General features: G+C 43.2%; 4 protein-coding genes and 1 long non-coding RNA gene across 7 annotated transcripts; 3 read left to right on the top strand and 2 right to left on the bottom strand.

Annotated features, from left to right (window-relative positions):
* The first annotated feature begins 1,936 nt into the window (after positions 1–1,936).
* prrg1 (proline rich Gla (G-carboxyglutamic acid) 1) lies at positions 1,937–9,744 on the top strand. Of its 3 annotated transcripts, none has more exons than XM_083767649.1 (4): positions 1,937–2,006; positions 2,926–3,002; positions 5,458–5,618; positions 7,190–9,744. In XM_083767649.1, exons 2-4 carry the CDS (start codon positions 2,993–2,995, stop codon positions 7,646–7,648), a joined length of 630 nt encoding a protein of 209 aa, XP_083623775.1. In that variant the 5' UTR covers positions 1,937–2,006; positions 2,926–2,992; the 3' UTR covers positions 7,649–9,744. The 3 variants fall into 3 exon arrangements, with proteins under 3 accessions (XP_083623775.1, XP_083623777.1, XP_083623776.1); XM_083767651.1 differs by having other exon boundaries at positions 1,954–2,015; positions 2,937–3,002; XM_083767650.1 differs by lacking the exon at positions 1,937–2,006 and adding an exon at positions 2,806–2,877 and having other exon boundaries at positions 2,929–3,002.
* Positions 9,745–12,585: 2,841 nt separating this feature from the next.
* On the bottom strand, positions 12,586–21,551 carry cpox (coproporphyrinogen oxidase). The gene is made up of 7 exons (XM_083766591.1): positions 20,925–21,551; positions 20,058–20,201; positions 18,430–18,540; positions 18,175–18,316; positions 14,530–14,748; positions 13,634–13,738; positions 12,586–13,368 (listed from the first exon to the last, which is right to left on the bottom strand). Exons 1-7 carry the CDS (start codon positions 21,427–21,429, stop codon positions 13,284–13,286), a joined length of 1,311 nt encoding a protein of 436 aa, XP_083622717.1. The 5' UTR covers positions 21,430–21,551; the 3' UTR covers positions 12,586–13,283.
* Positions 21,552–22,007: 456 nt separating this feature from the next.
* ccdc181 (coiled-coil domain containing 181) lies at positions 22,008–28,007 on the top strand. Its single transcript, XM_083766564.1, has 7 exons — positions 22,008–22,068; positions 22,854–22,967; positions 25,204–25,413; positions 25,807–26,628; positions 26,812–26,961; positions 27,193–27,350; positions 27,727–28,007. The coding sequence occupies exons 2-7, from the start codon at positions 22,860–22,862 to the stop codon at positions 27,896–27,898; spliced, it is 1,620 nt and encodes a 539-aa protein (XP_083622690.1). The 5' UTR covers positions 22,008–22,068; positions 22,854–22,859; the 3' UTR covers positions 27,899–28,007.
* A 1,590-nt stretch (positions 28,008–29,597) lies between these two features.
* LOC310860932 lies at positions 29,598–31,417 on the top strand. The gene is made up of 2 exons (XR_014569442.1): positions 29,598–30,844; positions 31,181–31,417. It is a non-coding gene; the product is annotated as an uncharacterized lncRNA (long non-coding RNA).
* Positions 31,418–31,562: 145 nt separating this feature from the next.
* On the bottom strand, positions 31,563–119,804 carry p3h2 (prolyl 3-hydroxylase 2). The gene is made up of 16 exons (XM_083768144.1): positions 119,107–119,804; positions 61,947–62,081; positions 60,063–60,252; positions 48,080–48,211; positions 44,623–44,750; positions 42,313–42,402; positions 39,491–39,531; positions 39,184–39,272; positions 38,032–38,159; positions 35,071–35,166; positions 34,407–34,557; positions 33,677–33,794; positions 33,121–33,196; positions 32,646–32,786; positions 32,041–32,156; positions 31,563–31,676 (listed from the first exon to the last, which is right to left on the bottom strand). Exons 1-16 carry the CDS (start codon positions 119,533–119,535, stop codon positions 31,673–31,675), a joined length of 2,064 nt encoding a protein of 687 aa, XP_083624270.1. The 5' UTR covers positions 119,536–119,804; the 3' UTR covers positions 31,563–31,672.
* Positions 119,805–120,680: the final 876 nt, after the last annotated feature.

Raw genomic sequence — 120,680 nt, 5'->3', positions numbered from 1 at the left:
TACAGTAGCCTACATTTCAAGCACAACTGTGAGTGGACTACACCATAAAGCATTGCACTTGTTTACAAGAGGGTCCACCGTTTTCAATTCATCATAACATTTAGAGACCTATGAAATATACACTTCTATATAGCCAAAAACAGGAAAGCATCATAAAGGAGGTAAAAATATATACAGTGAGGGGGAAAGGGTGGGTGGGGGATTCAGATTTTACGGAAGCCAGTTTCGAATTACAGCCGTGCACATTTTTGTGGCATAGGAGCTAAATGAATTTAGTCCCTTGTTTGTGCCGAATCTTAATACAAGCAGATCGCAAATTTCAATTTGATCAATGGGCTGTCAATGGAGGGTATTGTTGCAAATTGCGGCTAACACACACACATGCACACGCGCACACACACACACACACACACACACACACACACACACACACACATACACACACACACACACACACACACACCTTACAATTTACAATTTAGGCATTTAGCAGACGCTCTTAATCCAGAGCGATTTACAATAATCAAGAACAACAGCATGGGAATACATCACAAAAGCATTTATCATAAAACATGCGTAAGCTAAGAAAGTAACAGTGGAATATCTATATTATGAGACTATACATATAAACTATATATATATATACTACTATGCTATACATATGTACTATGGCGTGCTATGACTATATACAATGCAATTATAGTGCAGTCTACATAACATGCTATATCTGTATCAGATGCTATCTAAGTCTACAGAAATGCTATCTAAGGGGGTAGGGTAAGCGCTATGGGCCATGATGGAGTCTAAAAAGGTGGGTTTTCAGACTACGGCGGAAGATTGGGAGTGATGCTGCAGTTCTGACTGCAATGGGAAGTGCATTCCACAGTTTTGGAGCCAGAAGGGAGAAGAGTTAGGGACGTTTGGAGCGTTGTCCCGGCGTTTTTAGTGAGGGTACTTCCAGCTTCCCTGCATTGGCTGATCTGAGTGTGCGGGAGGGTTTGTAGGGTTCAATCATACTTGCAAGATATGGGGGAGCCATACCTTTGGTTGCCTTGAATGCCAGCATCAGAGTTTTGTATTCTGTGCGGGCAGTGACCGGGAGCCAGTGGAGGGAGCGGAGCAGGGGGGAGACATGTGAGAATTTTGGCTGGTTGAAGACCAAGCGAGCTGCGGCATTTTGGATCAGCTGGAGAGGCTTAAGTGCACATGCTGGTAGGCCAGTAAGGAGGGAGTTACAATGTGGCCCCATACTCATACCCCCCCCAGCTCAGGCGCAGGTGGTGGTCCGAACATGAGGGTCCACTGACGTCAGCTCACTGCAGCTCTCTACTAGTTAAGATGTTGTTGGGGTGCACTGTGCATGTTATGACCACAAGGCCTGGGGCCTATAGAGGTCCCAGTCCTCAAGGATGACTAAAGGCTCATACATAGTCTGGATTTTCGGTGGTGAGGTGACCACCGGACTACAACATGACGTCACGAGCCGTGGTGAAGAGCAAACCACCTCCACCGTTCCAGCCCTTCTCTCTGTTTTTACTCACCACCGCTCAACGTTATTTCAGCTCCGGTGGTCAGCTCACCACCGGAGCGATGGTCACCTCACCACCGAAAATCCAGACTATGTATGAGCCTTTATTTGAATCTAAAAAAATAAATACAAGGCTACACTACACACATATATTTACTATTGCACATTTAGCTGTCTTTTGCTCTGTTGTAGACAGCACGTGTTGCAAATAGTAAATGCACAAATGAAGAAGTTTGAATATATATTTAAATACATAAAAAATTGAATTTGCACAGATTCTATTTGTTTGGCATTACCACACGTAACCACCATGATGGATATAGGATACAGTGGGTGGGTGGGTCGGTCTAATCTCCGGACTGTCCCTTTAAAATAGGAAAATGGGCTGCTATGCAGGCTGTTGTGCGCGTGCGTAGCCATATTTTCGACAACAGAGACTGTAAAGGGAGCGTTTTGGCACAGCTGGGTTACAAATCAGGTAAATAAAGTTTCTATCTGTTGCCGTAAATTGGTAAACACATCAGAGTGTTATACACATTATTGTCGGCGCTCGTATGTATATTGAACTGCTCACATGGGCGCTTTGCTTTGTGTTAGTGAATAGGCAAAGCGGCCACTGATCCCGATACAAATAAATCTCGCTTGTCAGCAACTGTATCTAATCGACCCCTATGCTATGCCGCTCCTCTCTCCTCTCGGTCGCCCATCATGACATTCGGACAACAAATGCCGCTGTGCTATGACTATGATGATCACGGTCAAATCATTATTTACGCGCGCTTCGTTCGTGTCGTGTCAGTGTGTTTCTCCATCTCTCTCTGTGTGTCCAGCCTGTCTAACGGGCGGCGAAAGATGGGGCTTTGTATTAGTGACATGTCTTGCAGTTGCTGCCTGGTCCGTTTATTTCTGTCACAGCAGCAGCACCATTCCTGGAACCAGCGTCATGAGCGCCACTCACTGACTCGCGGATGTTACAGACTACAGTTAAATTCCTTTCGAACCATTGTAGCCTCAGATTTGAGTGTATAGCCCCGGATGCACATCAACACACAACAGGACTTTATTTACTGTCACGACGTCGTTCATATAGCTATTTATTATGCCACACGCTTAAATGCCTCTATAGAATTATAGGTGTGGTGTGGTGTGGTGTGTGTGTGTGTGTGTGTGTGCGCGTGTGCGTGTGCGTGTCTGTTTTTGAAGTTGAGTTTCCCCCAGTTTGTGCATCTACTTCTACTATTTGTGTTCAAGAATTTATTGTTAATGTTAGAGCTATGGACCAGAGCAAATCTAAACACAAATAAATATGTTAAATGTGTGTGTGTGTGTGTGTGTGTGTGTGTGTGTGTGTGTGTGTGTGTGTGTGTGTGTGTGTGTTGTACATGTGTTGGGAACAGGAGTATAGAAGACTAGCAGAGTGTGTCTTTCTACAGACAAATCTCTCCCAACAGACCCGCAGGAATCATGGGGGGTGGTAAGTTTGTTCACGCTACAGTACGTTTACATGCAGTACATGTTTAAGCTGCGGGCTAGTATCGACACACGTTTTAATGAGTCCTGGTGAAATGAAATATTGTTGGAAGTTTCTTCCACAAACCAGGATGTAGATCTTTTTCTTTTTTAAAACACTTTTTTTGGACACAGCTGGCATTCTTTTTGACGGGAAGTCCTAGTTTTCCTGCTTTGTGTACATTGTTTCCTGATGTGTGTGTGTGTTGTCCAAACATGGCCCTATAATTATGAGTCACGGGATATTCTCTGTACACTGTAAAAACGTACCAATTTGTAACTGAGTGTACAAATTTGTACCGTCTTAGAGTTAAATTGCTGTGGACTTTTCTGAAGCATGTTGAATGCTTCCTCCCTCCCTCTATTGGATTTGTGTTCTTGCCCCCCTGCCTGCATTTGCTCTTATGGTTGATATTTGGAACAGAGGGCTGCTCTGTCTGTCGCTGCCTCTTCATTCCTCTAGCTTCTCTTATCCTTCCCAGGGATGGACGTTCCTTAATCAAAGGAGCTTTTGTTTTATCCAAAAATGTAGTTTAGTGGGCAGCGCTCAGCTCTCCTCAGATGGCTTTGTTTCAGTCCCCTCCTCTCTCTCTCTCACCCTTTCCTTTCTTTATTTGCCTCAATTGTAATATTTTTCTCGCCCTTTCCCCCATTTACCTTGCCTCTTTCTTCCAGTATTCTTTCTTAGGATTACTTAATTTCTTAGCCTCTTTCTCCATACACTGTAGTACTGTACCCTCCCCCTTATTACAATGCCTCTCTCTAACTCACAACAACATTCCTATATTCTTCACCCTCTGTCTCCCCCTCTTCAATTCATTCCTTCGCCCCCTGTACCCCATCTTCAATACTCTCATTCCCTCACCCCATCCTCCCCTCTTCAATACTCTCATTCCCTCACCCCATCCTCCCCTCTTCAATACTCTCATTAACCCATTCTGAACGGGCACCCATTTTGGTGTCAGCATCATGTTATGCTTTAGCTATTTAAAATAGCAGATCTACAAGCTCATGGCGCGATACGAGCTTGTAGGTCTGCTATTTTAAAAAAAAATATTTTTGAAAATCGAAGAACGACTGACATTTTTAGAATCTGATCTCGGGTCAGAATGGGTTAATCAGACCAGTGTGTGTCCAGTGGAAACCTCGTATGAATCTGATCTCAGGTCAGAATGGGTTAACTAACCCTCTGATTTCCCCCCCTCTTCAGAACTCTCATTCCCTCATCTCGGTCTCTCTGCCTCTTACTCACTTCCCCAAATTCACTTTGCCTGGTTCTCTCCCTCTTCTTTGTCATCTTCTTCCTCATTTATTCACTCTTCATTTTTGCTTCTTTTTTTAAATCTTATTTCCACACTCACTTGCAAGGGTTATACATTCGCAAAGGACCATGACCATGGTGATCTAGCATTTAACCCATTGATTAGGGCTGTGTCCGAAATCACTCCCTAGGGCCTAGTCTATAATGCACTATACTGTGCACTAGAGTGATTACGCCATTTTGTACTAGTGGTGTGTACACTACAGTAATAATGATTATACCCTATATAGTGGACAAAATGTACCCTCATATCGGCACTAGGTGTTTTGTGCTGAAAGAAATGTCTGAAATGCGTTTTAATTTAAAATTTGCAGACTATGTTTAATCACCCTAGTCTCTCTCTCCCTTACTTATATTCATCCACCAATTTTCTCTCTTCTGTCTCTCATAGGGACCCTTATGGTCACTCGTGGACATGTTCCCATACCATGTTTTCCTTTCTAATACCTGAACTTGGGTATCAGTCAATACTGTCTGTAAACAGAATTTTCGCCTGCAGTATGCCCAAAATATGCCTGGTTTAAAGTGTTATACAGTTGCTACTAAGTACTAACTAACAAACCCTGCATTGATGTGATATGATTGTGTATGGCCTGGTTTTGAATCCTACAGATGCAGAGAATATACACAGAGAATTAATGACATTTTGACAATTACGTTCTGCTAGCTCTAACATTACACTCGTGACTCTCCTCTAGCAAAGCGTGCATTGTTGTTTGCCGGTGTAGCGTAAAGGAGCAATCGTCAGATGATAAATTATGCTGTATTGGATTGGTGCATAGACAATTGTACTTTACTTGCAGATACCTGATCCAGCATTTTAAGCTGTATCTGCAATTCCAATATATCCAGGGTTCGGTTACCATAATAACCCTGGCATTGCTATTTGACAAATTTGTCAAGATTTTTCTATTTCTTTTTCAATTAAAAAACAGCAAAAGTATTTTTGCTATGTTTGACGAAGCATACAGGGCCAAGGTTGTTAAGGAAATGCACCTCATCTGTTTTCTCTCCCTTTTCTTTTACACAAATCAAACCCTAGGTATCATCACAACCAATCACTCACTCATCTCTTCTCCTCCTCTACCCTACTTTCCAGTGTTCCTGTCGGCGGATGAAGCCCATGCGGTTCTGAAAAGGCTGCCCAGGGCCTACTCCCTGCTGGAGGAGATAAAGCAGGGCAACATCGAGAGGGAGTGTCGCGAGGAGGTCTGCAACTACGAGGAGGCGCACGAGGCCTTCGAGGACCACGAGAAGACAGTGAGAGGATCCTTACACTAGTGCTTCTCAAACTATTTCATGCCAAGAACACCCACGTGTATATGACTGCGGACCCACTTCTGGAGATTTTGTTTTTACCAGTGACATAAGAGAAAATTTGTGTTAAAAAAATAAGAAAAAAGTACAAAATAGGGTTTAAGTGATTGAGTAACTGATTTGATGCCAATTCTGTTGGGGACCCCCTTGAATCCCCTCATGGACACCTGGGTGTCCCCGAACCCCACTTTGAGGACCACTCACAAACATTTCATCAATACACAATAATCTATTGGGCTTTTTAGAGTTAGCACTTGTACAGAGCTGGTTTGTGTGCCAGGGGAAAGTCATTACTGTTTATAAGGGAGTATTTACTGTTATGGGAGAGGCATTTGAGAACACCTGCCACACCTATTTGTTCACCCGTCTAGTCTGATAAACCGCTTAACAAAAGTGTGTGTCTGTATACTCAATAGTGAAATCCTACTCCCAAGTGTATTTGCTTCTGGAATGTGGCTGTTATTCAGGAAGCGATTATCATCAGCAGGAAGAAAAGCTGAGTGCATGCTTTGGAGGGAGGCATAACGCTAAAACGATTGTGAGAGCACAATCATGTGGATGGACATGCATAATCATGTGGGAGGGTCATTGTTTAGCCATTGTTTTTCTCAACATTCTGCACTATGAAATTTGGCTTTTGGACATTATATTAAACAAGTTCAAAGTAGTCAACACATGCAAAAACCGTTTGAAGAAGGCAGGTGCTGCACCCAAAATGGAAGGCACAAAATAAAGTATATATACACTTACATGCATGTCCCTTATTTCACTGGTTCTCAACGTGGGGCCCTTGAGGAGATATGGGTTTTTATCTCAGAGTGTACAATGGAACCAAATGGTCCCGTAATGGTCCATTTGGTTCCATTTGTACAGTCGCAGAGATTGGACCCCAAACTACATTGTAAAAGCCTATTGATAAAAAATCACATCTGTGGTGTAATGCATGTCAAACTGGGGGTCCTTGAAAATGTAATGTTTGAAAATCAGTGTTCTACTGTTGGATATACCTTAATGTAATTTAAGAGGAAACTAGAGAACAGCTGTATAAAAGCACATTCCATAGTCAGTTTGGCTAATTAACAGGTCTATTTAATTATGTTTCATAATGCCATGTATTGAACATGCCTGCTGTACTGTTAAGGACACTTCAACCTTTTTGCAAAAAAATATGTTAATGACATTTAGAAGATTTAGATCACTTTCCTGGGGGTCTGTGTGTGTAAAGTCCAGGAAGTAAGTGAGCCCAGTGTCCATGACATCAGAGACACTGGGCTCTCTGCTAAAATCTAAAACCACATATTACACAAAAAGACCCCCAAGAAAGTGTTCTAAATCTTCTAATCATTAACATATATATCTTTTGACAAAAGGGTGAAGTTTCCCTTTAAAGCTTAGGTGTTTAAAATGGTATAGTGAAAACAGCCAGTAGAGGGCAACAGAGGGAGGTTACATTCAGACTGGTCAAAAAAAATGAGAACATTTGACATCTTTCTTTTTCTTCTGATTGGCTACAGAGACGTTTCTGGGAGGAGTATGTGCGGGAGAGCAGTCCAAGTGGAGGGCTAGAGTCGGTGGTGGGCGGAGTTCACTCGCTCTACTTGATCCTGCCGCTGCTATTGGTCGTGTTGCTCATTGCGGCGGTAGCCATCACTGTGTGGCGCTGCCACACCCGCAAGCGCTCAGAGCGCAGCCGTGGTATGGGGCACTCACACCATGACCCAAACCTAGCTGTGGTCTCTATGGACCAGTGGGGAAGGGAGTACCACCTTGGTGACCAATCAAGTAGTCACAGTAGTCCAGCCTATCCGGGCTCAGAGGTTACATCGGGAAGAGGAAGTGCTGGAAACCCACCGCCATCTTACGACGAGGCTGTGGGCCATGCAGATGTCCACATAGAGACAGAGCCTCCTCCAAAGTACGAGGACATTGTCAACACCAACACTACCAGTGTCAACCTTGGCTTGGGGAAGTAAGTTTCCAAGCCGGTCTCAATGGCCCAATCCCAAAGTTAAGATTCTGGACTCGGAACTTAGACTTCCCACGTAACTTACTGAGTTAGATGTGCACAAATAATAACGAAAAAGGGACATACTTCTGACATCACCAGGGACATTAAGTGCATTACTCAGTTATGGAGCACCATGTTTTGGGGGACAACACAAAAAACGTTGGTTTAACACAATGAGGCAATGTAAATAATTTAACAAATGCAAGGATGGCATATTGAGAGAGAAAAAAAGCAAGGTCTGTACCTGTGAATGAGCTACACAAGTTCATCAGTTAAAGTTATTTTTAAATGCTCAACAAGTAAAATGTACAGTCAGAACAGAAGATGTTGTAGATTGGGATGTATCCTGGTCTAGATAGTCTAACGACTTATTTGCGTTCTCAAGTGTTGTCAGAGAGGAAGAGGTGGGTCATTACTGAAAACCATCAGAATGAGCCAAATTATGGGTGTTACCATAATTGGCATAAAAGTTGGCAAAGAAGGAGAAGATAAAGGACTCAGTCAGCTCAATAGCCTTCAAGTGGCTGTTTTTGAGATGGGACACTGCTTGGTCCTATGGACTAGAGGAAAGCATGTCTGCAAGTCCAGGAACCTAGGGTGGACTTTGGGATTGGGCCATCCTGACAAATTCCCTAACCTCCACTAAAACCTCATCACTAATAATGCCATCATCCTGGTATCACTATTCACCAGCCCCCTCACTAATTCCATAAACCATTAACTATTTTAATGGACTAGAGTCAATTTCTGCTGGAGCCAGCGCTGTTGAAACTTGCACTAACCACTCATCATGGAAGTAGAATGATGTTTGGGATGGAGCCAAACCAACACACCGTGACCTAATCCATCAAGTTGTTTTCCATTCTATCACAGTGTAGCAAATAATTTAAGGCACAAGGCATTGTAATGCCTGCATGTGACATAAAGGAGGAAAACATAACTTATTTTCCTGTTTGCCATAGTTATAAGAAAGGAAAACATTTCTAAATGTGTAGACTATTTTGTTGATTGTTAAAGGCAAGAAACTTCTATTGTGATGAAAATGTATATTTTGTGTATGTGTCCTGTTAGCCTGTATTATGTTCAGCCATGTAACTGGCTTTGTTTGTACACATGGATTTGGTTCTTTCTAGCCCAATGTTGTTTGACGGTCAATACTTGGCTTTGTGCTCATTTACCGGCTCATGTCGGGTGACATTTACTGTGGGCCTCATCATTTGAACAATGTGGAAAATGTAGCCTACCCTTCCCTTGTGATCGCTGTGATCTTAACTACATTTGATAAGCCTTAGGAAATGTATGCTGGGCTATTTTTCACCTATCACATGATTTGAACTCTCCAAGGGAAAGATGCTCAGAAGAGCACTCAAACAGGGCAGTGTTTAGACTTTAGACTGTTTACTATTTTGTTAGGCAGGGCCGTGGAGTGAATTGTGAGCGGAATATGGGACAGAACGCAATGTGGGTGTGAAGCCAATAATGGACAATGCAGTATTAGATATCAACATGGCCAGAAACTGTTTAGCATGTGTAATATATAAAAATGTAAGTGCTGTATGTGTGAGTGCTAATATTTTCTATTGCAGTGAATGCATTGATCACTAATGCAACTATTTTAGGTGGTGAATGAAGGCACTATTTTTTTCTTCAAGTTAAGTAATGAATACTAAGGCAGTCTGGTTTGGTCTCCCAGAGCCCTCCTAGACAATAACAATGTTACTACTCTTAATTCTCAATCAATATGAAACACCTCTGAAGACATTAGAGAAACCAAATATATCTGCCTAATATTCATTTGATATTTTTTGAAAATGGTCTCTGTGTACACTACCCACTGAGCACTGATATTTATTTTGATCTCAGCACCAGCTCCTCCGCAATGACCTTGGACTGGACTACTGGTTGGGATGTAATGTGTTGTATTGTTTTTTTATTATGCCTTATCAAGCAAACAAACAAAAGTCGAACATCTTTTAACAAAATGTAAGGGAATGTGTTTAAATAAAAATTGGATTTGTGCAAAAGCTTATGTTAATTTGTAATAAAAGGGTTGTAAAAACATTTGTTTCATTTTCTGTACTTGAAATAAAATTATCAACATAGTCAAGGCTGAGGAAAAGCAGTGCTTTTGTAAGTAAATTAGATTTACAAAATAATATAATAGCCCTTAACCATATTCTGCACCATAGTCCCGGGCGGTAAGTACCATAGTCAGCGCCATTGTAAATACCTTTGTTAGAACCATGGTCAGTTTAGTGAGGTGAAGCTGAATATGCTGGAATGATTCCTCACAGTGAGGATGGAGTGATTCCAGTGAGGAGAGTCAGTTGGCAAGCCACTCCATCTAAACAACTGCCTGTCCTCACTGGAATCGCTCCAGCAGAGGTCAGACAAGAAGCAGCCACGCTGGCTCTTGCTCGGAAGGCAAAGAGGAGTGAATCTCACCTTCACAAGATAGTCACGGAGACACCACCGCAGCGCAAGCTCCACAAGTCCCGGCACCCCTTTGCCACACAAACACATACCCAAGAAATGCTCTGTACAACACCAGCTGACACCTTCAAGGCTTCCTGGGTGAATAGAAGGCAAGACAGGGTTAAATGACTAACTTTAAGACAGAACTAATTAGGGATGCACTGAAAGGGAAATACCGTAGGCCTATATAGGAAACAGTTGGCCGATAACCGAATATCTGAATATAGCCTATATATATATATATATATATAATATATATATTTTTTCCTACCAAAGCTACCTGATTTATGGCAAAAGTAATTGTTATGGCAAAACTTAACTTAAATAACAATCACTTATGGGTCCATAAAACTTTTATTCAGCTCTTTTGAATGCATTAATTGCATACACTATTTGGTGATATTTTCTGCTTATTCGGGCCGAAACCAAATAGGCCGAAAATACATTAATTTATTAGCCATTTTCTGCCGAATATTTTCTGCGGGTAAATATTCGGTGCATCACTAGAACTAATGACTAACTTTAAGTAAGAAGTGCAATACATGTAGGTAAACATATAGACTGTTTTAAATTAGTGTGCTTGCTTTAGTTCTGTTTAATTAGGTTTTAGCTGAGCTGTACTGAGTTAAATGTCTGTGTTTGTAATGTTTGTCTGTTTCACCACAAAGACCACTTTGGAAATAGGCTATATCTTGCGCTATCTTACCCCTTATCCATAAACTTCTTAGCCTTTTTTTTACTACGGTAATTTGAAAAATCATTTTAAATACCGGTAGTTCAAATAGCTGATCTACGAATCGATGTAGATCGGCTAGTTGAACTATTTGAAAATGTTTAATAGTAAAAAATGGCAAATAAGTTTAGGGATTCGGGCCAATACATTTTTGAATAGTTAAAATAGCCAATACAACGTGTCGATGTAGAGTGGCTATTTTAACTATTCAAAAATGCTTTTCAAAATAGTAAAAACAAAAAAAGGCAAAGTAGTTTAGGGATAAGGGGTTTAGCATGGACAAAAATAGAGCCCTCTGTGTTATCCTCAGGTATGGTACCCCACCTGTCTGTATGCACCTGGACCCACGGTATGCAGTGACAAGTCCTGAGAACCTCTACAGCAGCAGTCCTGAAGCATATCCAAAACACCACATCACTATTAAACAGCCTATCTTTTAACTATAAATGTCCTTGTCATTAGTGTTCAGATAGCATCCACGGTCCCATACATGAAACTTGTTGAAATGTCTCATACTCTCTTCTCCTCCAGGCTAGCTTGTTAGTCAACTATAGCCACAGCTCATAATGTAGTTATTAATGTCAGCTGGTTATGGTAGAAATACTGAGAGACAAAACAGCTCCAAACAAAGTAACCTTCTTGTTTTTAACAGCTGGCTTTTAATTTGGTGACATTTACCATATTATTTAACTTTATTATTATTACTTTAGTTATAACCAACACTTAAATGTCCCTGTTATCACCCGTTTCTCTCACTCTGACTGTCGCTCTTCCTCCTGGTAGGTGACAATGACATTGTGTTCATTGTGTCCTTACTCTCCAACTCTGTCTCTCAGCACTCATTTGTGATGATTTGTCTCCTCCAGACAGAGACTATATTTTTACCACGATTCAACTCTACGTCAGTCCATGGGTACACATTATCTGGGGTCATCTGATCAAGATGTACGAGTCAGATTTTTCAGTTCCCGTTCCAACTGGCAATGACTTCATCCCAAAGTTTGCGGGCTCTGGCAGAGACCCGTGTCCGAGGAGCACACTTTTCTGTAATTTCTATTATTTTATACATTGGGGCATTCTTCCAGAAACTGACATTATCTGTCCAGGAACTGTTACAGGGAATAAAACCTTGTATAGGCCTAATCCAAAAACTTGCTTAGATGGTTGATTTCAGTTAGTTTTCAGATATTTTAAGTTATTCATTCCATCAATTGATTGAAAACATGAAATCATGCATAGATTTTACAAATAATAACCCTAACCGCACACAAAGCCACATTGTCGGACTAATTTGGTCAGTCTTGTCAAATGCACATAAAACACTACATGGAAAGTGCGCAATATGCCTTTAAGTATGCGAGTTTGAGGCACGCGAAATTCAACAAGATTTACAAAGTATTTAGTTCTCACTTGTATCTTCCATGCTTCTGTGATACGAGAGCTTTGTCAGTGGTTTCTAAAGCACAAGGTTTTCCTGTATGCAAATAGATATAACACCACCACCACCACACTTCCATTTAATTATAAACCATATCCTGCCAATTAAAGAAATAAAACAAAAGCCTCTTGCAACTTTTAAATAGTACATAGTCTTGATAATATATTTTGGGATTCATTTTATAGTCCATTTGTAGTCCTTTGTTTCCATTAACAAGATACCACATTGTAACATTTCCAATGATTAGACCTGAAAATATCAAAAACAGATTTATTAAAATGTGGTCTCTACACACTATTGGAGCGGCTTGGTTCCTAAACGTTCTCTTTTAAGTGATCTGTTTAATGGGTAGCCCTGGAGAGTACACAGCTGTGACAGCTTACAGTGAGAGCAAGCTATATTACAAACACAGCAGAGCACAGAAAACAAACACTGCTTGTTTCTGACACACACAAGAGAAATAATGCTTCACTCATACTGCGCTGGTGTTGTGTGCCGAGAATAGACACCTTGTGGGCTTTTAGATGAGCCATTTGTGCTGTGCGATACCAGCGTGCAATTAAGTATAAATCATGCTTCAGTGATATGTGATGACCCAAAAGTATACATAATTATTACCTGAAAAACAACATTGCTGTCTTCAATTTGACTGACAATGTCAAATAATGCCACAGACACTCAGACAGCAACACAAGTAATGATTCACTGCAAGTGTAAATAGATACAAACGTTAGTAAAAACATAAGCAGTACCGGTTCGTAGTAAGTCATAATTTGTCCATTTATAAAAGTGCACGGCACGTTTGTCCCGCCTAGATTAGCAAAACCAAAAAAAAAATATCTGTGAATTGGCGCCTATTTTCTTTTGTGGCAAGTCTGTCATAATTTAGATTTCACTGATCAATGACACAAGCACACTTGAAGGTGGTCTTCATGGTGACATACAAACATGATGTCACACCCACTCCCTGGGGTTCCGTAGCACTTCCAACATCTCAGCCTCCGGCGTACCTTTGGCAGGCTCATGCATGTACTCCCACCTGGGGAGAAATAATGCTTGTCATTGCATATCACTGAAGCGCACACGAGCACACACACACACACACACACACACACACACACACACACACACACACACACACACACACACACACACACACACACACACACACACACACACACACACACACACACACACACACACACACACACACACACACACACACACACACACACACACACACACACACACACACACACACACACACACACACACACACACACACACACACACACTTTGCTTACCTAGCAGTAAGGGGGAGGGACATGAGGATGCTCTCAATTCTGGAGCCAGGGGTGGCCAGGCCAAACTTCACACCTCTGTCATACACCAAGTTGAACTCCACGTACCTAAAGCATACATACACACCGATACTCAGAGGAATCTTTAGCCAGGATGTGTAATGATAGGAATCGGGGACACTCATTTTAGGTACAGCGTAGGTCTTCAGTTCACCCCCCCCTCTGTCTCTCTCACTCTCTCTCATACAAACAAACATTCACAATCACTCCCAATTTTTATCCTGATTAGTTGTCAAGTGGAATTAAAGAAAATACAAAGATAATTTGAAAAGTGACACTCATGCTTGACTTTCAGTGACTGTAAAAGCAACATTGTCAAGTGCTGTAGCTGGGTTGTGTCAAGTGGAACCAGTATGTTTCATAAGAATAATATGATAATATACACATATACAGGAAAACAGTGAAATAATAAAGTGTGGGATGAAACATAATATTTTATTGCAGTGTAACCGTTTTTAAATTACTAGTATAGTACTATAATTTGTGAAAGAGTATTTAGAAACTAGATGATTCTACTTAATTTAAAATTAAGTAAAACATTTTATGAGAACACTTTCATTCACTTACAAGTGGATAAAATACAAAATATTTACAATTCTTATGTGGTTACACCATTTAGCATTTTCAGGCACAATCTGTATTTACATTGTAAAAATTGGGCAAATCCCTGCCTTTAAAACAAGATTTTTAAATATTTCTTAATTTGTCCTCTTGATGGTCCGGCCAGCCTGGAATCAAACCTCCCCATGAAAAGTTTGACATTTTTAAACGTTTTGTAATTGTTTGCCTATAATAGCATTCCCAAAATAGGGAGAGCAAGTTAAAAGTGTCTCACTCACCTGCCTCGTCGAACCTGCTGCCAGTCTTTCTCCTCTACAGTGAATGGTTCAGTGAGGTGTTTATACACGATGGGTAAGTAGCATGGCACCACGGTGCGGGCACAACTCCTGACAAAACTAAAGGCCTCCTCCTGATCAGGCGAGTCCAGGTCATCGAAGAAGATACCTCCTATACCCCGCGTCTCTCCCCGATGGCGAATAAAGAAGTATCCGTCACACCTGGAGAAGAAACACACTGTCATCCATAACAGAGTGTACTCAAGAGTGTACAAATCATGGAACCAAATCCACTTATTGGACTTGTAGAGTCCATCAATGTGACTCCAATTTGACCACCAGAGGGTGGTAGAAGGCATCAGGTAAATGTCAACATTGAAGCAAACTAATCTGAGTTCCCAGAATTTTTCGCCACTAGGCGGGCGAGAAAGACTTCTGGGAAAAAAGGACCGTATCCCTGTGAGGGAAGTACGTTGCACTCAGAATCTGAGCGGACACTCCCCTTTCCGGTCTGAAGCACTGTGCATACCATGAAAATAGTCCGAAGGGAATCCAATTCCAAATTGAATTGTAGTAGGCCACCACCGCTCAAGGAGCAATTGTTTCCATTCCGTCTTATTTAGGCCTTGTCCACACGTATCCGGGTAAACGGATAAACGTAGGTTTTTATATGCGTTTTGGGGGGGGTCGCCCACACGCAAACGCGTTTTTGGTCCATATAAACGCATCTTTTGGAAAACTCCTGCCACAGTGTATTTTTTTTAACTCCGCCTGTGTGTTCCCTGTGTGGACAATGTAAACAGAGTTTTGCATGGGTCTTGCCATTGGTCATATGGACAGAGAGATTTAAAAAAACGTGTCGTATGGACAGAGAGATTTAAAAAAAACGAAAACGAAAAAGCTACGTTTATGTAGGTGTGGATGAAGCCTTAGATGTAGCGCCCACTCCATGTGGAACCCGCCCCTGTCTTTTGATTCGCATTTCATTTGAAACGCAACGCACTGGGCCATGCCCCTGCTGCACAGGATCTGAGGCCAATTTTCCTAGACTAGAAGCAAACTAACAGGGATTCTCATTTAGCTGAAGACAAAAGTAGTCCTGCAACTTTACTTACTTCACTCCATTACATAGACTGCCCCCTCCCAAAAAGAACAGACTTGCATGTTATCATTGCATCACAATGCAAGGTTGTGTTTGTTTTGTCAAGAAAGCTAAAATGTTGCACATGGAGTATAAAATATTACGCTCATCATTGAAATGTAATTATTTGTTTGGAATGTGAAAGGAAACATCTCTGGAATAAACATTTAAAGATCATCTTAATAATGATCTTACAAAAAGAAGCCTCAGTCTTGCCCATACACAGTGCATTTCCTGGTCACCGTGACTCTTCGACAGCTGTCAAATCTAAAACACCTGACTTCTTATTTTTTATTATTATTATTCAGGGACGTGATGCAACTTCATCCTAGGGTAAACATGATGTTCCAACTTCCTGATTCACCAGGGATGTCCCTCTGAGTCTGAACCACCTACTGTATATGTCTCTTCTACTCTTTCTACAGAGTAATCTCCAACGCTACACATGATATTAAAATACGACATCGACATGAGCCTGAAGCATTTTAGTATGGAATATAAAACCTTGTATAAGTATTAATATGCCTGTATTCCTGGGAATTATAGTATAATGTGAGACGCTGCAGCACTGCTGTGTGCACAATGTGTCCACAACCTACACTACAGTACGACATCAGATTTGTCCCACCGACAGTATTATGTTCAGGATATTAAGCATTGCAGTGTTCAACTGCAAGTTAACATTAACAAGTACAAAATACATTTTATGGTGCATCAGTGGGTTTCAATCATAGACTGTAAAAAATATGGACAAAGCGTTCCCCGGGTCTAACATGAACGTAAAATGAAGCCTGTCAGTCCTTGAATTGTAAATCGCCATCTTTCTAGATCCGTTTTGGCCCAGCTGGCCATTGGCTGGCCCAGACAACGAGGCGGGACTTCCCCCCTTCTTCTTAGTTGGTTTTTATTTTGACGTGGGGAATCCCGATCATAGACTGTAACGGTAGCCACGCCCCTCAGAACATACGCGACTTTATGGTAATTTTTTTAATAAATGGGACCATCATTTTCCAAAAAGAATATTATGACATTAGAAATGAGACTTTAAACTAGTGACTGGAAGCAGAAAGTATTCATGACCATGTTTATTAAGGTAATACAGTCTAGGTGAAGTTGGGCCCAAATACATGGACTTCTATGGGGCTATGGGCTTTTTTGGGCCCAATGACAGCGCCACAACAGGCCATTATATGAACTTTCAGGAAAAGTTGTCAAACTGGGCCAAAATAAAGAAATTGGTACAAGTCGAGGGCCGGACTGTGTTTCAACACAGGGGAGAGGGGTAGCTGAAAGTTGACCACAAGTGATATACTTTCACTGCTGATCAATAGTGAAGAGAAGACGCATGCTTGCGCTTGCGGGCCCTCGATACGTGACAATACACTCGCAGTGCATTGTGGGACTTATGGTGGTCCGTGCAGTATACCAGAGGGCCAGTTCTAATACTAATTAAATATCATCCCGCGGGCCAAAGATAATTCATTCACGGGCCTGATTTGGCCCCCGGGCCTTGAGTTTGACATATAGTGGCTTCACAAAATATCTGTCTGACTACCCCCTGGTTTCAATGAACGGGAATGGTTGATTAAAGTCAACAAAATGCCATTACAAGGCCATGCAAGACAACATCCCAACCTCCCTTTCATTGGCGTACTACAAGGTCTTTCACCTCATGACCTCAGACTAAACAGTTATTCTGCAGTTGCAGATTATAGGGAGCGACTTGCCCTTATCATATTCAAACAGTAAGGATACGCCCAATGTCATGTACACACTTAAACCACAAAGTCACTGAATAAAGAATTATGCAAAACATGCACACAAACAGACTTCATTCATATTATCCAATTATCCATATTATCCGAGCATTACATTCACCCATTTACCCAAAGCTCTTTAGAGTACCATAATAATACATGCTTAATAGAACATCGCAGTCCCGCCCCCTTTCATGACAACGACAGACCAGGCAAAGCATTTCCCATGCATTTCTCCTATAGACGTTTCAAAAAGTGTTTATTTAAAGACCGTTTTAAGCCTCGGACAAAGCCAACTCATGACAACAAACACATTTTTTTGGGCCGAACAAATAATTGGAAAAAAGAAAAACAGCAAAAAATGTGTTGTACTCTGCCCTTTTTTTCTTATTTCTAAATATTTGTTTGGCCCAAAGAATTGTGTTTGTTGTCATGAGTTGTCACGATCCGAGTTGGCTTCGTCCGAGGCTTAAAAGGTCTTTAAAGAAATACTTTTTGAAATGTCTATGGTTGAAATGCATGGGAAATGCTTTTCCGGGTCTGTCGTCGTTGTCATGACTGTGATGCTCTATAACAAGGGTCCCCCGATGGCAATTAAATCTCTTTGGTAATGTGAGTGTCATGTTCTACTCATTGTGCTACAAGGGACCTATACGTCATGCGTGGTGTGCACACTCATGCGTGCACACGCACAAAAACACAGACATGCATAGCACACATACACACATATCTGGAGAAGTCAGTCCGTACCATTTCTTGAAGTCAGGGTAGTACCGTGGATGGTGCTTGTCGCAGGCTTCCTTCAGCGTGTTGTGGAAGTGAAAGGCATCTTCATCCTTAATGAAGACTGGAGTGAGATCTGTGCCTCCACCAAACCACCACAGTTTAGAGCCTGACACACACACGCGCACACACACGACAAGGATTATCATTCATTCAGGTAATCAATAGTGTAGACACCAAGACACAACCGCTACTGACACCACGTGACAATGACACACTCACCATCTTCCTCGTCAATCTCAAAGTATCTGTAGTTGAAGTGCACTGTGGGAATGTGTGGGTTCTTGGGGTGGATTACAGAACTCACCCCCATGGCAATGAATGGCAGCTTACCTGGGGGAGAGTGCAGGAAAACACATTAAAATGGGAAATCATCTTCATTTTTAGAGTGACTTCATCTAAAGTTTTACACACTGACAGCAGAGGCTACTATGAAGGCACCAACCTGCTCATTGGGAGTAGTTAGAGTTCAGTAGCCTTGTTTTTTTTTTAAGATATTTATGTGGCTGTTCTGCCTTCATTGGTAGTACACAGAGATAGACAGGAAACTGGGAGAGAGACGGAGAGTGACACAGAGCAATGGTTGTCGGCCTCGGGCCTAGAATCCGCAACTCGCTGTCAGGCCGCATTAGAGCCTATAGTGGTTAGTGGTATGCTGCCTTAACCTCTACGTGAGCGCCGCCCCAGTAGCCTTGTTTACCAGCCTTACTGGAATGCCCTGCCCCATTCCCTCAAAACCATCAAATCACTGTTTTCCTTTAAAAAAAAGGTCTGAAAATTCACTTGTCACTATCATCAGATCAAAGGGAGAGAAGGTGATTGCCCCACCTCCCCCACCAAAAGCACCACCTGAGTCGCAGCTACTGCACCGGGAACATGAGTTTTAGCTTATGCAAGAAGACTTATTTCTTATGATTTAACAATGGTCTAAGTAGGGCTGGACATTTTATTTACTGAAACGATACGATGATATGAGACTAGATACCATCTGTGATTTCAGTTATAGTAATATCATAATATAGCTGATATAGTTGCCCTATAATGAACAGGGGTTGACACTAGGGGTTGACGCCTAACTACCAGTGGCAAGTAAAATAAAATGTTTGGGTCCGGGCAGGCGGAGTTTGCATTCAGGTTGCCTAAGGTGTGAATATGGAAGCAATTCCTCTATAAACAAAACAGAAGATGTCTGTGTAATTTAAAATATTAAATGTAATTTAATAAATTAAAAGTCAAAATGTATAGCTATGGCCCAGGCCGTGGCGTAACGGTCTGGGCACCGGACTGGTAATCCAGTCGCAGTGTGCCGCGGGTTCGACTCCCGAACCCGACACGGCCTTTACTGCATGTCATCCCCCCATCTCTCTCCCGTTTCCTGTCAGCCTACTGTCTGTCCCTTCAAAAATCAATAAAAGGCGTAAGCCGCAAAAAAATATCTTAAAAAAATAAATAATGTATAGCTATTTGCAAGTAAAGTAAAAATCATACCCGTGTGAAGTGAGGGGCACTCTTATCATCATACATCATCTCATTCCGGCCAATCACAATTTGAGTCCTCACTTTTGTCTTCAATGTCTGTGTTTACACACTTTTGTCTTCAATGTCTGTGTTTACACACTTTTGTCTTCAATGTTCGTGTTTACACAAACATTTTGTGGGCATAGGAGGGGCTAGTGCCACTCAAAAGAAGTGTTAAAATGAAGGGTAATAATTTTTTTACATGACCTTTGAGCAAGTAGAACATGACCTGTACTTGCCTGACGGGCAAGTGCCTCTGAGACCTTAGTGTCAGCCCCTGAATGAATTGTGTGTGTGTGTGTGTGTGTGTGTGTGTGTGTGTGTAGACGTACCATCTTTCCCTTTGAGAACCTTCCCTCTGCTCCTCATCTGCTTGGCAGCCTCCTCAGTCAAGTGTCCAGACACCACAGACACACTGACTCCCGCCTTCTCAAACACCTTACCATCCTGCATCACACAGCTGATTCCTCCACCGCCTGATACACAACATAAGACAGGGACACAACAATAAGAACAGTAACATCAGTCTGTAGAAATTAGCAGCACAGTGGCAAGTGTGATCTTCAGGAGGTGTGGATAGACTCTGTATATGTGACTGGAGTACTCTTTCTTTGGATATGTAGGCCTATCATCATCATCATCATACACATTCATAAATGTGTAATTGTGCGTATGATGTAAATGCGCAAAATCTGTCTATGTGTCCGTCTGGACTAGTTAACGTAGAGAGAGAAACCGAGAGAGAGAGAGAACCGGCTGACAGACAGACTTCAAACTCTTCGTGTCGCTGAGGAACCAAGGGACTGTCACTGGTCTGGCATCAAGTCAGATAGGCAGTTGTCCAGAGATCTGGTTGTCTAGACTCCAGAGACACCAATCTGACCACTATGCCAACAGACTTGTGGTGGGAAAACAGAATAGAATAGAATAGAATAGCGGATCTCATATCAATAAAACCACAAATAAATCCCCATGAATGCAGTATGCTGTTTTCAACATTGGGTTCTATTAAAGAAACAACTGATTTAGCATCAAATAACCAGCATCAACCAGTTTGTGTTGAACCCATAGAGGTTGAACCGCTCTGAAACATCGTTTACTCCAGTTTGGCACTTTGGCGAATGGCGATGCCCAGATTGCCCACCCGTGCCCCGCGCAAAAAGCCAAGGGGGTGCGTGCACACACCCTTCTGTACTCGCCTTCCTCCCTCTCCCATCGGTCCACCTTGAACGTTCCACCGTCCACCTTCTCCAGAGCTCTACAGAAGTTGGCCTGCGTCTCCATGATGAGCATCTCCATCCTCGTGCTCATCTCCGCTCTGCTCTCCTGAAGCACGCTGACGTTGGTCACGGGGGGAGACATGAACCCCTTGCACCTCTCCGAAATATCCCCCTCTTCCTCCACGGTCACCTGAGGGACCACCGACGCCATCTCCGCCCGCTGTTTGATGTGGCTCGCACTGGCCACGAAGCCCACCGCTGCGGCTGCAGCTCCGGCGAGCAGCAGGGCTCCCCGACTGGCTCGGCCCGGGGCAGACGTGCCTGCGGTCCCATGGGACATGAACCTTACTCCGGTAGCCCTGGAAAACCATCGCGTCCCCGGAAGAGAACAGGAGAGTGTAGTGTTAGCAACCCATTTTAGCGGCGAAACGAAACATTTCCTCGCAAGCGTCCTGTTTACGGAATAAAGTCCGACAGTAGCCATGAGTAGAGACCTGCGCCCTGTGTGTGCGTGACGGGACTACGCAGTTATGATCCATTTACTGAAGTCATCTCAACGCTGACATGCTGCAAGTTGATGTTATCGTACAGAAACGGCCTTCCATAACAGACGTGCAAGCAGACTCGTGCTAGGTTCCTTTCTAATGAGACATGGGAAATGGAGTTCTTGAGCGCTCATAGCGCACCGAACTCATCCAAATAGTGGCCCATAAGAAAACATCAACACCCAGAAGGCAATGCTTGACTCTGACGTCACGTCTGCAGAGGGTGACGTACGTGCATGCGTGCACGCGTGAATGTGCGTTTGTGCGTGTGTGTGTGTGCGTGTGTGTGTGCGTGTGTGTGTGTGTGTGTGTGTGTGTGTGTGTGTGTGTGTGTGCTATTTGCGCATGTGCCCGACGATAAGGCGTGTTGTTGGTCGCCATGACAACGTCTATTAAAGCCTTTGAGGGCAGCAGACATACAGAGAAGTGGATTATGTGCACATGGGCTACAGACGGATAGCTGAGAATGTAGTGTCATAATAATAAGGTGCAACTCGTCTCGTCTCCAGACAACCTTCTTGAAGACATTTTCATTTGTTTGAAGCAAGAAGAAGACAGAATAATTTGGTACCAGTTTGGTAGGTTGTGGTCACATTAATCAACCACTTTGCTACAGCTCGGCTGTACTATGAATCCACGATATCTGTTAGTTAGTTTCATTAGCATAGACCCTTTGCAGACGAAAAAGCCAGTATGGTGCAGCTGTTTTATTTATTTACTTTTGTAGTCTGTGGTTCGTTGATGTATTTCCTTCAGTCGATTAAGTCAAGTTGTACAGACGTACACTATAACCCACTAGTAACGTACTTGTCTACCCTATATAGCTCATCACAGCTGATCTTTACCCGTATATGGCGTACATAATTTGAGAAAAATACTATTTGAAACAAAACAAAACGCTGCACGCGTCTGTGGGATATTACAGCCTAATACTTTACCCTGAACTATTATCTTTTGACCGGGAGAGGGCGACCGATAGCTAAGGCTAACACACGCAACCCCACTCAAAAACAAACCTGTATTTCACTCCTTGTAAATTGTAAATGCACACATTATTTTGTGCCTCCTATTATAAGAGGAAATATGAAAATACTAAAAGCTATTTTTTTAATCGTTATAATTAAATGCTAACTGACATGTCTTTGTAGCAATTTGGTTGAAGTCAATTAAGTCTACATCAGTGGTTCTCAATTGTCCAGTGACCTTCAGGGTTCATTGAGGGGGTGGTTCCATAAATTAACTTATGGCTAACCTCTGTGTTTTTATACAGTTAATCGACCATATAAAAACACAATACAATTCAATACAAATACCAAATATATTTGAGTTCATCATTATTAAATGACATTCTTTTACCATGCAGTGCTCCATGATGAGTCAGGGTGTGAGTACAGAGAACCGGGAGGAGTACGAGGATGACTTCGAGAAGGACCTGGATTGGCTGATTAGTGAAGAGGAGGGTCAGACAGAGGACCAGGTGAGCACTTCCTTTCTGCTTATTTGACTTATTTTAACTTCCATATTTCAATAGGCCAATGTGAAAAGGGTGCCATTTGTTCTTATGCCTTTGATGGCAATTGGATGATTTGAGGTATTTTGTTTCAAAAATGTGTTTTGCAAAAATCCAGGCCAATATGAAAAGGGTGGGATATATTCCTGAGCCTAGTTGGAAAGTGTGTGAAAGATTTCACGTAAATTGCAAGCTGTGTTCATGATTTGAGGCTTTTTGTTCAAAACGGGCCAGTCCTGCAAACTTTGCAAGCCAATGTTAGCCAATTAGGATGGAATATGAAATATCGGACAGATCCATCTTGAGCATATGACTATAGAGATACTGTGTAACGATTCACGAGAGTTTTGGAGAAAATCGGATTTACAAAAGTCGGCCTCCTGATGGTGCTATAACAGGCCGTTCTGGAAAATGTGGGGCAGAGGTTCATCATTAGCATCTAAGGAGTGTGTGTGCAAAGTTTGTCACGAATCGGGCCAAAGGTGCCGGAGATTAGCTGGTAACGGACAGACGGACACACGGACGGACGGACGGACACATGGAAGGACACACAGACGGACGGGAGTGGAAAACATACTCTCTCCCCATGCCTTCGGCCTGGTGGAGACAATAATGGAAAGGAAAGAGAAGCAACACAGAGATGGAGATAAATAATTTAGCTTTCCCTTGCTGAAAGATACATTGAATTACAGTAACACAATCTTATTTATTGGTATGTCACTCAGTAGAACTTTGCCAAATAGCTATTCAGTGTAACCAGTTCGCAGGTAAATTGTGCCTACCTGCAGTGAAGACGAGAAGCCAATGGGTCCATGACCCTGACCCTGTGAAAGTGTGATAGAGAGTGATGAGTAACCCAACGCTGGCATGTTCCACAATCCCACCGTCTGCATGGGAAACCTGCTCAAGTGACTTTCTCTGTGGCGGGGAAAGATATCATTATAGGATGCATTATTGATAGACTTGAATATGCACACTTAATGCTTAATTCATGCTGCGCTATGCTGAGCATTAGTGAGGACCAATTATTCTAATATAGGTTGACAATGGGTGAAGTGGTCCTTTAAGTATTCAAAAGTATATTATATACAAAGTACATTTTCTATTAAATGTATAGTGCAGTCAAAAGTACAATTAGCTGTACTTTTAGCTACAATTTAGTGAAAGTCAGTAAGTATCCAAAAATACAAATACTTAAGTAAACAAAAACAAAATTACTTAAAGCACCAATGCTCGTGATAAAATAGTTTAAAAAAAATCACACTTGTGTGAAGTGAGGGGCGCTCTCATCATTGTACATCATCATAAATACATCATCTCATTCCGGCCAATTAGAATTTGCATCCTCTGCCTTCGTCTTCAACGTTTGTGTTATGCAATGTTTGTGTTTGTCAATGGCATTTAATGTTTGTGTTAGGACAAAGTATTGCCCCTCAAAAACAGTCTGTGTCTCATAGGAAACCTGCCTACCAATAACTTCATCATTAGGCAGGTTTTGTTATTTTTTTTAAATTGTTTTCCAAGATTTAAAAAAAAATATTTAGATTTGTATTAACACAAGAACAATGGTTTCCATTATAGCATGCCAACTTTCAAGGAATAGAAAGCCTGCAGTTTCTATAAGCTTATGGATTCCAGGTTTCTGCATGTCCAGAGCCCTCCTCTGAGACACAGTAGGTTTCTGCATGTCCAGAGCCCTCCTCTGAGACACAGTAGGTTTCTGCATGTACAGAGCCCTCCTCTGAGACACAGTAGGTTTCTGCATGTCCAGAGCCCTCCTCTGAGACACAGTAGGTTTCTGCATGTCCAGAGCCCTCCTCTGAGACACAGTAGGTTTCTGCATGTCCAGAGCCCTCCTCTGAGACACAGTAGGTTTCTGCATGTCCAGAGCCCTCCTCTGAGACACAGTAGGTTTCTGCATGTCCAGAGCCCTCCTCTGAGACACAGTAGGTTTCTGCATGTACAGAGCCCTCCTCTGAGACACAGTAGGTTTCTGCATGTCCAGAGCCCTCCTCTGAGACACTGTAGGCAGAAATGGTGCCATCTTATAATGAGCATTATTGAGGACTGAGCCTCGGAGGACCAATCAGAAGGAAGATAGGTTGAAAATAAATGGCTGAAGTCGTCCTTCAAGTACAGCACTCAAGTAAATGTTCCTCGTTACTGTCCATCGATATAGCTGTTCTCTACTTTGTCACCACAGGGCCCTGGCAATGAGGAAATTAAGAGCAAAATAGACAAGGAGCTGCTGGAAGAGGACAAGGATGAGCGAGGGAGGAAGGAGAAGAAGAAGAAAAGCCAGAAGGCAGTGAAAGGAAAGAAGGCAACAAAGGAGATGGAAGTAATGGAGGAAGAAGAGAGGTGGCCCTCACCTATGGAGCCTCTAGAGTGCGACATGGAAGGAGACGGCCCGGTAGGCCTATTGCTTGATCGTAATTATTTGAGATAATCACAGTTATTTTTTCCCTAATCGTCCAAATTGTTTCCATTAATCTGTCACACACACTTTGCAATGTGCTGTGAGCTTGTGGATCGGCTATTGCCGCGCTATTTTGAAATAATTATGAAAATATAAAATAGATAAATATGGCCTATTTTGGCTACAGTACATTATTTATTTTGATTATTGGTAGGCCTATTGGTCACTGTCAGTCATTTCTGTGTATATTTAAGTTGTCACATCTGCTCTGTGCAATTTTTGCTTACATGTTCCAATATTTAAAAAAACTAAAAAAACTAAAATCGTTAATCGCAATTATTTGTATGACAATGAATCGCTAACTAAAATGTCATGATCGTGACACAGCCCACGGCCCCGCCCCCTCCTCTGGTGTCGGACGACCAAGAAGAAGTGGATGAGGAGAAGAAGTACATCCTGGAGAAGATCCAACAGGCCAACCGGGAGCTGCAGGACCAGGAGGCTCCGGACGCGTCGCGCCTCAGGAGGCTGCACTTCAAAGACAACCTGGTGGACCTGGTGGTTCCTCCTCTGGAGTACGAGCGAGGTGGAACACCTGCCGGTGCAAAGGCAGAAGGACAGGAGCACAGCAGCACGGACAGGGCCAACGGCATAGAGGCAGAGAACGAGGTGTCGGGGAGGTTGTCTGAGCTGAAGATCTCCCCGTGGCAGGGAAGCGTGGCAGGAGGAGGTCCGGTCAGGGCGACGGCGGAGGCTGAGGGAAGCAGCCAGGCGGGGCATGGAGGAAAGGAGGGAAGAGTCTTGGTAGAAAAGGACGGCAAGTTTGAACTGGTCAGTCTGAAGGAGATGGAGAGCCAAGGCCTGCTGCCTCCGTTAGCAAACCATCCCAGTGAGACCACCTTCTCTTCGCCTCGCCCTCAAGAGCCTGTGTCGAGCCCCAATAAGACCCCCGCCTTCTCCTCCGCTCCCCCTCAGCTGGCCAGCGCTTCTTTCTCTCAGCAGGGCATTGCAGCACCCAGACCTCCGGTCAAGCCACGGAACCGACCCAACTCAGCCAGTCACAGCCAGAGGGACAGCCAGAGGAGAAGCACTAATCGCAGAGTGCAGTCAGCCACGGGAGCCCCCTGCGAGGCCACCTACACCCTGTCCCCACAACAGAAGGAACTGCTGCAAAGATCCCAGGAGAGAAAAGAGAAGCTGGCCAAAGAGGTAGGAACCTCTTTGACCTCTGTGTGTGTGGAGTGGCTTAATGTTAACTATAGCACCTTTAATGTAATTACCTTCAGCTGTGTTTACCTGTCAAAATGAGTTGAAAATGGTCTATTGTTGTACTTTTCATGCCATGGTGATGTGTTACCATGTGCTTCTCCAATCTCCATTTCTCCCCTTTAGGCAGAGCAAAAGAAACGCGAGGAAGAGGAGCAGAAGCGTCAAGAAAATGAGGCGGCATTCCGGGCCTGGTTGATAAGGAAAAGGGAGCAGTTTCAGGGGGAGAGGCGGATCCATCGAGCACAGGAGATGGAGAGGATGAACAGTAGCAAGGTACACTGTATGTATCATACATAATGTATGGCCGCTGAGCAGCGAGACCAACAACTTAAAACCATTGCTGAAAATAATAGTGGTTCAGTTCAGCCTCAGTGACCTCGAATACTGCATAAGTTGACTGAAAAGAGTCATGTTTTTGTGCACCACAATATATAGCTTAGTAATATGCTGTTTATGCTGTTCTCTGGCAATATATATTTTAATGTGTTACTTTCCCCATAACAGAGAGATGTCATTGACCCAGATGTGGCCTTCAGGTCCTGGCTGCACAGGAAACAGGAGCAGCAGCAGAGGGACAGACAGCTGGAGGAGATGAGGAGGCTGGAGCAGGAGGGTGGCATCTACATACACAACCCGGTGGAGTCCGACAGGGCTTTCAGAACGTGAGTCAGTAGCCCATCAACATACACTACCTGGTGGAGACCGACAGGGCGTTCAGAACGTGAGTCAGTAGCCCATCTACATACACTACCCGGTGGAGTCCGACAGGGCGTTCAGAACGTGAGTCAGTAGCCCATGCAGGAGCTAAGAGAGGCTTGTTGATGTCCTAAGATAGCGACGGCTTTACGATAGCGAAAATAGCAGATCTACAAGCTCACACAACACATCACATTGATGCGTTGTCTGAGCTTACAGATCAGCTATTTGCAAATGGGTGAAAAAAATAAAGCAAAAAATAAATTGAAGGTCACCGACCAAACCCTTTACAAGCCATTCATTTATTTTGTCTACACCACATACTGTACCTCTCCCTCCCAGGTGGCTGAAGAGGAAACGGGCAGAGAAGCGCGCCGAGCAGCAGGCAGCTCGGGAGCGCTCCCGCAGGCAGGTGGTGGAGGATCGGCGAGCACGACGCACGCAAGACCTGCTGTGTGCCGTCAACGACATGAAGACTTTCAGATTCTCAGAACACCTGGCGTACCGCTTCTGAACTCACCACCCCAAAGCACGCCTTCAGGCCTCCGTTGTAGGACAACAAGACCAGGATAGATCACATCTCCGCACTAAACTTTAGGGTTGGGATCCTATAGGATTTTAACGGTTCCATTCCTTAATGGTTCCCTTTAACGATTCCTATAGGGTGTTACAAATGGACCCCAACAGGTCTTACAAATGGAACCAAATGGACCCGCACCTATTGTGGTCCTTGACATTTGAGTTTGAGAACCACCGGTATTGATTTGTAATTGTATAGCAGACATGAAGTCCATATACTGTACAAGCTCCGATAGTGTGATAAAAAACGGTTCCAGAAACGCTTCCAAATGTGATGGAACCGATTCCGGTTCCTCAATGCTGGATCAGTTTTTCCCGATTCCAGATCCCAACCCTATACTGAAGTTGTGAGCTATCATCACCTCACACAGAGGTCATATGCATCTTAGTTTACTGTTACCGACAATCCTTTTTGCTGCTACGGATGTCATAACAATACAACGGGTATATCTATAAGCTACATGAAAACCCCTTTTTTACCTGGAATGTTGTTTGATCAGTGTAAATGTAGCTGGGTAAATGAAATATCCAAAATCAATAAGGTTACTGTGGCATATAGGCTACATTGTTTTGAGTATTATTTTTTTTTTTTACCAGCTTTAATAATTTCTGTAGGGTCAGATGCACTTTGAATGGAGCTCATCACTTTACAGTCTGAACATGAGAATCATACCTTTCCTATGACCATATGCCTTTTCAGTCTGTATCAATAAGTGTTTTGTTTGACAAATACAGTAGTTTGTGCAAATCCAGAGCATTGTAATTATGTTTCTGCTTGGTGTATCATGTAAGTGCATGCATTGCCAAAATGGTAACAGAATTACAAGTATAGTCAGGGGATATTAATAAAATCTGGGAATACATTTCTTACCAATAATTTTCTTCACCAATATGTTTGTAAAGATGCCTACGAACATATCCCACATTGGTTTATATTCAACCACCCTAGGGGAATTTCTGACAGCTGCTGAAAGTTAAGGCAAAATGTTCAAATTTCATTATGCTTTAAGTATAGCATGTCAAACTAGGGGGGGGGGGGGTTTCATCATTCTGAATCCATTCCAAACATTAGTTTTGCACGAAAAACACTCCTTGGGCTTAAAAAGGCCATAGCAGTCATCACAAATGTGATGAGGTCAGCACATTTGGGCACATTACGGCACATTTAGTGTCTATGGCCGGTTTTAGCCCAATGAGTGTTTTTCGTTCAAAACTAATGCTTAGAATGAATTCAGAATGATGAAAACACCCTAGTTTGACACATCACATGCTATTTAAAGCATAATGACATTTAGAACATTTTGCCATATATTGGCTGTTGATGGTACCCCAACTTTCAGACACCCTTACAAACACATTGGTGAAGAAAGGTCTTGGTAAGAAATGTATTCCCAGATTTGACATTATACTGATAATATTCCCTGACTGTAATGGGAAGTAAAACAAAAAGACTTCCCACCATGTTGAGAAACTGTTTCTCAACGGACCACACGTTCTTATCAGAAACAAATTAAATGTATATTTAAAGGAAGATTATATTGTTTGTGTAAAAGGAAGATGAGAATCATGTCAATGATCAATCAACAATTGTGTTGAAGAACACATACACACACAACTAATATTGAAACAAACAAACATTGAATTCTTCAATTTTGGATAAGCAATGTTCTCTTTTTTAATTTATAGGCACATACAGTACACACATCAATTTATGTTCTACAGCATTTCATAGTTAAATATCAGTGAAACAAAGCAAAGTGGCCACCCTCTCCATCAGACACGAATCCTTAAAAACAGCTCTTCAACATCGATGGGTTAAATTCATAGCGGTTGGAATCGGTGGAAAACAAAAAACAAAAGTACAGCACACATGCCACTTCAACTCCCACTGGACTTACAGTGCATGCATTTACCTGTCTGCATTGTTGGCAAAATAGGACTTATGAAAAGAAAGTAGAACTACAACCCACTTTAAAAATAACCATTAAAGATAACCATTATTCCTTGAAACAGGAATGATTGAGTTCTTTTATTAAAAAAGTTACTAGTATTAAAAGCCGACAATTGCCATAGCAGCTATCTTAAAACAAAAAACAACACATAAAACATGCATGCTCGCCCACACACACACACACACACACACACACACACACACACACACACACACACACACACACACACACACAACACACAACACAATTTACTTGTAAACTATTATACTGTTCTGTTTGTTCAAAGGGAGGGGTCTCTGCTTATCTCCTAACATGAGGAAAGTGCAGGTAGTGCACACAGGTAGTGACGGATAAGATCAGTCACTGGTTTCAAGAAAGAAGTCAAATACAAAATGTCAATCACAGACAAATATATCCTTAGTTCCAATATTGTCCCCGTTCTGTGCTCTTAGCCGTTCATGTTTTTTTAAGCTTGATTCACACTTTGTTGCATGAAGGTGTCACGCGTCAAAAATGGCCGACCTACAAGCTCATAAAGCGTGACACCCAACGCTGTGCGGCAGAGCATAAATTAGGTCAGTGGTTCCCAAGGTGGGGTCCGGGGACCCCTAGGGGTCCTTGAGGGAGTTCAAGGAGGTCCCCAGCTAAATGATAGTTTTGAACGAAATGGACCCTTATGGGTCTGTAACTCTGAGAGTGTACAAATGGAACCAAATGGACCCGTTAGGCTCCATTTGATTCCATTTGTACACTCTTAAGAGTTAAATTAACATTGATTTTACAATATAAATTGTGGGGGTCCCAGAGATCCATTAGCCTGTTGCATATCAAACTGTCCTTGAACTGTCCTTGAAATGAAAATGGTTGAAAATCACTGCTAGAGCTGTAAAAACCCCTTGTACCATATATTATCAAATGGGGGCGAATGAGTGTCATTTTGGTGTAGCCTGGTTAATAAACCAGACCGAATCAGTCGTTGGCAAAAATAAATTGCCTGCCGGCGGATTACGGTCTGGAGAGGCTCAATTGTACGCCCATTTCCTACACCAGAGAAATGGGGCGGCCAATCGGGACACGGTATGCAATATGGGCGGGCTTTGGTACAGTGACTTTCAATGCTTGAGACCTTTGACTGACAGTAGCTCTGACCAATTGCGTCAAAGAGAAAATGTTTCAACCCGCCCCCCTGGAAATGAAATCCAAGCTGAGCCTCCCCAGACTAATATCCCGCGGTCCGTGCGATATTAGTCTGGTTTATTAACCAGGCTAATTTTGGTGGTCCTTGACATGAAAAAGTTTGGGAACCACTGAATTAAGCTTTACAGTGACATCTACTCTGATAAAACATTATTGCTGGGGTTAAAGTAAAATGTGTATATTTTTGGAAAGGTTTAAAGGATTATTATCCATTATGTATAGGAGATAATTTGAACAAAGAATTTCTCAGACTGCATATTGCTCTTTGATTTGGCTTGTTCACAGTGCAGAAAACATATATGGCCCCAATATCAACGAAATACCCAAATAAATCAAATAAAATAAAAATGCAGAGCTTGTGATCGGGCAAGCTCCAGTGATTTCCCCTGCTGCTGCTTCCATGCCCCATCAAACCCTCAATGTGGGCCGGCTCCCAGTATGTGGGCGGGCTCCCAGTATGTGGGCAGGCTCCCAGTATATGGACGGGCTCCCAGTATATGGACGGGCTCCCTCAATGTGGGCGAGGCTCCCAGTAAGGCAGATTTGCCTGTTACCTCCAGTTACCTCCACATTCAAAAGGAACACACATATCTGTGATTATACACATCTTATACATATCTTTCTGACACCCCATAATAGTACAATACCAGTATTTCAGTATTTCTCTTGTTTCTATTTGCTTAGATCTTTGTTTATCCTGTAATATGGTGTCTACTACTTGCACTGATAGAATTAACGGAAAAACATGAAAATAAAACATAAAATAAAAATCAGGACAATACAACAACGCAACAATGATCAATACCCTTCCACTTTAAATGGTACAAAAATAGAATTGTTTTTTTTTATCTAAAAGGTCGTTCAATAAATAGATAGAAATAGATAGAAAGATCTGACTGTAAGGAGGGAAGGGGGTTGGTGTTGTTACAATTCATCCTTAGGGTTGATAGTAAAGCCCTGGTCCCAGTTGTGCTGGTGCTGCTGGTGCTGCTGGAGAGACTTGCGGTCCATCTCCTCCATCACCTCGTCTGCTTGTAATCTCTCCTGGTGTTGTGGAAGAAGAGATGGATGAGGATGAAGGTTGGGAAAGGTTCAATCAAATTCAAACATCACCAAGTAAAAGTGGTTACCGGTAGTTATTATCCACTTGAACCCTAGCACCCCCTATTCATCAGAAATTGTTGAACTACAAGCTCACAGCGTGTGGCAACGCAAGCTTGTATATCAGCTATTTCTGGCAAAGAGATTTGGTGTAAAAGGAAAAAGAACAAAGCCAACTCAGGTACAGAGGGTTTAAGTGGTTAACCATTATTCCTATTAGCAAACAAAACAAAAACAGTACAATTAAAAACAAAAAATAAACTAATATAAGGAACTATTAACACAGTTATGAATTATCGTTTATAATTTGATCCTTAAATGTTAATGAAGTACTTACTAAGATTTAGTACTTCTAAGGATTTAGAAGACATTTTCAGATTCCGGTATTAATGGGTTAAGTAACAAATCAGAGTACTGGTATGTTCCGTTTACCAGTTCCCTGTAGAGCGGATCCAGGGTGAACCAGAGAGCCACAGCACACCTCTGTCCCGTGGTGACGGCCCTCACACCATGGGGGTTCTCCCCTCCTGAGGAGAAGCCCACCATTCGACCACACTTTGGCTTCACGGACGCCTGGAGACCACACAAAGGAAGGAGAGAAGAGGGAGGTGGAAGTGAAGGAGGGTGGAGGAATGGGAAGCAGCGAGAGAGATAAGACAATAACAATGTATGTTTTTCCACCCCGCTTTAATCAAGGTGTTTTTTGTACGATTTTTGAATACTCATGAAGCACAAGTGGTTAACATCAAAGACAGGTCATATATAAATACATATTATAAATACAAGTCACAGTGATGAATCACTGTAGACAAATATAAGCTTAAACAAATATAGTGTACACTGGTGAAAAGACTAAAGCAATTTTTACTGTAGGGCTAAATAAAACATTACAAAAAAGACAAATTACCGTGACTGTTTTGGCATCCATTTCCGTGAATATGAACTCTCCACCCTCAAAATCTCCATTTAGGTACAGCAGTGCACTGAAGACACAAATAAGTAAGCATATTCAGTAACGTTCACACACTAAACACAATGAAAGGCGGATATGATAGGATTTACAGTAAAAAAAACAATTTTCAAGATGTTTCAAACATTGCATTTATTTTCATTTTTGCAATAAAAAAAAAGAAAATGCACTTATTCACCTATAATGATACGCCCAAAATGGGATGCTGGGTTGAATGTGGTTAAAGGTGCAATGTGTAATTAAATTAATATGCTACCCGTGATACCGTTAAAATCCAGAGCTATTTCCCTCTGTGTGTCATGCAATACCTCTTGTCACCCAGTAGTGGTCCTACCCACCTGACAACATACTCTACCATACAGATTGGTTGAAATCATGTTTTATTCACCCCCCCCCCCCCCCCCAAAAGTAATGGATTGCAGCTTTAACACAGTTTTCCTAAATTCCCTGCATGTTGTGTGAAGTATTCAAGGTTGCGGCAGGCAGCCTCTACCTGTAGTCTCTGTAGGTGTATGCTGGAGGTTCCTTCCAGCACTCATTGGCCTCGGGGTCCAACAGACAGTTGTCAGCATGTATGGGGTGGCTCAAGTCATTCCTGTGGTCCTGTTGGCCTGCAAACAAACACAGTCACAAACAAACTTAGATAAGGTCTCTAGTTTGAGGGCGGTGAACTGTACCGTTCAACGGCATGGGGTTGTCAATGGTTGTCAACTGTTTTACATAGCAGTAGAATCAGCACAGCTCATGCTGCAGAACTAAAAAGGTGGACCTAACGAAAAAGGACGTCGTGCCACAACAACACTGACTTTTATTTTATATGATCTCGTCAACACTGTCTGTGTGTCACATCCAGTCTACATGGTTCTCCAACTACAGGGGAATTAGATATGGCTCTATGTGCATTAGTCATAGCCTTGCATGGCCAAACTAATATCACTGCGTAGATATTAGTCTGGAATCTCTGTGTGGAACCTGCATTTCCAAGGGGCAGAATTAAAAAAAAGCCTCTGGTGATAAACCTGCCCCATATTTGCATACTGGTTCCTGATCGGTCCCTCACTACTTCGGAGGGAGTGAAAGCCAATCACAACTGAGCGGTGCCAGACCAAATCTGCTGAGGGCAATTGTGTGTGTGTGTGTGTGTGTGTGTGTGTGTGTGTGTGTGTGTGTGTGTGTGTGTGTGTGTGTGTGTGTGTGTGTGTGTGTGTGTGTGTGTAATTTACCTGTGATGGCTGTCCGACACACTAGATGTGTGTAGGAGAAGTGCAGGGTGGAGTTCAGCAGGAAGTAGGACTCGACAATACGTCTGGCTCTTTCACTGACTTCATAGAAGAGACGGGCACTCCCCAGTGGTACTCTGCCCTCATACCCAAACTGAAGTGCAAAACAAAACAACACAATACAATACAAATATAACGTGATACACTCTGCCCACATCATACCTATACAACTAAATAAAATTCCACAATACAATACAATTATAACATGACACTCCCACTTCCTTGGGATTCATTCTTCCAGGTATCTACAGTCAGTAATTGGACACCAGCTATGGTGTCCAATTACGCCCACAAGACACAAGTGCTTGCATGTTCATTGTGTTCACCATGATGACGTAGAATGCCCGAGACAACCTCTGTAGTCTCATTTAGGTACTAAATCTGTTATTATCCACAGACCTTACAGTATATCAGACATCCAACCAAAGACTTGCAATGCAAACATGCTAACTTGTTTACATGTGCATTTTGTCACCTTCTAAAAACTAATGGCCAAAGTATTTATTTTATTATTTTCCCAGAAAAAAAATATACTGATCCAAAACAAAACTATATGATATGATATGATTATATATGATATGATTTTCACAAAAAAAATGTATTGTACCTGCAATGCTTTGAGTACAGTTGCTCCTTCAAACTTCTCGTTGGGAGTGTGTGGAGACATTTTGCCTCGGTATCCATCTCCTGCCAAAGTGATACTCTGGAGGGCAAACATACAATAATGCATCAAATAAAATACCTAATTTAAGGGATGTTTGGTCATTTCAATTATCAAGAGTAAAGAAAAATGAATAAAAATAAGGAACAATAATCCATAATTACACGCAATTAAATGCCACTATTCCCAATTATGGATTTGTGATTGTGAGATTGGAGAATCAGTTATAATCAGTTATAATATACTAGAATTTCGCGGCCGCTTTGCGGCCGCTCATCCCAGAGTTACTTTTTCGGATTTTCTGACTTGATCTGGCCTGTTAACATTTTCATAGACCTGGTTGCTTGTTTCCCTCTCAGTCAATGTGGCAACCCTGGTCAATGCCGTGTTGACTGTTCAATTTTCATTTCTATGCTGATGATACCCAACTATATCTCTCTGTGGCTCCTGATGATCCCTGTGCTTTAGACCCGCTGTTGACCTGTCTGTCTAGCATCAAATGTTGGATGAGTGAGAACTTTCTCAAGCTAAATGAGGATAAGACAGAAGTTCTCATAATCGGTTCTAGTGAGCAGAAAGAATCAATAACTAGACAAAGTGCCAATCGGCACAGGTCTCCACCAGGGCAGGTCAGGTTGTGGCCTCATGGTGGCGCTATAACAGGCTGTTGAGGAAGATTTGGGCCGGAGGTTCGTGTTGGAGGGATGCAGGTACAATGTTTTTCCATGTGTGCATACATAAGTTGTATACAGATCGATGCAGTTATAGCTAAAAACAGGAATTGGCCTGTTATAGCGCCACCGTGAGGCTGATTTTGAGGAAAAAATTGTGGCATGTCGTCCTCGGCCTAGTGAAAATGTGCGTGTATAATTTAACGGAAATTGCACACTGTGTTTGTGATTTGTGGCCTTTTTTCGAAATGGACGAATCGTGTGAGCTTTGGAAGCCAATCTTAGCCAATCAGGATGGAAGATGGGAAATGGTGGCGCTCCGTGTTGATCACATGACTATGGAGATAGTGTATACCGATTTGCGTGAAATTTGGATAAAATCTGAAGGAGTAATAATAGAAAATGTGTTTTACATATGTCGGCCTCCTGGTGGCGCTATAAAGAGCAGATGTGAAAAATTCCAGGCAAAGGTTTTTCCTTGGCCTCTAGGGAGTTGGCATACAAAGTTATCCACAGATCCGTGCAGTTAGAGGTAAAATCCCTTTTCGGCCAGTTATAGCGCCACCTTGAGTCTGAGTTGAAATTGTTCATGTGGCATTTCGTCCTCGGCCTAGTGGGAATGTGGGTGCACAATTTCACGGAAATCACGCGATGTGTTCATGATTTGCAGCATTTTGTTTGAAACTGAGCACTCCTGTGAACTTTGGAAGCCAATCTTAACCAATCAGGATGTAGTCTGAGAAATCTGAAAGACCGGTTTCGTTGAATGGCTCTAGAGAGACTGTGTACCAATTTGCGTGATGTTTGGACAAAATCTGTAGGTGTACTGTGCAAAAACTTGTTTTGCACAAAGCGGCCTCCTGGTGGCGCTATAACAGGCCGTTCTGGAAAGTTTGGGGCAGAGGTTCATCGTTGGCATCCAGGGAGTGTGTGTGCAAAATGTGGCATCGAGCGGGTTAACGGTGGCCGAGATTAGCTGCTCACGGACACACGGACACACGGACGGACGGACACACGGACACACGGACGGACACACGGACGGACGGAGTGCAAAACATACTCTCCCCACATGCCTTCGGCCTGGTGGAGACAATAAGCAGACTTGGCAACCTGACTGTAGAAAGTAGCAGTACAGTAAAGAACCTGGGGGTTATTATTGATTCTGAATTGAATTTTAATTCACACATTAATCATGTTACCAATATTGCCTTTTTTCACCTTAGAAATATTGCACGAATCAGAGCCTATTTGTCCTTGGACGATGCAAAAAACGCTAATCCACGCCTTTGTTTTTTCTCGGCTTGATTACTGCAATGCACTTTTTTCAGGACTGCCTAAGAAAACAACTGACAGATTACAAGTCCAAAATGCAGCAGCCAGAGTTTTAACTAGAACTAAGATGAGAGAACATAAATATTACTCCAGTTTTGGCATCACTGCACTGGCTTCCGGTTGTTTTTAGGATTGATTTTAAAATTATTTTACTTGTCTATAAAGCTCTCAATGGTCTCGCACCTTCCTACCTACATGACTGCCTGCCAAAATATGTCCCAAACCGCCCGCTAAGGTCTTCCACTGCTGGCCTGCTCGCTTTGCCTAAAAAAATGGCAACTAAAAAATACGGGGAAGCAGCTTTTTGCTTCTACGGGCCGTCGGCATGGAACAAGCTCCCACTGTACCTTCGTCAGGCAGCCTCTGTAGACATTTTTAAAGCTCAGCTCAAGACCCACTTCTACAACATTGCTTTTAATTGATAATTTATTTTTTATTTTTTGTTATTCATGTCCTCACTGTACTGCATTACTGCTTGTTTTTTTAATGTCGTTGCCTTGCTTTTCTTTTATTCTCCATTGTTCTGTAAAGCACTTTGAGCTGCATTTCATGTCATGAAAGGTGCTATACAAATAAAGTTTTATTATTATTATTATTGGCTAGTTCGCTTGCGCCACGTGACAACTTCTCACTTGTTAATATAGATATAGGCTAATTCAGCTACAAATCCACACAAATCTAATGCATACTGTACACGCTAAAAGCAGAGAAACAACATTTTCATCAACTGGTCACAGAAATCACTAAATCAGTGGATTCACAATTTCAGAGGACTTAACATACGAATTTGACAATCTGATTTCATTGTACAAAAGTGCACCCATGATCCCATGTCAGTGTACAGTAAACATATCTCTCTCTGTGCTGTGTGTGTGTGTGTGTGTGTGTGTGTGTGTGTGCTTACATGGGCCAGGACTTTGAGGTCTGAACACTCCTCGTCAGAGATGACATGATCCAGCAGTACCCTCTGGGTTCCGTTCAGGGCAGCAGAGTTCTGCACCAGCTGTATACTGTCATACAGCAGCGGACCACCTAGGCAGATCACAGCACAAGGACGAGGGCGTGTTATCTTAACTGCGCTAGTGGGAGAGCTTAAGCTGAACACTGACATATTGGTTCTGCTTTGAATGTCTATTAACTCCTGTGGTTGAGGAATGTAACTGAATTTGTGGTGTGGTACATACTACAATACTGAGTCATTTCAGCTCAGTTAAGTAGTTATTACCGTTATTGAAAAATAGCAGATCTACAAGCTCATAGCGCGCCACTCGGTAGCTTGTAGGTCTGCTATTTTTTTTAAATTGAAGAACGACTGACATAGAAACATAGCTTTTTCAGAAAACTGTCAGGATGTAGAGTAAACACAAACAGCTATTTGTCAAGGCATCCTGGTTCAGGACATGCTTTGCAGAGTTCATGTGGTCTACCACTACAGTGAACTGTGACTGTAGTTCAGCTTGATATATGCTTTGTTTGATGCTGGTGTCAGAGCACGACACCAGCTTTCAACAAAGTATAAATTAAGCATTACTGTTTGTAAATACCATTTGTCACTGCTGGAGGGATACCTTGTATGTCCAAAACCATTATTTTCCAGGAATTGGAGAAAAAAGCCTTCCAATGGATTCAAAGTACTTAGTTACAAGCTCTTGTTAATATTTTTCATTGATTAAATATTTAGATAACCCACGTGAAGACTTAACCACTTTCAACTAGGGTTGGGATCACGTTTATTTTGAGTGTCTGTCGATACCGATTTTCCCGATTAGAGATTTATATTTTTATAGAAGACTTATGCCATATCACAATAGTCTAATATCATGATATGCCATATGGATATAATATTGATACTAGGGATGTCCCGATCATGTTTTTTTGCTCCCGATCCGATTCCGATCATTTGAAAATCACGCGATCGGGCCTGTTTTCCGATCGCGTGATCGGTACGGGACAACCCTACTTTCAACCTGTCATCAAGAAATGCCAAATTATGAATAACAAAAGTTAATGATTGCTCATAGGAGACTAGGATTGATGTTTGCACTGTACACAGTACCTTCTCTGCTTTGTCCGGAAGCTGTGGTGTTCTTCTTCTTCTCTGAAATTGGAACATACTCCATCCAGCCATCAGTACCAGAGGGGATCCTGGGAAAGTAGAGAATTTATGACGCAAAACATTTGGAACACACAATACACTTTCACTCTAGTTGATTGATTAACCATGTAGGTTTAGTCACCCATTCAAAAAAATGTATGACATAATAACTTTCAGTATTTATGTGGTATAGTCCACACACACCTAGCTAAGATGTACAGTAACAGTAAATGTGAAGAGAAAATATATTATTGCAAATCCAGTTTACCTGTTTGAGTTCTCTCTTCCACCTGTGCTGCTCCAGTATTGCTACAACAGAACACAGGCAACCAATTAATTCATCATTAACTCATTTCTCAAAGTTGTCTAGTGTCAGTGTATAATTGCAAACTCTATGCAACCAATTAATTCATTTTTCAAAGTTGTCTAGTGTCAGTGTATAGTTGCATACGCTATGTATTGCAAGCAACACAGGCCAGGGCTCTGTATGACCAGTAGGTGGTGCTGTTAACTGTCAAAGCAGTGACTTCCGCAGGCTGTTCCAAACACCTGTTCCACTGCTCTGGGTCTGATCTCAGCTTTCTGGCTCATTAAGGCTACTAGTGGCCCAGCATGAGCTCTGCTCTGGGTTGAAGAAATGGGGACAATATTCCAAATAACTGTAATGATGTAACTTCCTTTTGCTTGTGAGAAGAGCTGGGGAAATGACTCACAGTTGCAGTTACAACTCCCAGTTGACAAACGTTTACCTTCCATATAAATGCCTATTGTAGAACATATAACTTCCTCTTGTTTGTAAGCAAAACTGTTAAAGTAAGGAAATGGTTTAACAATAACTGATAGTTTTGAGCATAGTGGCTTCCCAATAACCATCTTAATAATAAGATGACATAATGTCTTTGGGTTTTAGGCTAAAACGAGAGCATGCTGTTACCCTATATTAAACTGCTAGTTTAGTATTAGTAACAGATAGTTCTGTTAGTTGATTATTACTTGTTGTTGTTAAATACTTTATAAAACACGTAACTGTGATTGCAGTATTAATGCAACAAACACATTAGTTCTCAATGTCAGATTTAGTTGTGAGTTTTGATTTACTGGGTGGACCAATCATGGATGTGGGGTGAAAGGAAATGGACCAGGTTAGACGAGGAAGGTAAAAAAAAAGAAAGAAAACATGTTTGTTCTGTTTTCAGACCTGGTGTGTTGAGAAAAATCTATTGATCTATTGATTTTAAAATAATGAATGAAGTGGAGATAAATCAGGCCCTCCATCAGTTTTATGCCAGTGAGAAAAAGGGGAAAGGTGAGAGCGCTACACTGTAGGCTATGGCCCTCATTTATCAACCGTGCGTACGCCAAAATATGGGCGCACGCCGAAATTACCGACATTTTCGGCATTTAACATTTCCGGCAAAGCTTGAAATTGAACGTGACAACGTTCAAAACCCACGTCTGCTCGGCAGCTGGCGTACGCTTTGTCCTCACCTGTTTTTCTGTAGTAGAACAGCGGAGCAGCATTGTTTGACCAGCTGAGAGGCTGTCACAGGCATTTAAACATATGTTTTCACTCCTAAAATGTTAATATAAAACGGTATGTGTATGTAAAAAACAAAAGAGAGATTTCCAACTTTACAAGTAATTAAAATCGCGCAATTAAAAACAATATAACATGTTTACAATGTATTAGTTTGTGCTCATAAAAACAGTGCTTTACTGGCCTTGCTATGCGAGCGCACTTGTGAGATGATTTTGGAGCGCATACGGTGATGCGGCATATGTGATTATGATATTATTTAAAAAAAAGGCATAAATGGAATGCACGCCTTTATTTCCAAGTGACAATGACAAGCATACAGCTTGCCTATTTGTAGTAAGTACTAGCAGGCTATAGGCGTAAGGGGCTTAATCATTCACCATTTAAATAAGTGCTTAGACAGGTTTTGACAGTTTTGACAGTTCAGATAAAAGCGTGATCATTTTCGGGGGTCGCGGCGTGCGTCGCCAACACATACCAGCACACATGCAAGCAAGCCTTCATCCATATGTTTATGATTCGTTCATCAATGATCAAATCACTACATAAACGTTGATTATGACTGCCTTGACGACATGATAGCCTATCTCTCATGCAGGCATCACTGACACTCACCCACAGGACTGTAATATCACAGCAGTGCGCAGTATCACGCCTTCGCCGTGCACTGCGCACGAATGGGTAAAATTAATATAGGCCAGCCCAAACGTATTCCATTCATGGCGATGCGATGTCGATGTGTCATGTAGGTGCGTGCGTGTGTGGACATGACAGCAAGGCAAGCGAGGTGAGAGGGAAACAGACAGGGTAGGCCTACAACTTTATTTAATTCATGCAGGTGTTCGTTGTTTATTTATTTAACAACACACCAGTTAGTTGGTCTTGCAAGTTGCGTGTGCGTGCAGCGTGCAGCGTGTGTGCGTCTGTGTGTGTGTGTGTGTGTGTGTGTGTGTGTGTATGAGAGAGGGGGGTGAGGCGGGCAGAAAGGCACGGTAACCATGGTTTCCAGATCGTATAGCAGTGGTTCAGGTCGCAAAAACGAGGGCGAGGCTTGATTTCTTAGGGCGTGCCAGATCAAATTCAGCTGTGACATTTATTAACGTGAGAACAAAATGAAGGAAGGATCAGCTGTTTGCGATCACTTTATAAATGCCGTGGCGACAAAACCTGGACTCGAATCTGTGGCAGATTTTACACTCGATTGATAAATGAGGGCCTAAGTCTGTATTGCTGTCACTAAAGTATAGAACTACATTTCTTGGTGGAAGAATGAGTAGTTGTTATGCATTTCTTTGTTGAAATCTTGTTCGATGTAGTAAATCGTTGTAGTAACAACAAGTACAGTAGTCACATGAGGCCATTGAGCAGTGGTTCTCAAGCTTTTCTGGATCAGAGCCCACTTGGAAACCCAATCGGGGACCCATGATCTGAACACATGTTAAGTGGTCAGATGGGTGGGCCGGGTGAATGTTCAGAGCATTATTTAAAACGATCAAACAAATCGATTGTGTTCCGGCTAGGGTGTATTTGCAGTTATATGTAGTTGTACTCACCCCTTCAAAAAACTCCACCCCCATGGTGTCACTGCCAATCAGGAGCAGCTTCAGCTCCTGCTTATGACGCCTCAGGTACCTCGCTGCCTTCTGCGGGCATGCACACAAAATCACAACATTAGGACGCATACTGCAACACTTACAGTAGTCCACTGGTTCTCAGTGTGGGGTCAGAGGTCATTTGGGGTCCCCCAGCCAAATAAATGATGGACGGATCACGGATCCATATCCGGAAGTGTGCAAATGGGTCAATTTTTGTACATTTCAAGTTAAATAAACACTGAGGTTTTGCTGTGTAGATTGGAGTCCCACAGATGAAACTCCAGTCAAAATAGATGGCCCAAAAAAATCTAATTGGGGGTCACAAAAGGTAGATAATCACTTGATTTATACTTGATCTATATTAGTTTACATATTATGCCAAGATCATGAGGTGGAATTAACACCAGTGTCTAGTGTAAGTATTTTGAATAGGCTGAGAAGATTGTTGCACCCACAACAGCAGCAACTCCCAAAATAAACCTTCTTCCCTTACTGCACAAGGGAACTTTATCCTCAATGATTCCTTGACCTAGTAAAGGCAACCAAACTGACATTACTCAATCCATCCTCTTATCCTCGCCTCAGTGCCAGTGTAAATGGAGTGTGGTGCCCTTTCTGCCTGCTGCCTGGCTTTTTACACACTGAGCTCCTTGCTAGCGTTTCCTGCCAGGCCTGAGAACAGGAGGCTGCTGGCAGTGAGGTGAAGCCTGCTGTTTCCCAAGGATTTAAATCGCTTTACCGGGCTTGCATTAAGGTGGATTCTGCGTGCGGGCGTGCGTGTGTGTGTGTATGTATGTGGGGGGGGTGGAGGAGGGTATACTGTACACACAATCGCTCCTTGTGTGTGCACGTGTGTGTGTTTGTGTAAGAGGTGGCGGCGGGTGGAGGTCGTTCCAGTGAGCGCGGGGCGATGATCATGAATGTTATGAAACCCGAGCAGCCGGTAGCATTTTTGTGGCAACGGGGTGAAGAAAAAAAGTGCTCCTTTTTCCAGCCTCCTTTTAATACAAACAGCCCTCAAATTGTTCTGACCGATTTCTGTGGCCATTCTAACATGCACCCCGCACACTCTCACACTCGCACTCACACACATTTTGGTTGTCAGGGAGGTCGGTCTGGGACATGTTTAAATGAGGTAGAGGATAGGACACACGCACGGAGTCCACGGACACACACAGAACTCATATTCACACCGGCCCATTGGGAGGACTCTTTCTAGGAGTGGGTTTTCTAGGAAAATGAAAGCCAAACAAGAGACTGCTTGACATCAGAGGTAGGCTGGGACTGGGTCCAGGACGGACAACATGTCTTGTGCCTAAAATAAATGAGCTGGTAATGTTACTCCAATGCACATATTTCCACTCGCCTTTTCCAACCACATTTCTATAAACTGGCACTCTACAAGCCTCTAATAAGTCACTTTGTTAGGATTACTGCTGGGAGGTAATTTGTTCAATTAAATAATGATGATGTGGCAATATGAATCACAGTGGCAGAGCAATATTGGCTTAATAAACCCAGTTGGAGGGAGATCATATCAGAATGAGAGACAAGTCCTCTGAGGCAGCTTTCTGGCAAGTAACAATAGTGCAGTTGTCCAAAGTATACAGTAAACAGCATGCTGCCTCTTAGCTCTTCAACCATCCACTCTCCTCTCTTCTCTCCTTCACAGCATGTCAACTTCTTTCATACATCCCCATTCCTTCTGATTTTCCCCTTATTCATCCACCCCATAATCAGAATGGACATATCCATCCATCCATCCATCCATCCATCCATCCATCTTTGTATTATGTGTATGTCAAGTATGTGAGTGCACTTGCTTTTGTACTTGATGCTTTGTTTTGAGTGTATGCACAGCTTTGTGTGTACTGTATGTGTGTATGTATGAACACGGAATACGTGCTCAGCTGATTGGCTGAGCACAGAATGTGATGTATGATGATGTATGATGACTTCACAGTCACACAAGTGTGGTTTTCCTGTGCAGCACTTTGGTCAACAGTTGTTTTTGTTTTTAAGACCCGAGGCTGATTCTACACATGACAGTAATTCAAATTTATAACACTTCAAACATAGCAGTTCACAATTCACAGTTCATAGTTCACAGTTCACAGTTCACAGCGCGCCACAAAGTTAGCTTGTATAATATTTGCAATTTTTAAATAGCCAACGCTAAAATCTAAATGATTGCTTTCCTGGTTTCAATGGGGTTAAATGTGCTAAATAAATAAAGTTTGATTTCGTCCATCCACCCATGTCTCTGACCTCTCGTGGGCGGCCCTGGTGTCCCAGCACCTCCCTGTAGTAATCCACGTTGTCCGTCATGAACTCCTCTCCCTCATGGAACAGCAGGTAGGACAGAGCACACTGCAACGCCTCCTCTATGAGACCCACTGCATGGGGACAAACCAGGAGAGAGAGACAGAGAGACACAGACAGAGGGAGAGACGGAGTTTAGTTTAGTTGAAAAGAAAGAAAGAAAAATCACACCCGTGTGAAGTGAGGAGCACTCTTATAATCATACATCATCTCATTCTGGTCAATCACAATCCGCATCCTCACTTTTGTCTTCAATGTTTGTGTTTACACAAACACAAAAAAATGGCCATTCAATGTCAATGGCATTCAATGTTTGTGTTTAAAGCTGGACGTAGGAGGGGCTAGCGCCCCTCAAACAAACTCAAGGTTACAGCAGATTGTTATTTCCATTGTGGTTGTTTCACAAGCAACAATAGTTAACATCACATTAACACCAAAGAACAACAACAGTGATAGATAAACTATCTACCCCTAGACATTTATAATCCAGTCTGTGAACCTTTGTATAAAGGAACCTTTGTAAAAGGTAGAAGAGAGAGAAGGTAGAAGACAGAGGGCATATGAGGTGAGGAGCAGAGATAGAAGGATAGAGGGAGAGGATCAGAACGGAGTGTTAACAAAGAGATTAGATGAGATTACGTATGAACACAAGGAGCTGTTATCACACCTGAATTACATTCACTAGTAATCTGACTGTCAAGAGTTAAATTAGCACTCAAGATTTGACTGTGTATGTCATTCATGTCTGTCCGCTCATCTACCTAATGGCAGAACTGAATGAGCTGTGTGTGTGTGTGTGTGTGTGTCTGTCTGTCTGTGTGTGTGTGTGTGTGTGTGTGTGTGTGTGTGTGTGTGTGTGTGCACACACCCACGCGAGTGCGTGCGTGCGTGCATGCGTGTGTGTGTGTGTGTGTGTGTGTGTGTGTGTGTGTGCGTGTAATTGTGTGTGTGCTGAGGAAATCCATCGAGGCTGACATTCCAAGACTATTACCACAACGGAGCATGGACTGCGGCTGGTTGAGATAGTGGAAACAGACACACACACGTTTCTCTCTCTTCCTTCACCGTCAGGTTGAGAGTTTTGGCTATGAGGCAGTGAGGCCCTCCTACAATGATTTATCCAGTCTACCCTTCAATATATGACATATCTTCTGGGCAACAGGTACACACACACACGCACACAAACACACACACACACACACACACACACACACACACACACACACACACACACACACACACACAGAGTACAAAGATATATTGTACTTCCATGCAACTCTTTCCACGTTCATACATATACTCTCTGTAGGTCTCTCATGTACACATGCTTGTAAAGGATAGGGGCTAACCAAAGATTTCCTGCCTTGGCCGAGTCTTAGACAGCACATGAGCTGCATGCGGTCAGCGTGTCTGCTGTGCTTTCCAGCTCTCTTTAAGTCTGAGGGAGTTCAGCTCAGTAAACCAGAGAAAACATCATTGTGGACTTTAACCACATTAAACCTGGCATCGCAATTTTGGCCAACTTTTCCAAATTTCAAACACATTTTCAAACATTTTGGTGTCTGAGGTGATTTTCAAATAAAAATGTGTGTAAAAATGTGTAATAATATAAGTAGACACCTAGCGCATAGCCTAGGTACCAGGCTTTCATTTTTGTTGGTGCAAAAATTGAAAGCCTGGAGGAACGCATTGGCCGCTCTGGTCTAAAAGTGGAGTCAACCCTTCCGGGTGGGCGTCGCTCCAAATGATGTGACGTAGCGCTGCACTAGGGGGGAGAGGAGGGGCCGGGGGTGACGGACAGATCGATGAGATGCAATCAGGGCGTGCGCAAATCTGAGCCATGACCTGCCCCTCTAGACCAGAAACCGAACACGTTAGCTCAGGCTACCTAGCGCATAACTAACTAACTACAGGGGGATGGGTGGCTTTATCATAGAGCATTTATTTTCTAGTACAGGACAGGTAAAGACGTGACTGGAAAGTGAGGCGATGACAGGTGACACGTGTCTTAAGACAGATTCCAACCCGTAAAACTGGCCCGTCAGTCATGTTCTGATCTAATGCATAAGGCTAATGGATGGAACAAACGGAACAGTTTTTAACAAACCCATAAATTCATCAGTGGCTCTCAAACGATTTTATACCATGACCCCATTTTATAGGGAAACATTTTGGCAACCCCACACTTGATTTATAAGTGCAATTTCAAAGTTGAAAAGGAAATTAATATTTATTAGAATATGTTCAAAATTCACTGATAAAACGATCACTAACAAGCTACTGTACTGTATCAATATTTTAGATTTTTTATTTTATTTTTCTCAACCAGTGTGTGAGTGGTGAAAGCTGGATGTGCAGATGCTTTGCTCATAGGGCAGATTTAACAGGCATGAGCCTCTAGGATATCGTAAACCCACGCAACACGGTAAGTGTTCACATACTGCATTTTAAGCCTTTGTGAAGAAGTAGGCCTATGTCAGTTTTATAGCGATGTGTACTGCCAAAGACATGCATGCACACACATGTAGACACACAGTTTCGTAACTATACTTGTGAGGACCTCAATATTAACCACATTCATCCCATAATAACCCCTATAAACCTAAACTGTAACTTTAATCTACGCCTAATTCTAACCCTAAGGAACGTGAGGACCACTTTCCTTTCCTCCTTCTATCCTTGTGAGGACGTATGGTCCTCATAAAGATAGCAGAACAAGAGCGTACACACACACACACACACACACACACACACACACACACACACACACACACACAGCTGCTGTATAGTGTTTGCACAGATCCTGTGATCCACTTGACTTTATGAGAGCCACATGCTTACAGGTCATTAAGTATAATCTTATGATCTCACTGAGATTCAAGACACTGGCGTTTTAACAACACCATGTGTGTTGTTCTGCCAGCACCCTCTCCTGCACTATGTCTCACACGCACGCGCACACACAATAACACACACACACACACACACACACACACAATAACACACACACGCACACGCGCGCGCGCGCACAATAATGACTTCAAGAAATTGGGCGTGGTGAACTCTAGCGCTCTTTGTGGCTGTGTATGATAATAAGTGCACACAGGGTGGTGCACCCCAAATTGTTGTATTCATTCTTTGTATCTGCTGTCACACTAAAGGTATCATGTTCCATTACCTCTGGGAATATTGCGTGTTGTGTTGTCTCCTCTGTGTGTGTGTGTGTGTGCGTGACTACTGCGTGTGTGTGTGTGTGTGCGTGTGTGTGTGTGCGTGACTACTGCATGTGTGTGTGTGTGTGTGTGTGTGTGTGTGTGTGTGTGTGTGTGTGTGTGGTGTGTGTGGTGTGTGTGTGTGTGTGTGCGTGTTAGTGTCTGCGTGTGTGCGTGTATGTGTTTCTTACCCTGAAAGTAGGCGAATTGCAGGTAGTCATAGTGCAGGGGCAGGAAGTTTTCCATGGGGGAGAGTCGTCCAGGTCGCGTGGCCAGATCTCTCACACACTCATGCTCACAGTGAAGAACCTGAGTGAAGTGGTCTGCAACGAGATGGAAGTAATATCCATGTGTTAATTCAAGGTGCTTTATGGCAGAGGTTCTCAAACATTGTCATGTCAAGGACACCTAAATTGTATGTATTTGGCCATGGTAGCCTTCAGTTATTATGGTCCTAAAATGTGGAACAGCCTGCCTGTGAACCTGCGGCGTTCTGGATCCTGCATGGACAGTTTTAAAACACACACATGTTTAGCATAGCCTTTCTCATGTTATGACTCCATTGTTTATTATTTTCTATTCTTAATTAAATGTTTTAATTTCTTTCTTATTTTCTCCATAAATGTTTTTAATGTTTAAAAATAAACAAGAGATCTCTATTGTCGAGTCCTACCCCTTAAAATGTTCCAAATCTTCAACTACCTTTTCTGGGTTGTAGCCTAGGCACTGTATTAGAATGTAAAATGTAATTTCCTGGTGGTCATTTCATTCAAAATTAAACATTTCGATCCCTTTGGTGTAAATAACCCAGTTGGCCATCCCCTTTTTAGATATCCTACATCAGTTACTGGCCTACATTGAAGGTGCAGTGGCCACAGGTCCCCTTACTGACTGTTCACATTATAATTATCTATATTTATATTACAGCTGGCCCAGTGCACTGCCTGGGGCTCTGTGTGGTCTGTTGCTAATTTAACACCATATGATGTGGTCTCACACCAACAGCCATTAACTGTTGATGACTGTCGATGAGCTCATCTGCGTGATGTCATCTCAGGGTGAAAGGGAAAGCGATGATATACTGAGTCCTCTTATTGGATCGCAGCAGGCACTTGACTCATACTGAGACACATTATTTGAGGAAAGGAAAAAGAAAAGAGAGATTTACATTTATAGCCCATTATCCAGTGTAATGGAAACCAACAGTGGCTCGGCTGCTTAACTCAACTGATGTAATAGAGCACAGTGACAACATTGGGTCATTACACTTGATATAACTGGCTTCTTCTACTACAACATCCCCTGTTTGGAACAGTGACCTATTGGGGCATGTCTGAACTCTGGAACAGTGACCTATTGGGGCATGTCTGAACACTGGAACAGTGACCTATTGGGGCATGTCTGAACTCTAGAACAGTGACCTATTGGGGCATGTCTGAACTCTGGAACAGTGACCTATTGGGGCATGTCTGAACTCTGGAACAGTGACCTATTGGGGCATGTCTGAACACTGGAACAGTGACCCATTGGGGCATGTCTGAACACTGGAACAGTGACCTATTGGGGCATGTCTGAACACTGGAACAGTGACCTATTGGGGCATGTCTGAACTCTGGAACAGTGACCTATTGGGGCATGTCTGAACACTGGAACAGTGACCTATTGGGGCATGTCTGAACTCTGGAACAGTGACCTATTGGGGCATTTCTGAACACTGGAACAGTGACCTATTGGGGCATGTCTGAACACTGGAACAGTGACCTATTGGGGCATGTCTGAACTCTGGAACAGTGACCCATTGGGGCATGTCTGAACACTGGAACAGTGACCTATTGGGGCATGTCTGAACACTGGAACAGTGACCTATTGGGGCATGTCTGAACTCTGGAACAGTGACCTATTGGGGCATGTCTGAACACTGGAACAGTGACCTATTGGGGCATGTCTGAACTCTGGAACAGTGACCTATTGGGGCATGTCTGAACACTGGAACAGTGACCTATTGGGGCATGTCTGAACTCTGGAACAGTGACCTATTGGGGCATGTCTGAACACTGGAACAGTGACCTATTGGGGCATGTCTGAACACTGGAACAGTGACCTATTGGGGCATGTCTGAACTCTGGAACAGTGACCTATTGGGGCATGTCTGAACTCTGGAACAGTGACCTATTGGGGCATGTCTGAACTCTGGAACAGTGACCTATTGGGGCATGTCTGAACTCTGGAACAGTGACCTATTGGGGCATGTCTGAACACTGGAACAGTGACCTATTGGGGCATGTCTGAACTCTGGAACAGTGACCTATTGGGGCATGTCTGAACACTGGAACAGTGACCTATTGGGGCATGTCTGAACACTGGAACAGTGACCTATTGGGGCATGTCTGAACTCTGGAACAGTGACCTATTGGGGCATGTCTGAACTCTGGAACAGTGACCTATTGGGGCATGTCTGAACTCTGGAACAGTGACCTATTGGGGCATTTCTGAACACTGGAACAGTGACCTATTGGGGCATGTCTGAACTCTGGAACAGTGACCTATTGGGGCATGTCTGAACTCTGGAACAGTGACCTATTGGGGCATGTCTGAACTCTGGAACAGTGACCTATTGGGGCATGTCTGAACTCTGGAACAGTGACCTATTGGGGCATGTCTGAACTCTGGAACAGTGACCTATTGGGGCATTTCTGAACTCTGGAACAGTGACCTATTGGGGCATGTCTGAACACTGGAACAGTGACCTATTGGGGCATGTCTGAACTCTGGAACAGTGACCTATTGGGGCATGTCTGAACTCTGGAACAGTGACCTATTGGGGCATTTCTGAACACTGGAACAGTGACCTATTGGGGCATGTCTGAACACTGGAACAGTGACCTATTGGGGCATTTCTGAACACTGGAACAGTGACCTATTGGGGCATGTCTGAACACTGGAACAGTGACCTATTGGGGCATGTCTGAACACTGGAACAGTGACCTATTGGGGCATGTCTGAACTCTGGAACAGTGACCTATTGGGGCATGTCTGAACACTGGAACAGTGACCTATTGGGGCATGTCTGAACACTGGAACAGTGACCTATTGGGGCATGTCTGAACTCTGGAACAGTGACCTATTGGGGCATTTCTGAACACTGGAACAGTGACCTATTGGGGCATGTCTGAACACTGGAACAGTGACCTATTGGGGCATGTCTGAACTCTGGAACAGTGACCCATTGGGGCATGTCTGAACACTGGAACAGTGACCTATTGGGGCATGTCTGAACACTGGAACAGTGACCTATTGGGGCATGTCTGAACTCTGGAACAGTGACCCATTGGGGCATGTCTGAACTCTGGAACAGTGACCTATTGGGGCATGTCTGAACTCTGGAACAGTGACCTATTGGGGCATTTCTGAACACTGGAACAGTGACCTATTGGGGCATGTCTGAACTCTGGAACAGTGACCCATTGGGGCATGTCTGAACTCTGGAACAGTGACCTATTGGGGCATTTCTGAACACTGGAACAGTGACCTATTGGGGCATGTCTGAACTCTGGAACAGTGACCTATTGGGGCATGTCTGAACACTGGAACAGTGACCTATTGGGGCATGTCTGAACTCTGGAACAGTGACCCATTGGGGCATGTCTGAACTCTGGAACAGTGACCTATTGGGGCATGTCTGAACTCTGGAACAGTGACCTATTGGGGCATGTCTGAACACTGGAACAGTGACCTATTGGGGCATGTCTGAACACTGGAACAGTGACCTATTGGGGCATGTCTGAACACTGGAACAGTGACCTATTGGGGCATGTCTGAACTCTAGAACAGTGACCTATTGGGGCATGTCTGAACTCTGGAACAGTGACCCATTGGGGCATGTCTGAACTCTGGAACAGTGACCTATTGGGGCATGTCTGAACTCTGGAACAGTGACCTATTGGGGCATGTCTGAACTCTGGAACAGTGACCTATTGGGGCATGTCTGAACACTGGAACAGTGACCTATTGGGGCATGTCTGAACTCTGGAACAGTGACCTATTGGGGCATGTCTGAACTCTGGAACAGTGACCTATTGGGGCATGTCTGAACACTGGAACAGTGACCTATTGGGGCATGTCTGAACACTGGAGTTTGGAGAAGCAGTGGTGTTTTAGTGGATTTCAGACTGGATGGAAACCTTTTTAATATCAGGAGGCTACAGGCAAAGACCAAACTGTCCACAGAGCAGGTCATTGAGTTGCAGTATGCAGATGACTGTGCTCTTGTGGCACACTGCCCACAGGACCTCCAGTCCATCCTTGCTGTGGTTGTCAAGGCCTACAGCAGGATGGGGCTGTCTGTCAACACCACCAAGACAGAAGTGGTCTGCCAATGGAGCTCCAGTACCCCCACACCCTGCCTGCCTAGGGTTGGGATTCGTTAGGATTTTAACGGTTCTGGATCCTTCCCGGATCCCTCTTAACGGTTCCGGTTCCTAACGGTTCCCTTAACGGATCCTAATATTATTTTTTCCCCTTTTTTTCTGATATAAATTATGCTTATATTATAACTAACCTAACCAAGTAAATAATAAAAACAAATTAATTAATTCAATTATTGAAAATGCACTTTACAATTATGAGGTGGCACTATTATTTAAACTTCACCACCACCACCACCAGCTAGCCACCACAACAATATCATTGTTGTAATTTGTATTGTATATTGCAATTTGCTGTATATTAAATACAGTACACATTGCAATAATGATATTGTTGTGGTGACAAATGTTGTCTTTAATGTTCAGATTAATTTAATATGAAGGACCCCTTACCCTAATGGAAACAAATTGGATGGATTATGAAATCCTTTTAGCAGACCTTGTATTGAACTGTAGGCTACGTTCCTGTGCTTTTTTCTGCAAACTGTTTATAAAGTAGGCTAATCAATCTATGGAGGTATATGCACCTAAACGCTGGGCTCTCAACAGTCACGAGATTAATTTAGAGCCATATCAAAAGCAGTTGAGTTGCTTATAAGTTGTAAAAAATAAGTGCAGACAAATTGATTTGCCGTGATTCAAAAAATATCAGACAGAAAGACGTCGAGACATTGGCGTTCTAAATTAACACCATTAACAACAGTTGTACAATACACCTAATGAATAGCTCTGTAGACATTAGTAGTTTTTATTTTCTAACGTTACTAGCCTGGGGAAAGTGAACCAGCCTTGCATCATCCTCATCCCCCGCCGGCTGTGGTGGAGCTGCGGGGAGTGCGGGCTTTCTGCATGGCTCTCAAACACGATTTGCCTAGATTATTCTCCTGAGTTGTGAACTCGTGTAGGCGTATTGATTTTGAGTCGTTTCATCAATGTGGACGTGCAACTGGTACAAGTTGCAACAACCTTTGCAGGGAACTATAGCATAACATTTATTCCACTTTGCGTGCTCAGCCTCAGAGTCATTTCCCTCTCTGTTAACCACACTTTGGAGATCTCTTCGACATCACTCGCTCCGCGGCGGTGAGCGGTCGCTGAATGCACAGAACAGTGGGCGTATCTTCCCCGACCCCACACACTCCTTTAGGTGGGGTGACGTCACCTCAGGCTCTGCTTGCATGCATGCACATTGCACAGACACAGCGGAGCTAAATGACGACTGATGAGAACCGTTTGGGGAACCGTTAATAAAACACTACACACACACACGTGCGACTACACACACACACGTGCAATACCGCACGCACGCAGCATGGCACGCGCATTGTACACACACGCGCGGACATTGCTGGCCATTGTTGGTTTCACGCATGCGCACACCACTCGTGCTCACAGATACATACATACATACATACATACATACATACAGGTACACACACACACACACACACACACACACACACAGGTACATGGACATTGCTGGATGTAGGAGTGGTTGCACCACTCAAAAATCTGAGAGGAAGTCAAATAGTTAATTGGAAGGGGATTATTAGCATAAAGAGGCTGGGGCGATCACCTCCTCTCCCTTTGACCTGCTGACAGGTGAATTTTTAGGCCTGTCTTGAAGGAAGCCAGTGATTTGTTTGTTTTAAGGGATGGGAGGAGGGCATTCCACACCTGGGTAGCAGTGCTTTGGAAGGTGAATTTGCCCATATTTGTTTTATAAATGGGTGGCACCAGATTGTTGTTCACGCTCCCTCTAGTATTATGGCTGTGGGTGTTGCTCACTTTTTTAAAGTAATTAGTCAAGTAAGTGGGTACTGAGGGCATGGAGGGTAAAGTTGCATTTACAATTTTGAATGTCAGGCCCATCTTCAATTGCCCATCTTCCACCCTGAGCCAGCCTATGCTGTCAAAATGCTCCGCATATAGGTGGGTCATGGGCCCTAGGTGAAGAAGAAGTCGGATTAGTTTGTTTTGGGAAGTTTGGAGCTTGGTTTTCTGTGCCATTGAGATGTTAGGGAACCAGGACGTACAAGCATAGTCAAAAATGGGCAGTATGAGGGCTCCAGCTAAGGTCCCGAGGGCCCTTTTGTTAATAAAGGAGGAGATTCTGGCCAAGAATCTTGTCCTTTGATTTACTCAAAGGACAAGATTACATACTGTTTAGTGTACAGTATGTATTAGTGTACAGTATGTATTTATGAACCCACAGGTCAGAATGTGGCGCCAGTGCCAGAAGAATACAGCTGTTGTTATTGTTAGTCATGGAGAAGCAGCAGCACCCAGCGCTAGCTTAGCTTGTTTTGAGGTTTTATAAGATCCTAAAGATGCCAGATTGTCTCATTTGGAGCAGAAAAAAGGACTCTGTGTGGAGACTGTCTAACATGTGAGTAAAATAAAATAAAATAAAATAAATAAATAATATTTTTTATTATTGGATTAAATGACGGATTGTGGAGATTAGAACGGAATCCCACGTTCCTGGTATAGATTCAATTAATGAGAATTTCAGTTGTATTTTATTAATGTTTACAAGTTCCCAAGGCATTAGGGAACACTCCATAGCACATTCAATTGTTATACAGCTTAGAGAAAACAATGCTCCCAAAATTCTATTTTGACTGTGAAGTCAAAATAGAATTAGTGGAAAATGATAGGCCTACTGGGATTGGTGTGGTCAAGATGATCTCTACGGTATAAACTAAACTAAATAAACCAAGCCCCACATCATGGCAGGTAGATCATAAAGTACTTCAACTACTGTAGCAATCGTGGGCTCCATTTGACAGGGACAGTCAGATTACCATATAAACAACATGGAATCTAGTCGTTTGTTGTTTTCCCCACAAAGTTTACCTTGACTAGAGGTAGACTAGACTAGAAACAACATTGATGAGTTGAACCAAACTGAATAGCCGCACGCTCAGCTTCACAACTGCTGCATCAAAAACCCATGCTAACTATAAACAGCCCTTAGTAACAATCCAGTGCTTTTATGAGGGCCTCACAGAAATGTGATGTTTTGTGTTGAAAACAAACTGGAAAAAAAAGTGAACTTAATGGAAAACAGACAGTGGAAGTGGGCAGTCCTGATCTGTATCAAATTAAATAGACATGATATCATTGTCACGATCGTAACATTGATCAAAAGGACATCTACCATAAATTGTATAGTGCAGCGATTTTGTCTCCTTATTGTTCTTTGGAGGGATGATAAATCTTGGGTTTGTTCATCTATCAGGAGACTGATTTCACAGTATGCTGTTATTACCCCCTCAACATAAATGATTGATGCGCCTGTTTGTTAATGTGTATTCTGAATTGGTTGGTTTATGGACGCATGTGCTTGAGTGTCTGCATCAAAATATCTACAATTGTTCGTTTGTGCGTGCGTGCGTCCATCCACATGCTTGAGTATGTGACTACAGTGAGGTCAAGTTTAAGTGGCCACAGCAGCGCCACTCTTTCCAAGAGAGAACTGTACTGTCATCTCTCCAGGAACCAGAGATGGTGAACTATGTCATGCTATAACCACGCACGATAGCAAAGGGACATGCTTTCTCAGTCTCAAAACCATCATTAGATTACATTTGGAGATTGAAGCCAATGTACAAGGAAGTTTTCATACAAAATCAACTTTTTCCATTCAACACAAATAACAGACTACATTCAACTGAAGAAAAAAACATACATACGCCTCCTTTGGCCAAATAAACTCCATCTATCATCACATATTCTCCACCGCTGTGGGATTACAGAAAATAATCCCCTGATTAGAAGTAAAATAAAGCCAGCCCAAGAATGAATTACTCAATTTTCACTGTTTACGAGACCAGGGCCACACATGCATACATACGGTTGAGACAACGCACACTAATCAGAGATTACGCTGTGCAGCTACCACCTGGCTCTTTAGTGATAAAGGGCCGTCCTTCTCCCACTAAGAAAATAATCACACTTGTGTGAAGTGAGGGGCGCTCTTATCATCGTACATCAGGCAATCACACTGAGCTGTGCATAGGAGGGGCTAGAGCCCCTCAAAAAACACACAATTCACAAAAGCTGCTGTGTGTACAGTATATCAGTAAAATCATATGATTATCCTCTGGTGCCAGTGTTTTGCTATGGTTAACGCTCTTCTCACGCACCTCCCCCACAACCAGCATTCTCTACAGTACTGTATGTTCTCCAGCTGGCCTAGTACTGAAGCCCTGTGTTATGGGCCCACACACTGGATGTGCACCATGCTATGCTGCACCGCTTTGGAGCAACAAAATGCAACGATAACACAGAACATTAAGCCAAAGCTTTACTGCCTGTAGGCAGTGAAGGGTACTTTACGAGGAAGTGAGGAAATTAACGTTCTGGATCTGGGTTTCTATTGGGCTGAGCTGTGCCTGTGGGTTTACTGTAGACAGCCTTACTCAGCACTACTTTGGGCCAACAAAATGCAATGATGAATACATATTACATAAATGCATAAACTGGCAACTTAACTGCTTGATTCGTGGTGCCTTTTATCACACTGCGGCTCACACACTTAATGATGTAATAATGAATAATGAGGGTTTTCCATTTGACTGCCAGCATGGTGAAGATGTGTGCTGGATTTGAATGGTTTCATACTGACATCAGTCATTTATCTGATTAAGCATGAAGGACTGTTGGAGCTGAGAGAGAGAGAGAGAGAGAGAGAGAGAGAGAGAGAGAGAGAGAGAGAGACACACACACACACAAAAGACAGAAACAGAGACAGACAGAAAAATGCAGAAAAAGGATAGACGGACAAGAAAGACACACAGACTAATATGCAGAGAAAGAAGGGAGGTCTTGTTGTGAATCAGCAGAGTCCCGGTGGACTCACTGAGCTCTGTTCTGGCCCAGACTCGGAGCATCTTCTGATGCAGTTAGAGATGGTAATAGAGCATGTCTTCCCAAATCCCCTGAGCTATACTGCGGGCAGCCAATAGTTCCAAGCAGCAGAGCATAACACTTCCACACCAACTGCGATGGCCTGCTTCCCATTAGCTTCTCACCCAGGGAGCTTCTCAGTCTGCGGTAACGTCATGCCGAGCTGTCCTCTCACTCACTCACAGTGTTGGAGTGCTTTCTTCAATCAATGTGTTGCTATGGTTCAATGAATGCCGCAGAGATCCAAACTCGCTGCAACATGTGGACCGTGGACGCGCTTTGTTACCTTAAAAAACACCCAATGAGTTATTCATTCTTCCTCTTCTTTATTTTCCATTCCTTCAATAGAGGTATCGGAGACCGAGAGGGCTGCGTTCAAAGGCTGTTCACAGATCTGGAAAAGCACTTACAGCGACCCCAACAATGTTTTCCAAATGACAATATGGGGGATAGTGTAAGTGGGGAAAAAGGCTGAGAACAAAAATGTGTGTCACCTTTTAGAAGCCAAACCGAAGTCCAATAATATGCTATAAAATAGCACAGGTGCTGAGGTCATATTGAATGAGATTGTTTTGAAATGTACAGTCAGTAAAGCAACTATTATCTTGGAGATAATGTGAGAAGCACATGTGCTGGAGAATTGACTGACTCCCCCTATTATTGAAAAATTGCAGCCGCATTTCATTTAGTGTTTTACATTTTGTGTGTATACTGGTACACGCACACACCATGCTTTCATAACATTGTGGTTTTGAATCCAGAGTTCTATCCAACACAAAAGCCACTTTAATCTGTGAAAGTGACATGCTTTCTTCTCAACATCATTATATTTGACTTTTATATCCCCCCGAAGGGCAAGCCAAGAGAGTCGCATCATCATATCCAAATATCATATCTTTCTCAGTCTGTACTGCCAGAGAAAACTTGGCAACCAGCGAAAGTAAACACTGATGGCACCGTTTAAAGTATCACCTTTTCTAATCTATTATTTAGAAATATTTTCTTAATCAGATGCCATGAAAAACATGTTTCAACAGTCAAGTTCGTCACACACACACACACACACACACACACACACACACACACACACACACACACACACACACACACACACACACACACACACACACACACACACACACACACACACACACACACACACACACACACACACACACACACACACACACACACACACAGTCTTTTGCTCTGTTCCTCAGCTCTCTGTCCTCACCATTCCCCTCCATCGAGTTTCTCTTAGACATTTGACCTTTTGCCAACTGACTGCTAGGGCAGATTCAATAACCTATGAGCACGCAAGCAGCTTATGCCCAATTTATGCTCCGTAGTATGACAGCGTCACATGTAGAAAATAATGTGTCGCAGAGGTACAGCTAATAGTAGTTGTAGATCTGCTATTTTTGGACTATGAATCATGCTTAAGCTGGCAGAGCCCTGAGCCGTCTCAGTACAACAAAGTGCATGGCGGTGGTCGATGGTTTGTGCCGTACAGCATGCTGTGCTAGTAGAGTCTAGTAGTAGTAGAAGTACAGCATGCCGTGCTAGTAGAGTCCCACAAATCATTGCTTTTGTGTTGGACTCCAAAGCTTCACATAGTCTGTATTCACTCCGGCTGGAGATTTCTAAATCGACAGGGTCGACATGCATCTAAACATTGACACCGACAGACGTTCCCACATCAACAAACAAACTGAAAGACAGACGTGAAAGACAGACTTAACAACTCAATAGACCACAGCGATTCCCACGGCGGGTTGTTTTCTCCGATGGGAGAAAAGGCGCAGGGAAGGTGCGTCGTAAACAGTGCGATTCATCACAGCAAGGACAGGCCTGCGCTCTGTTTCTGATAAAAGACCTGGTAAATAGTTTATTGTTTCTCTGGGTCTGGCAGTGCACAGAGACTACACACAGCAGATTGTATCAGCTAATTATATCCAGCCAACAGATCATATCATACCTGCCTACATATAATACTGGATGCACTGTTCATAGACAGTGATCAACCTACAGTATTTAAACGAGAACTGTGAATATGCTGTTCTGTGGAACCTACACTGATAGATTCAGCTAAATAGTCTTATTTTAGTAGGGAGTGCTACAGTACAAGGAAAATCAGGAAGTTGGCTCCACCATGGTTTTCCATAGGATATTTCCAGTGGATTATGGATATCAACGGGTCGGGTGGTCCAAAACTGTTACTTTCCAGGATTAAAATTCAAAAGTGTGAAACGTTGATACATTTCCTACCGACGCTGTAGTGTGATCACTAACAGTGCATTCATTGGCCCAGGCCGTAGCGTAACGGTCTGGGCACCGGACTGGTGATCCAGTCGCGGTGTGCCGCGGGTTCGACTCCCGGACCCGACACGGCCTTTACCGCATGTCATCCCCCATCTCTCTCCCGTTTCCTGTCAGCCTACTATCTATCCCTTAAAAAATCAATAAAAGGCGTAAGCCGCAAAAAAATATCTTAAAAAAAAAACAAAAAACAGTGCATTCATTAAAATAAAATAAAAAGCCTTTGTGTTCAACAGCAAGTTGCAACAATATATCAACCACGTCCACATGTGCGTTGATGGGTATTAGAATAACTGCAGCAATGGCCAATCAGAAATCTGAAAAGAACAAACTGTGGTTCTAACTTCTAATGAATGCTGCATGATGGATGCAAGTGGACTTCTGTTAGAGTAAAGTACACAAAAACTATTTTCATAAGCTTTCATTTGCTCAACACGTTTCTAGTACAGTTTATGATCCATAGCTGTATGTTTTGGTGCTATAAATGTTAACTTCTGAAAGGGGAAAAATACCTTACCTGATATAAGCTCCTGGAGGCTGTAGCGGTACAGGAGGTGGTCATGGCCCTGGAACTGCTGTGGCCCTTGGCAGAGGGCCCGACACTCCACATCTGCTTTGTAATAATCTACCAAGGCCTCCTCGAACATTACTATGGCCCCCTCGTAGTCCCCTCGGTCATATAGCCTCACACCAGCTGTGAAGGAACGCTGGGCACAGAGAGAGAGAGAGAGAGAGAGAGAGAGAGAGAGAGAGAGAGAGAGAGAGGGAAATACTGTAAATGCAAAAGCACTTCTTTTGTTGTGTTGTTTTTGTTACCATCGGAATGTGTGGTTTATTTCATTCTGTTTATTATTCTTTTTATGTTGTGTGCTGAAATGTAAAAACACTTTGAACTGCATCCTATGTACATAAAATAACAAAACAAAACAAAATAAATATTATTGTAATGAAAGTGCATTATAAAAGGTACATTTGACATGGCTTTTATAGACATAGAAAGAGAGGGACAGAGAAGGGAGAGAAGTAAAGGTATGTGGAATTATTTCTTCCTTAATAACCAGTAAGACGCCCTGAATGCGAGAAGCGAGGTTGTGTGCACGCATCTGCCAGTGTACAGGGTTTGAGGAGGTCTGGCCATATATGGAGCGTGTCTTGAGTGTACAGGGTTTGATGAGGTCAGATCAATATATGGAATGTCAGAACAGGTCAGCTCTATATATGGAGATCCAAGGGTGGCAGCGGAGGCAGTGTCTTGAGTGTACAGGGTTTGATGAGGGCACAGGTAAGGCCGCCAGGCCGGGACTTAAATTCCGTTATTATATAACTTTGGGGCGGGCCCGTCTAGAGTTTGAATGGACAGGTATCAGTCAAAAGGGAGACATCGAAGAGGAAGGATGGATGGGGAAGGATCATCAATGGAATGTCAGAACAGGTTTAGCTCTATATGGATATCTATATCTAGATCTAAGGGTTTGAGGTTTGAGATGTAGAGTTGCAGGCCGGCTCCATATATGCAGATCTAGGTGATGATCCAGTCTTTTCCATGCATGGCTATCCAGGGTTTGATGAGGTCAGTGTTGTGATCTTCATATATGGAGACGGCCATATATGGAGCGTGTCACGAGGCGTGACAGACTGACGGCCATATATGGTGGCGTGACGTGTCACGAGGCACGACGGACTGGCGGCCATATATGGTGGTGTAACGGACTGTTTTGCAGGTTTTCATAGTAATCTGAAACCTACGGTTGCAAATAACCTTTACAGACACAGAGCGAGAGGAAGAGTGCGGGGGAGTGAGAGAGATGGACAGAAACACTGAGGAGAGGAATTCTCCTGGTAACCACAAACAGCACCAAGTGACCTAAATGAGTTCTCTCTCATTAAACTGCAGTGACCGCAAAAACAAAGGCCTCTTTCATACAGGACAACAGCCACTGTTCACCCCGTTCAGATAGCAGAGGAGCAGATTAACCCGAATCAGCTTCTGGCTGACTAGACAGTTTGGCAAGGTGCAAAGACATCTGAGGACAAAAGCTGGCAAAAAAGAAGGCAGCATGCTGCAGTGATTAATGATAATACTGGATGATGATAAAGATGGATGTCGCTCGATTGGTTCATAGCAATGATGCGGAATGGAGAAAAGCGTGAGGGTGAAAACAATGGAACAATAGAACAACTAGAGACTAGAGAAGGAGAAAGGATGAAAGAAAGGCAGTGAGGATGGATGGTGAGAGACAGTAGCAAGGATGGTACGAAAATTAATTAAAAATGGGAAAACAGAGAAAACAAAGCAAGGAAGGAAAGAATGTATAGGCAGAGATAACGAATAAACAAAGGAATATTGTTTAAAACTAAGGGTCAGAATCCAAACAGGGGGACTCAAGAGTTTCGGTCTCACCTGGTGAGGTCGGGCTTCACGGTCCACAAAGTGGTCCTCTTGGACGCCCTCCAGGTTCCGACCCATGTCAACATGCTCTGGATTGGCCTGGAAATAAGTGTGGGCCGCCGCCGCTGCCTTGTCGGGCTGTTTCAACTATGGAGACACAGGAATACAAAAGGATATAGATCAGATTTCTCTGGACAAACACTTGTCATAAACAATGTTAAACAAACACTCGACATACGAAAGTACATCAGAGGCAGAGGGAGGTTTATCCACAGTTCAAGTAAATGGGAGATGCTGTAGTTATTTGCCAGCTGGGTTCCATACACATGGACTGATCCAAACAACATTTCCCAGCATTTGGTTTATTTCATACAACATCAGTTGAGGGCAAGAAAATATTCCATGACAGCCCCTTCAACACATAAACACAGAGGGCCACAGTCCTGTCTCCAGCTGGGCGAGCAATGCCTTTAGTTCTAACTTCTAATAATGTACTAATTATATGCAGAATCCAACAAATAAAAAAATTAAAAATGTATGAATAACTGGAGACAGTCTTCAGCGCTTGAAACATTCTGGCAACTTTGTAACTTATTATCACTTGCTGGAAAAAAGAAAAGTCAACATCAATAGAGTGCCGAAGTCCTGACGTCACTCCCACTAACCCTGGGTCACTGCGTTACTGTTGTATTGGAAATCACAAAGACAAATCTTAGATTGCGTCATATAAGAACTGTGTTCCAAAAATAAACAAACCACCCAGGCGAGGTATGTGAATCTGTGCCGTTTATGCTATTGAGTTTTGAGGACGTCTGTGTTTGGAGAAAAAACAATCTTACTATTTGGATAAACTAGCATTTTTTCACCGTCAGTTGATACTTCATATCCATACGAGTAAAATTGTCGGGTGGTTTTATAGTGTTAATGTGGTAGAATTATTGATTCTAGATGCAGCTAAAATGTGTTGGGTGGTAATGTAAACTTCTCTGTCCTGCTCACATTACGTTGCTGAATATGGGTAAAGTTGTGCCTTTTTAACTAAATGTACTTCAGATCAGATCAGAAGAGTGACTGAAGCAGGGCAAGGCAAGAGATCTGAGGAAGTTCTTCTTCAAATGCTCCTCCAAATGAGCCCCGACTGTCTGCCAAAAATAACAAGGTACGTTCAATCCATAACTAATTTATACCGATCAGGAATTCTGGAACCCGTTAGCAATTGAATAACTGACAAAAGTGAATATTTTGAAGAGACAGACTGTTCTCAGACTCTTCCCATCATTGGGGGCGAGCTGCCATCCTTTGACAGAAAGATCTCCAGCATGATGGATGAGCTTCCGTAGCTGACAGAATGTGGGATTCATGACAGTGTATGCATCTCAGTGAAATAATCACAGCGTTCCGCTCCTTAACTGAAACATTTGTGTAAAATAAACAAGATGAAGTACTCTGGCAAGGATTGTCATTTCATGGGATAAACAAGACAAACTAATTATTGCTTACTAGCGTGCGTGCGTGCGTGCGTCCTTTCACATGTGTGTGCGCTAATGGGGATATTGTACAAACTGTCGTTAAATTACATCATTTTTAAAATGATAGAAACCAGCAATCGTCTTATCTTGGCAGCTGGCCAACCACGTCTGAAGAACTGAGAGCTAATGGCAGACTTCTTCATAGTGTATAATCCACTTGACCTAACCATTTGTAACGACGTAACCCTTATACGCCGCCACATATTAGTGACAGGTGTTGTTGCGTGAGGGCATGACGACATCACTCATTGTGCCTAACTGAAAGTGAGAAGTTTCACCGGGAAGGAGTGACGTGTGCAGACGAACAGGATATTATTTTGCTTAAACCTTTATTGATAGTACCAGTGGAGATGGACAGGGAACAGGGAGAGAGAGACGGGGAGTGACACGTAGGAAAGGTCATTAGGATCAGGATTCGAACCCTTGAGAGAGAGAGAGAGACACACACACACACACACACACACACACACACCCCCCCCCCCCCCCCCCCCTCTGACTGGAGACTTCCAAAACTGCTCATCCAGAAAGTTGCGTGCATGTAAACATGCATTCACGCCGGCAAACATGCCCACATCAACAAACAGTCCCACATGAAAGATAAATTGAACACCACAACGTTTCCCAGGGCAGATGGGAGAATAAACGCGGGTATGAAGGTGGTTTGTATGCGATTCATCTTTGTATGCGATTCATCACATCAAGGACAGGCCTGCACTCTCTGTTTCTAATAAAGACTTGGTAAATAGTTTATCGTTTCTCTGGGTCTGGCAGTTTACAGAGACTACACTACACACAGCAGATTGTATCAGCAAATTATATCCAGCCAACAGATCATACCATAGCCGTTATGTATCACTGTTCATAGACAGCAAAATTATGTGATTATGTCTATGCACCAGTGATCCCAGAGTTACTTAAATGAGAACAGTGATTATGCTGCCGTGATCGTAGGAGTCCTACTTAACATGGAATAGAGCACTATAGGGCACATCTGGAACTTATCTTCATTACAGGGTCTCAACAGATATTTCCAATGGAAATGGATTTTGGATAAAGGCTTATTAAGACAGTTTAATAACAGGTACGAGGCACTCGTGCAGCGACAGAAAACACTCTACCTCCCATGCTGGCTTCAGTTCCCACTTTTGGCTTTTGTCAGAGGTATTATTTCATCTAAAGTTCCGGCTGTCCTGTATTGCAGGCTGAAGTTCAGCTCTGATGAACACGCCTACAATACCAGACATTCCGCACAAGGTCTTTTTACGTTTCCCATCTCAAAAACGAATGCAATGCAACACACAGCAATATATAGAGCAATGAAAGAGCGGCATAGTCTTCCATCACAAATCAGACGGGCAACAAGTAAATCAGATTTTAAAAATAAATTGATGATGGTCAACACATTGAACACTGTTTAAATTATTTCATACTGTAACAGTACTTAAACTGAAATTGTATTCATGGTTGTTGAGATGTTATATTCATTAATCACTTGTTTTATATTTAGTTGTATTTTATTTTTTTAACTCTTTTTCTTATACATGTATTTTATGTGTGGTCCCCAGGAAGAGTAGCTTCTACTAAAGTAGTAGCTAATGAGGTTCTAAATAAACAAATAAAATAAAACCACCCACAAATGCAGCCAATTGTGTTCGTTGGAGTAGCCGCCCCAAGCTGGCGCTTACTATATATATATATATATATATATATATCTCTCTCAGAGAGATTCTACCTCTTACTTCCCCTGCCTTGGCGTCGTCACAACCTACTGTATGAGGTATCACGGGTGGACTATTGTTCTAGGAACTAAAAGGACTTCCAGATGTTAGTAACCTGGAAGAGGCATTCCCACCATCACACCTTCGCTCCTGCTACCCCAGCCCCAGCCATACACCAGTTAGCATCGCCATACATTTTACATCAAATCTTGGTAAACCTCAAAAGAGACTTTTATTCTCAAGGCTTACTTCATCTGGCTGTTACAATGCAGAGGAGCAACTTGTTTCTAAGAGGAAAAGCCATGATGTATCATGCAGACCGTTTTCCATCTTTCATTCTTTTATAATAAATAATTTATTACATCAATATGTTGCACCCCTGACACTGAACATTTTCGTATTCCAATTTTTATTTTCATTTCCAAAAAATTATTTCACTGTTTGACAAAGTCTGGGGTCTTTCATCAAGTGGCAGAGAACTTGAGAGAATAGAACGTGTGGGCACTGGGCAGACTTGCTGCTCAGTCACCTCTGAAAGGCCAGAGACTCTAAAGTGCCATCGAGTGCATTCCTGTTGAGGCGATGTCTTCCCACAGCTGAGCAGGAGCTCCTCTGCAGAGCCCCAGCGCAAGACGCAGAGGCTAGCTTGGCGTAGTGTGAATGAGACAGAGAAAGGGAGAGCAAGTCGGAGACCAAGACAACCCACACACTGGGACGAGGCACAGGGAGACGTTTTTGTGTCCCATCCAAAGTGTCACTGACTGAGTGCCAACAACAATGAGCTGCGGTATCCAGAAAAGAACGGTCCTGAGGGTTGAGAAGGGAATCAGTCAACCTACTGCAGCCACCTGGGGAGGCACTGGACACACCTGCAGCACGATTGCTGCTCCCCCCAGCCACCTGGGGAGGCACTGGACACACCTGCAGCACGATTGCCTGCCCCCCCCCTCCTCTCCTCCCACCCTACAACCGCCTAAGGGAGTCGGGGACGGCCTGGCTCAGGCCAGAGAAGGAAGGGGATCAACTTCAGCACGCCACCCCACGGCAAGCACAGCTGTGTCCGTGGCCGTGCCAGAGCCCATTGTCCTGGGGCCCGATACATGCAGAGTACAGGGAATCCTTGAATGTGGAGGTTCTCTGTGTGATGTCATCATTATCGCCTGAGGGCGGGTCAGGGGGAGTTAATATCACTCGGGGTACGGTTTCATCATTCACTCACGTCAAAGTTAGTTAGAAAAAGCTCCAAGGATTGTAGTCTAACAGAACACTTAAAGGAGGGGAAATAGTTTGAAAACACTTAACATTTCTGAGTTTTTATTTTGAGTGACATTAAAATATATCCAAGTGTAATCTAATAAATAAAAAAAAAGCTCTCCAAAAGAGTAAAAGAAAACAAACATACGTTCAATATTCTGCATGGGAGCAGTTCACTGGAAGCAGTACAGTGGAGGAACTGACATACAGAGTGACAAAAGAAATGGGTCATTCTGGCTCCATAATGGATTTTAAGTCATAATCAATATCGCTGACCTGCATACTTATAAAGAGGTCATCGATTTATGGAGGCAGATGATAGTGCTGAGGGTAACAGGTACGCTCGCCCCTTTTCCATCTCGCCCCACTACTTTACAGTACCTAGCTGTAAATAACAAACATAATTCATGTTTGTGATTATTTAAAAGGTATTATCATATTAATTTATCATTGTTAAGTTCACTCTGTATATCCACAGGCATAATAGCATGATGATACCATTACAAAACATGGGCTACTGTACATGGAAGAAATGTGATTAATAAAACGAAATTAACTGCTAGAAGGTCCTAAATCATCATACTATAATTCTAACAATCATACTATAATCATCATCATCATACTATCATTCTAACAATGTCTGAGTGTGTGTGTGTGTGTGTGTGTGTCTGTCAGAAACAGTGCCGTAACTCCTTACTGCCTGCACCAATCACTTTTCACACAGGCATTGACCATATGAATGTGGAGGGCGTAACGAAGCCCTTTTTTCGATTTGACACATTAATGATTATTAATGAATTGATTAGTCAATTACAAACGCAGTACCCCCCACGGCCACAAGGGGGGACAAATATCTCACAACTGGTAAGGGCTAGTTAACTTAATTAAGCAGTCACCGTCTCTGTAACATGTTGTTCTTTCTAAATTTTACAGAGTATAGAGATCGACTACTATACAATCAAATAAATCTGTATACAAGATAATTTCAGATTTCAGAGAGGGAGATAAATACTAAACTGTTAACTACATTTAAAAAATCGCGGGGGCGAGTTGGTAAAGGGGCGAGCAGTCTCGTATTCGTGCTGAGGGCTGCTGGGAGACAAAAGTGTAATCTACACCAACTAATTCAACTACACTACACTTAAACTCACACCTGCTTTCCCCCCCCGTTACATTATAAACACATTTCTCATAAACAAAATACCCCCTAAAGATGAAGGAGTGGAAACCTATCACAGTTTATGAGTTAGATTACACTTGTAAGAGGAGGGAAATGGAGAATTATATAGCCTAAAGACTTCCGTGCATGGTTGAATTAAAATTATTTCCGTTATCATTATTTCACCAGCTCAGACAAAGAGTGGAAAATTGAGGTTTTAGGAAAGTTTTGCTTCTTGACTGAATAATTTGCTCCAAAGCTCTATTAGTCCGGTGTTGTAAATAATTATCTCAAGACTTCAAATAGTATTCATTAGTGATAATTACTGTGCGAGCAATCCTTTTTTTTAGCAATCCATTTTACAAAGCCAAAATAGGAGCCCGAATTACATTAACCAAATAACGGTGCTAATGGAGTTATTAACCACTGACTGAACCATTGTTTAAAAAAAAAAAAACATTTTTAAATACATTTAAAAAATAAAAATCACACCTGTGTGAAGTGAGCGGTGCAACTCTACCGTGTGAGGGTCTCCGGGGGGTCCCCACAACATCCAGAGCCCCAGGAATGTGCCCCGGAGGCCGGCCCGGTTAGTAACAGATTTTTTTTTAATTTGAAATCCATCCGTTCGTTTACGCTCTTCAGACCAGCCATTCTACGTTCCACCATGTAAAGCTGGTCTTTCAACACATACAGTAAACCTTGTACAGAGTACAGTACGTACAGTTTTCCTCTCGCATGAATTTCAAAGACGCACCTGTAGAGGTGAATGAGTGCTTGCTCAGTATGAAACCTCAGCTTGCCCTCCTCGCTCAAGAGCAACTTGTGTTAAAGCAGCTTGGACCGCCATGCCACTCTGAAGAAAATGCTCTTGATGTGGGCATCGGGGGTGCCAAGTCAAACAGCTATTTGCATGACTTGCTCCTTCGGGGCCGCATGCTCACTTTACAGGTATGGAAAAAGGACTGAGGTGGCGCCAAAAAGTAGAGAGGCTGGTTCAGTGATGAAGAACACATATCCACATCATGCCACAAAAGCTGGGCTGGTGGTGACAGTTAAACAGATGCCCTTATCAGGGCTGCCACTAAGAAGTGGAGCGAGCACATTTGTTCTTAAATAAATGTATTTCGACAAAAGAGTATTTCAGTGGCTGCCTAAGATTTCCCAATAAGTTGGAAACTTCTGGTAAAGTAGATTGGAGTCAGCGCTCACTGCTCAGGTTAGAAGAGAGGCAACCACACAATCTTTGATTGTGTTTCACCAACATGTACAGTATGATTGATTTGTTGTTTGCAACTTAAATAAACTAAACCATACAGCTCAGATTTACCCTTCTCACCAGCCTTTTCATGGGTCTGTTCCCCATCAGGGACCCATAGAAAAACACTCCCACCTACGCAGTAATCACTATAGCATGTAGTTGAGGCCGTACGTGTCAAGCGTATGTCTGTGGCTCTTCGTTACACAAATATTTCTAATTACTGCAGTTACACATTACATTACGCCAGTTAGCCCTGCTAATCCTCAGCTGACAAGGACATGACCTTCCTGAGAAGCTATTTTAAGTTATTATTGGCTGCCTACACTACAATATGGCTTTTCAGAACTGAGCATATTTCAGCAGGCAGATTTGCTAGCATGATAACAGCAGCCATGCGCAGCCAATAATTGTTTTACCTTTTTATGAGAGCAAAAAATACTGTCTCCTCAAAAATTAGAGGAAAAAATAGAAGTCATGGAGATAACATATCTTAGGAATGCACTTGGGAGAAACCGCCACATCGTTACGAAGCTATCCTTTATCTCTGAGGATGTTGCAAGCTCAGTTTACATGTCGGCAGACATAGCAAGTGGATAATTAGGTTCAGTGTGAAGGGCCTTTTCTCTTCAGACAAAAACACATCTTCAGTTTAACCTCACTGTTGCACAAGTTCTGGAAAGTAGAGGTAAAAAGAAAGGTGAGCGTGGAAGTGTTTCTACGTGCGGGAGGCACCTTTGAGCAGATTGTGAAACAGTGAGACACTGCTAGCAGCAGGGTGCAAGCCTCATTCTGTACGATTTTTACACCTCAAATTGTGGAACTGCAAACAGAAGGAAGGCCAATCTTTGTTGCACTAGTACTTAACATTCCATCCAGCTGTTTGGAAAGCACAGAGTCCCCCATCTGGGGCGTGATTCAACGGGACTGCATAAACATCGTAGTACATTTCCAACCAGATTGCAGGTTTACTGTCACTGAACCAATATTTGTGTTTTGAGGCAAAGTTTAAAAAATATTCTGGACTAGGTGTTTATCCTACAAACAAGCATGGAAACCACACAGCGTCTATCTTTGGTATGCTAACAAAACCGTGTACTCAGATGTGTGTAATGAAGCCAAACATTAGCAACTCGTAGACACAACACAAGGGATAGTTTATGATAAAGAAACCTATAGGAACATGTTTCAGAGAGGGAACTTGGCAGGAGAATTCCAGAGGAAATATTAGGCCGTGATCTGTAAAACACACACCTGGGTATAACTGAGATATTGGAATTTGAATAATCCTAAATGCATTTTCACAAGAGGTTGCAGTTAATGAGAGATTAATGTGTTTTAAGCAGCCTTCTAAATATTTATGGTGCGGTGTAGAATCCCTTGCCTATAAATCCTGTTTGATGTCATCAAACAAATTTGTTCTGTTCTTTGAAAATGCACCAGTATTTCCTAAGCCTTTAAGTGTTGGAAATAATGTGGATGACTTTCAATAATGTGGATGTTTTCATCAACACAGGGCAGCTATACTGGATTGTTGTTTGTGCTAAATGTACTTATTAAACTCTACTATCCATATACAGACATGACTCACGGTTTCAGCAAAGAATTTGATTTGATAGTTTAATATTTTTAATTAACAGACACATAACTAAAGTACCATAACATTAATTATTGGCTGACTCCTGGATAAAAGGTTCTGGTTTAAAATATAATAAAATAGACCATTTCACAATACTCGCTGTAAATCACCAAATGGCCCCATGATTGAAGTTTCATTTTCCTGGCGAGGAAAGAAATATACACCCATTTTTATCTCAAACAGACCATTTCATAGTCCATGTGTTAGCTGTAGTAGCACTGTAACAGCGATGTCTTTTGGGAGTTGGCATCATGAACTTTTTAAGTATAGGAAAACGCATGCGCAAGCCCATGGCCTGCTGGGAGGGTAAAATGTCCCCTTGATGAGTAATGACGTAATTCTATAAAAGCGGTAGTCTTCCTTCCATTTCAGGTCAGTTCAAAAGCACACAAAGCATTGATTCACTGTTCAGGGAAGGCTTTGGAATTCTTGGAAACATGAAAAACAACTCCCGTCTGGTGTTTTATCCTGTATTTCCATTGGACGACCTCCTGCTGTAGGAGAATTTGTAGACGAGTATCTAATCAGAGTTCACTTTTACGTTTTCCAAGAGTCACCGATTTTCCTTACACACATACGTACACTGTACAAGTACATGCTTGGACGCACGCACAAACACATGCCACACACGCAATTTAAACACTAAATGGAGGGTACCGGCGGTGACGTGAGCATGACGCTAATTGAGCAGGAAAACATTACAGTTCTACAAATAAACCGTTCCATAATGGACCCTTAAACAGGCCTTTTCATTACTAAACAACCTTGATGGACTAAAACAGCTTTGGGACATGTCTACTGTATACACGCAGGCCACTGAATGTTACCACTGTACATTACAGGTGTGAATAAGTCACTTGATGTCTCGGCTGACTGGCTAAACTAATCAGACGGCGGCTTGTTTTCGCTTCACCGCTAAAGCACACAACACTTTAACGCAACATCAGGGCTATAACTCACATCCCTGCCATGCTACCCACAGTGAAGCATGCCTACATTTAAATTAAAACGCAATTAGGACATGCTAAGCGCATGCTCTGGAAAACATGCGTGCAGGGGTGAGGGAAGGAAAAGTGAGGAATTATGTTTTGTGACATCATGAGTTGAGAGGTCAGGGCTCCCCTTGTCGAGCATGTCGTCCTCTTTCAACCTCCCCCTCTCCCCCGTCCCTCCTCCTCTCGTTCATCTCCACATGCTGACAGCCCTACACACTGGGCTCTTCTCTTGCCTGTCCTCGCCCCACCCTGGCCTGAGCCAGCACACGTTCTTCCTATAAGGTCATGCCTGTGGAATGCCTGAAAAAAACCAAGCCGCCGTCACCACTGTAAAAAGCCTCTTTCATTGAATCAGGGCTGTCTGGAGACACGAAAGACCAGGGAGAGTTGTCCGACGAATCCCCCACCTCACCACCACCATGAACCACTGACGCCCTCCCGCCCATTACCCCCTCCCCCGCCCCATCCTTCATCTCTCTTCTAAAGTCATGACAGGCGGCGTGCACTCCACTGTACGTGCAAAAGAAAACAGTGGGAGAATAATCTTGCCACTGCACGGGAGCAGAGAGTGGACTTCCGTTGGGGTAGCGTGCCCAGGCTGCTGTGTGGTCTCTGGGCTGTGAATGGATTGAGGCTGACTGCTGGCTTTGATTAAGGGAACACAACACCAAGGCCTATACGTTCTGTCATTGTGGCTTGAACCTCAGCAGAAACCTAGAATAGGGAACAGACGGTCACTCGACCAGAACCTCTTAGTTACCAAAACACAATTCAAGTCTATTATAAAGTAATCAAATATCTGGCTGAGCTGAATGGAGCAGGTTGTTTGTATGTCCGTAAAGTGGTCCGGCTCTGTGGTTGACATCGTTTGATTGGTGGGATTAGCCCTCTTTTCCATCTCCAGTGACAAACAACCTGAGCCTCTGTGGAGTTCCCGGTGAAACACTAGACTACTTCGTCTCGAGGCTACGCCACCGACATCAACTACTGTATCCTTAGTCAACCATCAAGCTCGTTCCCACGTCTGCCCTCGCTTCCTGGGCAGTATCGGGACACACAAGGCTCGCTTTGTACGACAACCTCACAACACAAGGTGTAGGAGTTTTGAGTCGTGCAGACAGGGTGGAAAATTGCCTTCAATGTCCCCCCCTCCTCTTCCTCTTCACACCTCTCTCACGTTTTCTCCTCCTCCATGTACAGTCAGTGACACACTCTTCTTTCTTTCTAGCAACATCTAACAGGTCTGGCTCTCCTGACATTATTTTTACACCACGATCCCATGATCTCAAAAGCCACTGGTTTCCATTCACATAAAAGAGCCCTTTTCTGGGGAGTGGAAAACATTTCCAACCAGTGTGTCAGAAACCTGAAACGGTGCCAGCTGTTGTGTTTTGTCCCTGCCACTTTGTAGGTTAGTCATTTTGGTTGCAGATTGGGTACACGTGTGTAAAGAGAGGTTCTACACAGAGCAACGGCTGAGGAACCCAATGATGCAGAATTCCACAGATGCTGGTTGAGACTGGTGGGCTGAGGAGCCAGGGGTTTCTCATATAGCTGTTTAACAATGACTTGGCAGTGCTAGTGTTGACCAAAAAGATCAGCACTGACCTCAACCTCACAGGAGATAACTTGAAACAAAGGGACTTCAGATGTTTTGTAGATATTTCACCCAAACACCCTCCCCGTAAAGTCCCCAAAATGAGCGGATTTCCCGTCTGAGGATGACATTACGAGGAACCGTGCACTTCAAGGAAACATTTACAGGAGGGAACCCTCAGAGACAGGGGTCAAGGGTCGCCCTCTCATTCGAGTGTGGGCATGTTCCGCTTTCCCACCGGAGCTTGTAAAGATGTCGTGAAAAAAAGGAGGTGGTGGAGTGTGTGGAGTGTTAAATCCAAAGAAGTGAAGCATTTTGTTCGCATACAAGTGGGTTTGGAGGAGAAGCATTGAGGAGGAGGCAATGGGAGTGCTCTGTGTGTGTGTATGTACGATACCAGACAATGCCAGCATTCATCCAGCCGCTCAGTTCTAGTTCTGTCCCTGCCCTCCCTAACCCAGAGAAATATAAAAACTATTTGTTCATGTTGAAGTCAATGTGGTGCTGCTGTTGTAGAGCCGAGAAGCCTGAAAAGGACAGCGGCTGACCTCCTGTATCTGTGCTTTTCAGTTTCATAAAGGAAACACAAGCAAATCCTTATCCCATTATACAAACTTATAACAATCCTATTTTATAATGTAATAGGATATATCTTATATTTTTAAGTATTACATTGTGGCCTCTAGTTTGAACTTGGTAGACTGGCACACTCGGCCAAAACAAGATTCCCAAGTATTGATATCCATGGGGGCATGTAGGGTGACTTAACCTTAAACAGTCAACAATGTGAGTAGAAGTCATGGGCTCGCCTCGACTACATCAGTGGCTGACTGCTTAAAAACTGTGATTTATTCTTGTGAAGTCTTGTGTGCATAACTGATTCACTCCAATATGTGTATCAAGCAAAGAAGGATGTAGACTCAGATGATGCCACATGGGTTTTCTTGTTGGACACATGGGGTAAGAGAAGATGTGTATACACTTATGCTAATTTCTCATCAGCTTTCAACTGCATGCAGCCCCATATTCTAGCTTGCAGTCTTTCTAAAATATCTGACCCCGAGTTTGGCCCTGTGTTTGCTGGTCGGCTTCCTGCCAATGAGGTCATACAGAACTCTTTTTTTAATTACACTGTCTGAGGCCCTGAGGATTACCCCCGGGATGGGTTTTGTTGCCTTTGTTATTTGTGCTCGACTGACAGATTATGTCTTAATCAAAGTTTGTTGATGATTCTGTGAATATCAGCCTCCTGCTGGAAAATGAGGTACAGTAGGTGAACCACGGTCCAGCCTTGGACAATTTCATTAAATGATTCATACTTGTTACTCGATATCTCCAAGAGCAAAAAGATGCTCATCGACCTTCACCAAACCCACATCGTCACTTTCAATAATGGCAGCATAGGTAACACCCTCTTCATGCAGAGAAGGGCCAAATCAAACAGATATCAAGATCCTTTGTTCCCTCAGCTGCTGGGCTTTTGACCAAGCTGTACAGTTTATTATGATGGCATGTATCATGTACATGTTACTGTGTAGGGCTATTTATATTGATTTATAAGATAGTCTAAATAAATAACTTGATCAGCCATTAAACATGCAATGTTACACACGTTGGCAGTGTTCTGCCTACACCAAAAATAAAAACAAGCTCTGATCACACAGTACATGTTGGGATGTTATCTACTGTATACACCATAGGATTCAGGTTAACAATTGGCAAAGCTGCCCTTAAAAAGGTTAGTCTACATTCCACGTCTCCCAAGAATGTTAATCAGTACAGTTGAGTGAGTCAGTCATCTATTGTGCCTTTAGGCATCTGATTCTTTAAATGTTAAATGTCATGAAAATATATCTCAGTAGAAATGACAGTACTTTCTAGGTCCACTCCCTGATTAGGTAATGCCAATCCCCATAGCTCCTGTGTTCCTCTCTCTTTATTAGTCTATGGGTCCATCAATCAGCGACTCAAGAAGGAATGTCATAATTTGTGTCCTAAACACGGTGACCAGCTTCTAACAATAGGAAGTAAAAGGTCAGGAATGTGGCGGGGGGCGGTGTGGTGGGGGGTGCAACACAGTCTGGAGATCACCTGAAGGAGGAAAAAATCTATGCCTCTCTTCTCTTTACAGAGCTCAATGGTGGTGGTATGCAGGGTACAGGCTTTAGTTCCGACACACCAAAGGTCCGACAACCTACCCCAAACCCTAACTGAACATTGAAGTCCTTAAAATCAGAAACCTAACCGCAAGCACGACGCAACGCATGTCGGACCAACGAATGTCGGGAGCGATGGGTGATTTCTGCATGTCGGACCTTTGGTGTGTCGGATAAGTGTGCGCACCCTGGTATGCAAGCTGAGACTAAACAAGAATGACTCAGTCATAAGTGCCAGGTGCAGAAAGCTCTCGTTTATGAACATCTACAGTATATTCAGTGTGTGCGCCGCAGCCTCTGCCTCAGCCTCAGCTCACGGCTTCACGTTGCGGCGTTCAGAGTATGGGTTTTATGCCGTTCAGACTATGGGTTTTATGGGTAAGTCTCCCATTGGCTTAGAGGCAGCCTAGAGACCAGGCAGCCAATCATGAAAAAGTGTCCACTACGGTCGCTACTAGAGGTAGTAGCAAATGTAGTCTCCACACACACTAAACTCACTCTATGGGGTTATTGTTGGAGAGAGCTGAGTAATGGCAGCAGACAGTAGCCTGGCAGGCAGTTCTCTTGGCAGTGACTGCACTCCCAGGGAGCTCATGATGCTCCAGCCCTCGAGAGCTTAGATGGAGACGTACCTGGCTCAGCATCATTTCCCTTCCTCAGACATTTTCACAAACACACCGTCTCTTGTCTAACTGAACTGAACTGCTCTCTTCTTTGTGATTAATTGGGTTAATAATTTTTAGTCCTTTCGCCACAATATGTTTTTCTTTATGCCATTATTCCACTTAACATAATTAAATCCAGCTTGATTCTAATGTGGAGGGATTTTGGTTCACGACAGCAATTCAAATGTATAAATTGCAAATTACAACTTGGGCATTTAGCGGATGCTCATTTCCAGAGCGACTGACAGCACAAGTGAACAATCAGAGTAAGTGCATGGCGTGAACCAAACAACACAATGACAGGGTAAAATGGGCACTGTACCTTTAAGAAAACCCCACAAATTCCCAGATCAGATTCCCACTATCATGTAGACAAAACATCAAGAAAGTGACACTACTTCCCAGCTCTCTCGCTCTCCCTGTCTTTTTCTCTGTCGTGCACGCGCACACACACACACACACACACACACACACACACACACACACACACACACACGTTTGTGAATTTCATAAATACTGAACCAATGATTAATTTCATAAATACTGAACCAATGATTAACAAGAGCGTGTGACTAAATAACTACATTGAGAACAGTTTTGCACATACAAGGTTTCCACCTGACAGCTTTTTTCTCGTATAGTTCCAGAGAGAAGTTCCCCAACAGGAACAGGATGCATGACACTATTGTAACTAAGAATGTACTAAAGTACAACATAAAATAAAGTAAAATGATGTAAGACATTAAACTTTTCAAAAGATTCTTACGCATTTGAGTTTTTACAGCAAGACAAAACCAACAACCAACTAAATACGCACTGTGGTCTGAACTAGCCATACACAGAATGGTTACGCACCCTCTGTAGACATTTTTAAATCCCAACTCAAGACTCACCTCTTCACTCTTGCTTTTAGTTGAGTTTTAATATGTGCGTTCTGATGTGCCATCCTGTGAGAGGGTTATCCAATAGTCCAATAAACAGGCTGTACACTTTATGAAAATTATGGATTCACAAGATCTGGCATTTATTGATTGCCCACAATTATCCCAAATTGAATGGTCATGTGATATACATATGAACAGCAAAGACATATATGAAAGCAAATACGACCTGTTACATCACGAATTCGGATTCGATCATATCAGTCCACAGATTTGGGGGCCCCGCGAAGCGCAGGCCAGAGGGTTGTCTGACCTGGAGAATTCTGACGTGTCCCTCTCTGGTCTGCCAATATATAGCAATCTCTCTCCCACTGAAGTGACCTTGCATGCGCACAGCTCGGCGGCACACTCTGAAAGTAATGGTAACTGCTTGAAGGGTCTACTTTCCCCCACCAGTTCCTACCCTGTCCTCTGCATGTGGTGTTTTTATATATTTTTTCTCTATGTTTTTATATTCTTATTTTGTTCTTTGCCATTGTTCTATCATTTTAACTACTTGTTTTATTGTACTCTATTTTTGTGTCCTGCCCTGTGAAGCACTTTATGTATGAAAGGTGCTATACAAATAAAGTTTATTATTATTATTTTACACATTTGAAAACTTGTGAAACGGGACATTCTGCTTTTACTTGTAACAGAATATTTCGAAATGTGAGTACTTTTTTTCCTCCACCACTGCTAGCGTTCCCTCAGGGTAAGATCAGAGTGGGAGTCCTTTACGGGGGTGGGTGTGGGGACAAGACAACACAGATGCTGAAGACAACTCTAAACACTCAGTGGGAGGTAGAGGCGGATTGCAAATTCCTCAAAACAGGAAACGTATCCATTGCATATAACTGTGTGGCTCCGGGCTAGTACACTGAAAAATACGGAGCATTCATTTTACACACTCATACCATACAGTATACGTTGTTGTATACAACGGATAGCGAGGATATCGCTGTACAATCTTAAAATGCACTGCAGGTCTTTGTGTTGTAAGCTTGTGGTAAAAAAAATTAAATGTTTCATATGATGCCATGCCCAAAATATGGACGGCAGGATCAAAGTGGTTAACTTTAATTAAAAAAATCAGTTCAAATTCAGTTGAAAGGAGAATAGTAAATCTAAGAAGACAGATCCAGTTCATTTGACCAATTAAACCTGACGTTTTTACACTTTGAGTTCAAAGAACACTCTGGAATTCGCTGTGTTATTTTCTTTTTTGGCATTTCATTCTCCTATAGTTTATACTTCATTCTCTACCTAGGCTGAAGCTAAAGCCCACCTGTTAGTCATTTCTCAGTTTCTTTGTCCTTTTCATCTTTGTTTACATAGATCAAGGACAAAAAAGGATGACTGCAGTTGGACAACTGTTTTTTTCTCCTATTCCACTGAAACCGAGAAAGGAAAGCATCCATCAGCGGTCCAGGATACTGGGTCTGTTTCTATGGCAGAGAGAGCAAGACAGCACAAACCTAACAGTTCATGTTAAGTCTGGCCTCCCACGGCCCTATAAACCAGGGACAGTGCAGGGGAGGTTTGTGTATGTTGCGTAGCTGTCCAGAAAAGACCACATGTTAGCACTCACAAATTTATAGAGACATACAGCCCCCATTACACAATGTCTAATAAATCGAGAGACAGCGAAATGCCTTCACGACTGACGACCTATGTCGCGACGTATATTTTTCCGTCGCAACGTATATTCGAGTACGTCCTGGCGTAAATATCAATTCGTCCCGGCAGAACGGACTCGTCGCGGCTATATCTACCCGTTTGCGACCTAGTAGTTTGACTATTCTTTTACGTCGCGACAGAACGGGACACGTCACGGCTATATCTACCCTTCTCGACGTAAAAGGTAATTCGTTGTGGCGTGTGTGGACTCGTCGCAACAGAACGGAACTCGTCGCGGCTATATCTACCCGTTTGCGACGTAATGGTTGACTTTGTTATATGCCCGGTGCGCGGTGCCCTGCGCGGTGCCCTGCGCTGCCCTACGCCCACCGCGTGCACCTTGCCGGTCCGCCCTGCGCCCTGTGGCCTGGCACGTGTGCACGTGTGCCAGGCCACCGCGTGCACCTTGCCGGTCCGTGGAGCCCTTCGCCGTCCCCAGGCGACCCTGCGTTCCAGAGCTGTCACATGCCCACCGAAAATAGCAGATCTACCAGCTCCTCTCCTACATATGGGATGGCCCGACCCGCGTCTGTGGACCCCTGGGGGGGTGTGTGTGTGAGCGTCTGAGCTCCTATCTGTGTGCCTCCCCCCCCCCCCCCCCCCACCCCATGTGGACCCTTGCAGGGGGGGGGTCGGGGGGTCCCCCTATGCACTTTGTGTAGATGCTGCGTATCGCCTCATACTGAAAAAATTACTATTTTACGCACAGCGCAAGGCAATATGTGATTACGATCGTCCTTCTGGGGGGGGGGGGGGGGGGGCTGGCCTACACAATAGATAACCTACCCTGGCCAACACAATAGATAACCTACAAGGACATATGAATTTAATTTATATACACGGCTATATTAATTTAGCCGATCATCAAAGCTCACCGCGCTCGTATAGCGCATTGACTGTCTGTCTGTCTGTCTGTCTGTCTGTCTGTCTGTCTGTCTGTCTGTCTGTCTGTGTCTCAATGACTTGCCTTAGGCGGATAATATAGACTACAAGTACTTTATTAAAGTAAAGTAAAAGAGTGAGTTCTCATTGCGTTCTCTGCGTCGTAGCGCATGCAGATAGGCAGATAGGGGGGGGGGGCAGTTCTATAGGCAAGGGCAGAAGGTTCCTATAACGACAGTGGGTGCGTGCCCACCTTAGAGTAGCCTATATATTTTAAGGCACCCGCCCCGCAACTTATTATTATTGGCTTATTATTTTGCCACCAGCGGAGTTGACGGTTGACGCCGTTGTCTAGTATAGACTATAGGCCTGTGCCAGGATGATTTTAAATAAATATGTCTCTGTCTCTGCGTCTCTAGAGCTATAACATATATACTGTAGCACACATCATGTGTGACACATGTGCACACACACACACACACACACACACACACACACACACACACACACACACACACACACACACACACACACACACACCGAGTACTAAGTATAAGTAGCATATAGGGTACGGCTCTAAAAACATTAAATACTGCGGGAGCATTACACTAAACAAAGTTGGATTTGTACATTGCAGAAACGTAACATAACGTAAGTGTTCTTATTATTGTCCGTCTGGGTTTTATAATGCAGTGTGAGTCCGCTCCGCGATAGCCGATCTGCAAGCTCACAACGCGTTGCGCTGATTGACAGTGCACGTGCAGCAGCTACTGTATAGAATTATATTTAAGTAGGCTACTTTTTTGTGTGACGTCTGTGTGTTATTGACTTCTTGTTCCTTAATGTGCAGGTTTATCAGAGCGATATAGTGCAGCTGTGAGTGAGTAGGCCTATAGCTGCTGCTGCTGCGTCCGTGCACCAATAGAGCGACCGCGGCAGCGGCACGTATGCTTGAAATATTAAATAAAAATATGTTGGGCTTCCGGGCGTCCGTTTCTGGACTGTACCAACGGGCTTAGGGCCGGACGGTCCCTTAACTCCACGGGCCCCTATATTTTAGGCCCGTGCAGGGCTCTAGTGTGTGTGTGTGTGTGTGTGTGTGTGTGTGTGTGTGTGTGTGTGTGTGTGTGTGTGTGTGTGTGTGTGTGTGTGTGTGTGTGTGTGTCGCATGCGTGCGTAAAGTTAGTAGGCTATCAGAAGCAGCAACCATGCAGAGCTATACCAATCAGATTAAATAGGCTATATGCCTTAAACGTTTGACAAGCAATATTAAAAATACAAATCCACAAGCTCGAAAACCACCTGACGGGCCGCCCAAACGGGTCCGGGGACCCCCGGGCGGTACGGGTCACCGTGGACCCTTGGGGATCAAGGGGGGCCACGGGTGTCCACGTTTGCGGAGACGCTGCCTTCATATTAGCCTACTTAAATAACAAGCAGCTGATCTACAATTGACAATTTGACATGTCATTGCGTCGTATTCTGTCTTTCTTTCACGCACGCACGCACGCAGACATGTCACAGACCACCACATAACCATATTTGTATGGCCATATCGTTTATAGGCCTTATAGCTGAATAGCGCCGGCCGTCGGGGGTTCATTTGGTTCCAACCGTCCCATTATGGTCAACACTTATGATATGCTATTGCATTCTTCCAACTAAAGATTTAAATATTAATCTGAAAAAATGACATGGCACGGACTGGCTCAGAAAATCTCCCTGCATCATTATATCAAAACCAGGCCTATACTGAATGTAGGCAATTGAATTCCATGACTTTTGTTTCAATCAACTGAACTAGACCAATAAAATAGTAGGCTAGTATTTATGTTTTTCGTTAATAATAATGCATGCTAATTATTATTGAACGGTAAGTACGCTGGTATGTATACGCTATGGTATACACTATAAGCTTGTAGATCTGTTTATTTTAAGCATGCCGCCGCATTCTGTCAGAATCTCGTGTGTGTTATTATTGAACCATTTCATTTCATGTCTGTCTGTCTGTCTGTCTGTCTGTCTGTCTGTCTGTCTGTCTGTCTGTCTGTCTGTCGGCATCTGATCTACAAGCTCACGCATCGCAGCGGACAGCGGTTGATTATCGCTGGGCCGCAGCGGGTCTATATCGCCTAATGTATCATACAGCGAATGAAAGCAAACGTGTGTGTGTGTGTGTGTGTGTGTGTGTGTGTGTGTGTGTGTGTGTGTCGCGTGTGCGTGTGCGTGCGAACTTCATGACAGTGGTGCAGCATTACATTGTATTTTGATTTGAAATAAATAATGATGAATAGATGTCTATACTGTTGCTTGTGTGTGTGTTATGCTATAGGGTTAGCTGGAACACACGCCCTGTATGATCTGTGGTGCGCATCTACAAGCTCCAAGTGTTGCGTCCACATGCAGCGCGTTGTGAGCTTGCAGATCGTCGGTGCCCCACTATAGAGAGATGGTAGGGTAGTGCCCAAGCCTATTCCTATATGATCTGTGGCTATATTAAAGGCCTTTTATGTGATCTCACATAATGTGCGAGTCAGAGCTAACGTTACTCAATGATCATTTGCGTCTGATTGATATCACAGCACAGCGTGTGCTGAGAGAGAGAGAGAGAGAGAGAGGGGGGGGGGGGGGGGGGGGGGGGGTATGCTCCGTTCATTGGCTCTATATGCCGTGCGAGACAGGATGATTTTAAATAAATATGTCTGTCTCTGCGTCTCTAGAGCTATAACATATAGCACTCATGTGTGCACATGTGATGTGTGTGCGCGCACACACACACACACACACACACACACACACACACACACACACACACACACACACACACACACACACACACACACACACACACACACACACACACACACACACACACACACATACACACACGAGATTCTGACTAAAATAAACAGATCTACAAGCTTATAGTGTACCTTAGCGTACATACCAGCGTACTTACCGTTCAATTTTAATTAGCATGTATTATTATTAACGAAAAACATAAATACTAGCCTACTATTTTATTGGTCTATAGTTGTTTGAAACAAAATGGTTGCTGCTTCTGATTAGTTACTAACTTTATTAGACCAATTTAAAATAGTATTAGATGTTTTTCGTTAATAATAACTTATGCTAATTATTACTGAACCATTTTAGATGTTTATATTTCACCAACAGGCATGATAATGCATTTATACTGCATGGCAGAATAGGCCAGTGGCCACCGGCCGGCGCAGTACGGCACAATCACAGCTCAGTCCATTTTAATATCATAGCGCAATTCCATGTTTATATACATCTGCTGGTGGGGGGTGCTGCTATATGTTGATTGCCCATTTGTATAACACATTATATAATATAGGTGCTTGTATGGTGCGTGTATATAATAGGCCTACATTTAAATGACCACATTTAACACACACACACACACACACACACACACACACACACACACACACACACACACACACACACACACACACACACACACACACACACACACACACACACACACACACACACACACACACACACACACTAGAGCCCTGCACGGGCCTAAAATATAGGGGCCCGTGGAGTTAAGGGACCGTCCGGCCCTAAGCCCGTTGGTACAGTCCAGAAACGGACGCCCGGAAGCCCAACATATTTTTATTTAATATTTCATACGTGCCGCTGCCGCGGTCGCTCTATTGGTGCACGGACGCAGCAGCAGCAGCTATAGGCCTACTCACTCACAGCTGCACTATATCGCTCTGATAAACCTGCACATTAAGGAACAAGAAGTCAATAACACACAGACGTCACACAAAAAAGTAGCCTACTTAAATATAATTTTATACAGTAGCTGCTGCACGTGCACTGTCAATCAGCGCAACGCGTTGTGAGCTTGCAGATCGGCTATCGCGGAGCGGACTCACACTGCATTATAAAACCCAGACGGACAATAATAAGAACACTTACGTTATGTTACGTTTCTGCAATGTACAAATCCAACTTTGTTTAGTGTAATGCTCCCGCAGTATTTAATGTTTTTAGAGCCGTACCCTATATGCTACTTATACTTAGTACTCGGTGTGTGTGTGTGTGTGTGTGTGTGTGTGTGTGTGTGTGTGTGTGTGTGTGTGTGTGTGTGTGTGTGTGTGTGCACATGTGTCACACATGATGTGTGCTACAGTATATATGTTATAGCTCTAGAGACGCAGAGACAGAGACATATTTATTTAAAATCATCCTGGCACAGGCCTATAGTCTATACTAGACAACGGCGTCAACCGTCAACTCCGCTGGTGGCAAAATAATAAGCCAATAATAATAAGTTGCGGGGCGGGTGCCTTAAAATAATATATAGGCTACTCTAAGGTGGGCACGCACCCACTGTCGTTATAGGAACCTTCTGCCCTTGCCTATAGAACTGCCCCCCCCCCCTATCTGCCTATCTGCATGCGCTACGACGCAGAGAACGCAATGAGAACTCACTCTTTTACTTTACTTTAATAAAGTACTTGTAGTCTATATTATCCGCCTAAGGCAAGTCATTGAGACACAGACAGACAGACAGACAGACAGACAGACAGACAGACAGACAGACAGACAGACAGACAGACAGACAGACAGACAGTCAATGCGCTATACGAGCGCGGTGAGCTTTGATGATCGGCTAAATTAATATAGCCGTGTATATAAATTAAATTCATATGTCCTTGTAGGTTATCTATTGTGTTGGCCAGGGTAGGTTATCTATTGTGTAGGCCAGCCCCCCCCCCCCCCCCCCCCCCCCCCCCCCCAGAAGGACGATCGTAATCACATATTGCCTTGCGCTGTGCGTAAAATAGTAATTTTTTCAGTATGAGGCGATACGCAGCATCTACACAAAGTGCATAGGGGGACCCCCCGACCCCCCCCCTGCAAGGGTCCACATGGGGTGGGGGGGGGGGGAGGCACACAGATAGGAGCTCAGACGCTCACACACACACCCCCCCAGGGGTCCACAGACGCGGGTCGGGCCATCCCGTATGTAGGAGAGGAGCTGGTAGATCTGCTATTTTCGGTGGGCATGTGACAGCTCTGGAACGCAGGGTCGCCTGGGGACGGCGAAGGCAAGGGCTCCACGGACCGGCAAGGTGCACGCGGTGGCCTGGCACACGTGCACACGTGCCAGGCCACAGGGCGCAGGGCGGACCGGCAAGGTGCACGCGGTGGGCGTAGGGCAGCGCAGGGCACCGCGCAGGGCACCGCGCACCGGGCATATAACAAAGTCAACCATTACGTCGCAAACGGGTAGATATAGCCGCGACGAGTCACGTTCTGTCGCGACGAGGCCAGCTCACGCCACAACGGGTTCCGTTCTGTTGCGACGAGTCCACACACGCCACAACGAATTACCTTTTTACGTCGAGAAGGGTAGATATAGCCGCGACGAGTTCCGTTCTGTTGCGACGAGTCCACACACGCCACAACGAATTACCTTTTACGTCGAGAAGGGTAGATATAGCCGTGACGTGTCCCGTTCTGTCGCGACGTAAAAGAATAGTCAAACTACTAGGTCGCAAACGGGTAGATATAGCCGCGACGAGTCCGTTCTGCCGGGACGAATTGATATTTACGCCAGGACGTACTCGAATATACGTTGCGACGGAAAAATATACGTCGCGACATAGGTCGTCAGTCGTGAAGGCATTTCGCTCCACCTGAATAAATCGTCACACAGAAGGGTCTTTTAAGCACACAATAATAAACATGTGGACTTTGGAGAATTTAATTAAAAAGCTGGAATGACTTTGCAATGAATAGCTGTCATACTACAAAACAATTGAGAACCCCCCCAATATGTATAAGTGTGTATGTATACACACACACACACACACACACACACACACACACACACACACACACACACACACACACACACACACACACACACACACACACACACACACACACACACACACACACACACACACACACACACACACACACACACACACACACACACGATTTGCGTACATGGTGGCCAACATTCCAATGTGTTGCTTGCTGCCAGAAAGGCAAATCTAATTCCTTTAAATTGCATTTCACACAAGGCGTTGCAATAAATTTCACACATACATTGTGAAAATAAAGAAAACAAAAACTCTGCAGTAGAGATGCATGCCAGCGAGATGCAGCTCATAATAGTAGTCGCCCCGGGCAGCTCATTTTAGACATAATTCTCAACCAGTTGCTACTTCCCGCTGGGGTGCACCTCCAAAGCCCCCTACACCGCCGTGTCAGGGGTCAGTACGCTGCAACATTTCATCTGGCTTTTCACACACATTCACCATGTGTGTGTGTGGGTGTGCGGACGAGTGCGTGTGGAAAAATCCAAACTTATCTGTCTGTGCACACGTATGTGTGTGTGCGTGCGTGCACGCACGCGTGAGAGTAAGCAACGTACGTATGTAAGTGGCCATAGCTGTGTTTGTGTGTGTGGAAGTGGTCCTTATAATGTGTGTGTGTGGAAGTGGTCCTTATAATGTGTGTGTGTGTGTGTGTGTGTGTGTGTGTGTGTGTTTGCGTGTATACAGACTGGTGTCACGCTGTGATTTATTGCTGAAGGGTGGCGACTTTAATAACCTCGTCTCTCTCCCTATGGGAACAGCGAAGAGAAAGGGTGGCACCTTCCTCTCAGTAGGTGCAAAGGTGGGGCCAGTTCACACCAATGGTGTTCTGAAAAGGAGGCGGAGCAAGCGAAAAAGTTTAGCTGGAGTTTTTACAGCAAGACAAAACCAACAACCAACTAAATACGCACTGCGGTCTGAACTAGCCAAACACAGAATGGTTACCGATATGTTTCATTTCAATTTCCTTCATATTCCAGAGAGCATGATGAAGGTCACAGGTGTACAGCAAATTCTATGGCAATCCAACCAGATATATTGTTAGGGAACACACAGAGTTGGACAGACGGACGGACCAACTGAATGACATTGGCATCTTTAAAGCCCCGCCACTAGTTGGACTAAAAGCTTTGTTCTGATTCCCTCTATAGGCCCCTAAGCACGATTTGAACGGCATCCCTTGACATGACTTGTTCCTGTTGTTGCTGTCACATTACACAAGACTAGCATTCTTGACACACAGCATGCCAACTGGAATCGCCCCCCCACACACACACACACACACACACACACACGAGGAGTACCGAGATCACATGAGAGAAAATCACCAGGCTCCCTCCAGAGATCTTGTTAGATCTGCTAATACAAACGTCCAGGTGAGTGAGTGTGTGCACGCGTGCGCAGCAGCATTCATACAGTACTGTGTTTTTGAACAGATGTTCTGTGTCACAATAAAATTCGAATGATTACTTTTGCCGAGTGTGTTCAGAGGCGAAATGTCAAACGAGGAGTCATTAGCCTCCAGTCTGTAAAAATTCCTGGGTCACAGCTAACATCTGTTAGAGCAAACCGTTATCCCTGGAAACAGAAAAGTCCCAAGATAACCTTGTGTGTGCATGCGTGCATACATGACAAGTACTACATGTTTGTGACGGTCTTCTTCATCCTGTCTACAGCCAAGCCCTCTCCGAGGTACCCCATGGGACTGCTCTTTGTCCTTCTCCTTTAATGTGATTGGCAGTGAGCGCTTGAAAAGAGATGAGGTCAGCGGGGTTGCACAATGTACCGGGCCGATAACCTCGCAGTGAGACATCACTCGATCGGCTTAGTGGTGGAAAGCGTTCATTCCTGACATTCTCCTGCAATGACGAAGGAGTCGTAGAGATCGGATTGTGTTCACCTCTTGGAAACATCAGACTGGAGGCCGCAGAGTCTCTCATCACGGCATCAGGGATTAACAATGGGTGACACAGTGGCCTAGTAGTTAGCACTGTTGCCTCACAACAAAACGGTCCTTGGTTGGAACCTCTGTGTTCTTGCCCTGTTTTTGTGGGTTTGGTCCCGATTTCCTCCCACACCAATCCACATGCAGGTTACATTACATCCTCCTGCTAAGGCAGTACCTTTACTTAGCAGACCCATTGTTCTAAATAAAAGTGTGACATGCCTGGTTAAATAAAGGTTAAATACAATAAATAGCATGATCTAAAAAGTTAAATGAAACACGTGCACAATAGTAAAGCCACAATCTAAGTCGTAGAATCAGCATCATATCCTTAATAGCCTTAACATTCCGTGCTTTGATCACTTTCCTCATTGCAGACTCATGGCACATGGCTTCTCTTATCCTCTATATTCAGCCCTAATCAGTAGCTTCTACTTTTAGTATTGGTCGGATTTGAGATGTCAGCTGTGCAGATGTAATGGGAACTTAAGTCAGTAGGCCCCTCCCTGAACTTAATGAGCGCCTTGAGGGGTACAAGGTGAAATGGCTCCCCATTTACTGTCCACAAAAGGGGCAGCTTTCACTTGCTGTGTTCCAGGAAAAGTGCTGATACCAGGCCGACAACACTCTGTAATCAAGCATAGATTGTGGTTGTGCATGACAAGGATGGAACACCAAAGAGTAGGCGGCAGTTTGTAATTTCACCAACATCACAAGCTTGTCTGCTTTGCTGCAGTGTCAAAGTCATCTGCCAGGCATATGGGCCAGCTGCATCCTTTTCTGCACTGGTAAAGGTTGTCTATAATATGTAATCATGTGAAATGCAGAGGCGTGAGAAATGGCAGGGCAAATGTAAAGAAAGTAAATATGTTAAAATCTGTGTGTAATACACATTAGCCACACCAATCCCTCGTTAAAAATCAGCAATAACATGCTAAATAAATTTCCCTGGAAACAAAAATGCACCTCCAACGATTTTCGTTCTTTGCTGTAGGAGGCTGCTTCCACTATTCTCCATTGTTACATGGTTGAACCTCCCTCGGAGTCAGACAGCCAGGCAGGGCCTCTGCTGTTGGACCCGCTGGGCCCTGGGAGGCTGCCTGCCAGGGAGGCTCCCTAATGGAGGTTAAATGATGCTAGAGGACTAGCCATTTGGCTTTCATTCCATTGTTGATGGGAGACTGAAAAACATTTGCCTGCTTATTTTGGAGGAAAACAAGTTCTATATAGGCGACCACAAAAAACAATTAAGTGCGGCATTGAATTTCCATGGTTTGACCATCTGAAACACGAGGTAACGATGTATGCAATCTGGTTATAATCTTACACCATTTGCTTGCCTGATCACAGCATTTCCTGATGTAGCGAATCCCATATGGCCACACGCTGAGAGGCCTCAAGTGTTAGTGTGTGAGTTTGTGTGTGATCATGCATTGGACATACAACTGTGGTTTTGTTGGCGAGTGAAAAGAGCCGTGGGGAAGACAGATCAGAATGCACACAATACACAGTATGTAACGCATGCTTCAATCAGAATACATCTTGGTCAACATTATGATTTGATTTGTCAGTTTGAAATGCAATGTTACTAAATACATTGCACGAGACCAAAACATATGTTTCTAATGTGCCACTCTACAAATTTGTTTTCATCCGACTAGATTTTAGAGGGGCACTAGCCCCTCCTACAGTATGTCCAGCTTTGAGGGTCTGTGTAAACGCAAACATTGAATACCATTGACAATGAATGGCCAGTTTTGAATGTTTGTCCTAAGACAAACAATGAATGAAATTGTGATTGGCCGGAATGAGATGATGTATGATGATAAGAGCGTGAATTTATTTATTGCTAAATTGCTATCTTCTCTGAGATGTCCGATCGCTATATTTCTGTGTTGTTGTTGTTGTTAGAGAGATTCTCCATTGCCTTAGGCCGGGAGAACTCAAGTATATTAAATAAAGGACTGTAGGTTGCTGGTTTACAACGGGAAGAGATGAGCCATCAATCGCTTGAATCCTAGTATTTCTCGGCAAGCTAGATGGGCGCTTGCAGATGTTATTTCTGTAGGTCTTGATAGTGAATCGGTAGCTTAACTCAGATACATTAGATTCTTACTTCTATGCACTACTACCCTTCTCTTCGAGGAGTGCATTTGATTATTACTTATATGCACTACTACCCTTCTCTTCGGAGAGTGCCAGTTGTAACTGGCGATGTGACATCACGCTGTCATATTGCCAAATTAGGCGCCTTCATACTGAGCCTTGTTTCCGTGGCAACAATTATTGTCGGACCACGCTTATCAAAATTTACATGGGCTTACAGTTATTTTATTCTCTGGAGGGGCGCCAGCCCCTCGTATGCCCAGCTTTGTCTGTCTGTGTGAATTTTAGCGATGATTTGATTGGTTGATCACCCTATAGCGATCATTTGAGCAAAGGACATATTGAGGATAAAAGTGAGGGCAGAAATTTGAAGACGCCAATTGTGATTGGTCGGAATGACAATGGAAATTATTTGATTAGCTGAGCACGGAATGTGATGTATGATGACAAGAGGTCAGATATTGACCAACAAACTTCAAAATGGCATATGGCTCAGAACAGAAATACACAAAAGTAAACAACTCTTGGGACTATCATAACAAAACTTGCAGGATATGGCTACATAGTGCATACTCGTCTGCAGTGTGTAGCTGATGTGTAGAGTCTACACATACTCAACAACTAGGGGGTGCTACAAATGCAAAACATGGACATGCATAACACAAATCACACTATGTGTGAAAGTTTATTTTGAAATCGCCCCAATAGGGACACCACTAGTTCCAAACACATGTATGGGCCTGGAACATATATTTGTTCATAAATCAATGACAGTTTGTCCAAACATTTCCAAACCTGTTCAGCATGTTAAACCTATTCAACACTTGTTTGATTGGCCAAGTCTGAACATTTTGCAGAAGTCTACAGTTTCTTGTGTCCATTCTGCTTTGGATGGGGACTAATATGTTCCATCTGCCCCGAAAGATGAAACCTTGTCTCCCCCAGAAATAAAAAAGATCCCCTGCTGGCTAGAACCAGGACATTTCCTCAAAGATCTAATCCAGCACCTTAATCAGGTATTTAATCCTGACTGAATATCTATCTGAACTGCAGCTGATTGTCTGTCTGTCTGTCTGACTCACTAATCATTGACTGGGAAACATGCGATTCATTCCCTCCACTGAATGCACGGCGAGGTTACATGCAAAGAATTGCAGACCTACAAGTCCACAACATGTTGCGTGGTGCAGCCGCTCCAATGCACAGCTTTGTGTGTATGTCTGTTTGAGCACGGAATCGATGACTTTGATTGGCTGATGTATGACGGCGTTCACACATCATTATCACATCATGATAAAAAAAGGCACTGCTCATTTCGCACGAGTGTGATTTGTGAGGGGCGCTAGGTCCTCCCATGTCCAGCTTTTGGTGTAACCCAATGTTTGTGTAAACACAAACATTAAATGCCATTGACAATGAATGAATGGACATTTCTTTGTGTTTGTGTAAACACAAACATTGCGTAACACAAACATTGATGACGAAGATGAGTGACAAATTGTGATTGGCCGGAATGAGATGATGTATGATGATGATGTATAAGAGTGCCCCTCACTTCACACAGGTGTGATTTTTTTAACATTTCGCCTATTTGACTACAGTGACCAGACGTTCCGGTTTGTCCAGGATTGTCCCGATTTCAAATTGGGATTCGGACAAATGTCTCAGTGAATTGTTATTCTGAATGTGAAAATAATGGAAAAAAAACATTCAGATTTTGTAGAGTAGAGTAAGCTCTAATAGGGATGCCATGTTAACATGGGCCAAGTGTTTCTCCAAATGAACTGCTGGTAACAGTGAAGGTCAAGACAATGAATGACTCATCGGCTCCAACTCACGTGTCCATACCAGCCATCCCGAAACACGTAAAGAGAGAGATATCCATCAGCACATAGACGTTTTTGTGGCAGAAAAGGCCCACCTGGCAATGGTTTCTGCTTCGGTCACTGGGGGTCACAGGCAATAAGATCAGAACACTATTCTGTACAATGCAATATAGGGGGCTTCCTTTGCAGGGTGCTTTGGAAAGTGAAAACATATGCGGGAGTTTACCTTCCAAGGTTAAAGAGGAGTCGAAGAGCGTTCTGCGTAAATTCAATAACGCTTATTTTACAGCTCATTATTTTGCACACATATGCATAACATAGCAGTATTATGGGTTTTGTCCATACAAGGACTAAGGAGAAAAGGTGTGTGTGTGTGTGTGTGTGTGGGCGGGCGTGCGTGTTTCCGTCATAACACGCCTTGCATGTACGCCTGGGGTTGAACGGACCTTGTGTCATGTGCGTGTTCACAAATTCATGAGTGAAACTGCGGTGTGCTCAGTCTGCTCACTGTGTTCCAATCCCTCCCAGTTAGAGTTTTTAGGACGGCTAATTGAGAGAGGGGAAATAATACTGAGCACTGACCCACCCCCACACAGGGCCACAGATACTCTAAATATACTAATATTTGGAAATTCTCCCATCTCAAATGTCTCTCAGTCTGCCTCCTCAGCAATGCACTGAGATAGAGAAACAGGGAGGGAGGGAGGGAGGCAGCAGACAAGACAAGACAATGAAGAAAGCGGGCAGGCAAGGAAGACAGACGTGAAGACAGGGCGTCATAGGGAAGGGAGGGACAGACATCCTGTGTTACATTAGCTGATCTAAGTGTGCGTGGAAGGGGTGGATCATCCTATGCCACACCATTCCCTTGATTGCGGCAGTGGCTCAGGGGTAGAGTGCCTGGATGGTAACCGTAAGGTTGCCAGTTCGAACCCGGGCTCCCCCAGAGTTACTGTCGAAGTGTCCTTGAGCAAGACACTGAACCCCTAATTGCTCCCGATGTACTAGTTGGTGCCTTGCATGGTTTCCGCTGCCATCGGTGTATGAATGTGTGTGTGAATGGGTGAATGTAATGCACAATCTCTGTAAAGCGCCTTGGATAAAGGCGCTATATAAATGCACCATTTACCATTTACCATTTATTGTCTTGTAGGTTACCAGTGTTTTGAATTGGATGTGGGCAGCAACCGCTCTACTGCCTAACAGCACACAACAACAAACTGCCTGAGAGGCTCAGATTCTTCAAGAATCCCAAAAATGCCAACCCTGGCAGCTGTCTCCGCTGCTCGACACATAAAGAGTATTTTTGAGACTGTGACTTTTTCACAAGAGACAGTTACCATTACCATTTAAAATGGTTACCAGTGTGACTCTAGGGACTTATAACTATTTCAGAGCATTCACTGGATGAATGTCATGTGTGACTGAGACTGAGCCCTATTATACGATTCTACATGAGGTGAAGTGGTTTGGCAGTACCGGACAAACTGGATGTGAAATGAGACATCTGTTCATTATAAAATGTCTTCTACTCCTTTTTTTTGGATAGACTGAATTCTGGTTGTGGCTGCCGAAATGTGGTTAAATGAAAACACCCAACATTTGTTAACGTTTCTCAACGAAGCATTTGTCCTAAAGACGGAAGTACCAAAGAATCTGCATGCTGTATAACTTCCAACAAACACATACTGGTTTGTCTGAATAGGGCAGCTGGTGAATGTCCCAAAATATTTATGAACACCTGTTCCAGAAGTAATGAATAAACAAACAACACTCTGTGCAATCCAGACTTTGATGTTTCACCAACTTGTCTACCAAGCTGTCAACGCAGTAAGGAAAGTTGTAGCTTTAAGCAGTAGCACCATGAGAAAACAGCTCAAGGTCATTTAAATTCACAGATGAAAAGTAATTTAATTATGCTTTTCGATTTGACAGACTGTGAAGTGTAAAATAGTTCTAAAAGAAAAACTGTAATTCCTGCGTAGGTCCTGGAAAGGGTCCTGGAAATTTTTGGTATATTATGCTTGCCAGCTCTATTTAATGTCAAGTCAGAGTGCAGTCTCATGCCAGCACCATAGGCGTGAGCAGCACTGATCAAAGACTTGCTTTCACTGCTAATAGCCAGCACTTTCAAAAGCTGTTTAGTTGCAGGAGTGATCCCCGTTCATCATTTAGGACCCGGTTATTGCGCCTCAGGCCATCGAGGCACTTAAGATCACGATACCCTTCAAATCACTTTGGTTCATGGCTCCTGATATGAACTCAGTGAACTGGGACCTACGGTAATTATTACAAGCTCTGAATCCGGTAGTTTGAGTTCAGGTCACACAATCTCATTGGCTAACCACAGACTTAAATCCTTACCTTGATCTTATCTATACCAAACTCAACCATTTTAACGTTATACTGTACCTGAAATTAGACCAGCTATGCAAGTCTCCGGCGGGTATGATATTGCCGATTCAGGAACGACTACAGTTATTAATTATTTTATATTTTTTCATTTTTTACACGTTGTGAATTGTATTTGAAGATGCATCACACACATTGATATAGAATTCTTTGTGAGTAAGTGAACGTGTTTAAAGAAAACAGTCAGCATGGGCAAGCTCTCATCCTCTTGAAACAGTTTGTCATAAAGCCTGAAACTCATTTGGATCCCTCAGATAATATCATTACGTCCTAACCTCACTTCCTTAGCTGCTACTGTGATCTCATGTGCATCTGGCTAGATTTGGTCCAGTCCAACCACAAGCGCTTACAACCACAAACAATCACTAACACATGTCTGCACTTCTCATAAACAGATATTGGTTCATAAGCTGATCAAGACCTGAGAATGCTCTCATCCGCATGCAACATGCAACTTACTTACTAGAAAGAATGCAAGAGGCCGAGTGTGACAGAACTCTCTCTCTCTTACACCCACTCTGTCTCGGTCAGACTCAGTGAAAGGCCAAAAGGAAACGGCGACGGAGACGATGGAAAATAAAAAGTCTGCTCTCCCCAGACTGATATTAAACTTGGAAGCATCTCAGACATTGAGTCAGCAACTCAACAGTCCAGCCATAAAGTGAGGGTTTTAGGACACACCTGGGTCAGCCTCGGGGAACAAGGTGTGGAAAGAACTTTTGTGCATGGGAAATACAATTCTGAAAGACATGTCTAACAGTACACTGATGATGATAACGATGACGACAATGATGTGTTAATGTTTTGCTTTGCCAGTTCAATAACAACGTAAAGGTATTTTACTGTTATTGAGGGCAGGAACACTTTTGCTTGTTATGGTGAAACAAAAATACTTGAGTAATAAACATTCAGACTACGATATAAAGTAAACAGCTTTATCTTGAATTAATTCAGCTCATGACGACTACACCCCACAATGAGCTTCCTATAAAAGTATGCTTATTAGGGAGTGAGCATACAAGAGTAGAATTCAAAATATATATATATATATTTTCTATGCAAATCTCAGACTGACCCTGCATGAGTCAGGGAGCATAGGCAGGGAACAGCTTTGCCATAAATAAGTCGAGTTTAGAACATAAGCCTACCTGGTATTGGCACTGGTAAACAAGGCAGGGAAATGTGTATAAACTGTTATTTCTCCTTGGGAAATGCCAGACTGACAGTATTGACACTGACTTTCAGTAAACTGACAATAATTCAACAAATACATTGATTTACACACAGCATAAGTTCATCATTGAGGTCATCCTGCCTCACTAGGAGTCCACACCCAGTGAGCGCCCTATAAAAGCATGTTTAAAGAGTGAAGCTACAGGAATGACATTATGAATCCTTTTAGGAAAAGGAGAAAAACAAGACAATCTGACTGAGATGCTAACTAAAATACAGGCCAGGGAAGATCAGAGGTCACCCCACCCAGCTGTTTAATAAGAGGCCCTCATTGCACTACTGACCCCGCTCTCGATCTTTCTCCCTCTCTCCTCTTCACTGCCCATCGTAACAATAATTGAAGCAGGCCAGGCCAAACCGTTGCCACAAGGTCTAATTAATCAGACCCAATTAAGTTAGTAGGCTAGTAGCCAAAGGTCAACATGGATTTACACCCAGGCTTAGGTCAGGTTTCACAGTAGTGTGTGCGCGCGTGTGTGTACCATAAGTGGAAAGGGCCTAGGGATAGGTTTTCTGAGGAATGGCCATGAGATCATTCAGCACGGGTCATATACACAGTGAAATCTGGAGTGTTCATTTTACTTTGAGAGCGTAAATAAATTGACCATTACAGAACTTAAGAGTTAAATCAACACTCTGGAGTTTAATGTGCAATTTAAGGGCTGCAAATGGCCACCTGGAAACTAATTAAGGGCTTGTATTGTGGCAGCTGACCGAACAAGGCCGGTCAAGTAGTCCACTGAATTTCACAGGGGGCTCAACGCTGGGGAAGGTTCCGACTATGAACAGTTTGAACACAGTGCCAGGATACATCATGTCATAGTTTAGTTTGGTAATTATAGGCATTTTTACTTTAACGCGGCTGTTTCCACAAGGTTTTCCTCATCAGTAGACCGCCTATTGCGCCCATGGCTGGAAACCATTGACTTCAGTCGTGGCCTTACGAAGGATGATAACATAAAAGTGATAAATCATCATCCAGTTTAATGCGACGTGATACAGAAGGCACTCATTCCGTGCAAATTGCACTTCCTCCTTTACTGACGAGGGCCTCCTCCATTTTTGCATTCAACCAAAGAGGGAATTCTAGATTATGTGGTCGGTTCTGGCAGAAACATCAACTACCAGTGAAATATTATGAATGATTTATGACCTTAATCCAAAGAAAGCAGAGATTCTGTATGAAAAATAAATCACTTTCTTAACTACTACATTTTTTTCAACCGATTATTTGTGCTTTCATATTATGTTTGGACAGTACGTGGCTTGTTGAATGTTCAGAGGATCAGAGTCAATTTGTTCAAAACGCTCTCCTTTTTTTTGCTTAGTCCGTATATATATGGACCCGCCACTAGAGGATGCTAGCGGACCTTATAAGCCAGGTCTGTATAAATACGGACCCCAACAGATACCCCTCGTAAATAATGGTTGAGGGCAGCTTTTAACAATGGTCCGGTTGCCCCTCCAGCTATGGGACGGAAAATATAATCACCGTTTAAAGCAGTTGAAAGGAGGATTTTCAAACGTCCATAAGTCGGAATCCAGGAGAGCTTCTGCCATCCAAATTTTGGATTTAATGTGTGCCTTTGTACCGTGTCGCTACCGCCATGTAAACGTTTCTGACGAAAGGTAAACAGTGTGTGCTTGTGCCAATGATAAAGTGTGTGTAGTGAGTGTGTGTGTGGGGCGGGCAAACTCCGACTCTTAAAGTTAACGCGTATGGTGGCATTGGGAACTTCATAAATGCCAACTGCTAGCCAGCAATAAAATAAACTTAAAAAGTGTGTTTGTCCAAACAAATATACATTTTGATGTTTTTTTAAGGAGCCTCTGTAACTTTTCATTTGAGGCTAGATGAAATCCTTTTGGTACAGGTACATTCATGTCTATTATCAGGCACAATTAGAATTCCGTGCCAAACTCAGGATTCTATGCACAGCACAGTAACAGCTCATATTACGTTTAACAAAGACTTGCTTGCTGCTTGCTGCTGACTTTGGGTCTTGTTCAATTAAAACTCTGCTAGATCCGAGTTCCGCATTTGATACGGTCAAACATGACATCCTCTTAAACTGCCTGGAAAACTGAGTTGATTTTGAATGCCTGGTTTCACTCCTACCTCATCCTCCTCCCTTGATTCGTTTTAAAGCTCTACATAGCCTTGTTCCTACCTAGATGTACTTGGACTCTATGAGCCAGCTGCATTCACTACTCAGGTAGGGCCCTTCTCTAACTGTTCCCACAGCCAGCCTTGTTACAAAAGGTAACCGGACGTTTTCAGTTAAGAGCCCTGCAGCTGTGGAACTCCCTACTTGAGGAACTTAAATGTCTTGCCCTGCAAAGCCAAATTAGGTTAGCAAGCTCACGTGTCTTCTTTTAAAATTGCTTCTCAAAAATACTTTTTTATAGTAAATCTGTTTTTAAGTTCCACTTCCTCTTTTAAATCACATTTATTTCACTGGTTTATTCTACACTTTGTTTTAGCACGTCTTGCATAATTACGTTCTTTGATGTTTTACTGTGTTTTTATCTACTGTGTACTATTTTATATTGTTCTGTAAAGCACTTTCTAACTGGGTTTGGAGAAGTGCTATACAAATAATGTCCATTATTAATGTGCATTGTCCCACTGTCCGGCAGCATCAAATAAACCAAATAATGTCCATTATTAATGTGCATTGTCCCACTGTCAGGCAGCATCAAATAAACCAAATAATGTCCATTATTATTAATGTGCATTGTCCCACTGTCAGGCACTATCAAATAAACCAAATAATGTTCATTATTAATGTGCATTGTCCCACTGTCAGGCACTATTAAATAAATCAAATAGGCGGAAATGGCCGTGGCCCAGAGCCATAAGAAGAGTTGCATCACCTCCGTTGACGTGTCCGTTGAACCGTTCAACGGACACATCAACGGAGGTGGTGCAACTCTCCTTATGGCCAATAGTTCAACTTGAACACTCTATTGGCGAATAGTGACAAAGTCCTCAACCGGAAGTTTACGGAATGCGAATGTGTCAGAGATTAGCTGTCACACAGATGAATGGATAGACGGACAGACAGAGGTGAAAACATAGGCTGTCCAGCCTGGCGTTAATCTCCCAAGAACAGATTCTGTGCTGCGCTACCGAATCTGTCAGCAAGGCCATTCAGAACATACATACATTGTTGATAGTGGGAATGAAAACACAGGCACACCACAGGAAGTGGAGGGCTGAGGGCGGGCCAAACAGGCCAACATCCTGTTAAACACATTAGCTATTGAGGCCTGCCCCCAGAGGCAAATTCAAATGAAACAAACAGCAGAGTGTGCCGTTTAAAAAAATAAATTGCCAATGGGTTCCCAGATTGGTCTGGCACAGACAATAAAGCTTCTACCTTCTTGAAGGATAAGAGATCTCACAGAAACAAATGGAATATTCCATTCATGAGTCAGCCCACACACAGCTGTTATAGTAGGACATGACTGAGCAGTGTCTGGCCCAATATAGTGACATACAGTCTCTTTACCATATGAAATATCCCACATTCCTAACAGGGTGAGACACCTTATGAGTGAGGTCACTGTGCATTGTAGATCTAGAACACAGCAGAAGTTGTTTCAATCAAAGGAGGTTATTCAGTCTGGGAGACAAAACTGACCCGTTTCCGGTCTGAAATCCTTCCATTGAGTCACTGCTCACAGTGCTCAGATAGGGGGGGTATCCCCCGGGACGAAAGGAAATCCCCAGCAATCTCACGTGGGTGGGAGGAAAAAGGCAAAATTCATCAGGGCTTCCAAAACAAAGCTCTGCAAATCTTGACCACTGTAACCATTGCCATGAGAACCAGCTGGCTTTCATCTTAGGAAGACGGAGGAGGATTGCAAGTGTCCTTGTAGGGATCTCACAATGGGTCCACGTCCACAACACACGTTATCACTGACTGTAAATAGCTTGGCCGCTGGTTCTTCTGATCAACAACAAACCATCAGACTATTTTTCGCTGGATTCTCGTGGTTGAAAGCTGCACATACTTCGGCGTATGCTCTAAAGGTAATAAAACAATCTCGGCAGCGTAGAATATTGGATTAAATAGCGGGGAACGCGGGTTATGCAGTAGAACATTAGCAGCCATGAACAATGATAACAGTGTTCTAGGATGATAGAGCGCCGTCTCTAGGAGGCATCACTGCTGAATCCAGTTCAGAGAGCTGCTGCGGTCCAAACATCATGTGTGGTACCATACCGAATACGGCAACAGCTGGGAGCAGACAGAGAATTAAATTATCACAGTCATAAAACTTTTATTATCCATTCCCCGGCATCACGTCACTGGAAAAAGGTAGTCATCCTCATCCAGGGACATGGTATGCGACAGCCCTGGGGGCTTGTGCTGGGGCTGTGGTGTGTGTGTGTGTGTGTGTGTGTGTGTGTGTGTGTGTGTGTGTGTGTGTGTGTGTGTGTGTGTGTGTGTGTGTGTGTGTGTGTTCGTTCTATGAAAACAGTGCAAGTATTAGAACACAACACACTGCCAAAAGAGGGGTAATTCCAAAGAGTGTCCTTAATTACAGGGCAGGGGGCTGACAGGTAAGTGCTCAACCAGCCTGGCTCAACTTTCACCATGCAGGCATACAGCCGCGGAGTAAAAGCTACAGACACCCTCAAAAACACCTAGGCCTCTTTGCAAGGCCCCCAAGGCAGCGAAGGATTGTTGTTTGTTTTCAACGTGAGTTTCTACAATGGAACCGTGTCAGCTGTAAGTGGCGAGGCTTGACGAGAGCAAACCAGGTTAAAGCCCTTTCAAACATTTACCTTCACCCTCTTAATCCCGAACAGGTGAAAGAAAGCGATATGCGCCTGTGAACAGCTTACAATGGACAATAGACAATTGGACCCAGACGAAGGATTTCCCACAGACCTGTAGCGATGGGTTTGAATTCTCAAATGAAAAAAGCGATGTTCTTGGACATGTATGCGCAGATACTGTAAATGAACCTCCCAAAGCCTCCTCCTCACACAGAAAGCGTATTCCAAGTTTCTTGAATCCGTGCGACCCCACTGAGAGTGTGTATACACGCCTTAGGGCACAGGGGAGAGGGTGAACTGAAGGTGAGAACTATTATCATACTGACGAACATTCCCTATGGACATGGGGGTCTGTGATTGAAAACACACAGGGCAAGGGGTTCGGTTCCCCAACACCTCAGTTGTTTTCCCACGGAGGAGGGGAAGGCTTCACGTTTGTGAAAACTGTTGTTAAAATAACAGCAGGTTTAGGTTGCTTACCTTCATACAGTGACCACTGTCTCACTGTATCCTATACTTTATCTGCTCTGAGTAAGGCCGAGTGCTGAAACACATAAGCGTTCAATAAAATGATAAAACCAGAGCCAGTCTTGCATCTTCGGTTGTATTTGATTTAAGTTGTATTTAGCACTGCCTAAATCAAGGGCAGCATCCAGACAATGCGCACCTGCTTATCTTTCATACCTGTATTGTATAACCTTTGGTGCAGTAGCATCGTGCGTGGGTGTGTGTGTGTGTGTGTGTGCGTGCATGCGTGCGTGCGTGTTAACAAAAGACCCCATAAAATGAAAAAAGACTATGCGCAATACAGCACTAAGACGCAGTGCAGTTATCATTGCTATTGTCCAACCGGGCCGGTGCAGTTGTAAGTTTCGCACCCAGTGCCCAACATACCCATAAGCGTGGTCTTAAAATGAGCCTGATGTGTGGTCACAATGGTTCATCAGTGTGAATGATCTTTTAGTTGTCTGTATAGTTGTGCTTCTGCCCTTGAATTGTGTGATTTCTTTATTTTTCATTCTTCTGATATAAACCCACTTACAGTAAAATATCATTACAAATTCTTTATGAGGTAAGCCTGGCAGTGATATTGCATGAGGCAAACTGTCCTTGCCATTACTGAGCCCCTCAACTAACACACACACACACACACACACACACACACACACACACACACACACACACACACACACACACACACACACACACACACACACACACACACACACAACCAGACTGATCTACTGTAGAAACTGTGACACAGCTCATGGAAAACATGAAACTGAGGGAGACGGACTGTATGCATATGACATGCCTTCACATCGCCGTTGACCACATCTCACTCTGCAATTGAGACGGAAAAGTCCATTATGTTTGGCTGGGAATGAGCTGCTACGCTATGACGACCACACTTGATTTATAGAGTAGAGCGATGGAGAGACAGACAAGCTACATCACTGTTAAAGTTAGTTCAAATTCACTACAATTAATTAAATTAAATGGATCCCTGAATTAAAGGTATATTCAGTGATTTCACTTAATTCAAATATCACTTATTTTTTTGTTTTGTTGTGATAATCCTCCCTACTATAGAGTGTGCTGGCCATATAAGGAGTTCCTCCCTGTCCCCAGTTAACCCCTGGGGGTCAAAAAACCTTAGGTTTCGTTTTTGACTCTCTATCCTGATTGGACGAAAGGCTGGGTCCCACAGCCAAAAACGAAACCTAAGGTTTTTTGAGTGAAATCACTGAATATACCTTTAAGATATCCATACATTTATAATCAGTACCAGAAATGGCTTTATGGAACAGGTGCTGTGAAGACATGATGGCAGGCCAAAACCATCAATAGCTTCCTTCAGATAAATCATAGTGTGTGTGTGTGTGTGTGTGTGTGTGTGTGTGTGTGTGTGTGTGTGTGTGTGGCCTTCTAATGACATTTGGCAAGATTTACCCAGTAAAAAAATATATATATATATATAAAAAGGCTGGCTGTTTATTTTATCCATCATAAATGTGGTACCATTAGCTGAATGCTGAACTATAATACAATGGATATACTGTATTGAAAGTAACCCCTCTCCCCCCAAATCTGAGTCAATATTAGATCCTTTATTACAGAAAGGAAAGGCTAATTTAATCAGAATGACACAATCTGCAGTGTACATTAAGACTTGTGTCATGTGCTTTAAACCAGCACAGGGCCCTGATGAAGAGATCACGGACATCTCCAGACACAGCAGCAAACCTCTCTTTGGCAGTGGTGGGAAAAGTACTCCAGTACTCAAGTAAAAGCCACAATGTAGAAATACTCTGTTACAAGTAAAAGTCCCACATTCTACGAGTAGATGAACAAAAGTATTGAAATCAATATATTACTTAAAGTAACAAAAGCAAAAGTACTTTAAGTACACAAAATAGCCGATCTACAAGCTCACAACGCCGTTCTACAAGCACACAATGTTGTCATTGTTGCGAGCTTGTAGATTGGCTATTTTTGAATATCATAAGTATAAAATAGGGCTTAAGTATTTCATGTACTGTATGTTTTCAATTGTAATAATCTAAATCGGCAAAGTAACTAGTAAACTTTTTTACACAAAAATGTATTTGGCCTTCGTCTAGAGCTGGCAGAAGGCACTGAAAAGCTGCTATTAGGGGTGGCAGTCCAAGTAGAAAATGTGTACAGTACTTGAGTAAATGTATTTAGTTACTTTCCACCACTGCTCATTGTTGACGATATTATTTGTATCTGCGTTGCTCAGCAACCAGCCCACAAGGTGAACTTTTATAAATTAGTAGGTGGTTCAGTGGAGAGATGACACAGCTGAGCTGAGGCCGTAGTTGTGGTATCAGTGAGCACATTCATTGGCACCAACGGCACACAGATGCCATTCAAAGTCAAATTAAAAGTCTTAATAAGCTGTGGTTCAGTTTAGAGTAAACATTGCAGACTGTAAAAGCACACATTAAAGATAATTAAAGCAATACATATATATAAATGTGTATTTGAAGTTTGCCCCAGAATCTTCCAAAACATCTTACTTCCACAAATATGAGTCATAGGCAGAATATTTTTAGGACTGATCACCCATAATTAACTAAAACCACATTAAGCAGAATGCGTAGATCATTAAAAGTGGCCATGTTGGGATTTAAGTTAACAAGAGCTTGGGGTTCACCAGTAAACCCCAATCAAAGGAATCATGTGAATGCTGTGAATTTCTGAGACGTCAGCAGCGCATGAGCACTCTATGGACCCCTCCCCCGCCCCAACCCCCCCTGCACAATGTATAGCCCCCCAAGGAGGCCAGAAAAAGGCTAAAAATAATTTAACCGCAGTAGCTAGGTCTCCACATCCTGGAAAAGAAGCTACTTTTCCAGACTAGTTTGCGGTGTAATTTTGAGATCAATCTGGCTGTGAGAGCTCTGGGGAGTCATTGCCACGTTGAGTGACTTGCTGGGGGCCAGTGAAGAGGATAGCAGCACAGATGATTGTTTCTGCTTCTGAGGAACCTTTCTGGGTGGATTTAAACACTTAAACCCTCTATTCTTAGTAAAACAGACTCCGAGTTGCAAATGTACTTTGTAGACTTTTTTCCCCCCACACAACACCAAATCTCATGCCAAACATAGCCAATCTACAAACTCACAGCGGAGTCACATTGCGACACATTGTGAGCATGTATATCTTCTATTTTTGGCAGACGTCCCCCCCAAACTAGGGATGCTGGGGTTCAACACCCTATTAAAATGTGCAATAAAAGCTCATCTACAAGCTCACAACGCATCACATGGCAACACTGCAATGTGCCATTTCTGAACATTTGTTTTTATGTTTTGCCTAGAATTTCCCCCATGACTTCGTCTGCCAAAATGTATTTACCTCTTGCCGAGAGCACTACTTTGCAGATTAGCATAAAATCTACACCATCCTCACACATTAGATTAGAGCCTAACACTAAAGTGTTAAGAGATACAGCAATAGCAGCACTTCAATTACAGGTGATTGACTTACTGATATTAAATAAAGACCACATGTGGAATTTATATCACTGTGCTTTGATCTACTGATATAGTATAATAGGGGGGAAAGCCTGCAGCATTACAATTGTATAGTAGTATCTTGTAATATTATGCAAATTATGTGATGGCCTTTTCAAGATGCAACAGGTTCCATCAAAGCTTGTCTTGTTTGCCATACTATGTGTTATGGAAATGTGTAGCTTAACATTAAATGTAGGATAATAGGGGTAAAGCCTGGAGCATTACAATTGTAAAGCATAGTTCTGTGATGACCTTTTCCAAGTTGCAACAGGTTCCATCAAAGCTTGTCTACAGTCTGCCAAAGTGTAAGATCTTAATAAAAAGAGAAATTGCAGCTTTTAAATAATAGAAAAATCACACCCGTGTGACTGTGAACTGAGTGGTGCAATTCCCCCCCCCCCCCCCCTCTCTCTCTCTCATTAGCAGGCAGCAGGCACATCACTATCTCTCTGTTTCTGGTGCCCCCTACTGGTACTAATAAGTCACATACTCGTGCTCATGACGGCCACATAGATACGGACGGACATTGCTGGTTGTAGGAGTGGTTGCACCACTCAAAAATCACACTTGTGTGAAATAAGTGGTGCAACTCTGTGTGGGCGTCCCGGGGAGGTCCGCGAAACTTCCAGACCCACAGGAACGCTCCCAGGGTGCTGGCCCGGTTCTGGCGAGCCGCCCCGCGTCCGAAATGGTAGAGAAATGACAGAGTTACCGTGGGGGGTCCCCACAGTACTGTACTGTCATGTACTGTACCGTCACACCAGAAATCATCATATATACAGTTAATATATGTATGTGTGTATGTGTGTGTGTGTGTGTGTGTGTGTATGTGCAACAGTGACACTTGTTTGTGAAAGCCAACTAACCGCTATTTTCGTGCTCGGACAGACCCAGCCAGCCACCCACCCACAGACACACAAAGCTCCTTAATGAAGTGGTTGCACCACTTCAAAAGCGTATTTGATACAAAGACTAAAGGATCTCAAATCCAATAACTAACATTTGTAACATGATAGATATATCCCTTAATTGAACCTCCTACTCCCTTCTTTTTTTGTGAATCACAGTTATGACAGCAAAAGTCAACACATTGGTAGATTGGAAACAGACAGTGAAACCAAAAAGCTTCAGGAACAAAATAAATGAATGTAAACATGCCACTTACTCGCCATTCTATAAGGCAGACATGGTCAAAGAGACATTGGATACTCTTGGTAGAGTTGACAAACGGCTTGTGAAGTTTGTAGAATTCTCTACTCCTCCATATTCAATAGGTTTCCAGACTGGGCTTCATTGGGCTATATGACTGTGTGATAATGATTAGGCTTATGATTTCACCCAGAGAAATCTTAAATATTTGTGTTTAAGTTACCAAAAAGGTTACATTTCCATATGTTACTTACTACGTGTGTAAAATTATTCTCTCTACTTTCTAGAGCAGGGTAATGCATGGTCTTGTGGTGGTGGGTCCCAGTTATTTTTCTCCTAAAGTAAAAAAGAAATACTCATCACTGGAGCCAAACAGTCTAGTCTTTGAGATGAGCTTTAGGAAGTGTCTCTTACTGGGTGAAAGATCACAGACCTCTGAGTGCTTGAACTGAGCTTCCAACTCAGCACTAATGACGCATTATTAACCTGGAGCAGACGCACAGCTAAAAAGGTCCAATAATATCCTGCACAGCTAGGCCCTTTGCAAAAACCCTAAGCAAGGATTCAGGAAAGGTTTGCACAGTTTCAATAGAGCTAAAAATATCAGTGAATCCGTTTTTCAGCAACATCCTTCACCCATCTGTATCTTTTCCACCCAAGAAAAGCCTCAAGCACTAAATCAGACCAGTTCAGCTAACGCAGGCCATTTACCTGGACTGACAGAGGTTATTCTCACCGTGTGTGTACACACCACAGCAGCATCCATTTGGCAGAATCTCCATCTCAAACAGCAATTACCAAACAGACCTGTCCATTCATGTCAAACACTCACAGCACTCTCTATGGGAACAGGAAACTGTATTTTATATTTCTTTTGACCACAGCTAGTGCCTCAGCACCATTAGTTCAGACTTTAAAGAGTCATCTAGGCACAGTGAAGGCCCAGAATCGTTTTCAGATCTGCCATCTGCCCAACAAAAATAGTTATTCTTCTCCTCCACATAATGAGATAATGAGACAATAAGATGTGTAAAGATTATTGATTCATCAATCACACATTTATGTTTTTAGGGATTAGCAACCAAGCAGAGGAAACTGGTGTGGATACAGGCTCTAGTTACACAATCGCAGAGTGAGACACTGGTGACAAAAAAAACATGTGGCATTGGGGGGTTAACTAGAGAGTGCTTTTCAAACAGCTAAGGAAACAACTGGTCAAACATGAGTCATGGCCTCATGGAGGGGGATTAGCCCAACACCTTACTCTAAAACCATCTCACTCAATAAAGCAGAGGATTTGGGCTGAGGGATAAGTCAGTCTTTGTTGCAGTACTGTATGCTGTATATTGGAACAGTTGAAACACATTTACTGTAAGTTAAATTATTGAGTTGATCTGCCAGAGCGTCATCTTGGCAAGGAAATAGTAGTTACTAACAAGCTCGGAGGGCCGCAAATAATGCTTGGACGCTAAGTGAAGCTTCTAGTACACTATCCTGTACGTTCTCTAAATGGTTGCTAATTGAACAAGTCAGATGATAGATTTTGTATCGTGCTTGAAACCTCAAACTCACTTATCCATCACACCCTACCCTGGCCAAAAGACTGTCACCATTTTAAGGACTCTGACCCCTTTACTAGTACATGCCACTTTTCATCAATCTAACTAATCTTCAAGGCATGCTGAGGAAGCCAGTGAGGACTTTTGCGGAACACTGATTCTAACATTATGCAGATGATATCCTTCTGCTATTCAGTGAAGGGTCTGGATTTACAGGCGGGGTTGTTCAAGGATATCCAGCCCAGGACCTCTGACGCAAGCCTTTTTGATTTAACATGCCAACATACACACACTCCCCTCCTCATTCTGTTTAATGTCAACCTCTGGAAGTTGAGCTTCAAACGCTTTGCGAGCACAAACCCAACTAGAAAAGTCAAAGTGTGGTTGCTTGCGATCACATATATAGGCCCCTCCCACTAATCTTTCTAGCCAATTACAATCACCCCTGTGATCATGTGTAAGTAATTTGGAGGGGATTTATTCCCCCCCCCCCCCAAAAAAAAAATTGGTTAATTTTTTTTATTTGCGTCGCCCCCTATGGATGAAAATGGAATTTTGGCTCTTGGTTGATTAAACCACCCGCGAAATCTCATTCAAATTTGTGGTGGATTTGGGTCTAGATTTGTGGCATTTTTTTGGTAAAATAGGTCCCTCCCACTAACTTCGGAAGCCGATTTTGGCCTAACGATACACACTATCAAAAAATTCTCATACTAATAATGGTGAGATGTTGTAGAGACTTTATTTCGTTTAATAGTTTCCGTAAATTTCAATCGTTTTCATACATTTCCCATCAAAATAAACTGGTTGCTTCTTTGTTTTGTGTTAATCTTAATTTTTTTTACAACCCGGAAATCTGAATGGACTTTCAATGTTTAAAGTTTAAACAATGAAAGTCCATTCAGATTTCCCGGTTTAAACTGTAATGGAACTGAATGCTTTGAAACCCGAGTATAATTATTAGGGAAAAGGAATTAACCATGCTCTAGTCGAATACCTCAAGCTCTGTTTGTCATGTTTACATACAGTACAACACATACACTGCCACAGGATGTTGTTAAGAAAAGGCCAGCCTATTTCAAGACAGCTACAGTATAATCAGTGTTGATTTTGACAGCAAATTTACATAGTTTACATGAGCAGTTAAATCCCCTTTTCATTCCGAATAGAATTTCAATCCTATTAAACGTTGTTATGTAAACACCTACAAAAACTTACATTTCCCATGTAAACTCGCGGCAAAAAACATTACATCGGATGTATTTTATTCTGAAGTATTTATTCGGAACGATCACCCTTCATGTAAACGTAGCCAGTGTCTTTGAATAGTTTTAATTTAGTTTCACATTTTAGTCACCTGGAATGTTTTAGTGTTGGTCTAGTTTTAGTCGACTAAATATCATAAGATTTTAGTCGACTAAATCTCCAGTTGATTTAGTCGATGCTGTCGGAATGACTAGAGTTGCTGAAAATAGCCGATCTACAAGCTATCAAACAAGCTATTTTCAGCATGCAACAAGTGTAAAATGACTTGTACTGGATCTGTTGTCCCTAATCCGAAATGTAGTCATCATAGCTTCATTTCCATTTAGTTTATATATTGTAAGATCCTTTTAAAGCCTCCCTCAAGTCGAGAAGGGCTGGGCTTTAACGGCATGTCCCAATGTTATCCCTCTATCTGATTTGATTTGACCAAGATGCTCACATATCCATTTGTGGCAGCTGTCCTTTTTTGACCCAATGTCTGACTTGCTTGGATTGCTTGCTTGAGATCTTCAATTAATCTGCAGTGTCTGTCACCGTTATGTTGGCTTTTCCATGCCCATGACGCCTTTCACAACTTCTTTTAAAGTACAGTCTGTGTCCGTGCCCTGTGTCTGTGCCCTAGTCTGTGTCCGTGCCCTGTGTCTGTGCCCTAGTCTGTGTCTGTGCCCGTGTCTGTGCCAATTTGATCAGTTTCACTGGGTGGGCAAGTGCTAAGAGTGGGCATGCCATTGCCCACACCGCTCACTCCTGGCTCCAGCTAGCACTGACCACAATAGAGTGGAAAGGGCAGTCTGACACTTGCAGCTAACCACTGGTAATCTCTGCCAGGCCAGGCCGAATGCTGGGGAGGGAGATTTTGTTTAACACCGTCTTTAATAGTAATTCACAGAGTTGGGTTGCAATCTGAACCAGATGTGGAGATGCTGAGAGGTCAGTGTTGACTGGAGGTCGAGTCAGTATGGGGAACAGTATGAAAATGTTACGCTCTCTTCTATATTAGGTGTAACACAACCTGTTTCTCTCCATGGAAAAACGCCTATGGAGAGACAAGGTATGACAACATGACAGATCACAGCCTGAAGGGGGTAAATATTTCAAGCTGTCCACTCCTCATGTCCCATGGTGTGGTTTAAATCCTCAGACAAATCATCTCATCTCAGCTCAATAAATGTACCGGTATGTCATATGCCCTAAATTACCTTTATAGTACTTTTTTTCCCCCCAGATATTCGAGACCAAACACTAGAGTATATATTAATAGAGACGGCACCAGGAGGAAACCCTGAGGCGAAATGGACATAGTGGACGAATTTGGTATTGCAGCGCTGGGCCCAACCAGGGGGGCAGTCAGACAGATATTTTGTGAAGCCACTAAGGAAATCGGGACTTGCTGAAAGTTCATATAATGGCCTGTTGTGGCGCTGTCATTGGATTGTGACTGGAAGCAGAAAGTATTCATGACCATGTTTATTAATGTAATACAGTCTAGGTGAAGTTGGGCCCAAATACATGGACCTCTATGGAGATATGGGGTTTTTTGGGCCCAACTTTACCTAGACTGTAGTGGAGACAAGGCAGTAAGTAAGTGCATAGTTGTCTTGATCTTTTCTTCTTTTTTACTATGAAGTCATATGCAGAAACAAACTCTGTCAAGTACAAACACTTACACCACACACATTTACTTCATATGGCTGCCTTGGGACCCTTGCCTTTCAGGGTGATGACAGCTGAGCGGACCTGGATAAACAACCAACATCTCTAATTGAATTTCACAGGAAACAGACCATGGGGTCAAGAAGGCAGAAAACTGCTTTAAAATTATTATGCATTTTATAGACAAAGACACAGGAGACATAATTTAAACTTAATTTTTGTAGATAGCAGATCTACAAGTTTATAAAAATGTCTTGTAATTTCTTTGTATATTTCAGGTATTTATCATGTCTGCCCTGTGCACTTTTTTATTACGAAGCCTAAAAGAAAAAGGCAAACAGAAATGTAATTTCTATTCATATTAAATGTATATTTCAATGCCAAAAACACAATAAAATTGTTAATCACAATTATTTGTCAACTTAAATGTGTACTCGTGACAGCCCTACTCTTTCATCAACACCACATCACTCAAGAGTCACGACGGTCTTGCTCAGGGACCTGGGGTGGTGTTGATTAAATCCCAGTGGGTAATTAGAGACATCTGTCCCTGCTGTGGCCCAGGTCTGACATCTGAAAACCAGACAGACATTGCAGCCACATACTAAATACTATAGCAATGCGGTCAACGATTACTTAAAAGGACTGCATATACATGTGTGACATTAGCTCTGGTCCATAGCTCTAATGCATTGCATTTAGAGTTATGTTACTCTCGACTTCCGCCGCTCGCATGATTGCAGACCAGCCTCTCGTCTTTAGCGTAAATAAAAAGAACGTTTTTGCTACTCACCAAAACAAAGGCAGGTTAATTGTGTCATTAGAAAGCCTACTTTCCTTAGTAGGAGCACTCTGAGCCCCCCACCACACGTATAAACGGTACTTTTTGGCCAAAAGGGGATTTTGTTATACTTCACTGCGCCTTCTACCGATATTGCCCAGAGAATTACCTCAGAGAAGATTTTTCCTCCGGTGAAAAGAAAATCCCTTTCTGCCCAGAAAGTACCGTTTATAACTTTATACGTGTGGTGGGGGGCTCAGAGTGCTTCCACTAAGGAAAGTAGGCTTTCTAATGACACAACCCACCTTTGTTTTGGTGAGTAGCAGCATTTTTGTTCAGGTTAACAATGTTATACATTTTAAGCGTATTAACTGTTTTTTGTCATTTTATAGCTTTCAGAAAACCAAATCAGAAGTGTGAAAAGACAAATCACAACAAATTAGATGCAATTATTTACAGTTAATACAATCATTTTCATACTAAACTTCCCAGAATATTCCAAAATAGATTAGACTTCCTGTACCCCTACCCTACTCTGTAGTTTCCACCCCAAACACCACTTCCTGGAAACGTTTTGCTGAGAGAAGCAACATGATAGTCGAGCACAATTTATAGCACATGGTTTTAAGCTGCCTGGAAAGGACACCTGAGAAAGCCTGAGGAACACGTTACAGTTTCTGTGTCCAAAAAGGTTCCTTGGTGTGAAACTCAGCCAGTGAATTTGTCAAAGCTGGTGAGAAAAACAAAACAGACATTCTAATCTCATTTTCAAGTGCGACCTGGCCAAGACAGCATCAGGACATCACGGTGCAAAACATTACAACATAGTATACAGGATATAAAGACACTGCCATTCAACAGGGATATTGGACTGACCAACTGGGATACTGAACTCTGGTTTTGTGTGAGCAAACAACATCCTGGAAAACAGAAGGGTAGCAAACAGTGACCAACACTGTACTGGTCAGTAGGCTAAGGCCAGCTACCCAGTGTACAAGCACTTTTTTGTGCTACTGACTTTGACAAACTGGATCATGAGACATGGAACCAGGAATAAGTCATAAGCCAAATTCTACCTCATGTCGTCAGTATCCCGCATATCTGAAAGTACCCAATCTCTCATACGTAAAACTCAGTGGGGTTTACAACAAACTGTCATATCCACAGACAAATGGCTCCTTTGCTTTATAGATGTTCTGGACTCAGCAGCACACCCTTCAAACTCGCCAACATTCTCTTTCACGTCTTGCTCCAGAGAATATATCTGTGCTCCGAGTCCGACCCACTGGACACATGAAGAACGCACATACTGCACTACACGCCGTTCTCCTCGGGCTAATCTATCTCAATCTGGGCACAAACCGTATAGGTGACACATGGTTGCTGAGTAAACGTTCTTCCTTATGGACAATCATTTCGTCAGCTGTGTGGGAGATGAAGTGATAGATATGGGTGATGAGGGGTGATGTGGAGCAGTCGACACATATTTCTGCTCATTAGTGAAGCTGAACAGATGCCTGGCAAACTCCAGTTTTTCCATTCAGACACTGGGGAGTCCTTGACTCAAGACACCAATGTGTTCCTCCTTACTTAGTTCGGGCCAAAATCATCATCACCAGAAGGCATACAACATACGATATTCCTACACACTTAAACCAAGGAATCTGTAGTGGCAACAATGACTCCTGTCCTTGCTGCCAACACTTCAATTATGAAATACACACACATACTTTTCACACATTGTCCACCAGCTGGTTGGATCAGGACTCTGAATCACAGTCCAAAGTCTCTCTCTTGTGACGAGGAAGGGGATATTGTGAACCTCCATAAATCAGAAGTATGGTTGGAATGCAGTCACTGTGACAAATCTCTCACTTAATCAACGGTTTGAGGATGTTGGAATAAATATCAAACTAAGCCCTTATCGCAAACATCAACTTCATCAGTAGTAGACAACGTCTGCTTCACTTCAGGGGAATGTCAGACACTTCACACTGGGACTTCTCCTGGCCAACTATATCTTTCCTCTACAATCCGTCGTTTCATCTCGGCACATGAATACTGCAGTGTCCTCCTTGGCAACCCTCCTGCCTCCTTCCAACCACAATGTATCTCATCGTTAATCAGGGGGGGTACGATATCAGTGTGTTGCACCACAGAGTGCCCCTACGCATTCCTGCAGTGCTGTTATGCACTCGGGTCCAGTCATGCAGAAGGCCTTTGGCACCGTCAGTGCCACAATGTCTGAGGCCCATCTGTGGGCATTGCACGGTCGGGAGCATCAACAGTGAAGCTTGGAGAGCTGCCTGTAGCAGTGCAGGTGTGCCCATTCATTCAAGCTTTAATTACATTATTGTATTTAAACTAAATGACAGTGTCGTGAAGTAAATACATTAATCAACATCACAGTGTGCTGACTGTTAGTAAATACAAAATATAAAATAAATATAGAAAAGAGGACTGATGATGAAGTGCAAATTGCATGCATAAACCTTGTATTTGTGGAAGGGAAAAAGTCTCAATAGATAAGTGTTCCCTTTTCTCATCTCAAAACCATTTCCGTCCTCATCGATAAAACGTAGATGAAAAGGAAGAACCTCTCGGTATCTTTATAGCCATATTCCAATCAGTTCTAGAACACTAGAACCCTCTAATCACTCCCCTAACCTGGTTTCTATAGCTCTTTCGTAATGAATACCCAAATCAAATAAATGTAATACATAAATTTGGCAACCTGCTCGACCACCTGCCTTAGACAGATGAGAACATTTGCTTTTGGTTTAAGTAATACAAAGCCAGACCCCACTTATTATAAGCTACAGAGGAAAACATCTGTAGTCTGTACGCTCACACCCTCAAACCCTCACACAAATATACAAACAAACAAGACAGATGCACTCAGTCACTGAAGTAGGGCTGGGAAATTAACCAGAAAATATATTGATACCGATAACCAACTTAATCTTTCTCATGCATGTAGCTTAATCGAATAATCGTGAAGCAGGGCACTTTATTATTTATTTTCTTATATCACCAGGTATGACACCAAAGTTATAATTGAATAAATTGATTAGTCTGATTAATCACTTAATCCTGTATTATACTTCATTGTACAATGGTGGCATACGAAAATAGCGACACGTAGTGAGCTTGTATATCTGCTATTTTTCCCCGCAATGGTGCAATTCCAGCACAGATGGAGTGTGGACGGGTAGAAGGAGAAAGGCGACAGTTTAACTTCTGGGCACTGAACACCTAAACTTGTTCCTGGGTGGCACTATGTGCAGCCCATCATTCATCTTTCTGGAGTGTATGTCTGTCTTTGGGGTTCTAAAAGAACAGAGTGAACACAGAATTTCCCTGCGGGAATTAATAAAAGGTACAATTATTATTATTATTCACACTGGAAAGGGAATGTTGAATGCGTCTGGATTTGATGAAATAATTGCATAGAGAGCGTGAGAGAGACAAATAAAGAGTTAGTCTTCTTAAGGCCATGCATCAGATAGTAGTGTAGTGACTTGCATCATGCCAGGAGGCATGGAAAAGTTCCCAAAACAAAATTGGGATGAGAAAACACTGCCTAGTCTGTTGGGTGGAGAACAAAACATTATCATCCGTCCTCATACACATAACAAAGTTCTCACTTACAAATTATGCCAGTGTTATTCTAAATGAGCTTTAATTCCAAGTTACTATAGGTATCAGAGTTATTCTCAATCCTCCTTTTTGCAAAGTCATTTTTGACCAATCCTTTCAATATCATTGTAGCCTGCAACTGAAGCATATTTCACTGATACATCCTTTAAAATATGGCTCCACAGTCTTTTGTTACAAATTATGTTAATGTTTTAGCTCAGGGACAGAAATGTAATCCAGAGAAGGAGAAGTCCACACACAGACTTTGCTCCAACAGTGTTTATTTTGTTAAAACACCATTTAATTCAGGACATGACGTTTCGGCCGTAAGCGGCCTTCATCAGGTGATCAGAAATGTAATCCCCCCCATGCAGGAGACAGGAGTTTGAATACCGGGAGGGACATCAATGCGTTGTGTTGCAGCTTTAATTTGATTTAGAATTCAAAAGTGTTAGTAATAGTAATAGTAATGAGGTCTGGCTCATCCAAGGACCGAGGCTCAGGCACTAGAGATCATATCTGGGCCGAGAACCAGAAAGTGCTCCGTGCCCCAGGGCAGCCCCCAGGCCTTTGATCCTCCTGTGGTCTGCAGGGCCAGAGCTTTGGCCAATGGGCAGAGACCTCTGAGGGCTACGTGGGGCCAGCCCCGCTGGCAACTACAAGAGTCGCCCTTTTAATTCCCGCATATGGTGCGCAAGTCTCTCTTTTTTAGAAAAGCAAACAGGTCACAACAGGAAAACAAAATATTTGCCAGGGTAAATGATGGGCGAATCGGGAGACGTATGCACTGGCCCGAACGAGGTGAAAACAGTTAGTGTTTGTAGGTCCTCTAATGCCAGGGCCAATGGAAGCATTATTCCAGAGGCTGTCAGGAGGTGGGCGTGTGTGAGGCTGGAATGTTAAATACTGGAGGAATGCTATTTATTTTCACAAACACCAGCAGCACACACCCCTGGCCCACCGCAATTTATACACACATGCTGATAACATGCATGTGTGCTCCCCACCACACACACACACACACACACACACACACACACACACCCCCTCCCCCTCGGCTCAATTTGTACAGAGTTCAATGAACACTCAAGATTTAGAGTCCAAAATACATTCACATACAAACAAGACTGCTGATGTACTCTTATTGGCAAGCCAATAGGGAAACAGGAGATGCACTCTCTTCCTCCCTCCCCCTCCCTACCTGTGTTAAGGTCAGCAGCAGACCCCGCTCGGCCTTGATGTGCTGCCATCATGCACTCAAGTCAATTAATAAAGACGTCAACATGCTGGAACACATGGAGGAGGGCGAGGGCAGCGCAAGTAGAAACTGATGCGAAAACACTAGCATCAAAAGGGGTTACCACTTTGTTTTGGGTGTAAAACAATCATGTGCCACTCTGCCACTGGACAGATGGTGGTGAAATCATAACTCTCTAATATAATATAATATTTTTCTCTTAGTGCAGAGACTAGCATTTTTGTGCAAGGCCATCTCTGTGACCAACGTCTAGACAGTTGCATTGTTGTGCAATGAGCGCATCACCCTTGTGGACTCTTTCTGCTGTTCCAGGGGTATGGAGGAACACTCATCGCCTAATGCCTGCAGTGATCTGGATGATCAACTTCCTACCACTTCTGAGAGGTGGAACCTGTATGTCATCACCGTGGCATTCAGAGCTCCTCTGGGCACCAGTGGCAGTGGAAATCGGCTGCATCTCGGGTTCATGCGAGGATATAGTGGTGCCAGGTGCCCAGCTGGGCTCTTTGAAGAGCCAAATGCCGGTTCCACAGCCCAGTTCAAAAGGACACTGTCACACTCAGGTGAAGCTAAAAGCATAGAACATTTTTGGAAAGTTTGGGGAACCTGGGTTGCATCATCATTGAAAGCCTGTCACAAGCACTGCCAAAGTTAGGGGTTCAATGACCACTGGAGCAGCTCCTGTTAAAAGCATATGGTCCTCTGGAGAATAACTTCCACCAAATGATATATCTTATGTCAAACTGGTAATCATACAATAAATTCAAGCCCGACTGATGCCAGATTTTTGGCTCCCATGTCGATCCAGATCTTGAAGAATCATAGCCCACCAATTACTTTGTTTTGATCGATGTTTTGTAATGAAAAGAAAAATCTTGAACTTTAAACTTTAATTTGATTAAGAAGAAAATGTTACTTCTAATTAAGCAAACAAATCATTTTCATAGATAGCCAAACTACAGTACAAGCACACACGGTGTGAATCCTTGTGAGCTTATAGATCTGTTATTTTTGCCGAATAGGACCCAGAATTAATCTGTAACTGTTCTTTGATGGAGGAGAACACCACACAGCAGCAGCCTACTGGAGCCATAGCAGTGACTCCACACAGTCAAGTGTGCATGCTTACCGTATAGGCTACGTGCGCTCACAGTCACCGCTCAGGTATAAACAGTTAAAGCTGTTGTTATGCAAAGTAGTATCCATTTGAATTTGGCACGGTAGGCTACTTGACACTAGAGGGAGGTGGGCGCCAGTAAACCTAGACCACTGGGTACTTGGTGTGTCTTGGTGGTGACTTCTCTTGAATCTATAGGGACGCGTTCTAGCGTGCACGCACATGCACCATTCCATTCCGTCCCTGTGCGTGCACATCAAAAAATTACTGGTACCACGGCGTGGTACTGCGTTCTACGAGCATGACACCGATGTCACCTATAATTAAATGACCAATATCTACCATACATACATACAGCACTGTAGAAACAGACATTGAGAAAGGAGAGAGATAGACCTACAGGCTGTGTCTATGGGGGATATAAGGGATATACTGTTCTGAGTCTACTGTATCATCACTCATCAGGATCGTTCCAGCAGCCATATCTCAGCCAAAAGAAAGACCTCAGGGAGTGGGCTGATCTCAAAATCTCTCCTAACTGCTGAGTGAATAACCCTAATATCCATTCTGTCAGTAATACGGGTAATTGAGGGTTTAAAAGATCAAACGAAGTTGCATGCATTGAACAATAGGCTATAACCTCCTTTTATCTACCCAACTATATGCAGTGGTGAAACGTAACTACCGTAAGTACGTTTACTCAAGTAGCCTGCCCTACTGTACTTAATACAATTAGACTACTTGACAACTTTAGATAGGCTACTAGTTTCTAGATTTATACTTTAACCACTTAAGCCCCATTTTATACCGTAGATATTCGAAAATAGCCCATCTACAAGGTCAAAGTTGCGTTGTGAGCTTGTAGATGTGCTATTTTTGATCACTTACTTACTATGGTATAATGGCACTTTTCTTTTCTCCATAATTTTTATCCCACGATTTTGCACCCGACAGGGGGGGGGGTTCCCCAGTTGGACGTAGTGCGTGGAAGGAACACGTTATTCCAACCAGTTCCTTTCCCCTCCATCAGGCGCCCCGGTTGGCCAGGGGGAGGCAGTTTAGAGAACAGGATTACTGCATTTATTGTCTCCACCAGGCCGAAGGCATGTGGGGAGAGTATGTTTTGCACTCCGTCCGTCCGCGTGTCCGTCCGTGTGTCCGTGTGTCCGTGAACAGCTAATCTCGGCCACCGTTAACCCGGTCGATGCCATATTTTGCACACACACTCCCTGGATGCCAACCATGAACCTCTGCCCCAAACTTTCCAGAACGGCCTGTTATAGCGCCACCAGGAGGCCGCTTTGTGCAAAACAGGTTTTTGCACAGTACACCTACAGATTTTGTCCAAACATCACGCAAATTGGTACACAGTCTCTCTAGAGCCATTCAACGAAACGGGTCTTTCAGATTTATCAGACTCCATCCTGATTGGTTAAGATTGGCTTCCAAAGTTCACAGGAGTGCTCAGTTTCAAACAAAATGCTGCAAATCATGAACACATCGCGTGATTTCCGTGAAATTGTGCACCCACATTCCCACTAGGCCAAGGACGAAATGCCACATGAACAATTTCAACTCAGCCTCAAGGTGGCGCTATAACTGGCCGAAAAGTGTTTTTACCTCTAACTGCACGGATCTGTGGATAACCTGGTGGAGACCTGTGCCCGGAAGGGCACTTTTTCTAGTTTACCCTCATTTGTTGTGAGGGTACATGGGGGGAACATGCAAACTCCACACAGAAAGGCCCTTTCGCCAACCTCACCTAGGGTATGGGCACTGATGACGCGGAGGAGAGAACACGCCGCCAGCACCCAGCGGGAATCGAACCCAGAACCTTCTAGCTATGAGGCGACAGCACTACAGACTCTGTAAGTATATTTTGATGCCAATACCTCTCTACTTTTACTCAAAATGTTTAATACAAGACTTCTTGTATTCTGATGTCGTTATTGCCATTGGCGTATTGCCACTTTTAAGTATATAATCTGAGTAGCCTACTTCTTCCACCTCTGACTACATCCCTAGACATAGGCGGGCCTATAAATCACTATATTCTGTGTCATTCTTTTCGAACATGTTCTGTTGTTCGACAAGGTGAAGCAGGGCCACTGTGAATGTGGAAAGAATTAGGAAGGAATTAAGAAAATGACTATACCAAAACATGAAAAACCACAAATATTTGCGGAAGCTTAGCATGGCACACACAGAAGGCCATAAAAGACATGAAATGGAAAACAAGTGAACGGATTCGCTCAATGAAAAACTAGGGGTGCAACTGAAACATACAGTATGAATGAAATATGGATATGGAAGGGTGTACTGTAAATTGTATGTGTGCGTCACAGTGCAGCGTGTCTGAATTTGCCTAATCTAGCAGCTAAAATGTGTAACAGTAACAACCACTTTGTAACAATAGCTACACACTTTTCTGACAACGTTAGACGTGCAGCAGCATGCCCTAGGCCTATTAGGGGCTACTGCAGTTATAACCTTCTGCGCTCTGTTGTGACGAGATGTGCGAGGCGGCGTCGCGTTGCCAAGCAGCAGAGCGGCTACAGCTGAATGCAGCGCGTGGGCAGGTTATTATTATGAGGAACAGTGGAGTGGTTCCCTCAAACTTTTTACATTTCAAAAGGACACAGGAGGCCTGGACCCCCAGAGAGTGTACGCAAAAACAAAATGGAACCATTTGAAACCCCAACCCCCTCTCAAGGAATCCTGAGGGTCTCTGGACCCCACTTGAGAGCCACTGATTTAGACCAGAGCGGCAATAAACATTCCCCGCTGGCCAAAGAAGGCTTGAATGGCTGGTTGATAAATCAATGTCATTTGATTGTAAAGCAGGGTATGGAGGAATTTGTGTATGGAGGAATTTGTGATGTGGGTCTTCTTGCCCTAAAAATACCAATTTCATGAGACTTTAGGCTTTTAGGCCGTTTCCCCTCTAATAGCCTAAACATTCAGTAGCCTAATCCTAATCTATCTTCATGCTTATTTTCAGCCTATACTCAATCAAATTATGTTTGGCCAGTAGCCACTGTCACCTTGCAATTTTGCCGTACCTTTTGATAAGCCTGTTGAAGAAAGTTGTAGGGGATTCGTCTTTGGAAATCCTGAATGACATCCTCGCTGACCCTGTGCACGGACTGCGTCCCGACGCCCAGCGTGTCCTCGATGCATGCGCCCATGCAGGCGGACCTCTGCAGGACCACGTCGAAGAACTGCAGGTCCGAGACGGTGCCATCGAAGGGATGCTGGTCCTGGCACCGAAGCCGACATCGCACTTTGGTCTGGCGGACTTCTGCGTAACTGCTGAGCGCTCCCTCCATGTAGCGCACCACGCTTTCATAGTCGTTGTTGTAAAAGGACTGGACCGCGTTGTCATATAAAAGGTCGTATGGTTCGAGGACATCAGCTGAACAACAGCAGGACAATAAGACAGCCAGGACCGTTGCCACCAGGGCTCCACATTGTGAAAAGTTTACATCCATGTTTCCCTGCTTGGCGCACCAGCGCTCGCTATATTCCAAGTAGTCGTCGTTATTACCTTGGAGCGACTTGTAGAGTCCAGACAGACAGAGCGACTGCCTGTCAGTCAGTCAGTCACCGAAGCAATGCAGCGAGCATGTGATTGTCCATTTAAAAACGCACCGGAGGATCACTCATAATAATGAGGCTACAGTGTTCAGGGCGGCGGAGGTCGGAGCGTAGTCGTACTGGCGGAGGCGGACATTGGCTTGTGTTTGTCGGGTACAAACATTTTGTAAATGACCCCACTCTCTCTCTCTCTCTCCGCGAACTCCTCCCCCTTGAAGACGTGAATGTCCAATAAAGCCTAATTATACTCCGTAGTACCACGGTGTGTCGCTTGCCAAAATGTGTCTTCTTCTTCTGTTTGCGAAGGACCAAGGTCAAGGTGTAAGGTCATGGGAAACAATCTAACTGGGCAAAATAGTTACATTGACGCATTGATTTAACAGGAGGAAGAGATATCTTTATTCACCTGGCTGTGAATAAATGTGTAGGCTGAATATGTGGCGTTAATTCATCCGGCAGTCACATTTAGCCTATGCAAATAAATAAATGCAGGTCACTGAGTCAGTGACCTTATGAACTTAATAGTTATTAGGCCTATAGGCTATTCATGCAATCCAGCAACAGCAACTTTTTTTGTAATTATTAAAAGTTTGATCACCCTTCCTTGACTTGTGCTAATATGTGCGTGCTGTACTGTAGTATTTATTTGCCAACCAGTGAACCACATTGAATGAAAAAAAGTCTATTCGTTATTTTATATAAACCAATCAACAAGCTTGTAGAACCGAATTAATGGGTTAAACATCTTCAATACTTTAATTGACATTTTATATAGCCTACAAACTAGATTTACAGTAGGAATTCTGTAACTTTTCAAAATAAGTCTTTCTGGAAGGTTGAGTCGAGAATGCTTCTCTTTCCTAAACTTGATTTCTGGAGTGAATGAACATTCAGGGTAGACTAGAATACTAGCTGTAGACCTAGTCCACCCCTCCACTTACATGGGCACTGTCTCCCTCTTGAGGCTGTCAAAAAACAAGGAATCTGGTAGGGCCTATAATACCTTATTCTCTCAGCACTGAACACCTTTATTTGGTAA

This window comes from Protomyctophum parallelum (assembly GCF_964188405.1).
Source record: "Protomyctophum parallelum genome assembly, chromosome: 6".
NCBI lineage: Eukaryota > Metazoa > Chordata > Actinopteri > Myctophiformes > Myctophidae > Protomyctophum > Protomyctophum parallelum.
The sequence above is the reverse complement of the archived record's forward strand: the minus strand, read 5'-3'. Positions and strand labels throughout refer to the sequence as shown.

What these genes read in the sequence shown, in the direction of transcription:
- cpox (XM_083766591.1), bottom strand. Translation starts at nt 21,429, where the DNA reads ATGGCTACTGTCGGACTTTATTCCGTAAACAGGACGCTTGCGAGGAAA. An exon ending in GGTTCTCAAAGGGAAAGATG is followed by an intron (nt 18,541 to 20,057) that starts GTACGTCTACAC and finishes ACTCTCCCCCAG; the next exon opens with GTAAGCTGCCATTCATTGCC. An exon ending in TGAGATTGACGAGGAAGATG is followed by an intron (nt 18,317 to 18,429) that starts GTGAGTGTGTCA and finishes TGTGTGTGTCAG; the next exon opens with GCTCTAAACTGTGGTGGTTT.
- p3h2 (XM_083768144.1), bottom strand. Translation starts at nt 119,535, where the DNA reads ATGGATGTAAACTTTTCACAATGTGGAGCCCTGGTGGCAACGGTCCTG. An exon ending in TTCCGGACAAAGCAGAGAAG is followed by an intron (nt 38,160 to 39,183) that starts GTACTGTGTACA and finishes TGATCTGCCTAG; the next exon opens with GTGGTCCGCTGCTGTATGAC. An exon ending in TACACCTACAGAGACTACAG is followed by an intron (nt 33,197 to 33,676) that starts GTAGAGGCTGCC and finishes TTGTGTCTTCAG; the next exon opens with TGCACTGCTGTACCTAAATG.
- ccdc181 (XM_083766564.1), top strand. Translation starts at nt 22,860, where the DNA reads ATGATGAGTCAGGGTGTGAGTACAGAGAACCGGGAGGAGTACGAGGAT. An exon ending in AAGAGAAGCTGGCCAAAGAG is followed by an intron (nt 26,629 to 26,811) that starts GTAGGAACCTCT and finishes TCTCCCCTTTAG; the next exon opens with GCAGAGCAAAAGAAACGCGA. An exon ending in AGAGGATGAACAGTAGCAAG is followed by an intron (nt 26,962 to 27,192) that starts GTACACTGTATG and finishes TCCCCATAACAG; the next exon opens with AGAGATGTCATTGACCCAGA.
- prrg1 (XM_083767649.1), top strand. An exon ending in TCGAGGACCACGAGAAGACA is followed by an intron (nt 5,619 to 7,189) that starts GTGAGAGGATCC and finishes GATTGGCTACAG; the next exon opens with AGACGTTTCTGGGAGGAGTA.